General features: G+C 41.8%; 1 protein-coding gene across 4 annotated transcripts; it reads left to right on the top strand.

The window, feature by feature from the left end:
• The first annotated feature begins 18,289 nt into the window (after positions 1-18,289).
• On the top strand, positions 18,290-106,065 carry MPDZ (multiple PDZ domain crumbs cell polarity complex component). 4 transcript variants are annotated; one of them, XM_086628719.1, is made up of 49 exons: positions 18,290-18,305; positions 18,898-19,064; positions 28,648-28,869; positions 29,799-29,938; positions 31,976-32,189; positions 33,747-33,875; positions 34,844-35,047; positions 37,884-37,998; positions 40,395-40,483; positions 42,129-42,324; positions 43,558-43,656; positions 45,577-45,656; positions 46,907-47,053; positions 47,639-47,806; positions 49,004-49,189; positions 52,849-53,058; positions 54,683-54,799; positions 57,338-57,496; positions 60,479-60,766; positions 61,670-61,793; positions 67,218-67,416; positions 70,242-70,283; positions 74,850-74,954; positions 75,756-75,848; positions 76,328-76,505; positions 78,691-78,801; positions 79,330-79,413; positions 82,030-82,131; positions 83,335-83,406; positions 86,098-86,260; positions 86,877-87,073; positions 89,154-89,245; positions 89,531-89,621; positions 89,968-90,048; positions 91,165-91,257; positions 91,350-91,424; positions 92,410-92,587; positions 94,682-94,827; positions 95,169-95,252; positions 95,360-95,553; positions 95,813-95,960; positions 99,077-99,163; positions 100,544-100,640; positions 101,308-101,351; positions 102,444-102,566; positions 103,499-103,603; positions 103,721-103,833; positions 104,939-105,062; positions 105,919-106,065. In XM_086628719.1, the coding sequence occupies exons 1-49, from the start codon at positions 18,290-18,292 to the stop codon at positions 106,063-106,065; spliced, it is 6,438 nt and encodes a 2,145-aa protein (XP_086484845.1). The 4 variants fall into 4 exon arrangements, with proteins under 4 accessions (XP_086484845.1, XP_086484846.1, XP_086484847.1 ...); XM_086628720.1 differs by having other exon boundaries at positions 43,558-43,647; positions 75,753-75,848; XM_086628721.1 differs by lacking the exon at positions 82,030-82,131 and having other exon boundaries at positions 43,558-43,647; positions 75,753-75,848; positions 94,661-94,827; positions 101,311-101,351.
• The last annotated feature ends 38,114 nt before the right edge of the window (positions 106,066-144,179 follow it).

Consider the following 144,179-nt stretch of genomic DNA (forward strand, 5'->3'; position numbering starts at 1 on the left):
TCCTGGGTGTGAGGCAATTCCTATCCTGTAAAGTTTACGAATCATTAAATTCTCTGGCTAGTTGATACCCGAAACCAATGCTAGTTGATACCTGTTGAGAGAATCAACGATGTGGAGCAGAAATGCCCATATACACACAGAACAGTTCGGTGGCCAGACTCTCCACCTGGAGTGCAGCAGACTCTGATTCAATTGTCACTCCTCCCTTTGCAGGCACTGAGGACTCTCTTGATCAAGGACACTACTATAACAGTCCTGGAGTAAGCTAGGTAAAAGACTTGTGGTTTTAAATGTCAATAATGACAGGTATGAGGACTATGAGATGGAACAGTCTCGGTGTCAAACGCAGGAACTCTGCCCAACTCAGTACACCATTAGCTTGGATAGTGTAGGTTATTTTTGTAAGGAATGTGAGTTTAAATCCCTTCCAAGAGAGAACTCAATTCATTTGTCTGAGTGTCAAATTCTTCTTTAAAAACGGTGAAGAAGCAGGATGCCCTTTGGTCATTGTGGTCTCTGGGTAGGAAGGTATCTTCTAACAAGGAAGTCTGGGTATGGTCCTCAAAATCAGATAGAAAAAAGTCTGGTTTATGAATTCTAGCAGGGCTTATCTAAGGGTAGACCAAAAGTATATCAGGAAACAAAGATGGAGTCATCTAGCTATATTCAGTGTCACAAATGTGAAGCTGGCAGATCTCAAGGTATGAAGACCCAGGCAGCAGATGTGGATGGGACTGAGTGTTGGGTGTAACAATGCAACTAGCCTTCTTTAGATACTTACACGGATCTGGAGAAAGGCTTTTTGATCTCTCCATGTTGAGTAAACTCTCTAACTACTGTTTTCTCTAACTTTTTGAGGATAGTTTCAATAGCCAGGTCCAATATTTATTTCCCTACAGAGGAAGGGACAGTGGCGTTATTAGAAAAAGCATCTGCAGAAGACATCTGCAGTGAGGGTGACCTTGCAGGTACAGATGTCTGAAGGCACCAGCAATGTTCCTGCAGTGAAGTCCACGCGAGTTGTCTTGCATTAGGTCCCAGAAAAGTAGAACACACACAGTAACCTGGAAGAGGGAAGGCGAAAGGCTGCTTGTAGCCACATAAGATGGATGATGGCCTCCGTGCTGCAGGGCAGGGGGTTGTAAGCAAACTAGAGGTCTAATTTGCATACAGTTAGTTCCAGCTAGTTTATGCAAACAGAAGTCCTAAAAACTACAAAACACTCAAGGAGGAGGGAGAGGTGCAGATACATCTCTCTTGCTGTCTGTAGTAGCTCCCTTCTGCTGTTAGAGTAAAGATGTACATTTTGGACCTTCTTCATGTTCAAGAACGTCTGTGTATGTAAAGGCAATGCAGGGTTATGAGACATAATAGGTTCAGCGGTTTTGTGCCCTTTACCTTTCCATGTTTCTGTAGTTGCCTGGGCATTTAGAGCTCTGTTTTTTTTTAAGTCAAGTTCTCAAACGATATGGACATGAGAGAGAAAGGCACAGAAGGGAAAAGGTGATTTTTGTTTAGTTGGGTTTTGTTTATTTTCTGAAATGACATTATTCTTCTTCATTCCCCCTGCATACAAATTAGATTCAGAGTTCAAATATTATTAACAGCAGCTTTAAAATTCATCACTTTGCAGTTGTTAAATCCATTTCCTCTCGGTTTGTCCCCGTGGCAACAAAAATTAAAAGGTAACCATATGACGAAAAAACAATCGCAGTTCATCCGAGCCTGTCTTTGCATAATACATTTTGAGATTCCAACTGCTTGTAGACTTGATTTTGGCTCAAGCCAGAATACCTGAGGAAGTTTATGAGTGCCTTGAGATCTTGTCCTGTGCTCCACACACCGTGTGAATCCTTGTAAGGTTGGAGGAACTAAACAGAGACTTAGCCAGTGAGAGTGGCAACACCTTCTAGCCAGAAAATGAACCGGCTTCTGCATACAAAGTTTTAAGTACAGATGGGCAACCATTTTACTGCTGAAAGTGAGGGGTTCAGCTTACTGCAATTGCATGTTGTCATGTGAAACATTCACGCTTATTTTTTTTCTTATGATGGAAGTTTCTGACACTTACTGAACCACTAAGGGCAAATTTTCAAATTTTGTATCAAAGTCTTTACGAGCTCCTCATGGCAATATCACTGTGAGAAGGAACCCTTATCTGTAAGAGGAGCAGCTGACCCAAACCAAAGTGCACTTCAACACAAAAAATGGATTTACTGAATCAGCTTCCTGCTCTAACACAGCTTTTTTTATGTTGGTGAGAGTACAGTTGAACTAAATTTATATTCCTTTCAATTGCTAAAGTGATTTTCACTTAGTACTAAATTCTTGTTTAAGAATGAAGTAAAATGGACCTTTTTGTTGGCAGATACTTGTACAAATGGGCTTATTGTAGAAACATCAAACTTTTAAAGTCTCTTAGTTAGTTCAAACCTCATTCTTCACTGTGTTTTTCCAGTTTTCTTAGTACTTTCTTGGAGTGTAGGAATGGTGAATTCCTTTGCAACGGCCGAGCACATATAGAGGAAGGCAACTTGGGCACCAATCAAAGCAAATTGTAAGAATTTTTACATCGGGTGAACCTGCCTGAGACCTTAAAATACTCGTTACAGTTACAGACTTGTTCATTCAGATATGAGCCAACAGTCTGTAGCACAAAGCACCAGAAGCTTCCTCCTGTCATCCAGCTCATTGCACAGGAGATGTTCTCAATATGGGAAAGGTTCCCCTCGCTCTTTGTGTTTTCACAGGTGCTGATCTTGCCAGACAAAATAGCGTTGGTATAGGATGGCAGGGGTAATGGCTAACAAAGCCTTTTTCCTTGGTGGCCTCTTCAAGAGATTAAGAGCTATTTCCCTTGAAGATGTCACCTGCCATGCGCAAGTGACTGACTGGCTGATGTGAATGAGCAATTTGTAGTTCTGAAGTTCCTAGACAGAGGGGTATGTACTTGGAATGTTTGGATTTTAGACTCAAAATCTCCGTACCAACACCAACGCTTAGTAATTCCTCGTCTGTAATAATCAGATATTCAACTCAACTAGGTATTAAAGGTATGAACTGCAGTTCATGACGCCAGCAGCACTAACAGTTTTAGTCCTAAACAAAAGTACAGCTGCAACATAAATAAGGACAGAGAGGTACATTTCGGCCTCTTCTCTACTCGTAGCCTAAAATTGCGAGAGATCACGCAGAGCCATGTGGAAACAGCCCCTTTGGAAGAGCATCTGTGGAAGGTCACGGAGGAGGGCTGTTTGCAAGGTCTCTCCGTACACACAGTGACTTGGCAAAGTGATCTGTACATCTTCATTGCCCTCTCAAACAGACAACAACTCTGATGTTGGTCCCTGTCTGGGACTGGGGGATACCATTTTGATGGTCCAATAGGTAGGGAACTGTTTATCCAAAATGGGTAATATCATGAACGTTTCTGGGAACAAAAGGCTCGAGACTGCAAATGGAGAGCTGTGTTTTCCTAAGTTTTTAACTCTGAAAACCACTGAAACAGAAACACTTCTCCCATTTCACAGTTTGGATCAGAAGCAAAGAACTGAAGACAACATATATTCCTTAAGGCCAGACCGCGTCGTACACTGTATAGGGCAGGATCTCAGATTCCCTGATTAGATAAATAGTGCATATAAAGGAAAATACAAGCTATTTGGACAGTGATAAACTGCAGAGCCATGTGAGAAATTGATCTATGCATACTGCTCTGCTCTGCTTTAGTTTCAACAATTCATCTTCACGAGGATTTATTCTGAAAATAAATCAACTTGCCAGAGAAATATTTCCCTTTCTTCCTATGAACATGGCTCCCTCCCATCTAACGTACTGTAATTTACTTGGCTGTAAAACTGGTTAATTACATGGCCTTTTTTCAGATGAATTCATATCACTGTTCTGATATCCCAACACTTAGGGAACAGGTGCTGTCAATTTCAACACGTAACATTAACAGGATCAGCTGCATACGAACTCCTGAACTAGTCAGGTGAGTTCCTCCCGTTCTCAGTTTTTTAAAACTCAAGGAAATCTCATGCAGGACCTACCAATTTTTCTAATACATATTTATTAATGAGATATCATCTTGTCTTCTCAAATACTGAAACAACTGTTGCATCGACAACTACCCTAGATCACATGTTGCTCTGGGCTGTGTCCCTTGAGGCACTTTCTAAAAAAGCCTTTTAAATTAGATTTTCTGAGAGTGGGGTCTGTCAAATATGTGGCCACCTTCAGCAAAACACAACATTTTTTTTTTTTAAAAAAGCCTTAATCTGAAGAAACCAGACTCCCCTTGTAGGTATTATGTGTCTGAAAAATCTATGATAAGGTTAAGACGCTTTGTCACTTATTTGGCTTCACTCCTCTGCTACGGGCAAGGCCTGTGGTTTTAAACAATCCTGTTTGTGTGTAAATAAATGCCCTTTTAATTTGCCATAATTTCAAGTATTTTGTTTTGTAGTTATAAATAATTAACATACCTTTTATGATTTTTTCACTCTGTTTTACCTTACAGGGCATACTTTCCCTTCTGCGCACATGTGTAACCTCCAATAGCAATAATAACGGTTATGAAGTATGTCCCCAGGGGAGACAATTTCCCTAAAAACCTTTAAAATGTAAATCTATGCACCATTCTTGCCAACATGTATGCTCCAATAAGTGAAAATAATATTCTGTACTTGCCAGCACAATAATCCAAAAATTGAATAAATTCCAAGCACCAAAGTTAAGAGAAAGTTCCTAATTTTAACTCTGTGTAACAACATGCATGGTGTCAGCTCCAACTGTGTAGTTACTTCTTGCCATCTGACTTTTGAAGCATAACTTTTATGTCGAGGTGATGGAAGAGAGGAGCGCTATATTTAATCTGACCGTATGCTTCTACTAGTACAGCTTCTGGAAAATGCAGTACAAAAATACTGTATTCTGAAGACCTCCATGAAAAAGAAGAAGAAAGACAGTGATCTCACCTTATTTAGATAGAGAAATTCTTCTCTATGCATAGCCACATGCTTAACATATTTAGATTAGCAACTATAGCAATTAGGATCATAGTTAATTTTGATCTCAGATCGGTTTTCCACAGTTTAATTCCACTGAATACAATGGATTACTCTTGATCTGGAAATAAAATTCGATCTATAATAATTATTACCATTTTCTAACATGGAAGGTTGTTATTAGCTGTGTTTAACCTAAAATTTGAGTAAATTCTCTGCTGAGAAGTGTAATATTGTGTCTACGTATGCATAAATACACATGAATATACATTAACAAGATGGTGCTGTAATATTGAAGAGTAAAGTTATAAAAGCAGAAATGTATCCGATTTTTGATTTAGGTAGTTCTTGTGAAACGGGTTTCTTGGTCTCTTTCTATGTTTTATTCTAAGTTCAGAGATGGAATTTTTCAAGCATAAATATAAAATATATAAATATTTCTGAGTTCTTCCTCTCAGAATTATTCTAGGTCCCTAAAATACATATTCTACCCATTCTGCAGTGGGGCACGCAATACCAATGCCCATCTCAAAACATAATACCCAGAGTGAGGAAACTAAACAATTACTGTTGTGAATGCACAATTTTGTTAGGAAATAAACTGACTTGGGCCATAAACATTGTCAAACACGTTTCACAGGCAATACCCTTCTCACAGTGAAGTCAATGTTCATGACTCAGATAGAGCAGGATCACACTCTCACTCTCGTTTCATTTGCTAGATCCTGTTCCCATTACTATTTTAAAAGACTGCATTTCCAACAGTGGTCTGATGAATGATTGAATAGACACAGCCTCATTTTTGGTGCCCTTATCGTTTTTGCGAAGACTTTTTTTCTGACTTTACTTCTCCTTCATGTTTTCTAATAAATCTAAGCAGTACATCATTGTTAATTGCTGCTATTTTACCAGCAGTAAGTAAATCAGGAAGGCAGATATCTCATCCAATATTGATACTTCTACTACATTATAAATTGGCCGGAGAAATGAAATATTACTAGAGATTAATACTGGAGAACATACAATTTGGTTTTTAGTTCCTCTTTATCTTCTCCTTGAGTCTTGGATTTTGCGGTCGTAACGGTCTTTTGAAGAAAGTTCATGTTTTAGAAAACGCTTGCAGTTTTTATTTAAAGTCACATGGATAAATGTACGGAGACAGATCAATTATTTTTTTTTAGTTTGTAAACACCTTTAGACTTGAAATACGAAGTAGGTTCTTTTTCCTTACATTTTAAGGACAGCGTCTCTCAAAATTATACAACATTAATGGCCACCCTGCTTCCGCTAACGAAGCCATGACATAATTTAAACATCATGTGTCACTGTACATCACCTAACCTACCCTGGAGAATCACTAATACTTTGAGACTCTCTTTTTCTGAGAAGAGTCTGGAGAGGTAACACGGTTTCCTCATTGTGGAATCAGTGAAATGACTACCGTTTTGTCCTACTTTATAACACTTCTGGCAATAAGAAGAAGTGAGTAGATATTAATTGCTGATGTCTTTCTGGTTACCTTTCTAAGTCTATTTCCAGGGATATCCACAAGACCAGTAGTGTCCTCTCACCCCTCATGGTTTGCTTTGCTATTTGCTAGAACCACGTCTGACTCTTCAGCTACTGCACTCAAGAGCGCATTACGACACAGTGATGCAAAGTCCTGTTGTAGATGTGCTGAACGTTTACTGAGAGGGCTAGGTTCGTGGGTACAGCCGTGCTGGCATAATCATACCCATGCAGATATTTTCAACACAGGTGAGGGCCTAAGGTGGCATGACATTGTGAACTCGAGTAGGTATAATCTACTTCAAGGGACTTGCCAAGATTTGAATAGAATTGAAAATGTAATTCTGCTTGAGAATAGTAGTTTGTATGTTAAAAAATTATCTGAAAGGTATATCTCACATAAACAAATTCCACTGGGAAGAACTATCACGCAGCTGATGGTGTTACACATCAGGAGTAAAGTACCATTGCACCTAATTTTGACCTGGTTTTAGCTCCAAGTAAACTTAATAGAGTCACTATATTTTATTGTATCAGTGGGATGCCATGATTAAAGCCTGAGCAACAGAAAAAAATAACAATAGCTGTCTGATTTGGCACTTACCTAATCTGCGGTGGCTTATCTATTGAACAAACAAATTCATGCAAACATGATACATGTAAACAAATTCTACCTTATTTTTAAGATTTCATTCTGGATTCAATAAAGGCTCAGGTAACACAGAAAGCCGGTGGGATGGTTTACAGAGTAATCATTGTCCTAGCTATTAAAAACACAGCCTCTGTATTTAATTTAAAAAAACAATATGGTGACTAGCACACACTTCACCGAACAATGCAACCTGCGAATAAAATCTTGACAATTATTTTTTCTTAGTTAAGAAGTGGAAAAATGATTGCTAAACAGATGTCCTTACCCACACATTTTAATATACAGCAGAGGAAAAGGAGGTTCATTTGGAGTTGTTCAATCTGGCAACTGTAATAAGCAAAAGAAATAACTGTTTGGAGGACCGACTTTTTTCAGAAGTTAATCTTCCAAATCAAAAAAGAAAAAATTCCATGCAATGTTCAAAGAACTGCGTTTCTTAAAGTTTACATGATAAATGTTCTGCTTGTGAAAGTATTTATACCGGGATTGCATTTATTGATCCTCTCTCAAATAAACAGGGCAGTATTCCACTCCATCTCCAAAACAATAATTTTCTTTAAACTGTTTGTAGGACAAAAAACCCACCTAAAGCAACTATAACTTGAATGTGATGATGCATTTAAAATCCATTTGGAGACAGAACCCAAGTGAATCGGAAGGCGAGCTGATGAAGGGCGCACCGAGCGCCCGCAGAGCCCGGATTCCTCTCCCCGCGCAGCGTGTTCCCTCGGCAGAGCCAGCCGAGCGCATGTACAACGAGAATCATCCCCTGGCAAGGAAAAAGGGAGACCGTGATCCTGATAATGTTTGCTATGTGGAGCAAAGCAACAAACACCAAAATACTTTCTCTTTTTGCAGAAGTTTTTTGGGGTTTCGTGGTTTTTTTTTTTTTTCGGTTACTTCAAACTGCATTACGTGCTTTGATGTTTTTACATATGTGAAACATACACAGCATCTTCTTTACTTTTAATTGAGCACCAAACTGCTGTTGCTTAGAGGCAAAATCCTCGTTTCATTAGACCTATGACTTCCTTCACCCTTTTGTCTAACTTCATCATGGCTTGTTTTTGTCTGTTTTTTTTTTTTGTGTGTGTGTTTTTTTTTTTTTTTTAACATTTCCAAACACTTCCCATTTTCCTCTGTTCCCCCCCATCATCTCCGCAGGCTCATCTCGTTGAACCAGAGGGGTGAAAGCCTGCGGGGTGGCGAGAAGGGGCAGCCCCTCCGCGCCCCGCGGGGCCAGGCCGCCTTCATTCCACGAGGGAAGCGCCATCCCGGGAAGCCGGGCAGGGAAAACCACGGCAGCCCAGCTCCGCGCTGCCATCCCCGCCACGGCACCCGCTCCGCCCCGTCCGCCGCCTCGCCTCTAGTCAGGGGCAGAAAAACTCTGCCGGGCGGGCTGCCCCCGGCGTGCCCCGCCGCCATACCCCGGGCCCGCCCCTGTCAGGATGCGCCCGCACTCCCGCTCCGCGGCCTCGCCGGTCGCCCTCGCCGGGCCGGGGCCGGGGCGGGCCGGGGGCGCGGCGGGGCAGGATTAGGGTTGAGGCCGCCGGGGCGTGCCTGAGCGCGCTTCCCCCGCGGCGCGGCGCGGCGCAGTTACTCGGGGGCGGGCAGGGCGAAGGCGGAGAGCGGGGCCGGGCCGCGGGGCCCGCCGAGGTAAGCGTGGCGCCGGTGCTGTGCTGCGGGGATGCGGGCGGGGCGGGGAAGGGCCCGTTTTAAAACGCGTTTATCTCGCCGAGTTTTGTTTTTATTGTTCTCTTGGTCCAGCGGGTTCTGGGGGGGGGGGGGGGCGGCGGCTGGACGAGGAGAGAGGCCGCGGAGCCGCGGGGGGGCTGAGCCTGTTGCTTCCCCCTCCGGCTCGGGCCGCGGGGAGCAGCGCTGGGGGCCGGGCCAGGGCTCCGGCCTGCGGCCGGGGAGTCTGCCCGGGAACAAAAGCCGGGCTTCCCCCGGCTGCTGCAGCGAGCTCCGCTCGCCCCCTCCTCCGCCCCTCTCCGTTTTTAACCCCGGCGGGGGTCTGTCATGGCGGGCAGGTCCCCTCCCCTGCTGCCGCCGCAGGCCCGCGGCCCGGGGGGCTGCTGTGATGCCGCGGCCCTCGCCCAGCGCTGGCGGCCGGCGGCGTGGCGGCTCGCCGGGAGCCAGAGCCGCCTCAAAGGCCCGAGCGAGACCGGCGGTGCCCTCCGCGGCGGGTGTGCGGGCTCCTGGCGGCGCGGCCACCGCCAGTGCTCCGGTGCCCGCGCCGGTACCTGTTGCCGCTGGTGTTGGCGCTTCCCGCGGGTCCGGACCGCGCTGCGGCCCTTCAGCATCCCCCCGGCGCTGCGTTCGGGCGGGGCGGTGCGGGCAGAGTTCCCCTCCGCCTCGGAGGGTTTGTGCCCTTCGGTGGGCCTGGCTGTGCGAAGGAAAGAAGGGTCTGCCTTTTGGGATGGTTTGTTTGTCGTGTGGTGTTGCTGCCAGTACCTCCCTGCGTTACTGGGAAGAGTGGTAGGAAGAAAGTAAAAGGAAAAAGCTCGCGAAGCCACCGTTGAATCCCGACTACCTCATTTAACAGATTCGATTTACTGTTTGGCTGAACAGTGCTGTATTCTTCTTTTTCCTGTTCCTTTTATAAACACCGCCTCATCCCTTTGTATTTTTGCTCCTTAACACATGCAGAAGGTTTTGTCGGTCTAAGCTGTTGAACAGAAAGCGTCTTTGCTGCCTCTGGTGCCAGAGAGGGTAGCAGGAGTCTGCTGCCAGGGTGGAGCGGTGGTTACAGCTGAAAGATCTGGATTCCGCTGTTGGGGAAGTCTGTCCTGTCCTTGCCTTGCGGTTTCCCTGTCAGCACGACGTTTTCCAGGGTAACAGCCACTCACTGGGAGGGAGGAATCCAAACTGGGAAAGGGGAAGGTGGTGAAATACTTTTGGGGAATATTATTTAATGCTCCCGTGGGAATGGAAAGTGATGTAACATTAGAAGAAAAGAATGCAGAATGAAAATATTTAAGGATGTATCAACCTCAACTAGCAACATTTTTTGTGACAGAGGACTTCACGTTATTTTTGTTTCTTTCGAAAATTCTTACTCATTTCTAGTATATGTATTTTTTATCTCTCCGTGTCTTGTTAACAGTAGCATGCCTGTGACATTTACGGATTAGCATGGGTGTTACTAGTGGCTGCCTTTGTGCTTTCAAGAAGCTTTTTCATCAGGAACTGGATATGTTCTCCTCTCTCTTTGCACAAAAAGTGCACTAGGAAAGTTAGATCGATGTCAATGCTAGGCAAAAGAGCTGCACTACTTACATACTAATGGATGATCTTTATATTCCATCTGGCGCTGCGTCTATGAATTCTTCAGAGAGGAATGCCAGACAAATTCTCCGTTGCGCAAATTGCTGTAAATGATTTTGTTTTAGTAGATGACACTTTAATCAGTGTATTGAGAACTACGGTAAAGACCTTTTAAATCATCTGCTCCGTGTTTCACGTAAGAAGTTCTGTGGAGTCTATCCAGTAAATTTTCTAATTGTCTTTATATTTGAGTGCCCTGCTGAAACAGTGTAAGCCACTACAGTGCCATGCCGGCAGTATAGTGTATCACCGTTGGTAAGGACAGTTCAGCTTCACTGTTGGCATTCCCAACAAGTCAATATATAAATACACCATTTTGTTTTCAGTGCCTTCTTTTCACATAGAAATTGGTTTGGAGGAGTGTTGCTTGCCACCTATGGAATGATTGGCCTGGACAGTGTTGGAGAATTTCTTTTGTAGGCTTTTCAGACCCTGTCCTTGCACCTGAGACATCTTACATGTAGTCTTGTTGCATGCTGTAATGATTTTCTCCATCGCTCGCCTGTTGTTGTCACGATATACAATGAGAAGTTTGTGCTTTTTCGGTTTGCAAGGAAAATGACTGTCAGTTGCAGCGTACTGGGAACTGTTCAGTGAGCTTGTTATTCATTTTTGTATGCAGTTGTCACCTCTCTGAAGAATCCAGTACACATTAAGAGGTGCAGCTGTTGTAGGAACTATGTTTCACCAAGTTTAACTGAGTTTAATCAATATAGTAATCAATTGCTTATGCTGAAAACAGAGAGAGGCAATATTAACGATGCCTGGGTTTCATATGTTAATTCCGTATATGTAGTGTCACATATATTCTGCGTATAGGAAAAAGTTGCTTTTCAGTTTCTGAAGCTAATCCTGTATTTCAAAAGCTAAAAGGCAGTGATTCAAATTAATCTCAACTCAAAATATTTACTGAAAGATATTTTTTTTTGTAAACAGACAATCTGTTGCTTTCCTTAACTAAAAAAACCACCCCAAAACCCCACCAGAAAAATTTCCCCTACTATGTGTTTGTTTTTGCAATACTCTTTACAAATTACTTTTGAATACTTTGGGCTACGCAATGTTTGTCAGTAGGTTGAAAGCATTAAGTATAGTTTAGGCCCATCTCCAAGTTGCAGTTCTAACAACTTGCACATCAGCTAACGTGGATATTATGCTCACGTTAGGCTCCTAATTGTGTTGCAGAACATTATTAAACAAACACAAGCAAACAAATTGCTTGTTCATCCGAAAGCCTTGTAAGATTCCTTAATACGTTGGTGTGCAGTGTACAGAAGCTTAAAAATAGCCGAATGCTCAGAATTCTGTTTTCGTGGTTGCTTCAAAATACATAATAATGTTCAGCTCTATCACAGTACTTTGATTGAACGTAACAGAGCCATTGCTATCATCTTTTTATATCTTTTTGGTGCATTCAGTGTTGTGCTAAATTTCAAGAGGCTAGTAATGTTGCTTTTCAAACAAAACTGCTTACAGTCTTAATATAGGCTGTGCGTTAGTTTCCGAACTGCCTTTTTATTTCTGCTTTGAATGTTTCAGAACAATTTTTCATTAGCATAACTTTTAAATTTAAATTTCAGGTTTCTCGTACTTGCCCGTTATATTCCACGTAGCCAGTGGAAATCTGCTTTGTTCCTCGTGGAACAGTGCACGTTAATTTTGCTTATATTAAATCCTTAATTTGAATCAGTTCTATCTTCCCTCAGCCAGAAGCGTTCAGTCCAGGTTCTCCTGGCTGATGAAACCAAGTGGTTGACGTTAGTTTGGCAAGGTGATGTCCTGTCAGTAAAACAGTAGGCTAGCCTTTTGTCCCTGTGTTTCTTCCCTTCCACTTTTTGTTTGTTTTTGTTTGTCCTCCTTTCATGACAAGTAGTGAAGGTGTACCAGTCAGGCTACAGTTGTCAAGTCCTTGTAATACAGCTCGTCATCCTGGAAAGTGCTGTATGCCACAGCAAAATCGCTTTTTTTTTTTGACAGGGGAAGAATATGTAAAAAAGCACGGGATCTTTCAGTTTACCGTGAATGGTTTCAGTTGACTTCATATTGTCAAGACTCGCCCTGAGGAGTCTGGGGATCACCTTAATTTTCTTCCCAGGGATAGCAGCTGGTGTGCGGGAGGTAACTGGGTGAAATGGAAGAGCTCCTGGAAATTGCGGGCAAAGCAGAAGGTTTAGCAGTAATTAGTGTCTTCCCCTTCCTGTGCGGTGTGGTTTCCGTGCCCGTGCCAGGCAGTGCTAACACAGCATTCCTCTTGGAGTGATAGCCAGGAAGTAGGGGAGGGAAACGACGTGGGGTGGAAATCAGGTACAGAAGGATATCTCTAGCCCAGCCAAATCCGGGCCCAGATGTTGAAATTCAGGTTAGGAGTTTTGAAACGCTCGTTTTAGCAGCTAAAAAATGCAACGTTATGATTACTGTGATGCTTAATGGAAACAGAGTTAGTTTGAATCTCAAACTTTAAACTCGTAGCCATAGAGATCGCTCCTAAGGTAAGCATTTCCTCTGTATCCTCAGAGCACTTCAAGTACTGCAGGAGCTACAGGGCAAAGCCTATTACTGTGTTTTCTATCTCTGGCATCGCGTGTTTGCAAATCCAATGCTGTGAGCATCGATTTCCAGGGTATTATCTGAAGTGGCTTTGTGAAATAGTAGGCGGAGTATCCGTCAATGAAACAGACTGAGTTTCCTTGTAGGAGCTGCATGATCAGATGTGAAAGAGTAATCACTGGAAGTGGGTCATCTTTCCCTTTTCATGGAGCTTTTGGCTGTTTAGCTAATTTGCTTGCTTTGTTGCAGTGGAAAGGAGGTGCTCAACCTAAATTTCATGTCTGTTTTTTAGAATTCTGACATCTGTGGATTTTAGTGTTTTACGAGTGGCTACAGAGAAACCAGAACTGCACCATGCCAGCTGGTTTCTGGCAACTGAACTTGTTAAAGATGGGCAGCATAAGCAGCAGAAGGGCATAAAGGGTGGAGAAATGTGTATATGACACATTTTTGTTTGTTAGAATGGGTATGATCAAATTTCAGAAGTGTGTATTTGAAAGGAATCATCCTTAACTTTTGTGCATGCTTAGTAGAAGATGGAATGTTTCTTACCATGTACCTGTCTAAAATCACTTAATGTTTTCTACGTTCCTGTTTCGTAACAGGAGGAAAAGGAGAAGGTGCTTTTTTTTTTTTTCTTTTTTTAAAGCCACATCTTTCAGATACGTGTGCCTTTCAAAACTTGAAAGTGAATTTAACTATTTGTTTAAGAGTATTTCTTCAAGTTACCAATAAGAGTAACTCAGTTGGTCTGTGTTCTTGCTGTTGTGAAGAGATTAATGAACTTTAGCACTGAAATACAAAAATAGTTAAATCTACTTTGAGCTAAGCTAGTAAGCCCTTTGAGGCATGAACAGTATTTGTAACGTGTAGAAGGGCTGGCTTTGGCTTCAGACTCTTGTGATACAGACTGCCAGGAGCATGCAAAGCGGGAGAATCAGAACTAAACTTCCCATTTGTGCATCTAGAAGTCTGTGATGGCATATAAAAATATCCAGTGTAGGAAACGATAGACTCGTGCCTTTCAACAAGGGATCGTGTATGCTCCGTACTTCTCCCCAGCACTTAGGAGCAAGCTGGTGTAAAGGTCAGGAGTCGCAGCTGTAGTGGGTGGTGGTGGTTATGGATATGTCTCTGTGGACATATGTCTCTTTGAACAGATGTGCGTTTGCTTCCCCTGCACTTCGATTGTGTTAACGTGCCACTAAGCCGGTGCTGACAGATCCCACTTGTTAGCATGGATGAGGCACAGCAGGAGCACGGTCACGTGGCTTTTCTCCATTTCGGTGTGTGGGCAGAGTGGGCAGGGGTCGTCGTGGGCTGTGACACGTAGAAACACTTGCTTCTGCGTCGGAGCAAGCATCCTGAAGGAAAACGTCCTGATGGCAGTTTCGATCTGGCTCCTGCTTAGTGCCGCAATCGACAGAAGTGTTAAGCTGATCAGCTGAGGAGGGGTTCCCTGTGAATATAAACACAAAATCACGATAATTAAATTGAGAGTTAAAAATGGATTTGCTGATGCTAAGATAACTCTGGAGCATTATTCCTACCTCTAAAGCATGAGGGAACTATGAAGTATAATATGAGCGTCTTAGCAGGGCTAAGGACTTTGTTTCATTGAAAATTAGATAGGATCATCTCCATCTATAGAGTATGTTTAGGACTTCTCTCTGCTTTTAGAAAGCTTCCATTATAAATCATCAGAGTTCATAGCTCTGGAGTTGGACGAACATAGTGGTCACCTTGTCCATTCTGTCACTTGTAAAACATGCCTTTCACAGCACACCAAGAATGAGATTTTAGGCAAGTTGAATCATAATATAGAGCAATATCTAGCTACTTCAAAAGATACTGGGTTTTTACAGCTGTATCTCTTCTAGAGGTTGTCAGAGAGCTAAAATGGAAGAACAGTAACCCTGTTACTGTTTTTCCTGGTTAGTTTCCTCAGAAGGTGAGAGTTGAACATACGATGCTGTGTGCCTGTGCATGTACTACTGCGATAAACAGGATCGTGGCACTGAAATCACTGAAAGATAATCCACTTTTTTTTTTTCCACACGGTTCTCTGGTTGCATCCACAACACAGCCCCAACAGTAGCTGTAGAGGAAGAACTGGAATGGTGAAACAGGAAAGAACTGCTTTGGTTGGCGTTGCCACTGAGAAAAACCTGTAAACATGACGTAAATGCCTCTGTTTGTAAAGAGGGGCTGAAGGGATAGCAGCCTGTTTAGAAGTAAAAGCTGCAAGTGATAAAGATTTGGGGAAGCTAACTTCCTTCATAATGTTTAAATAATCTTATCCAGCCCTTCCCATGTAAAATAGACATTTTTTTGTCCTGTTTTGTAGAGTGACAGGGTGAAAACACAAGATACTTGGTTGGTTTTCAGATCTGGTAACCATGTGCTGGGATTTTCCTTGTCAAGTGAGAAAACAAATTCATAAAGGCTTGTTTTTATTTATTACTGAGATGCATAATTTGGATCATGGAATGACAAAGTCAGGTTTAAAGGATTTAAATGTCTGTCCCTAAGTGGTACATTGTCCTAAAAAGGATGATCAGCGATTATGTACCAATATGTGGGCAAATTCAAATGCAGTAAAATAAATGGATAAGAAGACTCAGGCATATCAAAACTTGGGAAGTGTTGGCGATGGAAGTTGAAACCATTTCAAACCCACTTGGTTTGGGTTTTCTGCACAAACTGCAAATATTACGGACTTGTCAAAATGTTCATCCTGGCTTGTGTTCCTTCTAAGTGAATCTGTGTTCAGCTGTTTCTTGCTTTTACTGTGAGGATCGATTTGTGCTTGTCCTGCTCAGGTTCTATCACTAATGGTCCTGTTGAATTTTAGTTAGGCTGTCTTACCTAGAGATCTGTCAGTCATTCCTGCCCTTATCTTTCTGCAAAGTTTCAAGAAAACTTCATTTTTCGTGAGTGCTTAGAGATCACAGCTCTCTGCATGTTGGTAAGCTCGCCAGATTCAAGTCAGGATGCTATACTGAAGTGCTTTCGTATTACCAAGAAAACAAAGGTGCTATTGTTAAAGATCATAAAATCATAGAATGGTTTGGGTTGAAAGGGACCTCAAAGATCATCTGGTTCCAACCCCCCTGCCATGGGCAGGGGCACCCTCCACTACACCAGGTTGCCCAAAGCCTCATCCAACCTGGCCTTGAACACTGCCAGGCATGTGGCCGTCACGGCTTCTCTGAGCAACCTGTTCCAGTGCCTCACCACCTTCAGAGGGAAGAATTTCTTCCTTATATCCAATCTAAATCTCCCCTCTTTCAGTTTAAAGCCATTGCCCCTTGTCCTATCACTACACTCCCTTGTAAAAAGTCCCTCTCCAGCTTTCCTGTAGGCCCCTTTAGGTACTGGAAAGCTGCTATAAGATCACTCCGGAGCCTTCTCTTCTCTAGGCTGAGCAGCCCCAACTCTCTCAGCCTGGCTTCATGGGAGACGTGCTTCAGCCCTCGGGTCATCTTCGTGGCCTCCTCTGGACTTGCTCCAGCAGCTCCATGTCCTTCTTGTGTTGGGGACTCCAGAGCTGAACACAGTATTCCAGGTGGGGTCTTACGAGAGCTGAGTAGAGGGGCAGAATCCCCTCCCTCGACCTGCTGCCCACGCTGCTTTGGATGCAGCCCAGGACACGGTTGGCTTTCTGGGCTGCCAGCGCACAGTGTTGGCTCATGTTGAGCTTCTCATCCACCAGCACTCCCAAGCCCTTTTGCTCAGGGCTGCTCTCAATCTCACAGCTCAGTTCAAACACGTGCAATGATACTTGAACTCCTCAGTTCTCCCCAGCTATCCATCGCTGTCCTGATTTTGGCTGGGATAGAGTTAATTTTCTTCTTGGTAGCTAGAATAGCACAGTGTTCTGGATTTAGTGCGGGATTTGGTATGAGAAGAATGTTGATAACATGCTGATGTGTTTAGTTGTTGCCAAGACATGAGTGGCTTTTCAGCTTCCCATGTTTTGCCACTGTGCAGGTGCACAACAAGCTGAGAATGAGCACGGCCGGAGCAATGGACCCACTATCACTGGCTTAGATTGTGGACTTAGGCTCAAATTGGTCAATGAAATATTCCATATCATGCAATGTCACGCTCAGTGTATGGATGACGGTTGTCCGGGGAGCTCACTGTGTTCCGGGATTGCGTTTTTGGGATTTCTCTTCTTCGGGATCACTAGCTGGCGACGGGCTGGGCGTTGGTCAGCAGGTGGTGAGCTGTTGCACTCGTTTGTATATTTTATTATTTTAATCATTATTACTGTTATTTCGGTTACTAAATTGTTAATATTTCAGCTCACGAGTCTCCTTCCCTTTACCCCTTTGATTCTCTCCCCTGTTCCCCCGGGGGCAAGGGAAGGTGAGTGAGCAGCTGCGTGATGTTTAGTTGGCGGTTGGGGTTAAATCACAACAATCTTCATCAAGCATACTCTGTCACTACAACTTCCTGAGCAATTGCAGACACACTGTGGAAAAATAAATAAAAAAAACCGAACAAAAACAGCCCCAAAAAGCAACAAGAAAGAATAAACAAAACAGTTTCAGAATTTCTTCTTCCCAGTGTAGAATTTCCCTACCCAGTAACCCGAACTGGTGGAAGCCCAGCCACCATCCAGATTTGAGTCTCGATTCCAGGAGGGGTTAATAGCGGTGGCTGTAGTGTGAGTGTCCTGCAGGGCTGTGTAGCAAGAAGACTTTGTGTCTTATGTGACTTTTCTTTCTAAAAGGTGACTTTAAAAAATGTGCTATGGCTCATGCACCTGAAATCATCAACATAGAGCTTGAAAACTGATCCCACAGGGAATGTTTTTTGTGAATTGCTGAAAAAAGCAATGAAACTGTGTAAAGTATCAGTGACAGCTATGATTCATAGCTTCTGATTAAAGCGATTGAGGACGTGTTGTGCAACAGTATGCAGACAGCAGCTTTGATATGGAAATGGAAAAATATTGCGAAGTATATCGCTAAAAGCAATTTTCAGACAGGTTTTAAGCTCCAGAGTAACTCAGAATATGGTCACCTCTGAGGTTATTGTAATTGTTCAAGGAGATATGTTTTTTGTGGATTGTTATTTTGTGGGGCTGTTTTTTTGTTATCAGAAGTAAAACTTTCTTCTTCACAGCCTGGTGCTTCTGTAAGTGTGACCCTTTTCCCTTTCTGTTATTTTTCAGGAAAATACCGTATTTGCTGCCTCTTGCCGTTATTGGAGTAGAACCTGAGAAGCAGAAAACATGTTGGAAACAATTGGTAATCTTTTTTTTTGTTTGTATCACTGTAGTTTTGTGGCCAAATCAAGTGTGCATGATAGATTTAGGACATTGGTATATACTGCTGAGAGAGGTTTTGTAAAAAATACCTACTGTGCTTAGAAATACATGATATATTTGAGTTTTTGTATTCGAGAACAAAAGGTGTACTTTCATGTATTTACTGTATTTAATTTTTAGCCTGTTGTCTTGATTTTGTTGTTTTAATCCTTACTAGAATTAAAAAAAAAATGTATGAAGAAGACAAATGTTTTCTATTATGGCTATTTTTCTCACTTCTTATTTACAGTAGTCCATAGCCACAGCTCCTGTAACTGAATTTTGATAGACACTCTTTCACTTTTGTAACCCAGTTCTCAATGGAAAAAGAGTAATTTTCAGTGCCTTGTGTTTTGTCCTATGCCTCTGACTTCCTGATTCATTAGACATGTTTGGGCTAGGATTTTTGTTCAGAACTGAACCATTCAAGTCCTCTGCAGTTTGAGCAGTAGAGAGGGATATGTTTAACCTGTTGCTTGCCTGAATGTGGCTGTTTCTAAACTGCTACTGACTAGGAATGGTTATCGCCACAGATACACATCGGGCCCTCCAGGCCATGGAGCGCTTACAGGCAAAACTTCGGGATCGAGGTGACATTGCCAATGAGGAGAAACTGAGCTTGTTGAAGTCAGTGCTGCAGAGTCCTCTCTTTAACCAAATTCTCAACCTTCAGACTTCCGTTCAACAGCTGAGAGATCAGGTAGGAAAAGCAGCCTCCCAGGCGCAAGAGAAAAGTTGCAGAGAAGGTGCAAAAACATGTGTGTGTCTGAACCTTGAATAGTGAAATCAGATAGCCTAAATTAACTGTCTAATCCAAAGCTTCAAGGAACTGAGGAGGACATACTCATCGACTTCTGTGGGCTTTGTTGAGGCCCATAGTTTGTGTACGTGTTTTTGATGTATATGCTTGTTACTTACGATGTGTACGGCAGGGAAATGGTGTTGCTGGGTGGGGAGTTAACATAAGCCTTTGTGTCTGTCATTCAGAAGGATTGTGTTTCGTATGAGATCTTAGGATTTTTTTCCTAGGAGCCTTTTAGTGCTCTCTTGTGTCTTACTGTGCTAAAATGAGAATATATAAGGGAAGCTGTGGAAAGTTGACTGCATAAGGAAATGAAGATCTGTCCTTTTCGTATAGGAATAAAAGATCAAAGAGAAGCAAAAGCTTCTCCTTCCCTTTTCGTTGCTCAGGCTTTTAAGTAAAAGTATTACTTTTCTACGTGTTGTCAGTGAGGATGAGAAAAGGGGCAGCAACTTGGCTATATTGACTTGTTTATTTATTACTATGATTTCCTTGTCAGCAGAATCACAGAACCATCTGGTTGGAAGAGACCCTCAAGATCATTGAGTCCAGCCATTCACCCTGCACTGTCAGGGTCTCTAAACGATATTGCTCAACACCAAATCTACATGGTTTTTAAACACCTCCAGGGATGGGGACTCCACCACCTCCCTGGGCAGCCTGTTCCAATACTTCACAGCCCTCTCTGTAAAGAAATTTTTCCTGATATCTAACCTAAATTTCCCCTGGCGCAACTTGAGGCCATTCCCTCTCGTTCTGTCATTCATAACGTGGGAGAAGAGACTGACATCCCATCTCCCTAGAACTTTCTTCCAGGTAATTGTAGAGAGCGATAAGGTCTCCCCTGAGCCTCCTCTTCTCCAGACTGACCAGTCCTGGCTCCCTCAGTTGCTCCTCATAGGACAAGTTCTCTAAACCTTTCACTAGTTTCGTTGCTCTTAAACTTGAATAAGAACTTGAAGAATATAAGAAGTAGTTCAGTAACTGAATTGGGGCTAAACTGTGTCTCTGGCTGTGCAAATAGTTGCTCCCTTGACTCCTGCAAGATGGGCAACTCTACGGGTGGTATGCAGACATGCCAGAGTGAGAGGTTGCAGCCCCTGCATGCTGACCTTTCGTCAGCGTGGAGCTGCATCGGGTCTCTGACCGGACTGCGGCTGGTGAGGAGTCCTTATGATCCTGATGCCACTACAGCTGTGTGGCAGGAGAGCAGTCCGGCCCTTATTGCTTCTTGTAGATCATCTCAATGATGTTTTGCAGAGGCAAGAAGTAAGTTAGAATGGTGTCTGCAGTGCTGTACGTGGCCATGTTTTTAAAATTTTGCATGATTGCTGTGTAGAGACTTGATGACGTTGGAGTGATTTTTTTAAAAAAAATCTAGGAAAAAGAGCAGTTCTGAAGGTTTGTTTACTCTGCTGTTTGTAAAGGAGAATTTAACAGTGACATCCAGAAATTATGTGAATTATTTGTGTGAATTATGTGGTGGTGACTCTGGGAACATGTAGTGAGGAATGAAAGCGTGCCTGAAGGATTAATGGGAATTTGGTGAAAAGGCAAATTAAATTTTCACTTCCAGACATTTGCTGTGAAGTTAAAGGATGCTTCTCTTTTTAGTACAGTCACCTAAATTGGTAAAACGAAGCAGCTGATACTACAGATGGGAATTTCAGATGTGTATTTTTTAAAAAGCAATTAATAGTTTTACCTTCAGCCCTAACCCTGCAGGTTTTTCTGTACAGTAACTTTAGGAGCCTGTGCATGTTGCCTGGTACACATCCAGTCTAGTTGCCAGAGGTGCTCCTTGGGTGTGAATTCCCTCTTGATGTGTGCTTATATGAACACTTGTGAGTGCAAGTGTATGTTTTTAGCTAGTCTTAGGTTTGGGTCAGCTGTTTAGAAACTATCCTTTATTATCTCGATAGAATCATGTCTTCCCTACAATACAACATCAGATTTTCTATCTCTGCTTTATTTAAATGTTTATAAAGTATATTGGAACAGGACAAAGAGCAAAATGATAAAATAGGGAGTCATGTTAAATAATTGTATTTCCTGGAATTTTCAAAGGCTGTTTTGTTCAAGGACACCCTTTAAGTTCTCTTTTTATGGCTAGGAAAGCACTCTCCTCTTGAAACTCTTAAACTACAGGTTGGTGAAAACTGCGAGGCAGGTAAATAGTGACCAGGCTTTTCGGCCAAGCTGTGCTGGACTGAGGAAGGAGACAAGTTGTGTTCCAAGCACTCGCAGTCAGAGCTATGTTTGAGACAGGGTGACAAGTGGTACTGAGCTGTGCATCGACTAGTGTTGCAGTCTCTGCCCACTGGAGACTAAGATGGCCAAATTTTTTTGGTGTTTCACGATGAGCTGCATTGAAAATTGAATGGGGTTCTGTTTCTTCTCAGAGTGAAATGAAAGTGGCAGTCTGTTAAACTGCTCATGTATATTTAATTAGTTTATGAGGTGTTAAAGAGCTACAAGACTATTGCAAAATTCTCAGGAGAAGGCCATCTTTTAGGAAAGCATAGGTTGAAAGAGAAGATGGGAGCAGAGAAGCAATGATGGCAATTTACTTTCTAAGTCAGACTGATTCCTTGTAAGCATCCCAACAGAAGTAGGTTGCTAAGTGAGACCTGCTTGTGGGCCTGTAGTGGCCTCAGTGGGTTTGAAGGTACGACATGTTACTGTCTTGAGGTGCTGTGCCTGGAAGGCATAGAGATGATAGTGAGACCCTGGTCTTCTATTTGTGCAGTGAGTCTGGAAAATGAGCTGGCAAATCTTGTAAACATCTGTCATGTTTTCCTCGCAAAAAATAAGAGGCAAATATACAATTTTAGCAGACGAATATTCCTTGCATTCCAGTGAGAGTTGTCACCATTTTTCATGGTCTAAAATAGTAAACTTCCTTTTCTTTTTTTCCCCTATGGATAAGTGATCTTCTAAGCACCAAAACAATATCTGAAAAAGTGTGTGTTTCTGCATGCATGGAGGTGTTACAGATTTTTTGCTGTTTCACTTCCTTAAAGCTTCTGTATGTTAATTGGAAATTGATTCCCTTTATTGTTGGTGTGTACTTAATAAGAGCCTTTTGAGTTTGCATTTGTGTTACATGCAGTGGTGTGGACAGAGCTGTATGTTGCTTCATCTGGATGTTGGTGAGGCATGATGTTAAATCAGCAAATCTGATGCTTTGGTGCTTAAAGTTTTTTTTCTTAAATGAGCAAGGAGGTTTTGTTTGCATTGCAAACCTGTCCTTGTGAAGTTGAAGAACTGGAGTGGGAAAAGTGTAGGGACAGCAAAGGGATGTTTTTTTGAGAATTACTATACTGACTTCACTGGTCACTTGAGTTGAGGAGCGCTGAAGGAACCATTTTCTGCCTCTTCGTATCCTTATTCTTTAGTGAATGCTTGTTTTCTCATGCTGAAGAGCATCATTGTTGGAAGATAAAGGAGTGACAGAAAAGAAAAACAGCGATTGTGATATTTTTAACTTTTCAATAATGTTTTCTTTATAAAATATTTTAAAGCAAATACTCAGATGGTGCTGGCAGCCCTCTCCACCTTATCTTCTTTCCGTCTCTCCCTTGTCCACCTCCTCCTCCCCTCCTCCCCCTGCATCCTTTCCATGCAGGGCTGTGCCAGAGCACAATACCCTTCCCTTCGGTGGGCTGCATTCCTCAGATTTTTTTTTTTTGCTTGTCAGTTTGACCACAGTATTTTGTTCACAGTGCAGCAGTGGTGAAGAGTCCCACCGCAGTGCTGCATGTATTGGGTTGCACAGGGTAGCTGGGTGTCAGCTCTAGTGTGGATTTAGGGAAGAAGTGGAGAAACTGTGTCTTTTCGTATTGCTTGTGAACAGTCGCTTAACTCTGTGGTTTGCACAACTGGAGGAGACCTTTAGCTCCTGTCTTGAGCCCTTGTCTGCAACAACATCATTTGCTGTGTGTGTTTGGAAACAAAATTCAACAAATGGTAATTTGAGATCTGCTTTGCCCGCCCCGATGATGGAGACGTAAAGAGGCAGCCGGCAGGGCGGTGCTGGAGCAGTGCTTGGTCTTCACCGCTTCCAGCGCGGTCGCTGCTGCAGCCCACCGTTTTGCTACTCAGGACATTCCCCGTCAGCTGAAGCAGTGCCCTGTGCTGCTTGGAGTCTCCGAGGGCCGGGACTCGCTGTCTGGAGTGCAGAAACGCTGAGAATTTGCTCTTGTCCGAGTTGAGACCTGAGCAATGCCGACGTGCACTGCAGACATAGAATCATAGAATCATAGAATGGTTGGGGCTGGAAGGGACCTTCAAAGGTCATCTAGTCCAACCCCCCTGCAAGGAACAGGGATATCTCCAACTAGATCAGGTTGCTCAGGGCCTTGTCCAACCTGGCCTTGAACGTCTCCAGGGATGGAGCATCCACCACCTCTCTGGGCAACCTGTTCCAGTGTTCTACAACTCTCATGGTAAAAAATTTTTTTCTAATATCCAACCTGAACCTACCTCCCTCTATTTTAAAACCATTACCCCTTGTCCTATCACAGCAGGCCCTCCTGAACAGCCTCTCCCCATCTTTCTTGTAGGCAGCTCAGTTTTTTTCAGACGTGGCTTGGGCAGCTCAGTTTTTGTTAAAAAATGCTTCAAACAACTTCAGGCAAGCACTATTTGATTGCGTTCAGTGTCTGTCTGCGTGACTCTAACATAAGTTTGGTCGTACTTGGTGATATTTGTGAATTTCTCCTTTTGCCTTGTACCAGATTATGTCCACATTGCAGATGTTACATACAGCGAGCAGAAAGGCATTCAAAGAAAATTAGCATAAGACAAATTGTAAAACAAAGCAATATTCTTTCCTGTGGTAGTTACACAATCAGAGTGCTATAAAGCTGCTTCTTGAAGGAATTATAGTGATTTTATTACTGCAAAGTAGTGCAATTTACATGTTATGAAAAATATTTCATGCAACCACAAGAACATCATCTTTCTAAGGTTTCCACTTGTGGTTCATTACTCCCCCTGGAATGACCTATACTTCTGTTGTTAGCAAGAATATACATCAGTTCTTCTCAACTTTTACATGCTATAAGCCTGTGTTTCAGGGAGACAGGGAAGAGAGTGGTTGTCACGTTTCTGTTTGTAATTTTTCTGGGGATTCTGAACTTCTACCTTTAGGATCATTATAAATGTCATTATAAACCAGGTATGTTTTTAAAGTGTAAGTGTATGTGTTTCGAGAGAGGAGACATTCTGAAATCTATGTGTTTTGCACAGACACATACACCAAATTTATTCTGTTAACATTTGGACATTTTTTTCTTAGAGTTTCGTTTTTTTCTTGGAGTTTCACAAGTCAGAAGCCGCTTTATGTGAAGTAGGCTTCCTGTGTTAAGCACATCCTCCGTTTGAACATATAGCTGTGTTTGTTTGAAAAAGGTGTGATGGAAATGAAGTGTTGCTATCAATTGTTACTGAAGAAGTGGTGTTTGAAACTGCCTTGTAGCTGTGCTGTAATCACTGTTGTACTGAAGATCTGCGGCAAAGCTCTGTAAAGTTCTAGTTAAACTGGTGTGGATTGGAGGGTTATTTTTGCCCTTTCTTGCTCTGTAGTGCACAGCACTTCCTTTTGGTGGTATTTCAACCATCATGCAAATAAAAACCATCCAGAGTCTTGAGAATAATGGAGTTAATAATTAGTTGTGGAAAATGTCTTAGAAAATCACGAACAGCTTCCATCTTCTGGTTTGGAAGACAGAAGGAATGTGAGAGGTCAGTCAGTTCCTATACGTTTGCAGTGATGTCCCAAGTCGTAAAAGGGTGCAGAAAGAATGAAATGTCACAATGAGAAGGTGGGTGCTATGTTGCCAGTTTGAACAGGATTTGGTGTATGAAAACATAGAATGTAAAACTAAAATATGAATCGACCTGGTGCTACTTCTATTTTAGCATGGGAATGTGTGAGTTTTCTGCCAGAGCGAAAAACATAAATCCCTAAGGACATGGTCATATCTTAATTGAAGAATTTGCCTAGAGAAGAATCATAGAATGTAGAACGGTTTGAGTTGGAAGGACCTTGAAGATCATCTAGTTCCAAGCCCCCTGCTGTGGGCAAGGAGACCTTCCACTAGATCACGTTGCTCAAAGCCCTGTCCAATGTGACCTTGAACACTTCCAGGGATGGGGCAGCCACAACTTCTCTGGGCAACTTGTTCCTGTGTCTCACCATCTCATTGTAAATAATTTCTTCTTCACATCCAGTCTAAACTTAGCTTCTTCCAGTTTAAAACTGTTGCCCCTTGTGCTGTCACTACAGGCCCTGGTTAACAGTCCCTCTCCATCTTTCTTATAAACCCCGTTATAAGTACTGAATGCACCTACACTTGGGTTTTGTAGGACTATCAGTAATACCAGTGACCTTTCTCCTTCTGCCATCTTGAGGGATGAAACCCTAGGAAACTCCTGACACCTTGAAAGGGTCCCAAGACAGAGTAATGCTGTGCTTAGAATGGTGCCAAATGTGTACCCTCACTGATCTACTTTGAGCAAAATCATAGAATCCCAGAATGTCAGGGATTGGAAGGGACCTCAAAGGATCATCTAGTCCAATCCGCTTGCTGGAGCAGGACCACCTACATCAGATCACACAAGAACATGTCGAGGCGGGTTTGAAACATCTCCAGAGAAGGAGACTCCACAACCTCTGTGGGCAGCCTGTTCCAGTGTTCTGTTCCCCTTACTGGGAAGAAGTTCTTCCTCATGTTTAAGCGGAACCTCCTATGTTCCAGCTTATATCCATTTCCCCTTGTCCTGTCATTGCATGCCAGTGAGAAGAGCCTGGCTCCATCCTCATGACAGTCACCCTTTCCATATTTATAAACTAATGAAAAAAAAAATCAGTAAAAAATCAGTAAAATAATAAAAATCAATAAAATAATAAAATAACAAAAATAAATAATAAAATCAGTAGGTTTTGCTCGTGCTATGCTGTTGCTTGTTTAGACTGACCTTGCTGACTTTGCCTGGTCGGGTGGCAAGTTCTGTAGTGACTCCTTTCACCAAGCGAGCTCTGAAGATGGTAGCCTTCAGCTGGAAGGGCAGTTCAGTGCTGTTTTCTACAGCAAGCACTGCAGTTTAGAAAGTGGCTGTGTATTTGTGACTTAACTAACGTTTGTGATATCAGACCCATATCCTATGGCCTCGGAGTGCACGTGAGAAGTAGTTTGGGTTTGCATCTCGTATACTCTTAGGCTGCTTTATCTTGCTGTTGAAATGTAAAAATATTTTTAAATAGAAGCAATGCAAGACTGGCTAATTACACTGGTGTTAGATACTCTTGCAAATAATAATTTGACCTTGTTCAGAAGAACAAGAAATGAAGCATATTGAGATATGAGAGAGCTGGTGCTGTTCAGCCTGGAGAAGAGAAGGCTCCGGGGTGATCTTATCACAGCCTTCCAGTACTTAAAGGGGGCCTACAGGAAAGCTGGAGAGGGGCTTTTTACAAGGGCATGTAGTGATAGGACAAGGGGCAACGGATTTAAACTGAAAGAGGGCAGATTCAGATTGGATATAAGGAAGAAATTTTTCACTCTGAGGGTGGTGAGGCACTGAAACAGGTTGCCCAGAGAAGTTGTGACTGCCCCATCCCTGGAAGTGTTCAAGGCCAGGTTGGATGGGGCTTTGGGGAACCTGGTGCAGTGGAGGGTGTCCCTGCCCATGGCAGGGGGGTCGGAACTAGATGATCTTTGAGGTCCCTTCCAACCCAAAGCATTCTATGATTCTGTATTAATTGTCCAAGTTCAATGATCTATTTTTTCACATTGAAATGGATGACATTGGGAAGGTGGAGGTGAATTAACCCTTTGCATGGGCTCATGCGGATAGAAAACGCCGTATGGCATAGTCTTTATTAGTTTCAGATCCATGCCTATGGATGCAAGGGGAAGTCTTGCACTCACAGAAGGGCAGAATCTGATTATGTCTCTGGGTGTTGTTACGTGTAATGAACTGTGAAACAAGGCTCATCTACCTGTGCCTTACAGACTTGCTGGAATGACTGTATGTGATTAAAGAAAGTGCATGTGTGCACGTTTTAGGTGTTAACCATTTATTGGAAACATAACCCAAGTGATTCCTCACAAATATGGACAACACAACGTTGTCACTGTGTGATGGAAATCACTGAGTTCTGAACATCCTGGTTTTCCTCTTTCCAGTTTTTTATGGCAGAGCAGACAAAAGTGCTGTCGAGGGCTTTTCTTTCCAGTGCTGTCTTGTGGTATTTTTTCTGTAACTCAAGGTTCTTCCTAGACAGATAAGATACTCAACAAATGATGTTTGTTCTATTGTATTTTCCTGGAGCGCCCAGATAAGAGGAAATTATCTGTGTGATGGAAAATCATACTGACCTTTTCATGACCTGACTGTTGGGAGGATGATGTGATAAACCTAATGGGAGTAGCATGCTTAAACAATTGAGAGGGTTCTGTAGACTTTTTAGAATACATTTACAGTTCCGAAATTTTTCGTTGCTTCAAGGAAGGGGAATCCCAGTCTTTTGAATTGTGGTGCATAATGCTAAGAAATTTGCACTGTAAAACTGTGAAAAGTATTTGAGGCTGCAATATTGTGGTCCTGCATTGTGATTAGTGTGCCAGGCAAGTGTAAAACAGGTCGATATGGAGTAAAACAGTGCCTGTTGACAGTCAACAGGCGTGTGGGACAACAGCCAGGTGAGGTGTCCTGCTTCAGCTGAGCTTTATACATTCGTATAAAGTGGTGTCTCTGTTCCCCTCTCACCAGCTGTTTATTAAATTGGTGGGCAGAGGCTTACTGGAATGTAGTTACTATACTATGTCTGGGCAAAGTGCAGAATTGTCCTGTTTTCTTTTCTGCTCTAAGAGAAGTGTATTGCCCAGACTGCCTGAGTAAAGGTACGACTGTGGTTTTCGGATCAGCCTGGTGATTTTAGACTTGTTCAGTAATTTTGTATTTAATTCTGGCTCATACAAGGAGTCATATTGGCAGCCGTAGTGCATAGTGGTGCAGAAACCCTGACCAGTGAAATTCATTCCATACGTAGCCACTGAGGTGTCTTTCTTCTCTCATCAAAATATACTTTTTTTTTTTTTTTTAGTTGTCTTGTAAAATAATTGATACATTTGTTTTTGAAAATACTGGTACTGTAGAAGAAGTTTGTACTTGTCTGCCTCTACCATTGCATTGGAGTACTTCAAGCTGCTATGCTTACATGAATAGAAGAATTCTAGATGGAGTATGGAAAAGAATTTTAAATTATTTTCATCAATGTCTTTCATGTTTATGCTGATAATTCACAGCTTCACAGCGACTATAAATAGTCGAGATTATTTCAAAAATGTCTTTTTAAAATTGCAAATTAGGATTTAAAATACTTTTAGCAAGCAGTTGGCCTATCCTAATGCTCTTTGATAGGAGGTTTCTGCTATGTCTGTAAGTCTATGTTGCCATCAATCTTTTACAGGCAAATATTACACCTTCCATACATTCCACTGGCGAATTCCCCCAGCTTCTCCATCATGGTGTGAACGCGGGGTCCTTGCCACATAATGAGTCATATTTGTTGGCTCAACAGAATGGCAGCCCAGCTAATGTGCTGGAGGCATCAATGAGATCCATTACTCCTCAGACCAATGGGAAGTCCTCTAGTGATGACTTCGAGCAGCTGATGAGAAACATGTCTCAGGTAAGCGTGTCGTCTGGTAACCACAAAATGTGGATCGCTCTTGGTCTGGAAGATTAAAATATGTGTATGTTTGTTTAAAAGCAAACGAGTTATTAAGCAAACCAGAGCTCGCTTGCTGTATAAAGCAAAAATAACCTTGTAATTTGAAGAACCATTGGTAAATGAGAAAACAGCTGGAAAAGTAGCCTTGACACTTCACTGCTGTGTTGTTGTCCTTGGCTGGGCAGCATGCTTCTCAGGAATCAGCATGCCATCATCTTTCTGTGCTCGTTGTAGGACTGCTGCTCTGTGTGCAGGGAGATGCTCTGTTGTATGCATACGTAATGAAAGCCAGTTCTATGACTTGCTTGGAAATATGATGGAAAATTCCTTTCTGGCCTTGCTATGCCTTGTGCTGTAATCTTACTGCTTTCCTACGAGTCCCTTCGGTGGCTGGAGCTGAGAATGGCCAGGAATGTATTCCACCATTTTTCTAATTAACGTGTAATAGAGCCAGATAGGGGAATTCTGCTTTTTCTGCAGAGCCTTTTGCACAGTCCTACTTTTTCCGTCTTTATGAAATTCATATTCTTTTTCTAGTTTCTGCTTGAGAGCTGGCCTGTACTCTCTAAAATTTTATAGGCACTTACATCCTAGTTTAGTTACTACTAAGCCTAAACTGTGTATTTATCTGTTGCTTCCTGATTTCCTCTTCTACACTGTAATGATCTTCTACACTGTAATGATTTCTCAAATCTTTCATAATTGTCACTTTTCTGTATGACAGTGAGAAATTGCAACTGAGCAACTACGTTTCAGTTATTAGCTAGTGTAGCCTTGTCCAGCTGTAGCTGTCAAACTAGAAACTCCTTTCGAGGTTGTTCACCGCGTTCATTAATGCTGCTTTTCAACAGTTTTAACATTTTTACCCGTTTTTTCCTACTGAACAGGGTCGTCTTGTTGAGACCATTGAGCTTATTAAACCTTTAAGTGGTGGTCTGGGCTTCAGTGTTGTGGGACTCAAGAGTGAAAACAGGGGAGAACTAGGAATATTTGTGCAAGAAATCCAGGAGGGAAGTGTGGCACATAGGTAAGATTACTACTGGGATGTTTTACTGTACCAAGTGTTAACACAACACTGGAGTTTAGTTGTGTTGTTGCTGTTTTTTTTGTGGTACAAGGGGGCGTTTCTCTTGTATTCTAAGCCATACATCATAGCAGCTTTAAGTATGTGACATTAGAACAGGGCAGTGTATGATCTGTTCTGAATTTCTAGGTGCTACAGATGTGGTTTCTCTGTAATTTCTTCGTAACATCTGCTTTCCAACAGGGGGAACGAGGAGATTACTCTTCTGTGTCCTGGCTTGTAAAGCTGAAATACAGATTTTGCTGTCCTTGAATGCACTGAAAAACAATCTGGTGAAAAAAAATAGGTTGTAACTAGCAGGGTTGTTTGTTAGGTAGGATCTCACTGAGCAGGTGTAAGACCCAGCTTATGAGTTGAGCAGTGCTTGACTTCAAGGTGTTGGACTCTTAAAAAGAGAAGTCCAGCTGATGATACCAGAAACTCAGCAATAATAGTAGCTTGCTGAAAGTATGCTTTAGACTTTAATCCTGATTCTACAAGTAGTGTTGAAAGGAATGGATTTCTGCTGCAAGAACAGCCCGATGGAGCAAGCGTGCTCAGTGGTGAATGGCAGCAGCACAGGTTCACTGCAGGCTGGTGGGGTATATCACTCTGTGTGGATTTGCTGATCGGGATCCCAGCCAGAGCTGATGTGTGGTGTACTTTGTATGTCGTGTGGGGTGGCTGAGTCATCTCGGCGCTATTTCTCACTGTGCTGTAGGGAGAAATTTTCTGATTATTTGTGGTCTAAACACTATCCTTTTCACAGAGGGCAGAGAGTGGCCCACAAAGTTAATTCAGTTACCAAAGGTGGCGTGCTCTATGTCTTTACAGTATTTTTTAATCTGCCTGAATTCCACTTTCTTTCCCCCCCTCCACCTTCCCTTTCAAGAGGTCTTTGCTTTTACGTCTCGTATTCCATGGAGTTGAGACCTGTCTTTACTGAACCAGGCGCTGCCCCATTAACTGGCGAGAAGAGAAGCGTTCAACAGCTGTTACAGGGCTCATAAACCAGAAGGGCCCTGGCAGTAAGAAGTCTCTGAGAGCACTCCAAAAACCAGTTCAAATTCACAACTGAAATTGCGAGTTGAAGCTGAATAGTGTTTTTCCTGAATGCTGTTGAGTACCTTGGCTTCTACTCTGTAGGTGCTCACAAAAACTGGTTCGATTGGGGTCCTTGTTTTCCTTGCTGCCTGTTGCTTTGAAAGCATTGCCACTTTGGGATGTTGAAGACAAGGCTCAGAGTTTTTGCTGGTTTGTTGCAGAAGCAACAGAAGCGGTGGAGGAGGCAGAGGGTAACTCAGCTGCGTAGGCTTCATGTGCTTCCTTTGAAGTAGGTCTGGGGAAGGGCTCAGTGTGTTATTTTACAGTAGTGCTTCCTTTGTCAGAATGTTAAGAGTTATTTTTTAATGTGTTTAGGGCTTTTTTCCCCCCTCATTTGAAAGGGATATATTTTATCATTTTCTCTCTGTTTCTAGCTCTGCCTCCATGTCTTTTTTTTTTTATTATTTTTATTTTTTTTTCTTGGTTTTGTGCAAAACAAAATTTGGTCCTGTAACATCTTGGTGAAAGAGTGTTCCACTCCACGGTTTGATGAATATTCAGAATGTGCACACTGAACAAAGTGGAGCACTTGGTCTGTTAAGCAAGAGGCTCAAAGTCAAGAATAAACATAAGTTCCCAGGCTATGGTTGGGAGTGACTGAGATCTAATATGCTTAGTCTCGGATGGGGGTACGGGGAGGAGAAAGCTAGCTAGAGGGTTGTAGCCCTGGGAGAGTGTCAGTGGGATTAGCTTCAAAGGAAGCGATCACCAGTGTGCTGCATCAGCTCCTTTCAGCAAAACTCCAGGGAGAGATTAAAAAGTGGGGGGTGTCAAGAACAGGCTATTAAAAACACTGGAAAATTGTCAAAATATAGTGATTTCTGTGGCAGCACTTCTTTGGTTTTTCTTGTTTGTTTATTTTGTCATCCCCTTTCCCTGTTTATGCATTCGTGACAGAGATGGAAAGCTGAAGGAGGCAGATCAAATCCTTGCTATTAATGGACAAGCCCTTGATCAGACAATTACACATCAACAGGCCATCAGCATCCTACAGAAAGCAAAAGATAATGTCCAGCTAGTTGTGGCCAGGGGCACTTTCCCTCAGCTTGTCAGTCCTGTAGTTTCCCGGTCTCCATCTGCTGCTAGCACAGTTTCAGCCCATTCCAACCCGGTGAGTACACCCCAAACATCCGTGTGTTCCGTTCTGGGCACGTATGCGCTTACTGCATCTAGTATTTTGAGGCTTTTTTTTTGTGACTTGTATGTACATTTCCTTCACAGGTATTGAAGTTTTTCTTTGTTGTATCTTTTCTCTTCCAAAGTCTAGAAAACATTTAGGCGTGCTGGGGGTGGAACCTGATCTTGGCCATATTCCATCTTCCCATCTGCCAAACTCTGTATCTATCAATGTGAATACAGCATGTTTACCTTACTTTATGAAACTTTATTTTGAGGTGGCAGTAGGCGGTGCCTTTTTTTCCTCTTTCCATTCTGCACGGGCAAACAGAAGTTTTTGAGGTTTTGCAGTCTGGTATTCCCCACCAGCTGGATGAGTGCTTCTTTTTCTCTCTTGGCAATTAGCGGTGCAGCTCAAGTAAAGCAACAAGAGAGAGCCATCAAAATCCTGTGTGTGGGGACACGCTTTAGGACCCCCAGAAAACAACTCTGCTGCACTTCCTTTCTTTCGAAAGCTTTTGGCACATCTAGATCTAGATAACGTAGCTCAGAAATGTGGTTATACTGACTGCGCCTCTCTTCCTGATGTCTTCCTGGTGCAGTGGCTTGTCCTGGGATGAAACGGCCTGTCTGTGGTTTCTGTGAGTCTCACTGTTCAGTCATCTGTGGCCCTTCTTTAGGGGAGTCGATAATCACAAGTATACGGAGCAGTCAGTCTGGAAGAAGCAGCTCTTTTAGTATTTATTTTAATCATTAACGTAAAACTTTTAGTGGAGAAATTTTAGAATTACTCTTTTCTTGGGCACGCAGGAATAAAGCTGATGGGCCTGGCTTTTCCTGCCAGCCTGCTCTCCTCCAGTGTTCCTGTGACACACTGCTTTCTCTGCATGATTGCCTCTGTATTCTCACAGCCACTTCCCTTACTTGAAAAAATATTCCTTTCAAACTTGCACAGCTTTTTTTTTTTTAATGGATGCCATTCTCAGTCCTTGTGTTCCCCTCGCTTTCAAATGTTTTAAATTCCACATGAGTTTGCGATGTGGTTCATTCTTTGGAAGAAACGATACTGGGAGCTTCCAGTTGTCCCTTCGGTACCGCCCCACGAGAGCAAGCCAGCGCTTGTCTGTCTTTCAGAGCAGTCATTCAGCCTTAATCTCTGAAGTAAATTATAATATAGTAATAATATTGTAATGAATGGCTGGTGTGAACGCGCACTTATCTGCAGATTCTAATTTCCAGTCTTGTGAGATTTCCTAGCAGCAGTATTTTTCTCACTGACTACAACGGGACATGCAGGTGGACAGTCCTAGGTTGCTGCTGGGTTGCTGACCCACTACCCAGCTCTGGTTTCTACCTGAGAAATTCCAGCTGTTATGGAATGGGGAGTTTATTGCTTAAGTATTATGTAATCTTATACCTAAAAGTAGCTCTTAGAAAGGTTCCATATTTGTCCGCCTTCCTCCCACCCAAGAAATAAGAGAAAACATTTTGCAAGTTTTAATACATGTGTCCTTATTTTAATCATATACAAGCTGATGTTTATTCCTTTTAGGTTCACTGGCAGCACGTGGAGACCATTGAGTTGGTGAATGATGGCTCAGGTTTGGGATTTGGGATAGTGGGAGGAAAGTCCACTGGAGTGATTGTTAAAACCATCCTCCCAGGAGGAGTGGCTGATCAGGTAAATTCGACCTACGCTTCTGTTTACCATTCAGTAAAGCGTGAAGTTACTCTTTACTTTTATAATTATGCTAAGTAATGGTAGCTTTTTTCCTCATAAGTGTTAAAAGGAGAGAAAGAGTGGTGAAGTTTATCCTCAGTAAAGGTGTGTTTAGTGCAGGAGATCTGTGCATTTGAATGTAAAAGCTGGATTGGGCTCTAACACGCACTTTCAAACCTGTTAGATTATACTTGTTTGATGCGAATGCGTTTAGAGCCCTCATCCTTTCATGAATATGCTGGTTGTAGTCCAGGGGTGGGAGAACAGCTCTGCCTGGAGAGCTAAGAGGAGCATCTGCTTCTCTCTGCTGGATTTACCGAAGCTTGGAGCAGGCGTGTGGCTTCATGTGTTTTCTTCAGGATGTGGGTGCTGCCCCTGCTTGAAGGGCTCATGAGAATTGAGTTTGCTGATCACTGCCCATTTCAAGCTTGTCCCTTGGACAAGTATCTTTCCCTTTTCCCCTTTAATTCTCTTCCCCATCCCTTGGGGGTGGTGTTAGTTGCCGGCCGGGCTAAACCATGGCACAGTGTAAAGCAATATAAATAACTGGATCGCACTAAGGGAGAAATGTATTTTATTTTGTAGTTATTAGAAGCGTGCTTGGAAATGAAACCTGAAGTTCTCTAATCTAGTTATAGGTAGTAACCATAACTAAGTACCTTTTTTTTCTGTGCCCAGGTAACTGACTGCTTGAAAAAAAGATGTCTTGGGTATTTCTGGGGAAATTTCTAGTAAAATTAGTGAGCCATTAGGTGACCTACTTTTCTTCTGCATGTTTCCAGGATATTGACTTGGCACCCAAAAAAAAGTCGCTTGGTTCATATGTCTTAAAAGTGACTAAAGCTGTGTGGTTTTTTTCTGATTGTATGGTATGTGGGAGAAATAGCAGGTTGTTAACAGATTTTTTTTCATTTTTCTTCTTATTCCAGCATGGGAGATTGTGTAGTGGAGACCACATTTTGAAAATTGGAGATACGGACCTGGCTGGAATGAGCAGTGAGCAGGTGGCGCAAGTTCTGAGGCAGTGTGGAAATCGTGTAAAACTGGTAATTGCAAGAGGTCCTATTGAGGAGCCACCTCCACCAGCAGTCCCTCCAGGTACACCAGTACCCGTCTCCACACCAGACAAACAGGTAAGCAAGAGTGATTATGCTTAATTCATGACGAACTCTTACATCGAACTTCCTTTTGGTTTAACTGCTATTTGATTAATTTGATATTCGTATCTGCTATTTGTTAATCTTTCGTGCTTATGTTGCCAAAAGCCAGGCTTTTCTTTCCCAGTAGTGGTATTCTCAGCTGACAGTCTGGGAGAATTTAAATGTCGTGAGTCCACAATGCAAAGAGCTATATGCTTGAAGCCTTTTGGGATTAAGGCTTAGGACTTCCATAACTGTGATCTGAATAACTTCAGATTCTGTGTTGCATGTAACTGTGCAGTAATCCATTGGGAACAACTGAAGCCATGCAGTCTTCGGACACAGCAAGCTGGTTCTGTAGCATTTCTCTGTCCGCCTGTCATTTTTCTGTCCAGGAACATTTTTTATTTCCATATCATTGCAGCCATCCGTCAGGCAGTTCCTCCCTGTGCCAACCAGCACACAGATGCTCCTTCTTTCCTACATCACCTGGCATTGCTCATTTGCTAGACATCTCCCAGAAAAAGTGAGCCAGCTGCTACCCTTACTCCCCTGCTGATGATGGTACTCTCTGTACCGTTACTCTTCTGCAACCATCAGCCACTTAAAAAATGCTGTAAATATTATTGTGTCCTGTCAGCTCAAACCTTGACAAAATAGGTCATTTGCATGTTTGCAGCAAAGCCTGGTTTCATGAGAGCCAGGAACAGTGGTGTTTTGTCATATGTAGTTATGACCAGATACATTTAAATGTGAATACATGGAGTAAGTGGATGAGAGAAGAAAAAGGTCGTTGTTTTTGAGCCTAAAACTAGGTAGAATTTATGCCTTACAAGAATTTGTTGGTATGTTTTTTCCTGTTGTTTTTCTAGACATTTTCTTCCCAGTTACAAATTACATTTCAAATAGATCACTCTGGGGGGAGAAAAAAAAAAAAAAGGCAATTTTTGCATTATTGCCATTAATTTGCCTCTGTCCATTGTAGTGGTATCTGTGGAAAACAAACATACGTTCATCCCCTCTATTATGGCTCTAAGGCAAAGAAAGTTAAATCTTAACGTGGAGTCTTCTGAGCATCTAAGAGGAGAGACAGACTGGTACTTTCTTGTCTGTGCAGCATTTGGAGACACGAGAACCTGGTGGTGTTTTGACTGTTTTAGAACAGTCAAAGGTTTTGCCACCTTCCTCTACATTTCCATCCTTTTCAGTACCTGGTTCCTGGTACATCTATTCTGGCAGGAGACAGGCTATTTTTAAACTGCCTCTGTCGGCACCAGGTCTTGTTCTTGGAGGGAGCAATCAGTTAATGGTGCTGCAAGCCGTATTAATTTGGGCCTGGAGTGAAAGTGATGACAGAAACAGCTTAATTTGTCTGTTTCTTCCTGGCAGATGCAGGGTGGGTGAAGATTTCATGATGCTCTTAACGCTGTTAGCGAGAGCGTTGTTCCAAAATGGGTGCTTCTTGTGTCCTCTGTAGATGTCTATCCTGTAAAAAATCATGAGGTTATGGAAATTGCAGCGTTTTTTTGGTGGCGTTACCTGTGGCCAAAATAATCCCATACTATCAAGCAAAGAGGTAGTTAAAACAGTAGAAATATATTTTTCATAGTTTATTTATTACGATTAGATGATGGTTTTGGGCAGAGTTGTTCAGATAAAGAACTGAAGCCAGATTCTCTTTTGGCAAGTAGCATCATAATTCTCCTGAAGTCGTCTTTTTTTGGCACGTACATACTGATGTAGTTACACTGAGTTTAGTTAGTATGTGCCTGGTTGCTGTATTGGCACTTTAAAAGCGTTATCTGCTATTTGTCGTACAGGAGAGACAGAGTAAAACAGGAGTATAGGAAGATCTTGATAGATCTGTACTATATTTATGAATTCCCATTTTAAATACGTACATAAATACCGATGTCCATATAAATACAATGAAATGGAAGCCTGGTGTATGTACTCATATACATTTCAGCTGTGGAAGTGGCTAGTAAGTGTCTGTTTTAGACAGCTGAAAGGTGAAAAATTTTAAAAAAATATTTAAAAAGTTGAAATTAAGTTTTATAAGTTGATTTTTTTTCTTTTAATATGAAAGCGATATTGTTGAAATGGGATTTTAATATGAATTGTACTTTCATTGACAGTACATTAATGTACTTTCATTACCCCCAGAATTTTTTGTTGTTAAAAGTCGGAGGGCTGTAGTAGGTTTTGGTGGAGACTGTCATTATTTAATTAGCTGGAAGTATAATTGCTACTTTCTGAAACAGAATTTTTAGGTCAAAAACCAGAAACAAAATCGCCTTAGTAGAAATAGCTTTTATTATGTTTTAAACTTGGCACGCATAGAAAAAAAATAGCTATAGTTATTGAACAGGAATTTAAAAAAATTGAATACAAAATTTAATTTTGATCACTTTTCTTCTTTTAAATAACACAGCAGTCTAAAGCTGGTTCTGAGGAAGTCCTAGAAGAGCAGCCAAGATACATATTCTAACGTTTAAGCATGGTTTGTGTAACTCGCTGCAAATAGGTTCATTGTTCAATTTGTAAAAAATTTCACCAGTCATTTTGGCCATCAAATAATGATTTTATAGGTTAGAGGGTAATATCCCAGGGGCAGTGAGGCGGGGAGGACATGATCTGCGTTGCTTTACAGTGAGGAATGTTACCTATGTCTAGTTTCTGTGCTGAATACCAAGTAAGAGCAGAAGCAAAGTTGGTACTCATTTTTTTACATTTGTGTCTAATTTTACATGTTAATGACATCAAAGAATGTAGTGGATCTTTAAAGAAACAAAAAGCTTCCTTTCTGATCATGCCTTTTTTTTGTTAGGCTGATGGTTCTGTTGATAGCTGTGAAGATGGAGAGAAATTCAATGTTGAGCTCACTAAAAATACCCAGGGGTTGGGAATAACTATTGCTGGTTACATTGGAGACAAAACATCAGGTAAGGATCGGTTCCTGCAGTTTGCTTCACAACCTGTTGTGTACCATGGTGTGTGTGCATCAAGGACGTAATTTTAGTTTTGGTATAGCATCTCTAAAAAAGAACCTTCAGCATCTGAAATATTTTTGAAGGTTGTAAAAAAAAAAAAAAAAAAAAAAAAAAAAAAAAGGAGTTGCTTTCTTTTTGTGAAAAAGACATTCAGAATACAATTTTATTATAAAATCCCACCTCAGCACTTTTTAGTCAGTTTCTATATTCACTCTTGGCTAAAGGTTGTGCTTGGATGTTTTTGCAAAACAATTCTAAAATAGATTGGGCAATTTTTGTTTGAACTGGCTGGGCTTTTAAAAATACATTTTCATTTTTAAAAGGCTTTTACAAGATAGTATGTTAGAGTGTTTTTAGGAGACACCGTTATTACTTTATAAACAATGCGTATAGTACTGCTGGCAGATCAAGAATTCCGTAGAGACTTCTGGATACAATAAATGTTTGTTGACCACTAAGCTGTTGCAGCCCATGAATAAGTTAATTTAAATAAATGCAACAGTGTTCGTGTACAGTTGTGTGTTTTTACTTTGTAGTTTCCACTGTGCCTTTCAGAAAAATACTCCAGAACTCTGTTAGGCCTCCCTAGGGAAATTTGGCAAGTGCCACACTGCTGGGAAAGAATAGTTGTCGAATGTGTCGTAAAATTTCTCAAAGAGCTGTTGGTTTGGCTTTGACTTGTGTATATATCTATAGAAAAATGTATGGACACCTATATGCCACATTATTATAAATATAATTTGTTGGCTTTGAGAAGCTGGGCTAAATTTGAACAATCTGTTCCACAGGACAGGATGGTCACAGTTTGTCTAAGTCCAGTCTTTAGCAGCTTCCACTTGAATCTTTAAAAGGCAAATTAAATTGTAGAACGTGTGATAGATCTGACAGCATATTTTAACTGATTTAGTGTTGGATTGTCACCAGTCTTCGATTTTAAGTTGTGCTGCATGTAATGCGTCGGAAAATACTCTTGCCTTAGGAGCTGATTGGACATCTCAGTTAATTTTGTGGCTTAGAGAACGACTCTGCTGTCAGAGAAGCAGCAACAAAACTGCTGGACAACCAGATCTGCAGCTGAATCTTTCATGAATGGCAAATAGCAGCTTGTCGTGTTACCATACCCATGTTACAGGATGTAAGCACACTGGGAAGTTAGTAGGATCAGCCATTTAGTTACTCACAAAACCTGGGAAAGCAAAAATTAAGAAAAAAGAGAAAAGAATTGTCCATGTCATGACTTAAATATATTTGTACTCTTATTCTTCCTAAGCTGAATATAGTCATTACAGCAAAGCATATGTGTAGTCCTCCTTCCTGCTGACTTTTGTCATATTGAGGTCCAGTAAAAGATGAGTTTCAGATTTGCGAAGGCACTGGTTACAGCTTCACAGCTCTTAAACCTCATTTTTTAGTGAATTATCTTCCCATCGACTGTATTAATTTAACAGAGGTGGAACATTTGTTGAGAGAAGGTAGGTCTTGTTAGTATTTCTGATAGTAATGTTGCAGGCCTGTGACCCTCAGAACTGATTTCGTGCCAGCCCATGGTAGTATTTGTGCGATTTCATGTGTACTGTGCAAAACGTGCATGTAGCAATTTCATAGATTTTCACTTCGCTCTTGAAGTTGTTTCGAATTCCAGTGTGTTTTTCCTGAAATGGATTTCTTTTTGTAAAATGCCCCTTCTGTAGGTTGGCATATATGTATATGACTTTTCATTAGGATCTGAAATTGGTAACTGTCTAAAATGGTTCTGTTTTGGCATTTGGATATATTTTTCTTTTGCGTCTTTTTTTTTTTTTAGTTAGATCAAATACTGACTTACAGCTGTCTTTAAAAGCTGGTTCTAAAGTAAGTTGTCCTGCTTGCTTATAATTTTCCGCATTAGATTATTCAAGTGTGCATTTTCTTAAGCCGTTAGTGAGTACATAAAAAATACAGAATTTGCCAGGTTAGTGTACTCAAACTGAATTTTCTGCCCTGCGGTTTTAAGTCTGGCCAAAAGTCAGAGATACGTTTTTTTTGTCGATGTTGGTTTCAGCATTTAAATTAGAGTAAGTTAGAATATTTCTTCTTTTGCAGCAAGAGTTGAGAATTTGACATTGTAAGATTTTTGAATGAAGTCTGGTTCAATGCAAGCTGACATTAATCAGGCTTATCCTTTAGGAAAATAATTATATATTCTAGTTAAAGCATATACTTTCTTGATGATTCTTTCCTTATCTTACCTGGAGATTGTATTTTCTTTTTCTCCCGTTTGCTGGTGGCATTAGTTGGAGATTGTTACATTATTTAAATTGTTTCTTAATAAATTAGTAGATGTAATTTTCTCTGTTTTTTCGTCTCAGAACCTTCTGGTATCTTTGTGAAAAGCATTACAAAAGGCAGTGCTGTTGAACATGATGGGAGAATCCATGTGGGAGATCAAATTATAGTTGTAAGTAAACACAGAAAGAAATTAGATCACTTGTCTGCAAAACTCTAAATTGTGAAGAATCACTCATATAGTACTTGTATAAAACATTTAGGATTGGTGTCGAAATGGTTAGTCCTTTTTTGGACTGAATGTTCAATCACATTATCTTTCTGATTATCTACCTATACGTAACTTGTGTTTCTTAAGAAAATCTGTGCATGTGTGTGTATCTTACCAGTAGGAGCTTTGAGACTGCTTAGTAAAGTTTCAAAGTTTTATTCAGATTGAGCAACTATTTTCAAAATGATTTTTTTAAAAGTATGTTGTGAAAGTTTTAGGTGCCCAGGGAAAGAAGAAAATATTTTCATGCATGTAATGTTAGTTGTGTGGTGAAGATCAGGTCATAAATAGAGGAACCCAGTTTTCTTGGCTGTCATAGATCTGGCCTTGTGTTTGTGTGAAGACAGCACTAAGAATAAGTTGTGGTCTCTCTCCAAGTGGAAGTCTACCTGCATATTTGTATGTAGAAGTATATGTGGGTTTTATAGTGATTTAAATGCTGAGTACAAATGGCTAAAATTGATTATTCCAAAGTTTGATTTCTTCTTTGCAGATGCAAAAGGAGGAAAAGATTTGAGTGACCTCAGACAAAATATAACAATAAACATTTTTTAAATGTGGTTTATTGAAGTGTGGAGGAAAAATTAAATAACCCCAGCTCAGTTTTAATTACTTCATATTCAGAAGAGCACCAGAGTTTAAAAACAGAAGGGCAACAAAATGATTGAGGGCCCAGGGAGAGTCATTCTTCATACAGAAGGAATTAAAATAATGGAATGTGTGTGTTGTACAGATAGACCGAAACAACTACAAGAGTCAAGGAATATAGTATATTTAGAGATGTTTCAGAAATTAAAGGTTCTGAGGAGTTGGGATGGAGAAAGAATAGGATACTATGGAGTTTGCAGGGACAAGGAGAATAAAAAGTGGCATGTACTAGGGACAATGGGATGAACTAATGCCAAAGTCTTGAGTTTCAGAAAAAAAGCCTGAGATAATGAGGTAGCTTCAAAAAGAAGAGGCCAAAATCTTATTCTTTAAAATGATGGACCAGAGATAACATCTGGCGGGATGGGACAATGTTTGATTGGGAAATGGGACTTGATGGTGTTCAGTAGTAGACCTCACTGTGTCTGATGTTGCTTGGCCTCTGAATGACTGCAGTCTGTAGTTCTTCCTACCACAGTGGGCAGATGTGTCTCTCCTCACCTTCCCCTCCCAGCTCCCCTGGCCATGGCTGTGTTGGTTTGTTCACCCAGTGTTTTCTCTGCAGAGGTGGGGATGGCTGGAACGGTCAAGCAGGCAGGCTGCACAGCGTGCTCTGCACATCACGTGCTGTGTCTTCTCCCACCTTGCAGAGCAGATCTTCCTGACTCCACTGTGGTGGGCACCCAAAGCACGTCTTCTCACTTTGCCGTGGTACTGGTTGTAACCTAGCTGTGGGGCACTCCAGTGAAAGAGCCTACCGTATCCAATGTCATTAAGTTGTCCAGGCTTGTGTTCTTGGGCTAATGGATGCTGAGAGTTCACCATGTTATTGTGCCCTGGACATTTTTTTTTTTTCTGGATGATGTCTTGCGGGCTGAAAAGCTGCTTAATCCTTCAGGTGGATGGAACAAATCTTCAGGGTTTTACTAACCAGCAAGCAGTTGACGTTTTGCGGCACACGGGACAAACAGTTCGACTCACTTTGATCAGAAGAGGGCTTAAGCAGGAGAATCATATTCAGCCCCAGGAGGACCTCAATGCTGCTGTTGAAAAGGACTTACAGTTCCAAACAATGGATAGTAGCACAGCCAAAGGTAATTAAAACTGGCTTTATTTTAAAGTTGGTTTGAAACATTTTTCTTCTCAATTGCAAACTGGAAATAGAGTGGGCTAGATTCATTCTGGGTGATTATTACTGGTGGCAGAGCTGCTGTACATGAGGGGAGAATTTGGTCTACTAGGGTTTGATTAATCTTTTAGACACAGTGGTATTATTTCCTACATTTTCAAAGTGAGTGTTGAAAGCTCTGCACTGCAATTGCACTTCTGGCTGAATTGCTTCAAGACTTCGATCCTGCAAAGCTTTGAATGGTAAGAAGGCAGTGAACATTTTTTTCGTGCTCAAGGGTGAGAGCTGCATTCAAGAGCAAGCAGAGAGATACCCTTCACAATGAGCAAAAGCAAGTCTTAGTTCCTTTCACTCTCGCTTGCCAGTGTCACAAGCTTGAGATGTGTGAGGAGTGGCCTGTATCTAGAGGTTATTAATGCCTAATCTGATAGGGCATTAACTATATTTGTGTACGAAGTTCAGAAGCCAATGGCCAATATTAATTTTGCTACTGATGAGATGAGATTAGTGAAGCTGAATCTTATACTGTACACGTCTTGAAGTATTTGTGCCTGATCTTGAAAGTCAGCATGTTTGAACAGATTAGCTGCGCAGAGGCTGGATGCACAAACAGATTTTTTCAGCTCCTTGTGTTACAGGTTGATGTCAGCAGAAGTATATGACAACTCAGACTGAAGTGCAGTCCCCACCTCACACAAGATTTTGGAAGACCCAGTAGTACGTTATCTGTATGACATCCTCTCGTTCCCACCTTTAGCTAAAATTACAGAGGAAATGCTCAGAAACTGCTGTTTCTTCAGTCTAGAGGTGTTCAAGGTGGCTGACAGCCAGCAACATACCTAACAGTGTCAGCTTCTTGAATTGCAGGAAGGGGGAAAAAAAAAAAAAGGAAATACAAGCGTGCTAGAGAATGTTACGTCCAGTAACTTTTCTTTCAGTCATAGAGGTGCAGCTACTGACAGTTGTGGGTTTTTTTTCTCTTGGTTCATTGAAAAATTCACTGGAGAAGACAAAACATTAACAGAAGACAACACGTCTTTAAAATACGTCCTTTCTTCTGGGCTCCTTGTGTCAGATTCCATTTGCCACTTATGGATCCTCTGAAGTCTAGTGGAAGACAAAATCCGTGCCCCGAGGCATGCTGGATGAGTATTACAAGGCATGAAGTAGCTGAAAAGGCTGCTTCTTCTTTTTCCAGATAACAGTGAAGCAGAACAGGGATCCCCATCTCTGCCATGCAGTGCCGGTGTGGTGAATATTGGAGAGGACATGAAACAACAGGAAGCAGGTTCTCAGTGTTTAATGTTTTGTTATGTGAAAATGCACTCGAGTGTGCTTACACAGAGATCGGGTGTTTCGTGTGCCTTTCTGTCTCCCGTGTGCTGCGTAGCTGAAGTAATCATACATGTAAGCATGGACTGCTGAGTGCTTTGAGATCACTGACTACTGTGTGTCTCTGAAAAAAATTCTGTGTCAGAGATGTCACATGAAGCAGTCTGGTTTTACTACATGCTCAGCCCTCTTTTTAGTCTAGTTTTGTGTTTCTAGTCTTTTTAGACTAGTTGTGTATTAAAATTTTTCCCTCCTTTTTTTCCAACGTGCCTTATTGTGCTACGTGCCTGCAGCTGCCCAGATGCAGTTTCAGGACTTCTTCCTCTTCTGATAAACTTCCTTTTCACAAATTCCTGAGCTTGCGTTGATTCAATCTATGTTCTCTGATAATGTTTGAAATTCAGTCAGTTCTGGTGTACTGATGCACTTGGATGTTTCCCATACTCTTTGTGGGAATTCTAATGGGTATTTTAATTTGCCTCTTGAGCCGTTAGGGCACTGCGTTACATTTTGGAATTCCTATGTGATGATGTGTTTTCCAGATTGAGACAGCACTTGATGTATTTTCTAACATTTTCCGCTTCAAAAGCATCACCGATATGGGTTCTGTAATATTTATCTTTTCATAACTTAGGCTTTTCATTGTCCTACATAGCTGAAGAATTTATTTTTAAGACCTTCAGATGTTGCAAGGTCTCTGCTTTGGGGAAAGTATTGTCATATTTGAATGCCACACAACACCAGGCTTTATTTTTAGCAATGCGTCTGAGCAACAACTAGATTTAAAACACTGTTTGAGGCTGTTATTCACTTTAAATTCGCACTGAAAGTCAGTGGGAGTTGGGAACTTAAGCTTGTATTGAAGATACTAGTCTTCACCTCTGATGAGCATCCACATCTGACGAGTTTCTTTTGGTAGTTACTGCAGGCACAGCACAGGCCATGGACCTTGAATATATAGGGTCTGTTTTAAACTGCTGTGTTTCCTGACTGTTGTATCTAAATACTGCTCTTTATTTTTTCCTGCCCTAGAATCTAAACAGTGTGAATGAGGGGTAAATGAGCAGGAGGAAAGCATTTCTTTGTTTTTGCAGCCTTCAGATAAACTTGCAGTCAAGTTAAGAGTTGCTGCACTTTGCCGCCTAGCCTGTCATTACATTTTTCACAGCTTCATTACTCTTCTCCCCTCCTTCCCTTCCAATTTCATTTCTGCTCTTTAGCTCATTAGAGTTATTTCTCATTGCATGTGTGCACGTATGTGAATCTAACAACAAAAAAAAAGGGATAAGAGCTAGGACTTGAGTTCTCTCACTGCCCTCTAGGGCCTCTGGTTTCAGAGTATCTTTTGCAGTTGTGTATGTAGTGTGGAAAGTACAAAAACTCCAGATTTTGTTCCTTGGACACTCTCTGTAAAACTCAGGATCTGTCCAAAAGCATCAGTATGTGGTATCACATAGGTAATTATTTTGGCCATCTCCCTAAATCAATCTGATCAGCCTACATACAGTCTGGTTTAATAAATGTCCGGGGCATGCATGTAACTTTTTCATTCGCTTTGTGCCCATTATCTTGTAAAGCTGCATTAAATTTAGTCAGTGCTGAGGCTAGAGTGGATACGTGTCCTTTCTTCTCAGCCATTCACACCAAACTTTTTGACTGAACTTCAGTTTTGTGGGAGTGGGATCTAATACTATTTTGCAAGTTTTCCTCTGGTAAACCCAAGTCTGATGAGACAAAACATGTCAAATTTTAGTCATATTTAGGAGAATTCTGGCACGACAGGAATGATTTTGATGTCTTGCACGGTACATATACTTTATCCTACCTATAGGAATAGACAGGACATTTTACTGTCTATCACAGTAATCTCAGACATAACTTTCAGATTTCCAGTTAACTACTACAGAAGAAGCAGCCACGAAGGCAAAGTGGCAGAGGATTATGGGTTTGAACTATGAAATAGTGGTAAGTAAGCTTTGATTAATGTTACTAAATGCCCTTTGATCTGTCCACCTATTATGTTGCTAACATACAGATAAAAATGTTTGTATTGAATTTGTTTCTTTATAAATAAAGCTCGTACATGTGCTCCTCAATCTGTTGAGATTATTTTATTTTGATTATGGATTTTGAGTGTAGATACATGATTTTCTGTATTGATTTTAGCAAAATAATCACAGGCTTCGTAGGTTACTGTGCCTGTGAGTAACGTTTCACAGATTTCCTGGCTTCAAGAGGATAAATGTGTATTAGAGGAAAAAATAACATTTAAAGTGAACGTCAGAGCTCCCTTCAGTAGCCACAATTTGAAGCTGGTGCTTGAAACGTCCTGCCCATTCTGCATACTGAATGAATTGTTTGATGTAATGATCTAAATAACACCTAGGACATTTAATGTAGATACAGCTGAAAAGCAGTATCTGAGTTCAGGACTTCATTTCAGAGTTGTATGCCAGAGCAGTAGTCTCTGCAGAAGTATGTATAGTTCAATATATTGCTGTCATGCACAGTCCCCACTTGTTTGTGCTGAGAGGGTATGTGATCAAAGTTTCATTTTTTACCTGGCCGTTTGCCGATCCAAGCATCCATCACATTTTTACACAAATGTGACATAGAGCCTCTTCCCCATCTGGCATGTATCACGTTGGATTGGGCTGTTTCAGCTCCTGTGCTTAAAAAAGGGGCTTTTCTTGTTCTTGGGTGAGCATCTGAAGCACCACGTAAAGGCAGGTAAAAAAATAGGTTTGTGATGCTGACCTTCCGTCCACATGCATGCAGCAACATAGTCGTGTTACTCCAGACAGGGTATTTTGGTCTGTTGTGGTTCCTGGTTAGCACTCTCTGAGTCTGTAACAGCAGTTTCCTTTCCAGAATAGTCCACTCTTACATGGTTGTGTAGCTTTCACTAAATGTGGCCTGCAGATTTTAGTTTTTATCTGGTGTTTGGTTTTGCCTCTCAATGCTTTTCATCTTACTGGGAGGGTGAAGTTGGATTCTTTCTTTTGAGCTGCAGTTGTTACTTCTCCCAGTGTTGTTGAAAACCTTAAGTTAGTAACTTTGGTTGCTTTTGCAGTCTAAAAGTCTGCGTTACACATGACAATATTTCTTGTTTCTCACTTCTGGAATATACACCTCATTGTGTGTAAATTGAAACTGAATGTAACAGGCACAACTGTAATTATGCCAAATGTAACCATTTCTTAACCTTATTTTAGGTGGCTGTAGTTAACAAATTCAGTGAAAGCAGCGGATTAGGGATAAGCCTGGAAGCTACAGTGGGACATCATTTCATCAGATCTATCTTACCAGAGGGGCCAGTGGGACGAAGCGGCAAACTGTTCAGTGGAGATGAGCTGCTGGAAGTAAGGAAAAATACTGCTTCATCTTAGTCTGCATGCTTCTCACAAGTTGTGACTTTGGGAATGTGGCATATCTAAGTGCATACCAGCCGTAACCAGAACTGCTTGAGCAGTCATTTTCTGAGCACTTCAGGCATATTTATATGAATGCTTGTGCTTACATGCATTTCTCAGCTAATAGCCAATTTTTCAGATGCGTTTCAAGGTCAACAAAAAAGAATACCTAGCAAAAGCATTAAGATTTAATAGGAATATCCCTACACAGTGAAGGGACTAAACACTTGTTTATTTTTCTAAATAATTTTCTTAGAATTAAAATGTGAATTTCGTTCATGCAAATGGAAGAAACGTGAGGAGACAGAGCGTGTGTTGTTTTTAGGGTGGCGTCACACAATTTAAGAGACTGTCCATTCAGTTCAAAACTTACTTGGTGATTAAGGGTTGATTTTGATTAAGGGTTGACAATGTCCTTTAGCCTGGCGTTTTTTTAGTTGTGGCTTTTTTTTTTTAAATTAGATGATTAGTGGTTTTTTTTAACCTGTTTTTGTTCATTGTACTTTAAATGCTATGTGTTCTTTATTTATTGAGGTGAATGAGATCTCTTTGCTTGGAGAAAACCACAAGGATGTTGTCAATATCTTGAAAGAACTGCCTATTAAGGTGACAATGGTGTGCTGTCGTCCGGTAGCTCCCGCCATCACGCACTCAGAAGTGCTGGAGAGTCTAAGTCTATCTGAGGTTCAGCTCACAGAAAAGGTATTTTGTTTTATAAAAATCACTGAGAAAATGACTGTTTCCTTGGGAAAAAACATACGAAGTTCTTGTACAAGATGAGAACAACATTTTACTATTTCAGGGCTTGGAACCAGATAGATAGAAAAAGGCAAATTATGTTCATCAACTATACTTCTGGCCAACCAGAAGATGTGAGTCCTGGTAGATCATGGGCAGAAATATTCTGTGGCGCAAGTCTTATAGAATCATGGAATGGTTTGGGTTGGAAGGAAACTCAAAGATGATCCAGTTCCAACCCCCCTGCCATGGGCAGGGACACCCTCCACTACACCAGGTTGCCCAAAGCCTCACCGAGCCTGGCCATGAACACTTCCAGGGATGGGGCATCCACAACTTCTCTGGGCAACTTGTTCCAGTGCCTCACCACCCTCTAATTCTAGTTATCCACCTTCTTATCTACCCAAGTACTTAACTTCTGTTCTGCAGGTGGGCCATGGTGGTATGGCACACTGCACTTTGTGTTCTTTAGAATCTGAGCGTATTTAATCTGGTTTTGAACTTTGCTTTTTGAGTTTGTGTTGTGCAGACCTGCGTGTGCATTCGCTGTCAGACACACTCCTGTCACTCACAGGTGCAAAGCTCCGAACATGTAGGAATGGTCTGCTATATAGTGTATAAAGCAATAGCATTTGTATGAAAAGAGGCACAGTTAATTCTGAGTTCTGGGCAAGGCACCAAATCCAGCTTATTCAAATCCCTTGAAACCAAGGGAAGAGGAAAGCGTCTGTGTGTGCATATGTATGTGCGTGTGTCTTTTTTCTTTTTTCAAATGTTCTGACTCCTGTCAGTGCTACTATGTTTAGATCAAGGCATGTTTTTAGATATACCATTTAATAACGGATATTTCCTCTGTATTTGAATACAAGTACTAATGAAGTTTTCTGAAGTTTTTAGTTTGACAGCAATACGATTTTGTAAATATTTTTTTGCAGTGAGTACTTTTGTATACTTGCAGCATAGCTATTTTGTTACCAGGACATATGAATTCTCTGCTAGGTTTGTCGGACTTGTTTGTTAACTCTGATGAGTGCTTGCACTTTCTCTGCGTTTAGAGAAGCATCACTTAGTTTTTATCTTGCTCTTCGTGAACAGAGTTTTGTCTCTGCAGGTTCACAAACATCTACATTTTATTGGTGAACATTCATTGGTTTTTTTCAGGCTCACATAGAACTTGGATTCATTGGCTCCTCGGACACAGAGCAAGCAGCTTTGGAAATAGCTGACGAGGGTCAGAGTATGGAAGAGGTGCAAAGTTCATCTTTGGCGATGTGGGAAACAGAAATACAGCACATTGAGCTGGAAAAAGGGAGTATGGGACTTGGATTTAGCATATTGGACTACCAGGTAACTTCTGTACCCCTTTCTTTGAGTAGAGGAGAAAATACTTCGTAATGTTTGGATCTTGCAATGTGATCTAAATACGTGTTTTAAGCGTAGATGTTAATGGAAACCAAGCCATACAGTAAAGCTAAACGGATGTCACTACTGGTGAGCATCCCACTAGCTACATTACTTATTCCTCTTCCTGTATTAAGACTATGTGTTGTAATGATAATACTGATCCAGAAAAATAGATAATCTGTAATATACTGAGGTCTTCAGAAAGCTCATCTGCTAGTGGCCCAGGGGCAATGAATGATGTAGTCAGAATGTTCAGGCATTTAGCCAATTTAGCCATGTGCTTTGCACCTGCAGTGAGGTGCTTAGGGCAAGATCCTATAAAAGACTTAGGTGCTTAAAGCAGGATTTACTAAAATCCAGAACTGCAATTCCGAAATCACGTGCTTAGCTGCTGTCTGTCCAGGACATGCCTAAAGCACCCATGCATTTTGTGTTTGACTTCAAAATTCCTGGGTATCTCAAGCTGTGATTCTTGGTGTGTCCTGATGAACAGTTCAGTGCCTGTCTTCTGCCTGCACTTGGTCAAGATCCCAGAGCAAATGTTCCTCCTGTTCCTAGTTGTCACAGTGGATGATTTTTAATTTGTTCAAAGTCACGTAATTTCTCCCTGCGGTCAGTGTAGGCTTTTGCCCAGCTGCTTGGTGGTGCTGCAGGATCCGGTCTCCTCCCAGGTCTCTGCTGGATCTTGTCCCTAAGAGTATATGCATTTGCATCTGGAGATCACTTCCAGGTGGAAATTATGCCTACAGGGCACTGCTTAGAATTAACGTGTACCTCAGCAGTATTTTGCATTTACACACTTCTCAAGGTGAAGAACAGTGTAGGTTAATAATCTAAAGGCGTAAAAGGATAAAGGCGTAGTCAAGTGTCTTTTATGAAACAGAGTATTTGGAGTCCTCGTCAGCACAAAGTAAGGCACGTTTTTGCTTCAGCCTCTTCTGAGTCGTTGCCACAAATGGTGGTTGCCTTTGCGGTTAGTTACTGGATTTTGTTTATGGATGGTTGTGGTGATTTAACTCCAGCTGGCAGCGAAGCACCACCCAGCTGCCCGCTCACTCCGCCTCCATGGGGTGGGGGACAGCATCAGACGAGTAAAAGTCAGAAAGCTTGTTGGTTGAGATAAAGGCAGTTGAATAGGCAAAACAAAAGCCACACATGCAAGCAAAGCAAAGCAAGGAATTCATTCACCACTTCCCTTTGGCAGGCAGGTGTTCAGCCATCTCCAGGGAAGCCGGGCTCTGTCAAGCGTAACAGTTACTTGGGAAGACAAACGCCATCACTCCAAACATCCCCCCTTCTTTCTTCTTCCCCCAGCTTTATATGCTGGGCATGACCTCATATGGTGTGGAATATCCCTTTGGTCAGTTGGGGACAGCTGTCCCAGCTGTGTCCCCTCCCAACTCCTGTGCACCCCCAGCCTCCTTGCTGGTGGGGTGGGGTGAGGAGCAGAAGGGCCCTGACTCTGTGTAGCCCTGCTCAGCAAGAACGAAAACGTCCCTGTGTTACCAACACTGTTTCCAGCACAGATCCAAAACATAGCCCCATACTAGCTGCTGCGAAGAAAATTAGCTCCATCCCAGCCAAAACCAGCACAAAGGCAATACTGATGGGTTATGGAAAGTACCTTAAATTGTTTTATATATTTTACAAATGTGAGCTGGATTGTATCCTACAGCTGTAGTCAGCTTTCTGAAACTTACCTTTCCTTTGATGTTACAATATTTGTGATTTGTCCTGTGTTCTTTTCTTTGAGACGTTAAAACGTTTTTTTGTCACTGAAGTTTCTGCTTTCATTTAAGACTGCGAACAGTGAGATTTAGCTTTGTATTTTGCTTTTTCCATTAAATTTTCAATTAATTTCAATAAATAGTGACTAAAGTTAAGGACTGCTACGTTCATACTAATAGATTCCTTGTGTTTTATACAATGCCAGGCCTGTAGGAAAGTCGACATAATTTCCTAAAAGTGATCACTTTCAGGAAAAGTGATCACATACACTAGAGAGGTGTTTGTTGTTTTTTTTTTTCCTCAAAAAATGTGTCATGCAGTGTCATCTAAAGTGGCAGTGTAAGTACTTGTTAAAATAGCGAGGAAGATGTCAGTGTTCAGGCTTAAGCACTATCTCCAGCAATGCTGTTTGTGTTTCTCCTTGTGCAATGTTTTATTGCTCCATGGCATTTTCCTTACTGCATTAACCACCATGAAGTGTTAAGGATTTTCTTAGTGTCCTTCCCTCTATCCCTCCTGCAACGCCTCTCTCTCACATTAGCTCCAGGGTGATGTTATTGGAGCCTTCCAGTACTTAAAGGGGGCCTACAGGAAAGCTGGAGGGGGACGTTTTACAAGGATATATGGTGACATGACAAGGGGCAATGGCTTTAAAGTGAAAGAGGGCAGATTTAGATTGGATATAAGGAAGAAGTTCTTCACTCAGAGGGTGGTGAGGCACTGGAACAGGTTGCCCAGAGAAGCTGTGGCTGCTCCATCCCTGGCAGTGTTCAAGGCCAGGTTTGATGAGGCTTTGGGCAACCTGGTGTAGTGGAGGGTGTCCCTGCCTGTGGCAGGGGGGTTGGAACTAGATGATCTTTGAGGTCCCTTCCAACCTAAACCATTCTATGATTCCAAGTCCTGTGGTTTTGGGTGCTGTCTTAATGGTGTGCATCCTTTCAGATGTACATCTTGGCATGGAAGTTTGTTACAGTTGCATGCCAGTTTGTAGATGTTTGTTTTTCTCTTCCTTTCACTCTCAGTAAAGCTGGTACATTATTACATTTCTCTTTTTTTCCTGTGCACTCACTCAAGGGAATTGCCATGTGTTGGAAGTATTAACATGTAATGATGTTCCTTGTGAGTGTAATTCTGTAAGAATCATGCAAATGTGTGCACCTGTGATAATTTTTGTAACGGAATTACACGTTCTTGTTCTGAGTATTTGATGCTGGCATTTTTATAAAAATTAGTGCATTGAAGGATGGAGACTTCAAAGCTGTTTCCTTTTTTGAAAGTGAGCACCACTTTTTTTGTGTCTTGTTGATTAGAGTGCTATACTGGTATGTTCCTGTCTCCCATAAAGTGTTTAATTAGGCATGCACAAGGACTTGCCTCTTAAAAAGTGCTTTCTCAGCTGAGCAAGATCTGGTGCCATAAAGTATAAGAGAGTTATTGAAAATAAGCCCTTTGTTCCACCAGAATGCACATGTTAACTTTGCCCTGGGCTGCGCTGCCCAGCTGTATTCCCGAACCACTGGGTGTAAAGGAGGATGAGTTCTGCGGTGCTGTCATTGCTGTAGGAAGTATTTGCATTTCTGGTGCGTGATTACTCACAACAGTACGAAGAGCACTCTGCAGTTTAGCAGTATTTTATGCTTGAGATGTGTGATGGGGCGTCACACAGAAAGAAGTAATAATTTTTTCATTTAAGAACTAGAAATAGGTGGAAGTCTAAGTGTATGGGCAGTATGGACAAGAGGGTATTGTCCTGCTGAGGGTTCATCTGGAGCAGAGCTCCAGCTTTTTTAATAACCCAACTCTGCATAAAACTTAACCTCTCGACATAAAAGAGTAAACAAAATGAAATGTTTTTCTTCCTTTTGTTTAATTAGGATCCTGTTGATCCAGCCAACACTGTGATTGTGATTCGTTCATTAGTTCCTGGGGGTGTGGCCGAGCAAGATGGCAGACTTCTTCCCGGAGATAGGCTCATGTTTGTCAACGACATCAACTTGGAAAATAGCAGCCTGGAGGAAGCAGTACAAGCACTGAAAGGAGCCCCAGCAGGAACAGTTAAAATAGGAGTTGCCAAACCACTCCCTGTAAGGATTTGGGAATTCAGTGGGTGCTTTTCATGTCATTTAAGCTGGTACATGATGATCTTGATTTCTGCTTGCACTTTGTGTGCTTTGGGGTACAGCTGGGTCACTCAAAACATCCAGAAACTGTCTTTTAACAGATTCCTGTGTCTGCTTGCACGTAGGAGTGGCCTGTGTAGTATATGACTGGTGTGGTGATTGCAGGACCTTGCACACCTGTCTTGCAGCTGAGAATACAGCGAAGCGTCTTGCAACCAGCACAGTATTTCAGGCCTGCAAGTTGCCAGGCATGATTTTATGCACTTCAGAAGATTCTCTGAATGTGTGAGATGGTGACATAAAGTCAGTTTTTCGTGGTTTGCTTGGAATTTGTCTATGCCTTTGCTTTACAAGTTACTTGTGCAGTCTTTGTATTTAGACTCTGCACTTTATGTTTAAAGAATGGTAAGTAGTCTTCAGTTTATGCACCTCAAGCTGGTTATTTTAGTATATTGATGAAAATTTCAGGCTTGATTTTAGAAAGTAGGCTGTAACAATTAGAATAATTAGGTTGAAGGAGACCTAGAGTTACCGAGATAGTGTGTCGGTAAAGATACTAGTGGACTAGTAGTTTGTTAAATTCAAATCAGAAGAATGGCATCAGTTTATACACACAAGGAAGATACATTTCACTGTATTTGTAAGCCCCAGTGCAGACTTTGGGGTTCATTTTTTCTTTTAGTGAAATTACAATCCTGTAAACCTTGTGGGTGCGGATACTAAATTTTCATTCTTAATGGATCTTTGTGGAGAGGTGGGAGGGAATGGCTGATGTTTAAGTTACTAGAAACTTTCCTTTTCGTAGTAAGAGGGTACTTTTTTAACTTTGTGACATTATTTTTTTGTAGTGGGGACTCTGTGTTGCACAGTATAATGTCTTGCAAATCAGCGTTTTCATACTTAAGAAGATGTCACTCTAGAAGAGAAAACACATGCGGGTTTTGTTTCTGTTTCCAGCATTTTGTAAACGTTCAACACTTGCCCTTTAATATTTCACATATTATGCTTGCCGATCAATTAAACATTGTGAATAACCACTGGCTTTTTTGCGGTACTGAACGAACGCACCTAGCATCAAATTATGTTGGAAAAAGCTACTGGTTTATAGCCAGAATTATGTGTTGTCCTCTTGAGGCTGTTCCACTCAACAACTGCAGTCTTAAAACACAGACAGGGGATGCAGTCTTCCTGCCTTCTAACAAGATTACTGTGCCGATAGCGAGGTTGTAAAGGCCTCTGCAGTTAGACTCTCCCTGCTGGCAGGTCTGTTGGCAGTTTTAGTATTTGTTTACTAAGAACAGAAATTAAAAATGAGTTTAGATGAAGCTGTGGGCTCTGTGATATAGCTGGACAGGCCTTTTCGTTACTTGGGGTGTAAAATGAGATGTGAAGCTGAATCAGTATCAGTTCAGGTAAATCTGAAAAAAACACCTTGTCTGTCTACCTACCCAGCACTGTGACTGTGATTGAAATGAGCTCTGTGCTGCATTTGGGGTTCGTGTGCCTCTCTGAACGCCCACACGTAACGCGCTCTGCACGCCCTGCGTCCTGGCCACTCATCCAACTCAGAGCTTCGTTCTTTCTGCAGCTTTCACCAGAGGAGGGCTATGTCTCTGCTAAGGAAGATTGCTTTTTCTACACTGCCCAGTCACATGAGGAGGAGGGGCCAGCTGATGCAGCCCTCTTCCGTGCTGAGCTGGCTCTGGTTAGTGGCCCAACTTACCGAAGATTTCTTAAGTCTTTGCATTTTGTCATGAAAGAGGTTGCTTTGTCACTGTTCATGCTTATTTTTTAGTGTTTACTGTCACCACATTACTCATCCGCCATAGCTGGGATGGATCCCCAAATGGTAGAAACTGGCATCTTGGAGATTTTGGCTGTTTGCATGAGCTGTGAATCTGGCCTGTGATATGTTAGTTGCTGGAAAAAAAGGAAGTACTTTACTGAGATTTTCAAAAGTGCATGGCTAACCATTTCTTGCATGCACCGAGTATCCCTTTGAAAATCTCACCTGGTGTAGAGAAGTATTCATGTGCTTATTTTGTAAATGAATCTCTTCATCTGTATATCAGAATATATCACTTCTCTACCTTGAAAAGTTTTTGGAACTCTCTTTTTGCATGTAAGCCAGCCTTAAAAGGAATGCTGTCTGTCTTCAAAAGCTGCCAATGCTTCCTCCTAATAGTATTCCTTAGACTTCAGCATCAATCAGTGATTATGAGATTTGCAGGGTCAAAAGGTGTTTATTTGTGTAAACGATGTGGCTGACCTGAGCATTCAGTGCCTTACATAGCCCAGAAGTTACCAATAAGAACTCAGCTAAAAAAAGACAAAGGAAATAGGACTGGACAAAAAAAAACCCAAACCAAAAAAAACCCCACCCCAAAACCGGAATATAAATATATTCTGGGTGTGTCTCTCATGGTTATTTGCACTGATCTGGGACTGGTACTGAAGTTAGCTGGCCCTCATTTTTGGGGACATGAGTAGGGAAGCAGTTTCTACTAAATACTAGAACTGAATTAATTAGAAAAAAAAAAACAAGATCAAGCAAAAATCTGAAATGGATTCTTCCAAGGCAAAAATCTCTGAATTACTGATTCTCGTATGTTGGCTGTTTTTTCCCATTTGCAAATGACAAGCTGATTTTAATAACTTGCTTTTAAACAAGACTACCTGTTTTTATTTCTGCAGTTTGTTAACTTGGTACAGTAGTTAGATAATAGGACTTACCTTATTGTATTCATTGAGAAGAAGTACGAAGAAGCCAGGTTATATATTGTAAATATCCTTCAATTAAAGATGTGTTGAAAGGATCAGATTAAAACTTCAGTATTTAAAAATTTGAGTTCTAGCTGTGATTCATACAAAAAAAAAATTGTGGAAGAACAATGAAAATATTATGACAGGTAATAATATGGTTAAATCATCAACTCTGTCAGCTGTCTGAATGTGCAAACTATGGAACTGAATGTGCCGCCACCCAGCTGAAGATGCATTTGCAGAACGAACTCGTGAGATACTGTTTTTCATAGATAAATCTGCACTCAGATTCTGCAGGTCCGTCCCTGTTTTTTGCAGTGTAGCTCCAGTAACGCTCGTCTGCATTTCCCACAAGATGGGCTGAAAGTAAGTTACACCAAAGGAGCAGTTTGAATTAGCTGTTAAGTCTTCAAGGTTGAGGCAACAAAAAATGGATCACTTGTACCCCAAAAAGGCATCAGTGTGTTGAATCACTGCAGATTGTTGCTGTTTGCTGTTGTGAATCTGACATAATGAGTTCATAGTGTGATTAACCACAGAGGCTGGAAAACAGCCCTCAAATCCCATCTCTGCAGATGGGTGCACTTGGCTGCTTCATACAAGTTTACGGTATGGTCCTGGCTCTCACTGATAATTTTTGTTAGCATACACTGCTTTCTGGCGCTCTGCCAAGGCAGATAAAATTATAATCAAAGTGTAGTAGTATGTGGAGCACCATAAATTAAGTCTTTTAGGACTTAATTTTATTATAGTGTTTGAAAGTATATGAATCTTGAAAAAAATTACATTTCATTTAAGGAGAAAGAAAGCAAAAAGTACTGCCCATGCCCATGACTGGAACTCTTTTTAAAATGTTATTTCTCATGTAAGTCAGGAGAATTGTCCATGTTAATCTTGTTGTCAAATGTAAAATATTTTGTATATCATAAAAAATAATATGATAAATATTTCTTAGAAATGTATTGAAAAGCATTCCAGTTTCCAAAAGATTATTTCTTGTATCCTTTTAAAAACAACCAAATCTATGAAGTTGAGTAGCGGGAACATTCTTGACAGGTGGCACTAAAAGAAGCTCGTTCTTTTTTTCAGTGCTTATTCTTGTAAAAGAAAATCAAAAAGAAAAAAAAAAATGCCCTCAACAAATCAAAATTTTGATGCTAGGGACTACAGCAGAGTTCTCCCAATGCCTCATACTTCTATTAACGGGCATCAGCCTGCCTTAGCCCTGCAACTCATTCCAGTTGAGACTCTCACTTTACTTCAGATGTTTTTCTCAATCTCTGAAGATGTAGCAGCATGAATTGTAACTGGAATCAGAAATATGCTATGCAAATATAACTTCAATGTAAAACATGGAAGGGGGAAAAAAGAAAGAAGGGAAGTGTCAGTCAGTGTGTAGCGGCTGAGGTGCATGTGCTCGGGGCTTATGTGGTGTGAGGGTAACAGCTAGCCTGGCTGATTGAATTGCTTTTCTTGTTAGGTGGACTCCAGTGAGGCAGATCTCGCGGATGAGTCCACGTTTGAGTCGCAGTATTCTCCGGAGAGTGACGTCTTCCAGGCTTCAATGATAGCTCTGCATGGCAACGCCTGTGGCAGCGAGCTGAGCTACAGCTTCTCTCTTCCATTGGCAGCTCCCAAGGTAAAAAGGATGGTTCTGTTGATGGCAGGCGTTGATTGTAAGTTTTAAAAGGCTGTATTTATTGTTAGATACGAATGCGTTGTGTCATCCCGGTTCAAACCGCGCTGTTTGTTACCAGATTAAAGTGGAGTTTTGCTTAGGGTGGTGCTGGTGTCTTTCAGACACCTGTGTTGAAGAGAGAGGCAGCTAGAAGGTTGAAAGCTTAGATCTGTGTTTTGTATAGCTGGATAGAGTATGGTTAGATGTTTGTAGGGTTAAAGCTATGGTGAGCAGTCTGCTACAGAAATTTATTGTTACTTCAGAGCGTAGTAAAGAGCGGTAACACAAAATAACTTAATTATTCAACAGTATTTTAGGTATGGAAAGCCAGGAGTTGAGTTTTCATCCGAAGCTTTGCTTTTCTGCTTCATAGTTAGTATGTTTGCTGATTCTTTTACTGAATTCTTGAATGAAATGTTCATAATGATACCGTAATTAAAAGTAAATCTAGAGATATCAAACCTCTGATTACTAATAATTTCTATTTAAAGTCAATAAATGACAATAAATTCTTTAAGAGTAACACAAAGATCAGTATCTTTTTTCTTGGTGGTCACGTACCCATAATAACTTGATTTTTTTGTATTGGAGTTGGTGTTTTGATTCTCTCCATGATTTTTCATGCTCCTTTTTCATGGCAATCTATAGATTTATTCCGCTAATCCAGAGTCTTCCAAGTAATTTCTCCTAGCAGTCATTTCTCCTAGCAGTCAAAGGTAGGGATGTTTGAAAGCAACATTGTAGGGATTTCTTCCAGTGTTTGCAGTCTGTGGTCTTGAATAGAGTAGTTGCTGCTTTTTCCTCCACACCTGAGCTGCAGTAACTCACTTCATCCTTTCTGCAATATGTTCAGCCCTTACAAGGCACTGGTTGGAAAGCTAAATTCATCTTCTAATGGTTTCTCCTAATCCACAGAAGAGCACATCTCTGCTGTGCCAGTGGGACAGATTGCATTGTTTAACTCTGTAATTGTTACGTAAATGGATTATGCATTTTGCATGCTAAGAAGCGTTTTATGAGATAGAGACTGGATTTACATTATAGGTCACATTGAGGCTCTAGAAAGTCTTAAGTTATTTTCAGCATTGACTTGAAGATGGCTCCAGTTTACATGTTTAACTTTTAAAGATTATGGTCCTGACTTTCCAGTGTTCCTCTCTGTGCACCAGTATGAAGTGAGTATTAAGTTCTCATGAAGTGACATTTTATACTGTACAGTTATGAGTGATTTCACAAACATAGCGAGAAAATCTATTTATAAAACTTTTGAAGGAAGTGAAATGCAGTAAAAATGAAAAAATTGCTTTTAGATGCTAAGAGGAATGCAGAGGTATTTCAGCTGTTTCTAATTGCGGGACAGTTGGCAGATTCTGAACACCTTTGGTTTCACTTTAAAAACAAGTGATGAAAAAAAACCCTTAAAGTAGTGCAAATGCTCTAATGGGGTCACACGTTGCTACAGTTACAAATTCCTGAAATCTTGTTTGCATTCAAACATTACAGCATTGGCTTTTTTTAAAGTGAAACAGTAAAAATGGACATATGCTGCAACTCTAGTATGTATATATGGCATATGGAATAAACGTTGAGTATGGTCTGGATCTTGTTTCCACTGATTTGGAAATGGCTACAAAACAGACTTAAAAGTAGATGTCCCAGCTTTCTTTGAAACCTAATGAAATAATTTAAATAGATTATAGTCCTGGTGTTCTGCCTCCAAAAGGCAGTAAATTGTTTCATTGATTACATCATGCAGATTAGCTGTATTTAGGCTTTGCTCAATTATCTTCTCAGATGTTACTTAACCCAATTATTTACAGGTGAACCTTTTTTGATGATTGTCTGGGGACAGAACAAGCATGTATGCACTTTATGAAAGATGAGAAAAGCTAATTCTAAGCATCAAATGCTGCAAAATATCCCAAAATCCTGTGAAACATGTTTTCCCCAGTTTTGGGGAAAGGAGTAGAAGAATTAGTAGCACTAATGGATAACAACTAAGAGATGGAGGTAGCAGTTCTTGTGACTGCATTTGCTACATGTCAGATAAAAGTCCTTAATATTGATACAGAGCCTCTAAGTCCAACCTCTTAAGTCCTTGATACATCTTTCAAATATCTAAGGGCATATATGTTTTTAAAATTACTTCTTGGGAAGCTCAGATAGACAATACCTGAAGATTTTTTTTTTTTTCTGAAGGTTGTGATTATTGAAATCCGTTAAAATAGTTGAAATGGAGGACCCTGGAATTGTGGAAGTCTGAACAAATTTTGGGTAGAGAACTTAATCCCAGTACTGCAGCCATAATCGGTACACTTGCAATAAGTGCTAAACTTCTGCAACTGCATCATTGTATTTCATAGTTGTCACAGTTCAAAATCTCCACGTTCATTTTTTGCTGAGATTTGATCGAGTTACTTTACCCTCTTTGTGCAGAAAGGATATCTAAATATGTTTCTACGCAGTTAAATGGATTATTAGATTGCATGCTTATTGTCTGAGCTGTTTGAAATTGCTCTTTGCTTGCTAATTGCTTTGAAAGTAAACACCTTGGTCTTGCAAAGTTCTTCTGCCTGAGAAAGACATTTGGATGCTTTAATTTTAATAACTTGCTGGACTTATATCTAGTCTGAGAATGGCTTAGAGAATGCTACTTTGCTGAATTTAGTGGAGATTTATTGATGAGTACCAAGTTAGAATTTGGCCTTCAGCAGTAACTTTGTTTTCATTGATTTCTGGTATTGAAAAGCAGAAGAAATTGTTGGAGGAATCAAGTAAATTTTATAGTAAAATGCCTGTAGGGATCTACTGAAGACACTGGTGTTACAACAAATATGTTTAAATTCTGTGAGATTAGTTTCTGTTCAAGATTTTAGCATGAAATGTACTTCTAAATTATGCTCCCAAACATGATAATTGTCTGTTGTCTCCTATGTTTAACAGTCTGTTGGAGAGGAATGTTCAAATGCTGCAGCGGATTTCCATGTGTCTGACAAGAATCTGTACAACATGGATCAGAATCAGAGAGGGAGAGAGCAAACGTCTGTAGTGGACAGTAGCCTGGAACCTGCAACTGATTTTACTAAGAAGGATCTTCTTCCTCTGGATGTTTCGGATATCAGCCAAAAGGAAGGTGAAAACACAGCAACGTGGACTGGATCTCAGACAGCAGCAGAAATTGCACTAAGTACAAGCCTTGCTGCTACCGGGCAGCTTCATCCCACTGAAAAAGTAAAGATTTTTTTTTTTTTTTAAATAATAAGTGAAAAAACTACAGAAAGGCCATATTAAACCGTAGAATCTGCTAGAACACTCACCAACACCCATATATGGTTCTTTAATTATAAAAGTCTGTCAGATGTGGTGGCTCACATCTAAACATAAGGATTTAAACCTATCCAAACCAGGAGATAATTTATGGTGTCAAGATAGTAATCTCCCAGAGACTGGTGATGCAGGAGTCTATAAAAGTCTATGCATACCCCACAGCAGTAGACACTGCTGGACTACAGTGTATGTGTTGGGCAGACCACGGGGCTTGTCTTAGCCCCTGTTAACCTCTGCAGAGGCATGGGCGTAAGGAGGAGGTGCACAGCTGGAAATCAGGCCTGGAGAGCCAAGGGGGAGTGGTGTGAAAGCCTTACATCCTGGTGTTCGTGCAAGCTTGCTCACACACTGGCCTGTGATACCGGTGTGCAAACATAATTGTCCATTATATGACAGCCACTGTGACGTGTTTCTTTTTTCTTTCATTCGGTGGTTTATTAAGAAATTCTTAAAAGAGCTGCCATTTCTTACAGGAGTTGTTACTTTAGCACTGACAGGTTGTCAGACATCTGTGGTGAACGAGTCTGAGAGCCCTTGGATTCATCCTGCTAATTTTAAGAGTGTAGCTGATGTCCCTAAATTAAAAGCATACTTTGTGGTAGATTGGCCGTGTTACCTGAATGAAAACAGAAACCTCATGTGTGTTGGTTTGATCTTTGATGGTCTGACTTTTTCAATGTCTGTGTAAGGAGTTGGTATTAATTACGCACCTAGCTTTTGTGTATAGGTAATATGCGTTCAGGACAGTACGTTGAATCGTATTTTTATCTTGGTGTTCTCAGCTGATGTTATTTTCCCTTGTGTTAGGATCAAGTGCTTTTAATGGAAAAGAGATGCCCAGTGTCTTTGGAGGGAAGTTCCACAACCCCAAATCCAGTGAAAAACATATATGAGAAGACTATCACTATCGCAAAAGGCAACTCGAGTCTAGGTGAGGTAGCTAATGTTTTTCGTAACCTGATCAAGAACATGGCTTTCTGTTTTTCTCATATGTTTACTGTGTTATTTGTAAAGACTAAACATTGTCCGTTTAGTGGGGAAATCATAACAGGATATTCATTCTTTGCTGCTCTTGCTCTGTTTGGCTATGATGACAGCTGTCACCAAGAACCCAAAAGTAAAGTGTCCAGTCTCATTGAGACACTTTTATTTACCCCATAAAGTAGTTTAGTCATTCCTAAATGTTAATAGCAGAATTGTAATATGTTGGTTTTTAATGTCTATACATTTATATAATACAGTGGAAAAGTGAGATGTAGCCAAGGAATGCTGTAGAACACCGCTTTGGTCAAAGAGCTGCAGACTAAGCTTTCAAATTTTTGTGAACATGAAATGATCTTCCTTTTTGAGGATGGTCAAAAGGATCTAAACAAGCTCTTCACTTCCTTGCCACATATTTTTACTTCTATCGTAAGTGCCTCAGTGTTTCTGAAAATCAGATCATTGACAAATTTAATAGGTGGTATTTTTAGCTCAATGATATTGTCATTTTGTAGAGAATATCAGAATTTTATACCTCTGCAATCTGCAATTTCCTGAGCATGCTGACTGGAGGCACGTTGTGGGGCGAACAGGCACAACAGGTGGAAACGTTTTTTTGCTGTCCTCTCCTGGTCTCTGGTGCAGCCTTGGGCAGTGAGAGCATCCTCCTAGGCCAGTTCCCAAGCACGAGGGAGGCATTGTCGTGGGAGGCAGTGGAGCTCCCCTCCCATTCGTGGCCAGTGTGTTCATTTGCTTTGGTTTAGGTTCCTGGTGCGGTTTCTTCCAGCCAACTGCATGTCCTTGAAGACTCTGGTGTTGGTAGGGCGGGAGTTTGCACAGGCACTGGCTGATTGCAGTGACTCCATGAGTGCTTTAAGAGGGGTTGTTCACAGAAGGACTCTGAAAGCAGCCCCTGGGCCCCTTGTTCATGAGCAGCCACCGCTCAGGACTCCCGAGGTGGGCAAGGTGCTGTGATGCTGTGGTTCAACGGGCGCTTTCACCTGGAATGAACAGCCCTGTGATGGCTGGATACTCAGTCTGCCCCATGTCGCCTTCTCCTTCGTGAGACAGCCAGCCTCCAAACTGGATCAGGAACTTACCTGATTTAAAATCAAGCTCCCCATAATATAAAGCTGTAGGCAAGGCTAATGTGGGTCTAAGTTTTGACTTTCTTTGGTGTGAGGAGCTTGGGTAACTACTGGCTTTACTGGCCTCATTGCCAGGCTGTATAAGGTATAGGTCACAGTGCAGCTCCAGGCATTCGGATTTTGTTAAAAAAGTTGTGTTTGCAGGAACTTCTTAACTCAACAGAGCAGTGTTTTTCATGTATGTCTATGAGTATTTTAAGTGCAGTGAACATACAAAAAGCAAACTTCATGTCAAGCGTAATACAGCATAAAAATAGAAACTTGAGGCAGGGAGCACATGGGCAAACGTTACAGGCATGGAAAGAAAGTCTGGCCTCTCATGTATGCATAGTATGAATATGAATAATGCCTTCTCCTGGCTTTTGGCTGGAGTCTTTTTTGTGTGCGCTCTGTCCTGGGAGGCCAGCTGGGCACGGTGACCAATTTACACACATGGCTGCACTGCTTTTAACTTCCATTTTTACAAAAGGGACTAAATCAAGAGCTGTGAATGATGTTGAAAGCTGCAGCTGCATCAGTTATTTCAGCTGAGAACTGGCACTTCTTTTTTCCTTTACAATGGTGTCACTCATAGCTTGCAGCAGCTCTTCAAATCCAGCCACAGCTGGAGCTCTAACCTTTTGATTGTGATTTTTAAAAGATAAGAGGACTGAGCACCCACATGCAAGAAGAGCTGAAATGTCCTTGTCCATTGTGATTCATTTGGCAACTCAACAATGGCGTCTCCATTTTTAACCCGAACCTGTAGCTGTCCAAAGTGTGACATCAGCCTTGAGATCTGTTGTGATGAGGCTGTCAGCATAGAAACCAAGGGTGATGTTTTTCTGAAGTGCTATTGCACTAGCCTCAGTAACACTGTTCTTTGTTACTGGCAAACACACGAAAGGATGAGGTTACAGCATTGATGGATAGGGGAAGAGCAACTGACATCATCTACCTGGACTTTTCCAAAGCATTTGATACTGTCCCACATGACATCCTTGTCTCTAAACTGGAGAGACATGGTTTTGATGGATGGACCACTCAGTGGATAAGGAATTGGCTGGATGGTCGCACTCAAAGAGTTGTGGTCAGCGGTTCAATGTCCACGTGGAGGCCTGTGACGAGTGGTGTTCCTCAGGGGTTGGTACTGGGACCAGTGCTATTTAACATCTTTGTTGGAGACATGGACAGTGGGATCGAGTGCACCCTCAGCAAGTTTGCAGATGGCACCAAGCTGTGTGGTGTGGTGGACACGCTGGAGGGAAGGGATGCCATCCAGAGGGACCTGTACAGGCTGGAGAGATGGGCCTGTGAGAACCTCATGAAGTTCAACAAGGCCAAGTGCAAGGTCCTGCACGTGGGTCAGGGCATTCCCAAGCACAAGTACAGGCTGGGCAGAGAATGGATTGAGAGCAGCTCTGAGGAGAAGGATTTGGGAGTGCTGGTGGATGAGAAGCTCAACATGAGCCAGCAATGTGCAGTGGCAGCCCAGAAAGCCAACCGTGTCCTGGGCTGCATCAAAAGCAGCGTGGGCAGCAGGTTAAGGGAGGGGATTCTGCCCCTCTGCTCTGCTCTCATGAGACCCCACCTGGAATACTGCGTTCAGCTCTGGAGTCTCCAGCACAAGAAGGACATGGAGCTGCTGGAACGAGTCCAGAGGAGGCCACAAAGATGATGCGAGGGCTGGAGCACCTCTGCTTTGAAGACAGGCTGAGAGAGTTGGGGCTGTTCAGCCTGGATAAGAGAAGGCTCCGGGGTGATCTTATTGCAGCCTTCCAGTACTTAAAGGGGGCCTACAGGAAAGCTGGAGAGGGACTTTTTCCAAGGGTGTGTAGTGATAGGACAAGGGGCAATGGCTTTAAACTGAAAGAGGACAGATTTAGATTGAATATAAGGAAGAAATTCTTCCCTCTGAAGGTGGTGAGGCACTGGAACAGGTTGACCAGAGAAGTTGTGGCTGCCCCATCCCTGGAAGTGTTCAAGGCCAGGTTGGATGAGGCTTTGGGCAACCTGGTGTAGTGGAGGGTGTCCCTGCCCGTGGCAGGGGGGTTGGAACTAGATGATCTTTGAGGTCCCTTCCAACCCTAACCGTTCCATGATTCCATGATTACTGTTGTCAAACAGCAAAGTGAGCTTCGGAATTTCACACCACATCTCAGCTGTTTCCTTGGCCGTTTGCTTTTCTGTGCATGGTGCCTGTGTTCTGTTGCAGAGTTGCGTTTACGTGCAGATCTGACCGAGTAACCTGTGTGAGCAGACCTGTCAAGAGATGGTTGTTAGGAGCAGCATGTGAGTGTAAACACTGGGGGAACCACCCCCTGGACGGTACCTGTAAGCGCCGTTTGTGATGTGCTCAACATTGCAACGTCACTAATCTAAGGTGCAAGTGACAGGCAGCTTGACCCTACGTTTTCTGACAGCAAGGTGATAAATTAGTGCCATTGTGCATCTGTGTCACAAGTCTGATACACCATGTTTAAATTATGCCAGTCCACAGCTGATGTCGTGAGTTGGCAAATCATTAATGTAAATCTCCAGTCAGTGGTAACACTATATTATTCTTTCATCAGTTTAATATAAAGTGCCATCAAGAAGATGAGTTTTGCAGTTCTTTCAAATGGTAAACCTTGACTTCCACATACAGAAACAGAGAGGTGCATACGTTCCTGTGTCTAAGAAGCTTATTGGTCAGTTCCTTGCTAATCAGTGCCACCTTCTCATGCTTTAGACAGCTGTGTTGGTCTCAACTACAAGCGGATGTGAACAGCCAACACTGTTAAGAGATTTTTATTTTTTGGAGGGAGTCCTAAAAAGCATAGCTGAGTGTCTGGTTTAGTGTTGTTCTTTAAATGGTTACAGTATTTTATTTTTTCCTCTGAGACAGGTATGTGGGCAGATGTTCGTATGGTTGGCTGAGTTTGGGTAGCCTGCATCTTCTAGCTGCCCTCTAAACTCTGTTCAGCCAGTGTGTCTCTCAAGGTCTAAGGTCACAAAGTGTTCAGTCTCTGTCTTCCGTAGCCAGTTTTGTATATAAATGGTTAGAATTTTTTCATAGTCAATGTCCGTGGAGGTTTTGCTCTGGGTAGCTATCATCTTCCTTCCTCTTACAGTCTGAACAATAAGGTAAGGGCTTGCAGACACACAGCTGCACTCACAGTGGTTGCTAGCCTGGTATTTACAGGCAAAACCAGGAGAACACGTAGTTGGGTAGTCACTGCCTCCTTCTGCAATAGATGCTCCTCTCTAAGGCACTCTTACTTCAGTGACTTCATCTGGTTAGTAAAGGAAAGCTTCCATGTTAACACACAAAAAAGAATAAAAACGAGTTTATCAGTATTAGGAAGTCCACGGAGTGGACTGCCAGGGTGCTGGCCCTTCAGCTATCTTTCTGTTTCCTTAGTGAAGAACAGTTTTTCCTGGAACTGTCATCGGGGTTGATTTCATGAGCACCAGCTGCCCTGTAAATAACAGTGACAACTCACGCGTGGAAGAACGGTCCCGAAGACGTGTGAAGCCCAGCAACACAAATAAAGTCCCCGTGGGGGAGGAGGGCGAAGAGCATCTCTGTCACATTTCCCATTATTAAAAAATAAGTGGAGTTAAATGGTGTGTGTGTAAACATGGAGAAGTAGTGTCCTGCTGTGCCACAGGTGGGGTCGTGGTGTAACTCCAGTAGCAGACTGTGTCCATCAACAGTGTGCAGGCTCTCACAGAAGTCGGAATGCTCTTGTGGACTTAAGTGGTGGCCCACCTAGGAGAGCGGGAAGACAGACATTATCCCAGTAGGATCTGATTTAGGCTTTCTGTTGAAAATAAGTGTGTGGTTGTGTGGGCCCTGTGCTCCTAATGAACTGTTTAATCATTTCACCTCTTTTCCAAAGGGAACCATCATAGCCTAAACCAAAATGTGGAGTATAAACTAATGAACCATCTAGATGAGTGTTTTAGAAGCAATTTCATTACTTTTTTTTGTTTATTTTCTGCTTAAATTTTCCACTTTTTCTTTATATCGAGCCCAGTAAGTGAAATGGCCCAAGGTAGAGTAAAGATACTGTGATTGTTATTTGTAACTGCTGTCTCCTGTTGGAAAGAAGGAAATGCAAGGGAGAATAAGAGCTTGCTGACATTGGCAGATCAGCTGGCTGGCTTTCACCTTTGCGGTCCCAGGTTACATTTCTTTCCCTTGGCACTCAAAGCTTGGGCTCTAAGACATTAATAACTGTTTCATATGTTTTTCACTATAGGGATGACAGTAAGTTCCAATAAAGATGGCTCAGGAATGATCGTCCGCAGCGTCATCCATGGAGGCTCGATAAGTCGTGATGGACGGATTGGTGTGGGTGACTGCATCCTGTCCATTAATGAAGAGTCAACCACTAACTTAACCAATGCACAAGCCCGGGCTATGCTAAGGAGGCATTCACTCATTGGACCAGATATAAAGTAGGTGAAGCTAAGTGATGAATTTATGGTAGGAAGAGACTAGTAATCAAAATTTGATTATTTATGCAAGTATTCTGAATTAAAATTTTGTTTGGTTTTACAACATGAATATACCTGTAAGCTACAGCTTCAAATGGATAATTCACCTTCAGATTACAGCTTAATGAGTTTGAAAGATAAAATCACTTTGTGTGAGAGGCTTTGGATGTTCTTAGAAAAGTTATTACTGTCATGAGTAACCATCATCATTACTGCCCTGTCTGGTTTTGTTAAAGGAATGGGATTAGTCAGAGTTTTGCATTCACAGTATGACTCTTCTAAAGAAAGTAAGGATTTCCTTGAGCTGTTTGTGTTTCTCAAGGGTAGACTGTCCTGGCTGTTGCACAAGTGATTTCATTTGATGGAGAACTTTGTAATGGATTTTGGTTTTGACTGCCAAACGGAAAGTATGACACATGACGTTAATGCAGAAAAGTCACACTAAAAACATTTTCGGTACATCTGTGACAAACAGCAGCGACAGTCTGTTTTGTGAAGTCACTTGCAAGTTTTTATTAATGCATACAAAGGAGTTGTTGCTCTAGTGCATAGATATCTGCTCTTGGGAGTACTGCTTTAAACTTGCACTAGTTAGTACTAGTTTTGAAAAATTTGCTTTCTCGATGAGAAAGTTTCTTCTTCTGAAGTTCACTCAATTTTGAGAATTTTAACTTTACCTTGAAGTACAATTCTTTCTAGCTGTCATGGTTGTGGATTTAACTTTGCCCACATGCAGCATATAGAAATGAGGTTGTTCCTGAACTCGTGGACGGTGCTCTAGACACACCAATGCTGGGTTTGCAGCTCCAAAAGTCTGGTTGCTGTTTTTGTTAGACCCATGGTAACATGGATTGGATCAGATCTGCAAATGGGATTAATGGAGCTGTTGGTAATAGAAGCCTCTGCTTATTTAGGAGGGTGGCCTTGAACGGGGTCAGTTCAATCCCAGTGCAGTTGCAGATAACCGTGGGTTTTGTTAGTTCCAAATGGACTGCAGGGCATTCTGTTCTTCCCCAGGAATATTCTAGCTTTGAAGAGACCTGACATTTCAGGAACAGGTAGGCAAAGTGTCTTCACTCCTGGGTGATAGGTTTAATTGTCTGCCCAATATCTGCCGTGCGTTCAGGATTATAATCTAATGCAAACTTGTTTAAATAGTGGGATATGCTTGTAAAATGGATTACGTTATTGCCAGTGCTGTAGTGAATACGCGTGAGTCAGTGTTGATGAAATGTAACGTTGATCATTACTGTAGGGCTTTCAAACTGTATTGTAATTCCCGTTGCCACGGCTGAAGTCAGTTGGTACGTGCGCGTGCACGTGTGTGTACGTCCGCTTGGATGCACGGATGCTAGAGCACCTTGCTCCTGTGAAGAGTCTTTTATGAGTGATCAGACACAGATGTGTTTGTTATTTGTGCTTATCCTTTTGTAGCTGCTGCATTTTACGCTGTGTGACTGTAAGTTTTGTTTTGTAGTCTTACTCTTTTGCAGATGTATCGGAAATACTAAAATCTTTTCTTAGACGTGCATATCCAGATTTTCCAGAGAAAAATACATTCCCTTTCTGAATGATCCCACAGAAAAGGGGCGGTTGCTATTCATATTCTTACTTAAGATTTTTGTCTTTCATTTTATATTTACGTTCTTCGATGCATTCTCCTGATAAGAGTTTAAAGTGAAGCTGGCTTCTGAGCATCGAAGAACTGAAAGACCACATCCTTTGGTAACTTCTAAAGGAGTCTTGAAAGAATAAGGACAATATTTTTTTGGCCTACATAATTTTGATACTTTCAGGAGCGGTACAGGATCCCAGAAAAATACTACGATGCAAACGTGTGGGTAATGTCCCACCTGAGAAACGTGGAGATACGGAGCGTTACCTCATCGTAATGCTTCCTATTTGCTGAGAGGGATATGCAGCTATATAGATGTAATTTCAGAGCTCGTGTGGTGCACCACCATGCAGGATTTGCAATTTAAGGACCAGCATTTTAAATAAGCAAGTTGAATCTCTTCGGTGTCTTCCTCGAGAAACAAGAGTGCACAAGCACTGAAGTGTGACCATATTGATGTCATTCCTCTTTATCCATACAGGGCTGCAGAGTTGGCACCTTAACTTTTAGATTGAGCTTTTTTTGGGTAGCATGGTGCCCTCAAAAATGATTAAGTGAAAGTATTTTAATTTCAAAGCTGTTTTTCAGTGGTAAACATTACTTGCTGAGAAAACATAAAGCTGTTCTTACTTAAGAAAATTGATTTTGAATAGTTCAAGAACCAGCAATCAGAGTTTCAGACTTAGGTATTTAATTTTTTCCCCTTTGTGTGTGGAAAACCAGATGTGTGGCCTTACCAGAATGTATTCTGTACACTCCACCTTGCCAGCAGCTCTTATATTTCTGTAATAATGGCCAGGGTTTTCTGCTCAGTAGCAGCTGCTTGTAACATCTGTCAGATAATTAGAGCTGAATCAGAATTCACCTGCCCAAAGTGTGGCGATGAATTCCTGATCAAGAAGTAAAAGAGAGTTTGCAATTCCATTTTCCATGCTTGTTAATAATTGCTGCTATAGACAATAATAAAGAACAGATGCTTTCTGGGGGAAGTGTAGATGAAGTGGAGGTGTAATGGGGAAAAAAAAAAAAGAAAAAAAGAGGAAAAGAAGGAAGAAAAAAAAAGCAGCTCACACTTTAACTACATAAGTATGCCTCTCACGTTCAGCATGAGACATTGACATTTGTTAACACCATTGTAAAAAGATGCTGCATCATATGCTTCACATTCTAGATCTTCTCCAGCACCTGCTGATGATCAGGCCCTCTTTTATGTGTGAGTATTGGCGATTCAGAAACTCATTATGGCTCTATGTTGCAACTTGTCTGTAAAATCATTCCATGCTTTTATGACATCCATAGTAATGTCAGGGATATATCCAGATATAGGTACATATTCCCTCTCTCTTTGTGTGTGTGCGTGTGCATGCACATGTGGCTGCACATGTGGCTATGTATTTTTTTTTTTAAAGGTATGAGTGTTTGTAGATATATATATATGGCTTTAAACTTGAAGATGGGAGCATACTTCCTAAGACTGGAATGAAAACATTGGTATTCTAAAAAAGTTTTTGGTAATATTTTTAAATTTCATCTGTGACAGCCACTCCAGACGTGCTCAGAGCACGTGTGTGTGTGTGTGTGTGTGTGTGTACAGAGTTCACTGCTAGAATTGGCATGAGTACGATGTACTGATATCTGGATTAATCTCAGTGTCATATTTTCTGTGGCACTTACATTTTACTTCCTTTGTGTATAAAAAGGTTCAAATTCAACCTTAATGTTATGACAGTAATTTGTCCTCAACGTTTTCCATACGTTTCCATTTTACTTGGTTTGTTGGTGTTTCAGGGTTTTGTGTGGCTGTTCAGTCAAGCATGTGATAAATGTTCCTCTGTACTGCATGTGGTGTTGTGTTTACAGGATATTTTCATATGTACACCCTTTGGTGTTTCCATTGTCACTGCTTTCATTGCTGGTGCCTATCTCTGGGGGGGGAGGGTTGTTCTAGCTCTCAAGAAAGGAAACTGGAATACTTTCTCCTTCAAGCTGTACAGCTATGAAAGAGAGGAAATGATAAAACTCCACATACACTTTCCTTTGAAATTATTGAACTTCTCTTGCAGATAAGAAATGAAACACAATAGCAGGGCAGACATTTACTTGTTTCCTGTTTTCGGTGTCTTCATCCCTATTTCCTGGCATGTGCTTCTCTTACTCTCATCCCTGTGACCATATTAAGGCAGTTACCAGACCTTTTTGCAGGTGAACCAGTCAGGTGCCTGGTTGGATTTTTGTTTCCACTTTACAGCAGAAGGGTCAACAGAGTTGACCAGAGGAGCTCAACACCACTCTTGTTCTGGGCTCCTCATCACCCCAGTCACACGCTGAGCTGTTCAGGATGATGCTGGATGTCTTCAGACTTCACCGTGACCTCCAAGAAGTGAGCTCCAGTAGCAACTCAGCAAGTGATGGATTTGATAACTGTGGGGTGTCTGCCTATGAAATACTCAACAGGGAAAAAATTTTTGGCAGATAGAAATCCAAGGTCTTCAGTACAATCTGACCTTGCTGTGTTTCACAGAAGGCAGCAGCAGGACAGACAGCTACTTAGCAAAGACGACTTCCTGCTACACATATTTCCTAAAACTCTAATTTTCAGCAGAGCTAGGGTTTTTATGTAACTTTTCCTTTCAATAATAACACGCCAAGGAGAGAGAGGAGGACAACAGTCATATCAGTAATACAGTTTAGCTAATAAGAGTAGCTAGGGAAACCTTTGCAGTTAACTGAGCTTAGGAAATTACGATCAAGAAACAAAGATGAACTCCTACACAGAATATACTTTTTCATGCATTTGATCAATGTAATTTAGTTTTCTTTTCTATGCTGTTTTTTGCAAAATGCAAGTAAATGTCCTAGTTTATATTTATGAGGTAGCTGAAGTTTAGCTGTAGTTGAGAATGAACAGTTAAAAACATATTGAATGTTCCTTAGAGTGCTTAAAATTAGGCAATTAGAACTGTGGTTAAGCGCTAGAGTAGAAATGGTGGAATTTTCCGAAGAGCTAAAATGTAACAGCTCCCAGTGATACCATCTAAATTTGACTCCATCTGTGGAAATCAATTAGGTAATTCAGTTGCTTAATTTAGACGCATTTTTAAAAATGGTGGAGTGAACCTCTTTTCTTCTGTTCATGTGCTCTGCACAGAAAGGGAAGCTTACTTACAAACATCTCCCAAAAGCTCTCTCAAGTAAGTAGCATATAAGGCTGATTGAGAGCATCCTTTGAGCTGTGCCTTTTGAATGTCCCAGCACAATGTCAGTGGTTCATTCATATCACAAAAAAACAACAGGGTACCCCAGAAGTTGGAGTGCATATGGTTTACCTCCCCCTTACCCGACACCCTAGTGTCTACATCCAGGCTGAATCTGGGCATATCTGTTTCGTTTTTAGGAGCCTGCTCTTCTCCTTTCCATACTTTGAACAATAGCTTCCAGATGGAGTTCAGCATAAAGGAGGTTGTCTAAGTCTTCTAGCCAGCAGAAATGTGACTTGCAGTTCTGGTTTCTTTGCTGCAGCTGTCTTTCAAGGGAAAATACATTATTTCCTCCTTATTTTTATAGGATGAAAATTGATGAATTTGCTTGGGATGAAACTGATGTATGTAACTGGACAAATGACAGATTTTCTTTCACTGAAATGCAGCTTGCACATCTCATAGCTTTTGTAGAGGCAAGATATTCTTATGAACTTACTGGGTGATGCTTCAGCAGCAGCATTTGCCTGGTGAGAGTTTTGTGACCATAATACTGACGCTTTGGTATAGTTCAGTGCATTTGGAGTTGGAGATGGCTGAGAAGTAATAGTGATTATTTTCAAAAACTTTATTTCCTCTTGCTTCTCTCCGTTTCACTGGTAGGGCTTCACAGAGTAACTGCTGTGTGTCTTGCGTGTTTCCCAATGCTGGAATGCCATCAGGAGAGACAGATAGGCGTCATAGAATGATAGAATAGTTTAGATTGGAAGAGATTTTGAAGATCATCAAGTCCAACTGCAAAGCTAACACTGCCAAGTCCACCACTAAACCATGTCCCTGAGCACCACGTCTACAGTGGTGCTCAGGGACTTGTGCTCTAGACCCTTCACCAACTTTGTTGCTCTTCTTTGGACACGCTCCAGCAACTCAATGTCTTTCTTGTAGCGATGGGCCCAAAACTGAACACAGTGTTCGAGGTGTGTCCTCACCAGTGCTGAGTACAGGAGGACAATCACTTCCCTGGTCCTGATGGACTTCGGCTGAGTACTTGTCCCCTAGTGTATGTGAACTCCCCAGCACTTCAGAATAAAGCCGCTTTGCGTCAAGCACATACCACTTGTGTGTTTGAAAAAAGGCCAAAGCAGAAGCAGGAGGAGATTAAGAAAAAGAAGCTGGTGATAATATGGATGATTTAGAAATTTCCATTAAAAGAACTGGAGAGATCCTTCTATTCAGCACACTAGACACTTCCTTAATGACCATCTTCTGCGCTTTTCTAGATGTAGTAGATGTGAGAGGAGGTAGAGAACATGTTTGGGCACGGACAAAGATGACAAAGAAAGATGTTCCTTAGGATAATTTTGTTAGAATGTTTAGGACAGGCAGCATTAAGTCATAAGAAAGTTTATTTGCTCTGCCTTCTGCCGCTCGCGGTATTCAGCAGAAAACCAAGGAGAGGGGGAATCAGTGGCAGTCAGGGAGTGACAGACAGAAGAGGACTCCAAGTAAGTGAGAGACTCAGAGCTGAAGGATTCTCTTCTCAGCAGCTTACGCGTCCTTGTGAAGTGGTCAAGAGTGTTTTGGGTTTTTTTTTTTTGTTTTTTCTGTGAGGGAGTATGTTCGTATTTCTTTTAACATTGTGATGGATGGGAAGACAGACATTTTTTTTGAGTTCTTTTCCATCAACCTTACCTCTTGGCAGACTTTGATCTGGTAGCTAAGCTGCTTATCAAACAGCTAAAGGTTTTTAAGAAGACAAAGCATTGTTGAGGGACGTCTAAGTAGCCCTGTTTAGATCATGGTGTCCTTTTTGCGTGTAGAGGCAAGTTTTTTAAGAAATGTTCTTCATGTCTTAATCTTTTTTTTTTTTGTCATTATTTTGCCCTGCCCGATCTTTTGGGCCATTTCTGGTTTTGGCATTCAAACAAGAGCGGGTTACACCAGGGCTTCAGGAGTCTGCATGTCATTTGACTGGTGAAGCATGACTGTCTGACTGTCCCAAGCTGGCTGGAAGTGGAGGAAGGAGTGGAGGAAGGAGTTGAACAGGGGATTGCTCCCTGCAGCATGGGTGGTGGGCTGTAACATGCTTCTATGTCCAAACCCATGCAGTATTTTTCATCAAAAGTGTAGAAACCTAAAACAGATACCAAACCGCCCAGGAAAGCACAAATCCTCCTGCAAGCCAACTTCCAGAAGCATTTTCAGCCAGCATTTAGGTTAGTAATAGTGCTTCACACCTCACAGATCCTTCAGTGTTTGTCTTTGCACAAGGAATCTCTGTTTTGACTGGAGCTGGCTTGTCTCTGTTACAGTTTTGTCACTGTTCAGACACCATTTACTTAAAATGGAGTGGAAAGTTATGTGCTGTTCAGCGACCTAACTTGACCTAACTTGACATATTTCTTTCGAAGTCGCAAAGGATTCATATAACTCCTTATTCCCAACATACCAGCGTTGTGGGTTTGAAGTCAGTGACTATATGAATTAGTCTTGAGTGGCTTCCTCATATCCATTCCTCACATCCACCAAAGGTAGGACCAGCAGTCCTCATGCTACTTTAATCGTGTCCCGTTTTATTGCAGTATTACATATGTGCCAGCAGAAAATTTAGACGAGTACAGGGCCAGTTTGGGACAACAGACAGAGGGAGCTGTGCCACTTGAACTTTTTTCTTCACATACTGTCAGGTGAGTCAGAAGACTTACGTTTTCTTCTGTAGGGCTCTCAGATGTAACTCTTTCCATACACTTAGTGCAGTTCAGAAAGATAAGTTTTATTTCAGAGGAGCTGAAAGATGGATCGTTTTCTTCAGACCAGCAGCAATTACAATAAAAAGCTGCTCAGAGTACAATTTTTGCTCTGTCTAGCAAGTTTTTCTGACATTTTCACATGGCTGTTTTATAGGTGTTTGATCTGCCCAAAAAGGAGACAGAATATTGCCTCATCCTAAACTCATGCAATTTGATTTGTGTAGCGCCACAAATACTTAGTGCTTCCAACATGAGAATTTGGCATTGATGGTCTTTCCAGAACTTACACTGAAAAGAATAAATTGTGGTGTTCTTTTCCTTGAGTTTCAAAAAGTCTTTACTGTTATAGGCCAAAATATTCAAAGTGACTAATAGTTTTTGTTTTCTGGAAATAAAACTCCAAAAACAGTAACTGATTTTGAATGCTACTGTTGTAATTTCTTCCATTTTGGAAACAATAAGTAATTGCCTTCAGCTTTGATTCGATTCTAGTTCTGAAATGCAGTTTTTTATTGTGTGGTTGTCAGTTGGTATCAACTTAATTGCAGGGACCAGTGGACAGGGAATCCCCAAACACAACATGTATTCTACTAGACATGTGAAAAAGAAGTTTCTTACACAAATTCTGTGTCCCAATTCTGATGCTGGCAGAGTGATCCAATACATAAAATTTTGCAGTGAATTCTAGGTATTATGCGGATTCTTCAAAAGTAACCTCATGTTCCTGTTCATCAGCAGGGAACTCCCAGAGCTTCCAGAACGTGAAGAGGGGGAGGGAGAAGAAAGTGAACTTCAAAATGCAGCTTTCAGTAACTGGAACCAGCCCAGAAAGTAAGTGCAGATCTAGTTGCACAGTATAAAATCTCATCTGAAATTAAACAAAATTGAAACCTGTAAGATATTGTAAGAGGAATAAGAAAATAAAAGAATTGCTGCACTTAGGTATATTATGGATTGCAGGAGTAATTCACTGTTGTTTTTTACTGCTATTGGGCTAAATCCGTATAATCTAGCAGTTTCTTGACTGTGCTAGTAATTTATCTTTATAGGCTGACTCTCTGAGAGACAGCAAGAAGGGATGAAGAGAAAGGTTCAAAGTTTTCATTAGACTTCCCAAATAAAGTGAACAACAGTAGACACAATTACAGACTCTGAGCAATTCATTAGATAACTTCTGACAAAACTTTCCAAGGAGGACTTATTTCTGAATGTTTCTAAACCATTGTGCAAATGGAGGTGTCTTCAGTGTGCAGCATTGTCGTAATCACAACAGATTTTCTTTTATTTTGGTCCTTATTTTGTCACAACAGGGTTGAACTCTGGAGAGAACCCAGCAAGTCACTGGGGATCAGCATTGTCGGAGGACGAGGGATGGGGAGCCGCCTGAGTAACGGAGAAGTGATGAGAGGGATCTTTATCAAGCACATCCTGGAAGATAGCCCAGCTGGCAAAAATGGAACACTAAAAACGGGAGATCGGATTGTGGAGGTACCAGCCAAGTGCCTTTTGCTTGCAATATCCTCAGCATCTCAGGAGCTGCTGAGATGGATCTGTGGTCCTGGGTCGACAGCTGTGTAATTGCTCCAGCTGGCACCACTTGAGCCATACAGAGTGTAGTTACCATCTGCTGATGTTTGTGTGCAGACAACTTTACACTGAATGTGCAACCTAAAGCTTAGATGAGTGACTGTTTGAGCAGTTGTGTACAAAGCCAGCAGTTCCACCTGCCTGTTTTAAAGCCTGTGTAGCTTTACTTGTGTAGTAGAAAGCTACATGTGTGTGAAAAAGCTTAAGTTTGGTGAAGCTAAAAAGTTTTATCTTTGCATCTTGGATAGAAACAGAAATGGCCAGAGAGTAGGAAACCATGCAAATAAATGCCAAGCTTATTTCCCTCCTAAGTCTTAATTAGATCACATCGTTCTTGTGCAGGAATTAAGGGAGACACAATTTTTTTCCTGCTGACATGAAGAAAACTGGCTTTGACACGGGGGAAGTTAAGAGCATTGTGCCCGTGCCTGAAGATAGGGTAGCCAATGGTGTTTTGAAGGGAAGAATTCACCTAGATTTCTCTTCTGCTTAGCCAGTCCTGTGCTCATGCAGCCACTTCTGCTTTCTCATTTAAAGATTTTGAAAAAAAACATACTGAAAAGAGTGTGTCTTTCCTGTGATGATTAACAGTAAGTCAGACGTTACCCCGTCTCTAGTGTCAGGGCATTAGGAACTGGACTCCTTTTCACCCTGCTAGATGTCCTTAGCTGACTGTCCGTCGATAAGAACATAACAGGCAGGGTGATGGAGGTGGTGGTGCTTCCCCTGGATCGGACTGGGCTGGCTTTACGAGGTGATACTTAAACCACGGTTCACCATCTGCCACAAGATCCATAAAAAGGGTCTTGAGTTAATGCCGTCATATAGGTAGCACTTTCTGCAACAGGATGGAAGAGTTTCCAGTGCAGGACAAGTTGGGAGGTGGAATTCTGCTTGATGGCCACGAAGTTAAGAAACATTCATTATATCTGAATACCTGGATTTTTAGGAATGCAGCGATTGTGATTGTCTGACAATGATGCTTGCAGAAGTTGAAGTGGGTGAGCGAAATCTAGTAACTAATGCCGTGTTAAGGTGACTGTTTCTGAACGGATTATTTCCATTTCTGGAGTTGTGGTGTGTCTAGGCTTTTCTACTAGTGCATACAGTATTTGAGACTTGGGGAGTCGGAGAGCCCTAGTGTTACTGTTCAGTTCCTCATGGGTTTAGAATTTTCTCTCAGACTGTTTTCGTTCTCTCTTTATTTACATTGGATGGTTAAGTTTAAGGTAGAGTTAGACAAAATGATAGGGGTAGTCCTCATTATATAACTCGTGTGCAAGGATTGCCACTAACAAATAACATTTCTGTGTTAGCTTCCAGCTTTTATTGTGGTCGTTGTGAGAATGCTTTACTGATGCTAACCTCACCATAACATTGTTCTACCTGGATTGCAAGACAAATTGTTTTACACACCAGTGCAGATGAAGGCATGCAGAAAAACAACCAGGCAAAAATTTGTCCTTAGCCATCCTTTGTAAATGCTTTCTTCTAGAAGAGAGAAAGCTTTTCAGCTCTCAACCTTAAAAATTAGCTTCTGGGAAAAGTGTCTAGTAGCTAAAATTGGTCTTATCTTGCCTTTCTTTATTAAAAAAAAAAAAAAAAAAAGAATGAGAAGAAAGGGAAAAAACACACTTTACTGACATAATGAAAGACCCTCCAGCACCTAACAAGTTTCAGTTTGTAAATCTCAAAGTCCTGGGAGGTAGGTTATTCCGAGATAAGATTTACAGGAAGCAGTATTTGGCAAATGCTACTGCTCTCTTTTATATTGCCTGATCTCTTCTTATTATCATACCTCTTCTATTATGTTGCCTGTGGGAAAACGTGTGGAGCCTGAGCCATGTTGAAATGGAACATTGAAATGTTTTAAAACGATGGAGAATATTTATTTGATGTCCTTTCAGTGCTTTTGGGAATCTCATACCTGTGTGTGAGGTACCTCAGGCCAAGTCAATAAAAACCTTTCCACCAGTCATGGAGGTTTGGGCTTAGGTTTTAGTCAAACTTCCCTAACCAAAACTCAAAGCTGACTCATGATTCTTGTAGTTTCTTGCAATGTTAAGATGAGGCCTTCCAATTACAGGTGGATGGAATTGACCTCAGAGATGCCAGCCATGAGCAAGCTGTGGAAGCCATACGGAAGGCAGGCAATCCTGTAGTCTTTATGGTACAGAGCATTATAAACAGACCAAGGGTAAGCATAAAGAATACGAGAAGAGATGTAATACATAGTAATAGATGAAACAAATGTTCAAGGTGGTGGTGTTTGGGAAGGGGATGTTAATCCTGAAAGTTCCATCTCAGCTATTTTAGGAACAAAGATTTGATTTAAGTATTATTTCCATTTAGAATGAAATCGATTTGGATTTGGAATTACCCTCCAGCACGCCGTCCTCAAACTATTTTGAAAAGCCTCAAGAAAGATAATTTGTTGAGGGGCAGAGTAGGAGTCTTAACTAAACCCAGCTCTTTAGAGATTGACAGCATGTCTGAGGAGCGCATGCAGAAATACAGCACCTGTTAAAAAATTCATGGGACATTAATGAAAGGACCTAGAAGTACACGGAAGTTTTCCGTCACTAAGCTGCATGGACATTGCAGACAAAAGCTACTGAGCTTTGATATAAGTTGCTTGCATCACTATAGACTAAACTTCCTCATTGTAGAGTCTGTGTAAGCTGCATGTTTATTTACTAGTTGTCTCATAACTCTTGTTCCCCAGCCAGAGTCTCTTTATAGCCCTTCTTCAGCCTCTGCTCCCTGTGGGCAGAAAACTACTAACCCATTTTATCATCAGTCACCTAAGGTAAAGTTGCATGAAAAGCTCTGTTGAATGCTGGTTATTGATACCCAAGCTACCAAAGTAAGGCTTTTGCGTTTGCTGTGATGTGAGCAAAATTGCCACTGCTGAATGTTCAGGCCAGTTTGGGATGAGAATGATGCCATTACTTTATCACAACTTTGTTTTATTTAGAGAATGCTCCGTTGCTGTTTTTAATTGTAGTTCTTTGTTCTCTTTATTTTTCAATTAGTAAGCTTGTTGGTTGTTTCTTGATTGTTCATTAACAAACCTTTGTTTCTCTGTAAGCAGAAGCGTTGCAAATGCTCTTACTGTACACGTGCTTTGTGTTGTGATCTTTGTAAATGGCATTATGTTTATTGTCTTCATCTTTTGAAACTTGCATCTGTATTTTATAATAAGATCTTACACAGGAACGTCCTGCCTTCATTTGTGTGCAGTCACCCATGCGCACAGCAGCTGTATTTAATGTGGTACCACTTTGTATTTGGCAAGGCAGTCAGCTTCAGGTGACATGTTGCTAATGAGTCGGTTTCTTCCCGTTTGCTTTCTTCTTTCAGGCTGCTGTAGTGGTTAAAGAGATCCTGAGTGTACTCCAGAATAGCCCGAATAATGCAGATGGGTTGTGAAAAACTAGCTGGTAGTTTTGCTAGCATGCAGTTGTGCATCAAATCTGTGTTTCATACTGATACTGCTCTGAGTATTTCTGAGTAAAAAGTAATCTGTCGGCATGGTTGTGGTCCCAGATAACATGTAGGATTACAGCTTGCTATTTTCTGATACCTTAGCATCCTGGGTACATTAATAAAATGCTGAATACAAGTTAGTTGGGGAAAAAAAACCACAAAACCTCAAACAAACAAAAAAAAGTTAAAATAAAGCCTGTTATTTTCGGGTTTGTTTTGCAAAAAGCAGTAAGAGGAAAAATACCCTTTATTTTAGCATTTGCTTTTCTTGTCTTAGATTCTGCAAGAAAGCGTGCTTCATGCACACTATTTAAAACCTGACTGTTTAGGCAAACTCAAGCGCTCCATATTTTATCATGGTAGTCAATGCTGTTGCCTGGGTTAGAATTTGAGCTAGCAGTGATGTTTTAGGTGCTATGACAGAATACGAAAGGCAAGATTTTGAATTGCTGTGGCTGATCTTTTGTATTGTCTTTTACTAGGATTTCACCGTTTATATACAAAATGTTTGTGAATCTTATTTTAGTTGCTTAAAATTTCATCAAGATACAATTTAAAATTTTATACAGGCGACAAATGTAATGATTAAAGTGCAATAGGATCATTGCACTGGCAAATCACTTTTCTCAAACTTCTCTTTATAAACAACAAAATCAAGTGTTAATCACACGTGTGAACAGAAAGTCTTGTTGAACTGTAGAGAAACTGCCTGTTGACTTTGAGTGACTTGCCAGTGAAGAAACCGTTCATGCTCAGCTCTACTTTCTCATTGCTGAAGATATTGTAGAACCAAGACATATGTTTTCTTACCAAATTACATTACTTTTTCTTTTGAAAATGATATTTGAGAATTAACCTTTAGGGATACATTTTCTATTTCCAGGAGCGTTAAAAAAAAAACCAAAACCTCTTAAGAAAATTTTTAAACAGCAACGTATATCTAGATTAAATTAGTGTGATATAAATGTATCAGATGATGCTTCAAGCCTTTCACATTCCTTTCCACTTATGCTTCTTGTTTTCCAGCCCTAAGACATTTAAGCAGTTGCCAGATGGATACCCCTGGTGTAGAAATTACTTTTAAGTATACATTGAACAGTGTTTCCAACATAGTATGCAAAATCAGAGCTGTCCTCTCTTTATTAAACAGGTTCTGATCTCAAAATAGAGTACAAAAACTACGTAAGATATATAAATGGTTGGATTTATATATACAAAAATTTATTTTTAAAATCCTCTAATTTTGCTAAAAACCAGGAAAACTTTCTTTGTGTTAAGTAATAGTAAAGAAGTACCTTGTATTATTTAAGACCAGATAATTTAGTTTCATTAAAGGATAAATTCAGAGAATTATAGATGCATGTACACACATACAAAGTGATCTGTAAAAGTTATTATTAGATATGAAATATGTTTAGAGATGCCTAATACTACAAAACCTTCTCTTTTGTGAAACACACAGTGAATGTGTTACCAAAAGAGGTAAATCAATTTATGAGAATTAGTCTGTGGTTTTCAAAATAAAACTAAACCTACTACGTTATTACAAAGAATTGTGTTTATTCTAATCCAGAAATCCACCATTTTATACTTTGCTAATTTGTAAGAGTATCCCGTACACTGAGGTGCTTGGATAAAATTGTACAAGTAGCACAGCAAGTGGATTTTCTGTTGTTCATGCTGCTGAATTCTGCACTTTATGCACTTTGTGGGCTAGAACAGGTATGAGGATCCATGCTTTTCCTCCACACTCTGCTAAACATAGCTGATGCAAACACAGGGTAAATACAGTTTTGCTTACCTTCACACGTCCGTAGCAAAGTGGAGGAAGCACTTTGGTTAGCACAAACTGCTGAAAAGTATATTTTGTTTAATGAGTCACGAGGGGTTCATTTAAAAATGTTTTTGCTTAGTTTCTATTATGCTTTCCTTTTAGAACCCTTCCCTGCCTTTCCCGCAGAACAGTCTTTTCTGTAGGCCAGCTGTCTTCAGCAGCACTAACCCATTTGCTGATTCTTCTCAGTTCAACACTGGCAAGGTTGGATGATGACACGCTGTCAGCTTTTGACTCACCAAAAGTTATATGTGTGCTTCTTTGCTGTTAGTGTCTCTGTGGATTTTGCGTAAATTTGCGTAAAATATTGTGCTGATGGGAGTGGAAACTCTGTGTAATGAATTAAAAAGACAGACACACACGCACATGGAGGAGTTTTGAAGAAGTTAAAAATTACCAGATCCATTACTCGTAGCCACTAAATTTGATCTAATCAGAACTACTGAAGGAGAAGGTTCTCAACTGTGAGATCAGTCCCTGCGGTATATGTTAAAATGTCCACCTGAAAGTAACTCTCATCAGCCTGAAGAGTTTTGCTGCTGTGTTCCACATTTTCTTTTTATGTGGTTAGGACTTTCCAGCTTTTAAATCTCTTTTTTTTTTTCTTTTTGCATGAAAAAAAAAAAAAATATTGGCAGCTTTCATTTTATGATGCTGAAAATATTTTCCCTCTGCTTCTTAAAAATTGTTTTAACCCACCATGAACAGATGCTGACATCTTTGGAAATATGAAAAAAGTTGGATTCTGTTTTCTGTGGTTAGTGCTCACTGCACGTTACTTGTGTCAGGAACAGAGTTAACCTCTAACACAATAATGAATGAAGGCTTAATTCTTATGTGCATGCACTTCTGATTTAATAAAATAATTTCTAGCTGGTTCTACATCTCGGGAGTGGTTGTGCCCCATGTCTGTTTTGCCATGTTGTCAAATGTATCGGATGTACAATGAATGTTTATGATATGATACGTGGCTATAATTGCATGTGTGTTTTTGAAATCTTTGTTACAGTTCTGAGGAAAGGGAGTAGGAGCATAACATAAATGATGGCTTGTATTCTCTGTATTTTCAAAAGTATTTCTGAAAAAAAAATCTGTAAAAATTTTTTTTACAGAAAACCTAATGTTTCTGCAGTTTCTGCATAATTCCTTTTTTCACATTGAGATAAGAATGGCCTCCTGTTTTCTCTGTCTGCTTCTGCTGAACTCAGGTTCATGTACAGTAAGAAACGTTGCTCAATCAGGATCCTTATTAACCCCTTAAGTACTTTTGTCTATTTATAAATAGAGTTAATAAAGTTGCTGCAGTTAGCAGAATGAACCTGTAATTGAAAACGAGTTATTCTTTAATAATGCTGCGTGTTGCCAAAGGTGCTGTAACATGTGGATTGCTGTTTTCTGTTACTGTAGGAGGTATCGAATCCAGTTAGGGTTACCTTCCGTTGTTCCCCAACTAACCCTTTTGCTCCCACACCGTTCAAGGTTTGTCTTGATTCCAGTGAGTGGGTCCTACTGTATGTGTGCTGTGTGTTTGTACATGGCCTGTGATTCCTTCTGGAATACTGCTGCTTCCTCCGCGTGTGCCTCCTTTGTTGGAAGTGATGCTGCTCCAAGCTTGCTGCTGTTTTTAATATGCTTGGCTGTGATTGGAGTGACCCTGGTAGACAAATGGGTTCATGCACTGCCTGATGCTTTGTGTTTCAAATGAAATACTGTGCCGTGGCACACTGGAAGTATTTCATGAGTGAAAGCATTTTAGATTTTCTGTGTGTGGCCCGATTCAGGGAGCAGAAGTCTTATGTGTGTGTAAACTGCTGAGGACAGCTTCTGCTGCGGGTGGTGCACGCGTGGCAGGCTGCGTTCTGGAGGCAGGAGGTGGTCCCCTCCACCCAAGTGGCATTGTAACACTCTTTTTACCCTTCTCACAAAGAAGCCTTGCTTTTACTTACATTTCAGCATTTCATCAAACATTGGACATATTCAGATTCACGTGCATAGAGGTAGAGAAAGAGGCATTTTTTCGTCAATCACGTTGTGACGGCTTCAGTTCATAAATGATGATCTGGCAGGATGTGACCATACATCCACACCTTATAGATCTTCCAGAGGTCCTTGACAGCAATTTTTCGGTTTGTTTTTGTTTTTTTTTCTTTTGGTCATGTTTTCTTTAATTTTATCGAGTTCTTGGACACTGTCATTTACCAAGAGTACCGCTAAAGCGATACATTAATTTTGGTTTTAAAACACAGAGGCTACTGTAAGGTTTGCTGATCTGGTCTGCTCTCACTGTGTTTCCTCATTTTTTCATTATGTTATGTAGCTTTCTGGTTTAAACTCTAGGAAGCACTCTGAAAAATTAGTGTTTGTAGAACTGCTTTCCACTTCGGCCCTCCTTACGGTGGAGGTCTGTCACCAACTTTTGGTGGATACATGAATTTTTGATTAGGAAAAATTGCTTCAAATGTTAATAAGTAGTGTTTCCACCCTACTTTGATTCTGATGGGTAACAATGTCTTTCCTAGAATTTTGCTGCTTTGGTTGAGGTTTATGTCTGCCCTGTAACTGTTAGCATATTTTAGAGTGTAATTTGTGTAAACTGTAAATAATGTCTACATGAAGTTTAGTGATGCAAGGTATCATCTCAGCAGGATGGCATTGTCTTAGATTTGAAGCACCTATCAATGTGCATGATACAACGGTACAAAAAAATCGTGTGGCATTTACATGGCATTTTTAATGTAAATGGTTGGCTAGGCTGCCATGTTAAAACTTCCCACATTTTTGAAATTTAGCAACCTTTTAGTTAAGCTCCTAGAACAAGTTCCTGAGTGAAAGGAAAATCTTTTTCAAGCAAAAGCAGAATGAGAGCGTTGAAATAGGGTGTTTGGATTTCCTTTAAATCTTTGGAGTATAGCGAGAATGAAGGTAACTCATTTTCCCTGGGAGATGGGACCTTCCTTAAATCTCAATATGACTAAATTGGTAACTTTCTAGTTTTTAAAACACTTCTAATTTAAAGGAGATTGAAGTCTTGAAAGTGTATGTTGTTATCCATTTCACTCTTCCTCTGACGAGGAAATTATCCCTGTTTTGGGGATCCAGAGACACCATCTGAGGTACTGTTTTCAGACTTTTGCCGATGGAGCTAATGGAAGCTGAAATGATGAGAACAGGGCTATGAAGCTAGGGCAACACCTGAAAATCCTAGTGTTGGAAAAATACTTGGTTTTCATCTAGTTTTTGCTGTTCACATCGATAGCTGATCTGCCAAGTATCAGAGCCTTTTGGGCGTGCGTAAACTTCGGAGTGATGATATTCAGACACGAGTTTCTTGCCTACGTGTTTACTCTCAGCAAGCCAAAATGATATAAATTAGAAACACTTAGCCAAATCCCTGATCAGAGTCCATATTCCTCAGGGAAACTGCCTTGAATGGAGGCTTGCTAGATTGTGGATTTGAGTGTTTAAACCATTATATTGCAGTCATGTCTTTATACTTTTAACTTTTTGAGACTATGAATAGACCACATACATCAAGACCAAAAGTATTTTTCTTCTTTGTGATTTAATCAATATCTTCCTTTATTTGATCTCCCCTGTGCAGCTTATAGGAAACCAGTAAATAAGACTGAAAAAGTCCAATTACTGTGGATTTCTTCAGCTATCATCTGTTTCACTTTGTTTTTAAATTGTCCTTTCAGTTAATACAACAGTTATTTTCTTTTTTTCTGGAGGCATTTTTGAAAGCACCAAGTTGTTTGTTTCCTTTCCCTTTCCTCCTATTTGGCTTCCAAAGGAAAAAATTATATGCTGTGGCTTTTCTTTTTCAAATATGGCATTAAAAAAAAAATAAATCTCTTTTGAGTCTTCATAAGAGAATTTTTTCTGAAATGTAAAGTGGCACATAAAACTTTACTGAATTGGGCTTTTATTGTGAGTTCTGTTTGCTTCTGAATACATTTTGGAGTAATGTTATTTCTTACCTTGCCTGGTGTTTGTTTCTGTCTTTGATCTCTTGCAGCCTTTCTGTGCCATGTGACTCATTTAGAATTCCAGCTGCTTGGTATTTAAACTTGAAAGCCATAGTCATTGCCATTCTGACATTTTTGTATACTAGTTTGCCCCATACAATCTAATTCTGCTTAGCCACTGCATTTTTCTTATTCTCCACAGGCATTTGGTCAGACTGATTCAGAGCCAGAAAAGACTTCGCTTTGTAACTTGCCTCTGCCTCCTCCTTCAGCATTTTCAGGAATGAGCTGTGATGTTGCACAGTCGTCTTCTAGCAGAGTCCCAGAGGATGTGGAGAAGGAGGATGAGTTCGGTTACAGCTGGAGTAAGTTCATCCTTTGTGATAATGTTTGAAATACTCAGTGTTGAAATAGCACCGTAGCAGAAGGTACGGGGGGATCCAGTTTGAACTACATCGTTCTTGTGTGCGTCATGGTTTGGGTGTTGGGTGTTACTGTCAGCTTTCAGTTGTGCTTGGTCAGATGCACATGGTGAAGCATAAACCTAATTTGTTCTTCTTCGTTGCACTCCAATCTGTTTTCCTCTGTGGTCCAAATTCACTGTTTCACATGTCGGACTACTTGAGGAATTTCAGTGTGCTGTAGGTTACTGACGGCAGTGATTGATGTGATTGATAGCTTCTGTTACCTGAAAGTGTCACTGGATGGAAGATTATTGCTTTTATGTGTGAAAAGTCTTTTTCTTAAGAGAAGTTTTAATGTTTTCTGAAGTTAGAAGGAGAATAAGGAACTAGAAATATTATTATAAATCACCTAAGTCTTAGCTTAAAAGAAAGTGTGGAATACACTTAAAAGCCTCTCATCCAGTTTGAGATTATTCTGTCAGATACTGCCCGCTGGACACTGATCTTGACTCTCTAGGTGACTTGTGAAACTTTCTAATGTAAATCCAACCTCTGCTGCCCACACTTTTACATTTAGAAAAGATCATGCAGCGCTATGGAAACCTGCCAGGGGAGCTACACGTGATTGAGCTGGAGAAAGGAAGGACAGGTCTGGGACTCAGTCTTGCTGGTAACAAAGACCGATCCAGGATGAGTGTCTTTATAGTGGGAATTGATCCAAATGGAGCAGCTGGCAAAGATGGCAGGTTACAGATTGCAGATGAGTTACTAGAGGTGAGTTTTTACAATTTATGCTGAAACCCAAACATACTAACTTAAAATGCACTAAAATATTAGATTATTGCTGTAATATAGGTGTTCTTCAGTGGACTTCGAAATCCCTGAGTTATCCCAAGCTGACATCAGTATGCTACCAGATATTCATTCTGGTGTATGCTGGGATATTTTTCCTGATTGTAGTAGTACTGAGTAAAGGGGGAGGGGTGTATTTAAAATGGATAAAAATGGGGCATGACAGCAGTTTTTCTGGTTATGGAGATGTACGGAAGGGCAATGCATTGCAGACCATGGAAGAATATTGAAGTCCTTTAGTCCACCATCTGTGGAGTGCTCCAGACTTTCTAATTACTTCTCTGTCTACTGGAAGTTTGATAATACCAGAATATTTCGATGTTGTGTAACATATAATATGGAAATTAAATTGGGGAAACTGGAACAGATCTGTTTGTATTATGGACTTCTATCTCATGACACATTCAAGCTGTTTTTTGGTGGCTTTGTGAAGGGACACAACTGCTGAACATGCAGCTAACATTCCCAGTATATGTGTGAACATAAGGCATATTTTTATAATACCGCAGTTCAGTTGATGATACTTACAGACATATTATCTGCTATAGCTTTCCTCATTCTTTCTGATAACAGTAGGTAACTTTACCCTCACTGAAATGCTTTGTGTGACTTGAAGTCTGTATGTAGAGGTGTTTGGGGATATACTGGGGAGGTGTTACAGGGAGGGAGTGATGAGACTGAACAAGGCTTGAGGAAGACACTGAGAGAGTAAATGATGTAGACTGACAGTTGCAGACTAGGAGAGAAACTAAGGGATTTGTGGCCCTGTGGACCTGGTCTCCTGGAGGGACCTGTTAGTTGCAGAGTCCAACGTTACCTGCCAGGCACTTCTCTTGAATCAGTTAAAACGTCTGTTTTTAAAACCTTGATGTTGCAGACGCTGAGTATCCTCAGAACACAATGAAACACATTTGTCTGAGTCTGCTCTCGTGTGATTTCTTGCTTATTGTCCGTGGTGTAAAACTGAAAACTGATGCTAAAAGATTGCCTCAACCTCTTCTCAGAGGAGACATCTGATCTTGCTCCTTATGTTCCCAAGTAGCTGTCTCTTAGCTGTGGCAGGCCATGCCCTGTCCCCCAGCTGACAGCTTGACTGAGGTTCTTCTCAAGCCCATGACAAACCCTGAAAGCAGTGCTGCATCTGGATTGTAGCCTCCAGTGTAAGTGACAGGGCTCAGTATCCCTGTGACCATGCCTGGTGGACACAACCTGTGTGGGACCTGAGGGGTTGTTGTTCTGCTCAGCCCTCACTTCAGTGTCTTGCGTCTGTTGCTCGCTGTTCGCTGCTTTTCTGCTTCTGTAAGTTCTACCTGGGTATGTGTTGCTTTGTTTTCCCGTTGCATAGGTCCAAGCTGTCTTTTTCCAGTCATTTCCACTTTCTTAGAGTGGACTTCTGCGCTGTAGTATTTCATTTCTGAGAACAAATGCATCTAATAAAATGTCTGCGAATAATGGTCTTATTCTGCAAATTCGCACTGATACCTCCAAGCATATCTGAATCATAGGAGCTTCAAGAGACTTTAGTGAGTGCTCTACCAAATGAAGACAATGGTTGTCAGGTCAAGTCTTCAGACTGTAGGTGCACCCGTGTTCAGACTCCTAGGTGTAAAGTGCCTGGCTGAGGTTCCATAAACAGCAGTTTCATTTCTGGATATCAGCGATTCATTTATTTGTTATGTTTGGAATTTCCCATGGGCCTGCTTTATCACCACATCAGTTAAGAGGTAATCAGTGGCGAGTGGAAACAGATGATGTGTCAAGTCAACCCAGTATAACTCAGAGTGACATTATTAGCAGTGAGACAGTGTTAGTCTGAAATCAAACTATAAAAAATTTTTTACTGGAAGAAGAGAGTGAAAGCAGGACACAATATACTCTGTTGTTTGAATACAATTACTGCTTTAGCCAGTGGTGTGGAATAATGGATTTTTTTTAAGGCTTAAAAATTAATTTAAGGGAATGAAAATACTTTGATAAAAAATTGCTGCCTTCCTTTATGTAGATAAATGGGCAAATACTCTATGGAAGGACTCATCAGAATGCTTCCTCAATAATCAAGTGTGCACCATCTAAAGTAAAAATAATCTTTATCAGGTAAGTTCTGGTTAAAAGTTTGGCTAAGAAGGTTTATTTTTAATATGCTCAAGTTTTGCACAGAGAGTTTCTGTTTTGTTTATTTTTTTAATTTTGTTAAGGTAGCTGTGCTTTTGGACTGAGTTCTTACTAGTTGTTATATACATTTTGAGTTTTCCATTTTGATATTTGCGTTGTGAGTACCAGAACTAAAGTAAGAGAAAGCACTAGACTTAAACTTGTTCTAAGAAATACCGTGCTGTATCACTACATTCTCACTACATGCTTTAACTGAATCTGTTGTAGAAATAAAGATGCAGTAAACCAGATGGCTGTTTGCCCTGCAAAGTCAGCAGAGGCTTCACAGTGTGCTTCAGGGACACCTCAACATCAAGAGGTAAAGTAAATTTTTGTTCTTTTCATTTGACTGAGATACTAACATTGTTCTGGAGAGAGAATTGCCCTATCTGCTTAGAAAGTATTACAGAAGAAAAAGAAATCCAAGGGAAAAACAAATGAGATTTTAGTAAAGCTGGTACGTTTAGTAAAGCTGTGCTCAATTCTTTTTTACTTTTTGTTCATCTGAACTATGAAGTAAATCTAACATTCCCAGAAACAGGGTTATAGCAGTTTAAATTAATCCAGAAAATGATCAGACCCACTTTAAATGTTTGTGCGCTACTTTAGTTTGATGCAAAATGTTGAATATAGTTGCTCACTGTTATGTTTTAATTTTCAATTAGATTGATATCAATGCTGCAAACTCCAGTGCTTGCTCTGACTTCAGTTCATGTAAAAACATTCAGTATGTGGAACTCCCTAAGGTATGTGCTGAAAATTAAATTTACTCAGCCGCATTTGTATTCGCTAGATTGGTTTTTTTTTTTTGTAATGGAGTCCCTCTTATGGCAAGCAAAATTTGTCTCTTAATTACTGGAAGTCCAACTAGAGATTTGTAGAGGTCGTCTCTTCCTATCTGTGAGTGGACCCCAAAGTTTTCCTGACGTAATGACTGACTTTGGCAATGACATGAGTCTCTAACTTCTCATAAAATGGCCAATTTCTTTGTGTCTCTAGAGAAAGTCACCTCGTGTCCTATTTGCAAAACTTTTCATAACTAGCTGCTCATGGTGCCTCAGGTAAAATCATTGCCTTAGTTGTTCAAAGTAAATGAATTGGCAGATTTTAAGCACCAAATCTCCCCCAACAACATACATGTTTAGTGGAAATTGTGCAGCTGGGAGAAAATAGCAAGATGTTCTCTACCTGTGAAGCTGCCAAATGCCAAGGTGGAAAAATAGCTGCTCCTGTTTATTGACGTGGAGAAAACAGTTGCATTCAGAGCACATAAGGATAGAAACTTGCAGGCCCTTGGTAAGTTTTTCGACTTGGAAGGCATCTGGCCTTCCATTGTTAACCAGGAGAATATCCTACAAATGAACGTATCTGGATAATTTAATTCTAGGTGAAAGCATTAGGGAAATTTCACTCTGCCACAAACATTTACTAATTTCATGGGAAGAGCATGTATTTTTTCCATCTTCTGTATTTTCCACTCCTGTGTGTATTTTTTCTGTGGTTTCAAATAATGCATTTAAGCTGTATCATGAAGTTTTATTTACCTCAGTTCGTAGTTTCCAAGTATTTTGTTTCTTACTCCTATTTATGAATTTAATGACTGAATCACAGTTGATCTGGTAGGTTTCAAAGGAGTGGATTTGAATTTAGAAATCTTTCAGATTTATCTTGGTGGACAATATACTGTTAGTAGGTTGGAAAGTCTATTTCACAAGTAGATTAGTTTAAAACAAAAATATCGATGCATTGTGAAAACCTAAACTTCCGTTAAGTCTGCAGGTTTCACTGGTCTTTAGTGAATGTATTCTAACACTTTGATAAAAACAATACCTAACTACTCTGCATTTTTCTGTTTTCCCTAGGATCAAGGAGGCTTGGGAATTGCCATTAGTGAAGAAGACACAATTAACGGAGTAGTTATCAAGAGCTTAACAGATCATGGTGCAGCAGCAAAGGTGTGAAAACGTTTAAAATCCAAATAGGAAATGAAAAATGTTTTTTGGAGTAGGATCTGGAGCTCATATTTTTTATTCCATGTTGTTTCCAGGATGGACGAATCAAAGTTGGAGATCAGATCCTGGCAGTGAATGATGAAATTGTTGTGGGATATCCAGTAGAAAAGGTGCTTCTGAAATGTCAGGAATGTTGCAGAATCACATCAGTTAATGTGGGAGGTGACTGTGTGTTAAACCAGTGAGGTTTTCGTGACTATGCTCTGACTTAGTTGTCAAAGCTGGCTGAAGAACCAAAGATCTGCAGGCATTTTCTGGCAACTACTGCAGAACATGCTAAAGCCTGAACTTAAAGCTCAGCTGCTATTTTACACTAATGTGCTACATAAATTGTCTATCTCTGTGCTACAAATTGAGATTATTTTTTTTTCCCTCTGTGGTTCAGATCTGATGACTGAGAGGCACTTAGTTGTGGGATAAAAGCCGTGAACTATCACTCAGTAACAACTCTTCATAGCTCCTCCACTTTAAAAGTATTAGAATTGGTAAATTTAATATATATAAATTTACATGGATGGGTTGCGTCAGTAGTAAATCAGGTCAATGGCAATTAATTTTGAAAGTTTTTCAGTATCCCTTTAAACTAGGTTTTGCGTTAGACCCTAGTGTCCTTCTCTACCTCCTATATTTCAGATAATGTTTCAGATTCTCCTTCCAGCTGTGCATCTGATTAAAGAGCTAGGATGGCAGAAGCACGTTCATTTAAATCAGTAGATGTTTTGGCATTGGCTTCAGTAGGATCAGAATTGTGCTCCACCCAGGCATTAAAAGAGAATACTGGTTTTCCAATTTTTCTAATAATTGCTATAAACATAGTATCTTGTCTAGAGAAGCTATCGAAAGACTGCCACATTCCCATCTGGTATAGTTAGGCGAAGATGCTTGGAAGCTACTTGATTAACATCAGCCAGATCTGGCCCATACTACTGCTATTTCTTATAGAAAACATCAATATTTGTCCTTGTTCATTATTAAGAAAACTGGCAGGATTGTGACTCGTAGCTCCGTTTGCAGAACAGTTCTTCTGCTTTGTTTTTGTTTTACAACTGAACAGTCCACTTACACTCTTTGCCACCTTTTCTTTTTATCGTTCAGTTTATTAGTCTCCTGAAGACATCCAAAACTATGGTGAGGCTTACAATCAACTCAACCGAGGCGGATAGCCCAACTACAGCACCAGTCCCTTCCAGCACTGCCTCAGCAGAGAGGAGGAATATGCAGCCGCCAGCGGCTGCCCCCTCTTCCAGCTCACCAGAACCAGAAGCAGTCAAAAGTAAGGTTCTCCTTGTGTGTCTGTCTTGACTGGGATTGTCACATAAAAATGAAGACCCAGCTTGTAAACAGATTTTCTCAGCGGTCTTATGAGTTGCATTTTCTAGTACTTTCGGATTACAGATCTGTCTAAGTAAAGCAGTGAGGCTCCACACTGAAGACTTGGTAAAAGTCTTGCCTTGCCAAGCTCTTGCCTTCCCACTGGCCTGTTGTAGAGGCAGGAGGATGGAGGGATTTCCTCCTGCCTCCCAAAGGCTGTGCGGCAGGTGCTTCTGTAATGGTTGTCTAGAACAAAGTGGGAAGCATTCCTTTAAACACGAGAGAAAAGTCGTGCCATCTTTCCTCGAACAGGAGAATGGTTGGGATTGTCTTGCTGTTTATGACTAGCCACGTTAGACTCTCCCCAACTGATTGATGATGGTTAAGCAACATCCTACTGAGAAGCTGATAATAACTTAATTAATGTGCACATCACAGTTAATTTATATGCACGTTACTGCAAGTGTTAGAATCACATTTCTGTTGCTTATTACTAGCAGTAGTATTGATAAGCAATTATACTACTATAAAGACATCTTAAGAAACACACGGGAGACCTACGAGGTAATGTTTCTAGTTTCTTCCCCTCTGCATTTAGTTTTAGTTTAAAATCTATTGCTTTTGTCCAAGTCTATCCCTTCCATCTCCACTGCGCCACAGTAAATCTTAGGGATAAAGACCTGATGGAGATTTCAGCAATGCTTCTTCCAGTGTCCTGGGGATTTGTGGTTGCAACTTGGCTTCACTACCATTTAAAGGCATCCACAACCCACCCGTTGGAAGATCTCCCTCCTCTTGGTTTTCCACCTGATTTTATAATTTATTCCCCAGCTTTGTTTTACCAAGCTCACCTTTTTGCTGCCCCTGCACCTTGTTTTCTCTGCACAGACTCCTGGCAAATAAGCAACCCATCCGTAAGTACTTTTTCCCTGTTGATCTGATCTCTGTTACATCTCTACCCAGCTTCAGTGTTTCCAGCAGTGCTGTGTAGGCAGTTTTGGCCCAATACGGATGCACCTATCTAGATAAGGTCAACTTTGTATACCTGGACTCCCTTCCAATTCTTCAGTTCATGTATTTCATGTACGTTTTATGACTTCTGGACAGAATTATTATACTTCAGCCTGACTCCTCTGCTTAGCTCAAACTGAGCAGGAGCAGCTGTTCATCATACACACAAAGAACTTGCAAACCAGAGCAGTAGGGTAACCTGTTCTATACTTGCTCAGAAAGTTTGCCCTTAAAACGTCTTAATTGCCCTTCTGGTTCCCTTCAGAGGCCGAGACTCCTAGTTTTGAGGCTTACTGTTCCAGCAGGACCTATTGCTAACATTGTACCTAAGTATTTGTCAACATAAACGCATGTTTCTTAATGGTCAAGTCCTCTGTTAGTTTCAGTGGAACTTCTTTTAATCAGTGCCCTTTTAAAATGTCTCAAAAGAATTTAGATGCCCATTTTTACCTTTTGGAAGAAATGTAATTTTGCCATCTTTTTAAAGCCTAGAGGACATCAGTGGTAGACGTAATGAACATCTGAGATGGTTTGGTTGCTGATTCTTTCCTTTAGTTGCTACACAATATCCCCTCCTAGGATCTTTAAGATTTTTTACCATTGTATTTGATTCATACGTAACGTTCTTTCTCGTGGTACAAATCTGAGTCTGAGATGGAATATTTAGTTAGATGGACCTTGACTCGTCCCATTGCAAAAGTGCACGGCTGACATCCTTGAATCCATGTACTTAATAGATACTATGAACTTCATTTATCTCTGATCTACATTGCATAGTTGCATAGTGTAGATGCTTAAATTAAATTCTATCCTAAATAGTATCTAACCAAATAGCTTTTTTGGCTATCCAGACTGTGATCCAGGACAACTGCGATTAAAACCAGAGGATAGTACTTGTCTGAGGGCAAGGGAGAGTTGACAGCATCGTTCTCTGAAGGTCAACTTGCTGTAGAGTTGTCAGTGCTCTCTCAAAATCATGTTTTAAAGTAACTTTCTTAATATCAAGCCCTCTTACTGTAACCAGGATGTTTAATTGTTGTTTTAGACACAAGCAGATCTTCAACTCCAGCCACGTTAGCCTCTGACCCAGCTACTTGTCCCATCATTCCTGGATGTGAAACAACCATTGATATCTCCAAAGGGCGGACTGGTCTTGGTCTGAGCATTGTTGGAGGAGCAGACACTTTGCTGGTTGGTTGGAAAGATATGTGTGTGTGTCACTCAAGTGAAATAACAATAATGACATTAAAATGTATGATAGAAGAAATTTTTTCCTTTGTTTGTTTCTGTAGCATTTATAGAATGACACCAAAGATACCAGTTGGGGGCGGGGGGAAGAAAAATAAAAAAAAAGCACTTTTAAATTGAAAATATAAGTGAACTTCTTAAATATTTTGGTAATTTGTTCATCATACATCTGACTATTTTGCTTATTACTGATGAATTATAGTAGGAATTTTGAGTTTGTCTTGGTTCAAAGTATGGGCATGTTCTTTCAACATGGAAATTTTTTTTTTTTTTTTTGTCCACAGGGAGCAATCATTATCCATGAAGTCTATGAAGAAGGAGCAGCATCTAAAGATGGGAGACTGTGGGCTGGGGATCAGATATTAGAGGTGTGGTGGTTTCCTTGGTCACTTTTATTGTCATTTGATAGCTAGGCATCTCCTGTTTATCTGTTGGAAAGTCCTGCACACGTCATCATTGTATGCTTTTATTGCAGGTGAATGGAATTGATCTCAGGAATGCCACACATGATGAAGCGATAAATGTTCTCCGACAGACTCCCCAAAAAGTCCGTCTGACTGTGTATAGAGATGAGGCCCAGTACAAGGAGGAAGACATGTATGATGTACTCAATATAGAGCTCCAAAAGAAGCCTGGCAAAGGCCTTGGCCTGAGTATTGTTGGGAAAAGGTATGAAGGTACCTGGAGAGTCAATGTCTGGGACTTGTTGGGCATGCTCCTATTTCTCTTGGCGTCTGGTGCTCAGATCCTGTGAGCTTGAAGGCCTACATGTCATTCTTGTGCCTAAACTAATTGGCGGTTCCTGGAGGAACTAGCCCAACATTACTCAACAGAAAAATGAGACAATGTTTATCGTGTTGCCAACAGCAAACCATAAAAATGACCCTCAAACAATACTGTAATGCAAAATCCACGTGTGTGTTCGCAGAAATGACACGGGTGTGTTTGTGTCAGACATCGTCAAAGGAGGAATAGCAGATATGGATGGGAGATTGATGCAAGGAGACCAGATATTGGCAGTGAATGGAGAAGATGTTCGAAATGCTAACCAGGAGGCTGTTGCAGCTTTGCTAAAGGTACTGAGAAAACAGAAGGCGGGTAAAAGTGGAGAATTGAGATCCACGTTTTCTGAAGGCTTTTGTTCTATTCAGAGTGAGTTCAGACTGTTATTGAGATGAGACTGAGAATGAGCTGTGGATCCAAATTTAAGCTTCCTGAAGTCTAGAGTATATTCAGATTTTTATACTTTTCTTGATCAAAATGGGAGTAGTGGTGGTGAAGAGTGCCAAATGTTTATAGGGCAACAGAACACCCTTACCTAGAACAACCTAAAACTTAACACTGTATTTTCTCAACTGATTAACCGTCTCATATTTTTAGAAAGCTACACAGAGCTGACTTTAGATGATAGAGAGTTCATCTGAGTAGTTGTGCCAAAAAATGATTACTTACACAGAAAAAAAAAAAAAAAAAAAAAAGAGATGCATGTGAATGTCTAGCGTCACCTTACATCCGTTAAATACTGTAAGGCATTTTCCAGTGACCAAGGCATCTAGTATAAGAAATTGTTTTCTCACAAAGATAACTCAACTAAACTCCTATCTGCAGTGTTTGGAACCAGAATTTCTGTTCTCATAAATTTTGTGCTTCTGATGTCCTCCCCCTATTTCCAAGTCAGAATGAAGTCAGATATGCAACATTTCCTGTGGTCTGGCAGGAAGTCCAGCTGGTCAGCTGGCTTGTCTGTTTTCCACCCAGGGTTTTGAGACATTACTGCTGCATGGTAAGGATTCCATTGAGTCAGCATTTTCCAATGGAAAACTGTTCCACTGGAAAAAATTTAACAGCCACTACTCATGGCTGACTCTTGGATACATAGACACATGATCGTAGTTCTTTGCACTCACATTCAAAGGTATATTTTTTCCAGGTCTTGATTAGTTCCTTAAGCTTCTTTTTTTTTTTCTCTTTTTTTGCCTTTTTTTTTTTATCTGGCAAGGGAAGGGAGTTAGAAAGGGGAGGTAGGAGTGCTTTTTCTATATTTTCAACATGTGCCTGTAAGTGAAAATGCCAGAACTGGGTCTGTGTTCTGGCAGTGAACTCGTTAATGTCCTCTTCTGGCGTAATAGTACTTTTCCATTCTTACCTGATACTTCATTTTATCTAAGGAGGGTACATTTCTTCTTCATATGCTGCACTTCTATGTCTGCTCTAAATTAAAATGCCATTTTATGTGGAAAGTTTCTTTCATTTTGGCAAGCATTTCGGAATATCTAATTAAAGATTCTTAGTTCCCACTTATCATTTGTATATTCATGTTTTAAATATTTCATCCCACTCAGTAGTACTTGTAATTAATTGTCCTAGCCCTGAGAAATGAGGCTTTTAAAATACCTCAGATACATTATTGTTAATGATTCTGTTTGGTTCATGCAGTATAAATGGATTAAAGCACGATCACTCACATGTGGACAGTCACCATTTTTAGTTCAAGTATCGGTTCTATTTTCATTTGTGAGAGTAAGATCTTGAACTGCCTGAAATGTATTTTGCTAGAAAATTATTTACAATATTTGGAAAATCGAATTTTAAGTAGCATGAGACCACTAGAATGTGTCGTCGGGCTGAGAATTCTGCCTGTTCTTGCAGTGTTTCTTTTTAATTATCCCTAAAACATGTGAAAAGCTGATCATTTTTTCCACTTATTTGACTCACGGATTTATCAAACGGGAGATTTCAGGAAGAGGGAGAAAGCTGTAATAAAGCTAAATGTAAATTGATTTATTCACAAGTTCAGTTGGAAAGTATTACCTCCCACTTTCACACTTTATAGCTTTAAAGTCTCATTTGTGGGTTTGCGTTTTATGTGAGGATGTGGTAATTTTAGGTACATAGATTACTTCCTCAGTTTTCCATTTTGGATAAGAGTTGTCTGTATGGTTTAATAGGAGTCAGTTCATACAAGCAGGAGAGAATGCTTTTGCCTGAGCTTTCATCAAGTCTTTCCCAGGACATAGAGAAGTCAACATTATTTAAAAGCTAAAAAGCAATTTAGTAATAAATCTCTTTAGTGTCACCTCTAAGAGACTAGCAACCAGGATATGAGATGTGGAAACCGTATTTGAATGGGTATGTCCTGTTGTTGGTTTTGATATGGTGGTCTATTTCTTACTGTCAGTTTTCTGACAAATACATGATCCTTTCTTAGGGTAATACAGCTGAAGCATGATAAATAAAGATAAACTTACGTAATATTAAGTTTTTTAGATACAGGAGTTCATACTAACAACTTCTCAGTGGAAGAAAGAAGGAAAAGCAAAATAGACATAACTTTGAAATTTCTATACTTGAATATATTGCAGATAGGCGGTCTTCTTTTGACAGTACTTGTATTATTTTGAAGTCCAATTTTCTAAGTGTTGTTTGTGATAATAACATTACCTATCTGTTTCCAAAATCAACATAATATCTTGGTTTCGAGATACTTGCTTGCAGGGTGAATTTTCTTCCGAGACATGCGTTTTATGCAGATATTTGGATACTTGTAATTAAAAGCTTAAAGAGTAGTGAAGGGTTTTCAAATGTGCCAACAGTCCATATCATCCAGCTTCCTGTTGGGAGTCAGATGTAGAAAGGCCACTCGAACTACAGGTGGATGTTTGGAAAACCGCCTGCCCAGGATTTCTTTAGTTACGTTGGTTTTAATTCAGAGTAACGGATAATTTCAAGAGTGGGAGAGAGATGACTAAACTGCCAGTTTAAATATGATGTTCTGAGTCATATCAACAGAAATACTGATTAATACTTTGAGGTGTTTTACTATTTTTAGTGCTTATGATGAAAACAGACAGTTTCACTATTCCTTGAAAAAATGCTGTCTTGAAAATATATGTTGATGTTACAACTGAGAAGCCAAAACTACTGGCTGTTGAGCGAAAAGTAACAGAATTAGCCTTCTTGGGTAATTTTCACATCTGTATTGTAATACTGGCTAGTCTAAAAAGTACCCTGCTCACTAGTGAATATCACGAATATCACGGTGTACTTAGTTTCTGTGGCTCTGTTCCTGCCATGTTATTTTCCGCTCTGTCTGTGTTTTTTTCCTGTTCCACCATCTCATAAGTGACTTAAATATTGCCATAGGCTTTAATGTTGTAGATGGAAGAGATGTGTTACGTGACTGGTTCTTTAGTGTTCGTTAGGTACGGTAAGACTAGAGGTTGGAAGAATAAAAGCTGGTCCATTCCACTCCGAGAGGAGAACATCCCAGAGCAGCCAGGTATGTAACTGTAAAACTGTTTAGTTTGGAAGAAATAAAATGTGGTTAAATAGTGAAAGCGAATAAAAAGAATTGGTTTTGTGATGACAGTGATTTTCCACATACCTGATCCAAGATGAAGAAAAGTAGTTTTTATCTACTTTGCAGCTTTTTGGTAACCGTTTTATATATTCACCTTAGCATATTCTATCTGTTAAAGACATGATCCAGCCCAAAACATCTTCCAGAAATGGCTTTACTATGTTGCCTAATCTGGTTTTCATTACTCCAACCTGGGAAGCAGAGTCCTCTGATTCTGATCAGTCCCAGAAGAAGTTGGAGCGGACTTTAAAGTTCTTTGTTGCTTTAGGTGTGCTTGGCATGCAACAGAGTATTGTTTCAATACGCTTAGTGAATGTCTCCACTCCTTGCATATTCTTACCATAGTCTTGGTCATCAGAAGCATGATACCTGCACTCTTTCCATCAGGCTTTTCTCAAGTTAATTTATTATATTGTTGGTCTAATGGTGGAGTGTTACAAACTGACTGAAGTTTCTGCATTTGAATGTATCCTTCATGTGGTAGCAGCTCACATCGTGAGTCTCTACAGTAGAAGCTATGTTTCGGAGAGCTTGCAAGTTACCTTAGCACTTTCTCTGGTTATAAACTGAGTATGCAGATCATCAAGTACTGAAGATAAATAGTTTTAAATCATAATGAAACAGTTTCAAGTGAGCAGGTTAAGGCTGGATAAGACTGAAATGCTGGTCTCTCTTCAAAACAAGTAACGTAAAAGAGGATGAAAACATGCAGGCTCTGGGCGGTCCTAATCGAAGTTGTCAAGAAGCCCACAATGTTGAATGTTTCGAGTAGTCTGTAATTACACAGTCAGCAAACTGGGAGCCATGTTGTTCCTTCACATTGCCCTGCGGGTCTAGTGAAAATCTTTCTGAAAATTGTCCAAGTGAAACTGAGTGGAGAGCCTGATCTTAGTTTTAGCTGTTGGAGTGGGTGAATGTGAGAGTACACATGAGGATGTATAAAGACCCATCTTTTGTATTCTGTCCCTACCTTGATAGTCGTGGCTGACTGCTGCACCAGAAGATCTCCTTGAGTAGTGGAAGGTGCAGATATAAGGACCCAGTCTGGCCCTCAGAAGCAGCGCTTCAAAGCGTTGCCTGGGGTTGTAGTCATGCAATCTCTGTTGGTCTAGTGGTGTTTCAAACAAGGAGCCCTGTAGAGTGACCAAGAAATATGTGGAGGTTCACTGTGTCGTCTTTAACTGGGCACAGAAAAAGTAAAATACAGCAAAATCCACTGAATACAGTGGGTTACAGTTTTACTTTTATCAGTTGGGTATCTGAAGCTGCTCTCTAATCCCAGTCTAACACTGTATTTAGGTCAGTGAAGGAAGTGGCAGTCTCTCGTCGTTCAGTTTCCCAGTTTCTGCGTCCAGTGCACCTGAGGTCTTTGAAAGCGGTCCAAAGAAGAATACCGGTAAGGTTTCTTTGGTGCTTTCAGAATTTTATACATTGTGAATGGGTAGCTGAGATCTTTCACTTTCTCTCAAATGTTGTCATTATGTGCTGGAGGCCTGAAAATGATTCCTTAGTCATTAAAACGCTACAGGGGTCGTTATTGTACAGAACATTATATATATATATATATATCTTTGAATAGCTTTTGTAAAGGAAACTAGCATCTTGTTATACCAGCAGTTTAAATATTGAGAATCTAAGTTGAGATGTAATTTTCTATTTAATCTAAATACATCTTCAGTCAAGCTGTCTCATTCATAGAAATTCACATAGTGTATAGTTAAATTAAAATAGATGTGGAATAGCTGTCTCATGCTCAAATTTAGAACAAAGTTACTTCTGATCAAAATACTGCTAGCAAATGATAGTTTTTTCTATTCTAGTTGAGCATGCTTAGCAGTCTTATTCCAAAAGTTACTTAAATTGAGAGAATGAATGACATTTTCACCCATTCTATAAGTGTTTCAATCCTATTAATGTAATGACAGCCACTTTCAAAATCTGCTTAAAACATATGTCTGTAGTAAACCAGCAAAAAGCTAGAATCATCATAGTAGTTTGGATAGCTTTAATGGATAAGTTTCCTAAAAATGCTAGTTTAACCTTTTTCCTAATTCATTTGACAGCAGCCTCTGAAATACAGGGACTAAGAACCGTTGAAATAAAAAAGGTAAGTTACAGCATGGAGTGGTATATGTCAGGAACAAGTTTTGTAGGTGGTGTATTTACAGAAGGGAAAGAGTCTGGCCCTGTTAATCATTCTGAGTGAAGAATTGGTGTGGCAATAGCTAATTAATTTGCTTGTCTTTTCAGGTCAAGACTGTATGATTTCCACTGCCTATATTTTATGTAAAATCAGTGCGATTTGTGCTATCACACTATGTGACCTGTTTTAAAAGCGAAGCAAGGAAGGATTAGTAAGAGATAATGAGACCTAGTTTTACTGTTATCATACTGAGTTAAATCCAGGCTCTGCTTTAGTGAAGTCAGGGGAACTGTACTAAAGTTGCAACCCCTTTATTTGGTATGTAATATTTTTCTTCACACGTATTTTTAATGAGCAGGCTCTTATATGACAGCTCTCAGGTTTTCAACTGTGAAATTCAGTCGACTTCCTTATTTACAGGAGCATGAATTCTGAGTCACAGAGTGCTTCTGATTGTCCAAAATATTTATATTTATTTGACTTTTCCTGGCATCTAGTTCACTCGATTACATGCGTTGTATGTACCCATTCTCTTTTTACAGTAGAATCTGCAAATACTAGTTTACAATAGCAGTTTTTGCAGTCAGGTAGTAGGGTGTTGTACAGTAGGGGACAGCTAGTTTTCTTCTTCAACAGTAGGGCACTAGGGGGAGCATTAAGATTGATTCTAGTCTTTGGAAGATTTGTAACAGGACATTGATACAGTCAATATTAAGGACGAGCAATCCCATCTGTCCAGTTTTCCTAGCTCAAACTTTCTATGCTGACGTTAAGGGTCTGATGCTGAGTTCTGTTAAGTATTTAGTTTGGCTAAGGTAAAACATGCAACTAAGGCAACAAATTGTCACCTGAAGGTGAATATGAAGGAAGAATCATATATTGTGTTTTCTTGAAATCATGCAAAGTGTATTAGCTTAAAAAATGGCTTGAGACATAGGAGTTCTGATTTTCATAAGATAGGGGCTTTTGTGATTTTTTTTTTAAGATAAGCCTACAATTCTCTGTATGTGTTTTTCTTTTCAGAAAAATCTAATCTTTTTTTCATGATAATAACAGGGCCCTGCAGATTCACTAGGAGTGAGCATTGCTGGAGGTGTAGGAAGTCCTCTTGGAGATGTCCCTATATTTATTGCCATGATGCATCCAAATGGAGTTGCAGCTCAGACTCAGAAACTCAGAGTAAGTTAATTGTTAAGAAGGTTGTAAAGATTGCATGGGTAATGCACAGTAATTACTCTAGGCAGGCAATAAATTAGCAGTTTAATGATACAGTCATAAGTGCTTCTGGCTGTGACAAGAATTTTTGCTGTTTGGGTTGATGAAACAGTAACTCAGACTGTTAGCACGGTAAAAGGTAATTGCTGAAAGATACTGACTTTGGGAAGGAAGTCCTAAAGCAATCTTGGATCGTATAGGTAGTCAGCTTGTGACAATTAAAGTAGAGAAAGTGATTCGGAATGACGGATTCCTTAAGTGAGCTTCACTGATGAGCGTGGTCGTCATTCCTGCAACTGTGTGTGTGCAGTCTGCTTTCTCTCTCGTGTTTTCTGTGTTTACCTATCTCAGGATAGAGATAGTACTTTATAGGCTCTGAGTTGGAGTGGGAGGTCTTACCTGATACAGCACTTACGTATATGCTGTATCCAGTCTGTACCAGAGGTGGCTGAATTTGACTCATGCTCCTTGGAAAACGGACAGTGTTATTTCAGGGTGAATTCAAATGTATAATCTGATAATTTACTACTTCAGTCTGTCTTCAGGTGACGTGCAAAATGCACCTCTTGTTTTAAATGCTGTGTATTTCTGGAGTATTGTATCGATTCTGTAAAGCACCATTAGTTTTTCACACTGAATACACTAAACCAGTGTGATTTGCTAATTGCGATGTTGAATTTTCTACCCTTGTATTGGGTCATTATGTAGTTCTAAGATGATATGGCTTTGAGGGAAAACGTACTGTGAACAGTTGCTAATTTCTTTCTTCCTGCCCTGTATCACTGATAAAATCTAGCTAAATGCAAATACACAGATCTACTGTTGAAAGAAAATGACAAAGAAATCTATGTAACTAAATTTATTGGTAGTTAGATTTTCTACATCTTCTTCTGCAGGTCGGGGACAGGATCGTTAGCATCTGTGGAACATCTACTGAGGGCATGACTCACTCCCAAGCTGTTAGTCTCTTAAAAAATGCTTCAGGCACTATTGAATTGCAGGTAAAAAATCTTCAGTGACATTTGGAATATTTTGTGAATACTGTTTTGCCAGCTGCTGCAATTAATTATTTAAGTGTCAGCATTCTCATTGTACTGGTTTATGAACTCTGTTCCTAGGTTGTAGCTGGAGGAGAAGTAAGTGTCATAACTGGTCAGCAGCAGGATCCACCTACGTCCAATCTTTCATTTACTGGACTAACTTCAACCAGCATTTTTCAGGATGATTTAGGGTCAGTAACTATAGAACATACAACCTCTGTATCCTGTTATTTTGGGCGGATCTCTACCTAAAAAATTTAAAAATGCTAGCAAATAATGGATGAATTGTTTAATTTAATGATGACTTACACATATAACTCCCCGTTACACACGGGACCTGTAGGCCATAGGTTCTCTTCTGCATTTTTCATGATGTGATTTGCTGCGCTGCTCTGTTTTGCCCCTCTGTAGAGTTATGATGTGATTTGAGTTGCTCTCTGTAAGTATAGCCTCCTTTCTTTCACTAAGCCTTGGTAGCTGGGACTAGTTAATACACACCTTTTTTTTTTTTTTTTTTCCTCAAGCTTAAATAGGAAGGCCCTTTCCACAGTGGTACCTGTGTTTCCATAACGTTTCTAGCACTGGGCCATCAGGAGCATTGAACTTTTCTGGTATACAAGGTGTACTGCTTCTGGTATGCTGCAAGGTACAGCTGTGTAAACAAGTTTCGCCTCAAACTCAGTCATAAATCTGAGGCGTTTTTCTTCTAGGAACAAGAAAAGAGAGCATGGGATTTCTTTAGCCACACAGATCTACTTTGAAAGATAGAACTTCAGAATTTCTTATAGTCATAATGGATGTGGGGATCTATACCTATAAATGGTCTGTATAAAAGCATACGTGCGAATACACAGTCATATATTAGAGGAGGAGAGAAGCAGTTAAACTTTACAACATAAACTACTGGGGCTAATTTTAGACCTTTTTTAGGAGGTGTAGTAGGTTACAGGATTTTTAAAGTAGATGTTTGTTACAGAGATTCAAGGTACTGGTATTTTTTTTCTGCTTCTCTGGTAAGCACTGTTAGTGGGACATTGCAGCTGTTACTATGCCCTGAGCTAGGTGGAAGAGGTGTTTGAACCTCTTACTACCTTTAAGGAGTAATGAAGACATTACACAGTTACAGTGTTTTGCATGAACTAAAATAGCCAGTTCATCATAAGAAAAGCATTTGTAGTTATAGTGGAAAGGGAAATGCATTGCTTGGCTTGAAAGGAAAAACGTTTTATGTTGAATATTCTACAGGTTAAATCATAAGTTCAGATAACATCACAATACTCTTTTTCTGTTCCTTAGACCTCCTCAGTACAAGACCATTACTCTGGATAGAGGACCAGATGGCCTAGGCTTTAGTATCGTGGGTGGTTATGGCAGTCCCCATGGAGACTTACCCATTTATGTGAAGACCGTGTTTGCAAAGGTAAGTGTAAATTTGTTCAGTCAATCCGTTTATGAGTTAGTTCACAGCAGCTACTATCCTAAATCATGGCCTGAGTTTGAAGCCAAAGGATTGTTACAGTTTCTCACAGCTTTTCTTCCTTAGTGCAAGTGCTGGTCAAAATGTGCTTGCAGCATTTGAAGGCTATAGTCTTGGCAAGATTCAGAATTTCCAAGTGCGTGTGACTCTGCATGTGGCAGAGACTTCTTCGACTCTCAAAACTGAAATTTTCCACATACTTACAAAAAACAGTCCCCTTGCCTTACGTTTAGAGTATCTTTTCTTCAGGTAGTAGAAGGGACTGGATTTTTTATTTTGACCAAGAGTCTAAAAGTTAGAATGTGATAGAATAATTGAACTCAGCCTAGACCTTTGGAGAAGTTCAGGTACTGACTTGGATTTGATAGGTTGGACTGCCCTGGGAAACAGCCCTGAGTCAAACTGGAATCAAGAATCCCAAACTTTTATAGTAGATCAAAGTACAGAGCGGGGTTTTGTTTGCTGAATTTCTTATACCAGTTGCTGAAAACTTCTTCAAGTTCTCGAAAATCTTACTTCTATGATAGTAGAGCTTAAATGTTATACTAACTAGACGAACAGGATTAAGGGAATACAAAAATCCTGTAGATCCGATTTCTAGATGTTGTGAATCTTAGACAGGGCAGGGCATACTGCAGCACCAGCTGTACTACAGTTGACTGTAGTTGAATCATTGAAAATCAAAAAAACTTTTAAGGGATTTTGTGCTCTGAATCCATCTCGTTCCGACCATAATGGCAGTGTGGCAGGGGAGGAAAAGAAATGCCTACGTCTGCAGTTACATGTTGTGTCGTTTCAGGGTGCAGCAGCAGAAGATGGACGCCTGAAGAGGGGGGATCAAATCATTGCTGTGAATGGGCAGAGTTTAGAAGGGGTGACCCATGAGGAGGCGGTTGCCATTCTTAAAAGGACAAAAGGAACAGTCACGTTGACTGTTCTGTCGTGAACTGGCTGTCCAAAGGGGTAGGGTCAATAAGACTGTATTATTTACGTTCCACATAGCAGAGAGAATGGAAATGTTTATATAGCCTTCCTGCTCTTCCAGCTTCACAGGACTGTGTTACAACACTGAAGAAAAATAACATTTAACCGTATTTTTGTATACAGCAGAAGTATTTCTCTTGCTGTCAGATCACTGGGATGGAGTTATGTCAAGTATGGAAAGACATGGATATTTGTCCTATTAGTGTTATAGTGAATGCTTGTAAGCCAGAAAAAAAAAAAAAAACAAAAAAAAAACCAGGAATGTTTGCATTAGTAACCACACAACAGGAAAGTTTTACTAAAAGGCTTTAGTTATTTGAAATACATTGGAAAAATGATAAAAGCACCAAGTCAGCAACGGGGTGGCATGGGTAGCAGTAGTCAGAAAACAGGAATAAGGTCATTGAAGAAAGAGACTATTAACAAAGTATGGAATTCTGGGAAAAAAAGGAAAAGTATGTAATCTGGAGGCAGATGATAAATGGACTTCAATGGTTATATGTATTATTTCACCATGTCCAAGTTGAAGGAGCTGGGAGGGTGACTTGGGTGGGTTTTTTTGCTTGTCTGTTTGTGTGTTTAAATTTCCAAAGTCATTATGTGTCCAAAAACCAGAAAACTGTGGTTTAGTTTGGCTTAGGTTTGAGGGTTTGGGGTTGTTTTTTTTGAGGCAGAGGAGTGTGTGTTTGTTTTGAAAGGAGAGGACTTGTGCTCAGGGCTGAAAAATACATTTGCTAGTGGAAACTACTCCTAGTGAATGAGTGCCCAGCAACTGCAGTATTAGAAGAACTTAGACTTTACTTTTTTAATAGTAGTGTTTTCTAGGCTGTGTGTGTGTGAAAGCAGCCTTCGCACGATGAAGCGTGTGCAAGCGAAGGTTGTCATCTTACAACGTGCAAAACTAACTCACTCCAGGTTCAGTGCAGATGTTTCTGCGAGCTGCTTGGGTCAGAGCTGTGAACAGACCACTCAGGGCAGGACCACTCCGCTGCAGACGGAGACTTGTGGATGTTGGTTGGGCCAAGGGGGAAGAAGCTGATGTTATGCTGTTGCTGCCGTGTCAGTAGCAGCAAAGGTAAGGCTGCCTTGGACTCAGGAGGCATGATACCAAGAGTTGAGGATGGGAAAAAGGCTGCAAATCCCTCCCAGCAGAGGTGAGTAGTGAGACAGCAGGGAAGGTCTTTCTGCGTCAGCATTAAAGCAGAAGAGGAGATTTGGGGGCCACAAAATTGTTTGGGTCTTATTAATTTTAGAGGCACAAATACAAGGCAGTGTCTAGTAAGCATGATGGCAACCATGAAGCTGTTCTTTGGGCAGCAGTGTGGTCAATAGATTTGTCAGCATCCTCAGTTTCCTAAGTTGGGATTCTCACTAAAACTTTATCCAAGAACTGCACTCACCAAGACTCTTAGCTGATCATAGCCTGCCTTTGCCTCTGCTTCTTCAAACTGGCTCTTAGGAATCTGGCAGGTAAAGCACACCTTGCCCATGACTTACTTTCCTGCCAGGCTTTTCAGGAAGAAAGATACCTAGCTAATTAGCATGCTAAATAGCAGCAAGACCCTTTGTGTTAATTAGCAAAAAAAAACCAGTTGTGGCAAGAAGGCTGCTATGTCAGTTGTCATTGAAATGAAATGGGAACTGAGAATGCAGGCAGTGGTCAGGCCATTATTAGGGGAGTATGCAGAAGACTAGCATTTGTTTTAGTGGGACACAAAAACAGTATTGGGGATGTCTGTGAATAGTATTAACAAATTGATAGCTAGTTCTAAGTGAAATAACTAAAAAAAAAAAAATGCTCTTTGACTCTTTAACTGTTCTAGAAGTTACACTGTGATGGGCTAACGTGAAAGAAAAAAGATGGTACCATTACTGGATGCTGTTGTTATTGAATTGCTCTTCTGTAGTTATTCCTGGGTTAGATTGAGAAATGCCTAAAGTGTAAAGTCACTTTAAATAGTATCTATATTTGTAACAGAAGTAGTGTACAGATATTTTGTTACTGCTGTTGTGTCTAAATGGGGATATAAGTGAATAAATTCCAAACTGTCATGATGAAGAAATAAAGTCGCAGGTGTGTTTCTGGTTGCTTTGTAGTGGCATGCTTGCATTGTTCATTCTGTTGTGAAAGATTAACTGAAAAGAATTCCAATCAATATGGAAAAAAAATGGCATTACTCTTTAGGTGAACCTTTAAGCATCTACTAAAAATTGCTTCATTTGGATTTGAAGATTTTATCTTCAGTTGCAAACTCTTAGCAAATCCATGAGACCAGATACCTAGGAATTAATGTGAAGCTGCCTTGCTTTTTTGAAACAGACAGCGTTAATCTTTGTTCAGTCTGTTTAAAAAGCATTCCTTCAGCTATAGGACTCGCCGTGAGGGATCAAAACAGTGAGCTGTGGGGCCTGGGATTTTTTCTGGCCCATGGTGAGCACAGGATCTCCCCCAGGCTCCACACCAGGAAAGTTGCATGACCACTGCTCAGTGGCTGCCGGGGACGGGACCATGAGGTGTGATAAACTTTGCAAGCTTAGGATGTTTGGTTTTCTTTGTCACTTGGCATTCAATGCAGCTTTCACATCACAGGCGTTAGTGGTGCTGAGTACTATGGCCGCAGTTCTAGCAAGTCTTCTTGGTAACATTTTTGGTGATGTTTTTCCCATGTGACTGTGTAAACTATGGGACTTGACAGGGTTGGAGCTGAAGGGCCTGGCATCTTGAAGGCTCCAGCCCATTGTCTCTTCAGAAACCCAGTCCTTTCTTTTAACTCTGCTTACCTCTCACCTATGCGATGCTGGTAATCTTAGAGCAGTATTAACGAAAGAGACTGTCACTTTTTGTAGGCACGAGTCTGGACAAAGGACAACTGGCTCATGGGAATGCACATTTCATTCCTTGGCAGTGAGCGGTATCATTGGCACGACTGCCATCCCATTCATTCCTCTGCCAGATTTTATTCCTGGGTTAGCTTTCTGAAAGCAATGGTATTGGTAATTCTCAGTTCAGAGAGTAGGTGGAATTTAGCAGTAGAAAGAAGAGGAGAGTAATTTCTGATAAACTACTGATCCTGAAAGCTGGATACATCTCCACTGAAGGTAGAAGTATTATCCAAACCAGCTTACTAATTTCTAACTCAAGATTTTATGTTAAGTTGCAGCAGCAAATTGTTTTTAGAATGTGAAATAAGCAGGCTTTCACTCAGTCTTTTTCATCAAACTACTTTCTGGTCAGTCCATTTTTGTCATCTTCAGATAGGTAGTTTAAATGTATAACGTCTTTTTTACTGTTACATAAAGGGAGTGTTTGAGTCACGTACAATAAATCTCATCCTTATTCTTAGCTGAGTGCACTACGTTGGGTATTTTAAGTGCTTGCAGTTAGATGTCCAGCTTGCCCATAGAAGGAGAAGTGAAGGTTTTTTTGTCTAAGATGGGAGGCTTTGAATTTGTCAGCACTTGTTAATGTTTTCTGGTATTTCGGCCTTTGGCAGTTTATTAGTTAAGATTGCACTCTGTTAAGTGTAGTTCATTTTAGTTAAGAGTACACTTTGACGGAGCAAGGTAGGCATTAAACCAAAAGGTAGTGAATGTTCTTCATGAGTGTTTCTGGGAGATGTGGGATACCTTTTAGAGACTCTCAGCACTGGTCAACAACAGAGTGTCACAGTTTGGTGTGTTTTCACAGCATTTATTTTTACTCCTCACTGTTCATAGCCGTAGAAGAGTGCACGATAGCAGGACTGAGGGGACTGAGACCCCAGGGTACATTTTCAAGGTGCTATATGAGGTTTCCACTACTGCATGTCAGACAGAAGTAAGAAAGCCTGAGCTTCTTGTTGAGCAACTCCCACAAGCACTTAGGCTGAGGCACGCTAAAGGTCTTTGCAGGCTGTAACTTTCAAGGACCTTCTCATCACAGAAATGCCATAGGTACCATGTGCAACTCTTCAGAGTTTCACATTATGGGGGATTTTACAAAAAGCAACGGGAGCAGCATCTTGGGTAGTTAATAGGAAATGAGTTACACTGTGTTTTGGGAGAATATTCAGCTGAGACTGTCAAAGACATACACATTTTGTTTTCATAGATTTCATAGATTTCTAGGTTGGAAAAGACCTTAGAGATCATCGAGTCCAACCATCCCTAATCCCCATTAAACCATATCCTCAAGTAGATCATCCACCCTATTCTTAAACACATCCAGGGATGGGGACTCAACCACCTCCCTGGGCAGCCTATTCCAGTGGCTGACAACCCTTTCAGAGAAGAAATACTTCCTAACATCCAACCTGAATCTCCCCTGACTAAGCTTATACCCATTTCCTCTTGTTCTATCACCCATCACTAATGTAAAGAGCCCTTCCCCCACCTCCCCACCATCTTTTCTCAAGTATTTATAGGCCGTAATCAGGTCTCCCCTCAGCCTCCTCTTCTCCAGGCTAAACAGCCCCAACTCCCTCAGCCGCTCCTCATAAGTTTTATTTTCCAGCCCCTTGACCAGTTTAGTCGCCCTTCTTTGGACTCGCTCCAGGAGCTCAATATCTCTCTTAAAGCGAGGGGCCCAAAACTGGACACAGTATTCCAGGTGCGGCCTCACCAGTGCCGAGTACAGGGGCAGGATCACTTCCCTGCTCCTGCTGGTCACACTATTCTTGATACACGCCAGTATCCCATTGGCCTTTTTGGCCACCTGGGCACACTGCTGGCTCATATCAAGCCGGTAGTCAACCACCACCCCCAGGTCCTTCTCCGCCAGGCAGCTCTCCAGCCACTCTTCCCCGAGCCTGTAGCGATGCTTGGGGTTTTTATACCCCAAGTGAAGGACCCTGCACTTGGCCTTATTAAAGCTCATGCCATTGGCCTCAGCCCAACGATCCAGTCTGTTCAAATCCCTCTGAAGGGCCTCCCTACCCTCGAGCAGATCGACACAGCCTCCCAGCTTGGTGTCGTCCGCAAATTTACTGAGGGTACATTGAATCCCCTCATCCAGGTCATTGATAAAGATGTTAAACAGAACTGGACCCAGCACTGAGCCCTGGGGAACCCCACTGGTGACCGGCCTCCAGCCGGATTTAGCCCCATTTACCACCACTCTTTGGGCCCGGCCATCCAGCCAGTTTTTAACCCAAAGGAGGGTGTACCTATACAGGCCAGCAGTTACCAGTTTCTCGACCAGAACACTATGAGAAACTGTATCAAAGGCTTTACTGAGGTCTAGGAAAACTACATCCACAGCCCTTCCCTCGTCAACTAGGCGGGTCACCCCATCATAGAAGGTGATCAGGTTTGATTGGCAAGACCTGCCTTTCATAAACCCATGTTGAGTGGGCCTGATCACCCAGTTAACCTGTATGTGCTCATTAATAGCACTCAGGATAACCTGTTCCATGACTTTGCCCGTCACCGAGGTCAGACTGACAGGCCTGTAGTTCCCCGGATCCTCCTTCCGCCCTTTTTTGTAAATGGGGGTAACACCCGCCAGCCTCCAGTCCAGCGGAACTTCCCCAGTGAGCCAAGGCTGCCCAAAGATAATGGACAGGGGTTTGGCAATGACATCCGCCAGCTCTCTCAGGACCCTCGGGTGGATGCCATCAGGCCCCATAGACTTGTGGGCATCCAGCCGGAGGAGCAGATCCTTGACCCGTTCCTCTGGGATCACAGGAGCTTCGATCTGCTCTCCCTCCCTGCTCTCAGACACCATAGGCCAGCTCACCTGGGAACTACTAACCTTATTGTTAAAGACTGAGGCAAAGAAGGCATTAAGGACCTCAGCCTTGTCCTCATCCCTAGTGACTAACGTACCCCCTGAGTCCAGTAGGGGCTGGAGGTGATCTTTAGCCCTCCTTTTGTTATTAATATATTTATAGAAAGACTTTTTGTTGTCCCTTACGGAGCTGGCTAGTCTAAGTTCCAATTGGGCTTTTGCCCCCCTGATTATCTCCCTACATGTCCTAACTTCCTCCCTGTATTGATTCCTGGATGCCTGCCCATTCTTCCAAGACTTACAGACATCCCTTTTTCTTTTGAGATGTTCCCAAATCTCCTTTGTCATCCAAGCTGGTTTTCTACCCCGGCGGCTCGACTTCTGGCACACAGGGACAGCTCGCTCCTGTGCCTCCAGAATTTCCTTTTTGAATAGTAACCAACCCTCCTGCACCCCCTTACCCTTGAGAGCTATCTCCCATTGGACTTTGTTAACCAGACTTCTAAACAGCCCAAAGTCAGCTCTCCCAAAGTCCAGCTTGGCCGTTTTAGTGTTCCCCCTTCTAACTTCCCCTAGAATTGAGAATTCTATTATCTCGTGGTCACTATGCCCCAGGCGTCCTCCAACCTTCACATCTCCCACAAGACCTTCTCTGTTCACAAACAGCAGGTCTAGGGGAGCACCTTCTCTAGTCGGTTCACTGACCAGTTGTGAGAGGAAGTTGTCCTCCACACTCTGCAGAAACCGCCTAGACTGTTTCCTGACTGCCATGTTATACTTCCAACAGACATCAGGTAGGTTAAAGTCACCCATAAGGACAAGGGCTAGTGAGCGCGAGACTTCCCCCAGTTGTTTAAAGAATAGTTCATCAGTTTCACTGTCCTGACAGGGTGGCCTGTAGCAGATTCCCACTACAATATCCGCCTTCATAGGCCCCCCTTTGATTTTCACCCACAGACATTCTACTAGGTCATCCCCAACATTTAACTCTAAACAGTTTAGACCTTCCCTTACCTACAGGGCAACCCCACCACCCCTTCTACCTCTCCTATCCCTCCTGAAGAGTTTGTAGCCATCCATGGTAGCACTCCAGTTATACGAGTCATCCCACCATGTTTCAGTGATGGCAACTATATCATAGTTTCCCCGGATAACAAGAGCTTCCAGTTCCTCTTGAAAACGTTTATTCATTACTGAGTGTTAAATATGAATGTGTCCGATGGGATTGGAAAGGTCAGTTACATAAACATCAATATGATCCTAATGGTTAAAGCAGTGAACGTTCACTGGAAAGTCCCGTTTGTCACAGGAAGAACTGAGTACAGATGATAGTAAAGATTGTCGTATGGTGAAAGCATTAACCTTTGTTACTGTCACCAAGACCAGAAGATGGTGAGATGTGATAGTGTTCATATTTTTGTCATGCGTTTTTAGTAAGTCCACACTGTCTCTTTTTCCCAGATTTTATTCTTTTTCCCAAGTGTAAAGTGCCTGCAAAGAGCTAATACAGTGCTATTATTCTGATGTTCTTGGAATGAAAAAAATGACTTGGTCATTGTTTCAGAAATGCCTTTTCTTTTTTATTTTTATGAATACATACAATACAGCTAGTGAAGGGAAATGTCACTCTTAATGTTAGAATTCTCTTGAAGAATCCAAGCAACTCCAAGCCTGGTGTCTGGGCTGGAGACTTTGTTTTTGGTAGTTGGGGATTTAAGTAGGACAAGTGACACATTTAATGTAGTAAATTCATGTTGTTTCATGGTAATCTTAAATGCTGGATAATACCCGCTGCAGCTCCTTCTTTTTTGCATGCACCTAGTAGTTCACTGCTTGAATTCCCATCTCCTGGAAGAGCTGTTGTAAAGAGAAGGCTTAGTCTCCACCATTTCCCTTGCAAGACATGCTTTAATGTCTGGAAGATTAACTGTAGGTTTCTGTCTCTATGAGAAATTCTTAAGTTTTAGGTCCCAGGCTGACAGAAGCTCTGATGTTGTTCCTGATGGACTTGCTCTATGAGAGATGCAGTGGTTAGAAACCCACACCTGGGCGTAGCAAGCTCCAGGTCACTCCCTGATGGGTGCTTGGCTCTCCTCAGTTGGCATTCTGTTGTGGACCACAAATCTGACAAGCTTCACTTGCAGTCTTAGAACTCAGGTTTTTTTTGGTTGATCGTGATGGGTTTTTTTAAGATCTAGCCTTGAGTATCTTGGCTTTAAATTAAAGATTATGCAGAGGACCTGCATTTGTTCTACTTTTATCTTCAGTTCTATCATATAATTCCCTTTTTAAGCATATACATAAGGAGAAGTAGTCCACTTCTTACTTATTAAGATTTGTTTTCCTATTGCCACTGCTAGAGCTGGAAGAAAAAAAATATGTAGACCTTTGTCTTTATGTGTAGATTTATGGAATATTAGCATTTAGTAGAAATAACTCATTAACAGCTTACTGTTTGCTCTCGCAGCATCCTCTTCATTCTACCCTAAGAAGTCAGAGGTGCTTCAAAGCTACTTATTTTGCCAGCAGCCAAACCATTCCTGTCTGCACTTCCCCTGCTCCCATTTCTTTTCATTTGTGCGTGGGTGGGTGGGTGGGGTGTTGTGTGTGAGGGAAGGATGTCGAATGCTTTGTGTGTGTGTGTGTGCCTGCATGTATGTATGCATATATATATGTAGTTTGGGGAATAGTACTGTGTAAGTGCTAATTATTAATCTGCAGATATTTCCTTGCAGACAATTTTTTTTTAATGGAAAAAATTATATAGGCACTCTAATTCTTTTTTATCAATATATCTCAAAGGGTTTTTAAAAAGGGAGCAAAGAAGGGATATTTAGATTAGATATAAGGAAGAAATTTTTCACTCTGAGGGTGGTGAGGCACTGGAACAGGTTGCCCAGAGAAGTTGTGGCTGCCCCATCCCTGGAAGTGTTCAAGGCCAGGTTGGATGAGGCTTTGGGCAACCTGGTGTAGTGGAGGGTGTCCCAGCCCATGGCAGAGGCTTGGAACTGGATGATCTTTGAGGTCCCTTCCAACCTGAACCATTCTGGGATTCTATGAGTAAATATTTGATGTGTTTTAATGTCAGGAAAAACTGCAGCAGAGGGATTATCTGTTTCTTCTCCATTAGATTATGATTGTTGTGATTCCTGGTGAATTTTTTTCAAATGTGAACGCACATCTTTCCAACTAGCCTGCTATGTTTAAGAACGGAGTACATTGCAGTTTGTGCTTCCAGGGCGATGAAATACTATTTGAAGTTGAGAAGCATTTGAGTCTGGGATACGGATGCAGCGTTTGTGGGGCCAGGAGGGCTTCACCTCGCGAAGCACGAATACCCTCCAGACTTCCTGGCTGCTAAAAGCTTCGTATTTAGGCCCGTGTCAAAGATCTCACGTTCATGGGACTGTTCCTTTTATTTATAGGAACTGTACTCAGTTCTAAGTCAGTTGATGGTTTGAGCTCGTGTACCTGTATGTACTATTGACACTCAGCCTTGAGCTTAAACCTTAAACCTGTAGGCCAAGCTAGCAGACCTCTTTGACCAAGCCCAGAAGTGGCAACCCTGAATTAGATTGATTTCCTTCTCAGTGTCAAGGAGGTGAACCCAGAAAAAAATCTCAGGCAGCAAGCAGGCAAAGGTTTTTATGCTGGTGCCTGGCAGCCTGTTGGCTTTTCTCTGTAGTGAAAGGCAGCTGGAACTGCTGTAGTCTATGAGTTTCCAGTTCCAAAGTGAGTGGGAACGGGAAAGGGGAAGTGCTCACCCATTTAGGCACAAATAGGCCCGGAGGTGGCCACCTGCAATCAAGATAATGCCCTGTGTAAGTGTTTCTTTGGTATTTCAAGACAAAAAAAAAAAAAAAAAAAAAAAGTGTTTATGCAGTCGGCTGCTGGTTTCAGCTTGGACACCTTGCCTGGGAGTTTGGGGGTGCCGAATCTTTGTGGGAGAGGCTCTTCCTCCGTAGCACCCAGCTGCACACGTACACCTTGAAGTCAAACTAGCCATGGGAGAAGGACCCAGATTTGTCCATAGAGGCTGACTTTTGTGCAGCTGCGTTTGCAGGCATTAATCGTTTTCAGTACTTGTCGCTAGAGAGCACCAGAGAATCGAGGTAAGTCTCACACAGCATGGGATGCAAAGGTTCACCCCAGCTCCAGCACTCCAGAACTAGCAACTGCTGGAGTCTGTGGCTGGTGTTCAGCGGTGATCAACAGCCTAATGGAAATTGTTCAATCAGAAGAGTTATTTTAACTTCTAGTGTATTTAAAATGTCTATGCTGATGTATTCCCAAGCAAAAAAAAACCCAAAACATAGAAGTAGCATGAACAGTCACCCTACTCCAGCCCTCTTTTTAGTTCTTTTGGTCTTTATTGAAGGCCACAAGGTTCAACAAAATGTGCATTAAATCCCAAATGTCTCATACTATCACAAAATGAAAGCTTTGAAATTGAATTAAAAATACACCTCTAAATATATCCGTAGGGACACATGCTTTCCAAAATTATGCCTCCAAAAACATATCCTCAACAGAACTTATTTGCAGAGAGGGTAAAAAGTCATCTGTGCCTGTCACTTTCTGGAAGTTTACTCTCTATCTTACAAAATTATTTGCCGTTTTTAGCATTCCAAGAAGGATTTAAGGTAGTGAAGAAATCATTACTGACCGTCTCTCTAAGAAGCCAAGAACTGATGTTTTTCATCTCTGCTATGAAAAGCAGTAAAGGTACAACTTCTGCTTGTTTGCTGGTAGCCTTTCAAGAAACCCCATAAAAAGTGTTTTCTAAGGAGTTAGGAAACACAAAAAGGTCTTAAGAGAAAGGCATGGGTTACTGCCTGCTTGTGCTGTGCGTTTTCATAGTTTTCGCTTCTCTTGCAAGCTATATGCTTAATGCATGTAAGCACTTTTGATCTGCACAGTTTTTTGGCAGTCCTGAGGAATACACACAGATATGCATGGTGCCATGTGAGGTAAGAAACTTGGTAGTCAGAAAACTGCATTCCTGACCGGTTTCAAAATACTCTGCAGGTGATCACAGGTTCTTCTAATATTTATTAACAGGGTTTGTATACCTAATGCTACATCTGATAACGTGTCTGAAGAGTTTTTGGCAAGGATCTAAAATTTGAAGCTTGAATGTCTTGATCCTAGATCAAATGTCTCCTAAATGCTTGTCTTGGATGACATATTCATAACCAGCTCAGGGCATCTGGTGGTTCTGACTCGCTTCTAAAGTACATTAAACGGACTGGTATCAACATATGCAAGTGTACTGCAGCTTATTTGCTGTAGGCATTCTTCATCTTAGGTACGGGGTCTTCAAGGACCATGGTCTTGGCTGTCACTGAGAGAAGCTTGCAGGACAGGGCTGGTGCCCGTGTGAGCTCCTTCAGCTGGTAAGCTGCTTGCTGCAGAAATGACAGCCTGTTACCAGGAGGCGCATGGGCTGTCTTTGAGGCTTGGTTGCACATACTGCACATCCAGAATACCATTACCTGCCAGCTTTCTACAGAAATTCACCTTTTCCCGTCAGTATGTGAGAGGCGTGTGTTGAAACAAGATAAGAATCATAGAATCATAGAATCATAGAATGGTTAGGGCTGGAAGGGACCTTCAAAGGCCATCTAGTCCAACCCCCCTGCAAGGAACAGGGACATCTCCAACTAGATCAGGTTGCTCAGGGCCTCGTCCAACCTGGCCTTGAACGTCTCCAGGGATGGAGCATCTACCACCTCTCTGGGCAACTTGTTCCAGTGTTCTACCACTCTCATGGTAAAAAATTTTTTCCTAATATCCAACCTGAACCTACCTCCCTCTATTTTAAAACCATTACCCCTTGTCCTATCACAACAGGCCCTCCTGAACAGCCTCTCCCCATCTTTCTTGTAGGCCCCCTTGAGGTACTGGAAGACCGCTATAAGGTCACCCCGGAGCCTCCTCTTCTCCAGACTGAACAGCCCCAACTCTTTCAGCCTGTCCTCATAGGAAAGGTGCTCCAGCCCTCTTATCATCTTCGTGGCCCTAAATGTCAGCAGCACTGAAGGTTGATCATCTGTTCCTCCACAAGTTAAGTGAAGGTTTTGCAGCCCTTCTTCTCCCTCCCACACCAGTCCCGCGGCCGCAGCGTGGGGGGCTGAGCTTTCTGGGCGCAAAGAGTCGATTATGCGAACACGGAGCCGAGTGAGGTTTGTCAGTCACACTTCCAGCCTGCTCCAGGCATCCTTTGCTGGTGGACGGATATTTCCAGCTGGCAGGCTGGAGCAGCGGTTTACTTGCAGGACGGGAAGGTGAACTCACGTTTCAGAGCAGATAAAGCAAGATGAGCGACTGGCATTGCACCACGAATCCTTCCAGCCTCTTTTTGGCCTTAATTATTTATTGCACGTATAAAACATATTCTAAGCGTGTCCAGGCGACTGCTATACTTCATTCTCAAATGCAGGTTTTACAGAGTTTGTTCCGTGATTTGTTTTGCTCCAAGTGCCAGTGGCAGGAAGGCTGTTTTCGTAAGTGCTTTGAAAACAAGTTCCAGCAAAACTGATCTTTATCAGACCCCGTTGAAAAGGCTGCACATACTGAATGGTGAAACAGGCCGGTTAAATTTTAATCTGGGTTACATAAAAGATTGTTCTTAAAGTGGCACATATTGACATTGTTCTTGCACCCATTAACTTGCAGCTGGAAAGTGAAAAGGCCAAGAGAGAGGTGAAAGCTCTGTGTGGGTCTGTGTCTGTGCGTGTGTACAAAAACAACTTTTAGGTAGGTTATGGCAGAATCACAGAAACCCTTTCTGCAGCGTCTTGGCTGTTTCGGCATTTTGTTTTTCTTTCGTGGGGTGGGGGATGGTGCCTTGCAGACTAGGAGTTATGTAATTCAATAGCTCTTTTTGGGGAAGAGTCTTTCTTTTGGGGACCCACCGTCAGTGCACTGAGGATCTTTCTCATGTAAGTTTGGAGGAGTAGTGAGGTTGTGCCCAGAAGCCCATGTGTGGTCTGAGCTGGGAAGATACCTAAGTGAAGGGAAAGGGTTGGAACAGATACACTTGGGCAAAAGACGGAATGTATTTAGCTTATGACATGTGGTAATATTTAGTTGTGTCGCCTTAGTGCAATTCTACCCGGTTGTTTTTAAAAGTATGTGCTCTTGGATGCTGTTCTTTCTGAAGGACCCACAGTTACTGCAAAAGGAGAAGCCAAGTAAAGACACGTGTGCCTAGATAACCCAGACTACCACTCCTGAGAGCTGTAGGATTGGACCAGTGCAGCCTAGGAAAAATGAGAAGACAGTCTGATGCTTTAGTTCTTTCTCTTTTGGGAGGATTTCTGGTAGTATTTCTTATCTGTAGTGAAACGTGAAGGAAGAATTTTTCCAGGTAGGTAACCTCTGATACTCGTATTCATTTTAAAGTATTTACAAGGTGTCTCTTCTAATTAACTTTATTTTAGAGGGACATGGAGTTTTTGTAGGGAATCAGGAACAGTTTTTGCTTTTTTTCTGTGTTGTGAAGTCACGCTTTAGGATAGTTTAAGATCTAAGAACAAGTTCTATAGTGTGCCAAACTCACAGGTCGTTTACATACCTGTGATGCCTATTAGTCTACATCAGAGACCTTTCATATTTACACCTGTGTGCCTCAGATGATAGAATGGCCCGAGGCGTTTGGTTCCCCCTTTGGTTTCAAATGCTGTTCCATTAGCATTGGGTATGAGTTCACTTACATGCAAGACTGCTTCTTAAATCGCCGTGGGGAAATTTTTCCTTGCTTCACTTTTTGCCGTGGGAATTTGCTATTAATCAAAATCCCAGGAACACTGCTTAGCTAAAAGTGCAGTCCAGCAGGTTGCAATGGCCAGCTGCTGGGTGAAGGGGTAAGGCCAGGTGAGAATGATGCATGTGCGAGCATCAGAAGCAACCGAATGAAAAACAACCTCAAGAGGTGGAGGGCCAAGCTGATTTTCCTTAACCTATGTACCACTGCATCCTCCTTGTTAATTGTATTAATTTCCCAAAGATGGTTAAGGCTGTCTCTGAGGCTGTGTCTTCAATGCAGTGAAGTCTCAAAATGATGGGTAATGCAGTCTTCTTCTGTGAGGAAGGATCAGAGCAGGGAAGAAGGGTCAGAAACAGGGAGATGGCCCTCTGTTCTGTCCCAAAAGCTGTGCCTTTTAATAAAGCTTGAGCCAGGAAAGCCAACCACACAATCAAATCTTATGGTTTGTTGACCAAAACCAGTTGTCAAACCCACACTTCACACATTTTAGGAGTGATTATTAGACCCAACTTCCTCTGCACTGTGGATGTGGTCTCGCACTTGCTTGCACCAAAATTGTGTGGGTGATTGTTTGCTCGTGTACGCTACCCAGCATTAATTAGGAAGATGTCCTTGTCAGGAGGGAGATGGAGGCTGGAAAAGACAGAATCCTTGTCAACAACCCATGTGGTTCCCAGAAAAACAGGGTGAAAGTGTGTGAAAGACAGATGGTAAAACACTGTGTAGGTAGTGGCGTGTGTGGTTGCTGACAACCCAGAAAGCGAGGATGAGCAAAGGTATCTGACTGAAAACTTCAGGAGCCAGGTGCTATGCTATCCTGTCTCAGGAGAGGTGCAGGAAGACTTGGCATTGCCTTTCTGGTGTGCTGTAATTACACAAGGGTGTGTAGTGATTGGACAAGGAGCAATGGATTTAAACTGAAAGAGGGGAGATTTAGATTGGATATGACGAAGAAATTTTTCACTCAGAGGATGGTGAGGCACTGGAACAGGTTGCCCAGAGAGGTTGTAGATGCCCCATCCCTGGCAGTGTTCAAGGCCAGGCTGGATGAGGCTTTGGGCAACCTGGTGCAGTGGAGGGTGTCCCTGCCCATGGCAGGGGGGTTGGAACTGGATGATCTTTGAGTTTCCTTCCAACCCTAACCATTCTGTGATTCTATGATTCTATGAGAGCAAGCAGCAGACAGTCTGAACAATGGCTGATGTATAAAGCCAAGTTCAGTTCTAGAGAAAGGCAGTATATGCATTGTATGCTTTATTGAAAGGTTCCTGAGCTAGGCGGTGCGAGAAAATAAATATGAATTCCAGCTGGAAAGTGTTCCCTCTCCATCTGTATAATTATTGTTTCCCTCCTTACTTTTTCCAAAGACCTATAATTACTACTTTAGCAGATAAAACCTATAACTGGAATTCAGGCAACTATAGTAAGCAGCTGTCTTTGCATTAGTGATTAAATCAAGCAGGGCAGATCTGAATGAGATTTGTAAGGCATAAATTTACCTTGTAGCCAAACCGGCTAAAAGTAACACACCCCTTACCATCTGCTCAATGAAAGTTTCCAGCAGTCGTGCTGCAGACATCTTCTGGAACTTCTGTTATGGACAAATAATTGACAAATGATCCAAATGCTTTAAGGGATGATCAGTCTTGTGAGTGGCATCAGGGCCAATGGGCAAGTGCCCATTTTTCATCCAAATGTGTGTTTTTAAGCCAAAGTGTAGTTGTGATGTGAATCCAGCTAAATGATTCCACCCATTAAAGGTATAAATTCATCAACTTTATGAAGAAAGTTGTCCAAATACCCCAGTAGAATATGAAGAAAATCCTTAATAATACTTTCATTTATCTGGGGAAAAAAAGCATGAAAATTGCTAGAAAAGTCTTACAGTATTTCAAGGACTGTCTGCTGTTCCAGACTATGTAATGGAATTCAGGACTTTATTTCCGTTTAGATGGAGGCTTCAGGTATCATCCTGAGGAAGTTGTACAGTTAAATACAGGCACAGCTACCAGTTCAGGTTATTCCAGTGGCTTGAGTTCGCTGAGATCTGCCTGCTATGATGCTGTTCAGTTATGACTTGATTATTCCAGGAGATTTGGAGAGGCACTTGCAACAAGAGATGCAGGTAAACGAGAAACTGCATGTACGAAGTACGTGTTTCCAACAAAATTAATTTGTAGAGTGAGCCTGTTTTTTCTGACCTGGTATCCATGTGGTTTGTTTTTCAGTGTGGTTATTCTGGACTAATTCTCATGTGGCTGCTTCAGCTGACTGCTGTTGTGGCACAGCTTCAGTTTTAGTCTCCTCCAGAAGGTGTTCAGTTTTGGTGATCCACCACGTGAGATGAATTAGTATGGCCAAAGACATACTTAGGAGTAAACTGTTGTTCCAGACTAAAGTGCTAATGCAGGGAAATCCAGAAAAAAAATACATACACTTGAAATAAAGTTTTGACAATACAAGGTAGTTGTTGTTAGCAATCAAAACTTTAGAAACTGTTTTAACGAGCAGATTTGTTATTATGATATCTGTGCCTTGATAAAGAGAGGTAGTGTTCACCTGAGGTCCAAGTCTAACCTGTTTCAGACGAAGGATATAATGAATGTGTTTGCATGTAAGAGGCTGCACGCAAATAGGGAGGAACTGGTCTGTGGCTTAGGTAAAGCTTGTGTGTTCTTATACAGAACAGCACCTGAGTGATGGGATTTACATATGGGATTTAGTCCTGTCCTCAACATAGATGCTTCCATGTTTTACAGTTGTAAAAAAACGAATTCTTTTCTTTGCACGTGTGTTAGGAAGGAAATACTAGATGGCATTCACCAAATGCCATCAAATTCACCAAGGGCTTTAAACTAGATTTGAAAGGGGAGGGGGGGAATATCAAGAATGGTAAAGATATGCTGGAAGTACCTGTAGAACAGAAGAAGGGAATTCCAGCCGCTCCAGCCAAGAAGTCAGATTCATACCGCTGTCAGCATGGCACCAGTGCCAGCACCGAGGGTCCAGAGGCTGGGGAAGGATCACAGGTATGTTCAAATGAACTTACACTGCCGTCCAAGAGAACCTCTGTCGCTCCAGCCAGCGAGTCGGCTTTGTCGGGGGCCCAGCTGAAGTGTATGTACACCAACGCACGCAGCATGGGAAATAAACAGGATGAGCTGGAGATGCGTGCACATGAGCAGGGCTACGACCTTATTGGCATCACGGAGACGTGGTGGGACGACTCCTATGACTGGAGTGTCAACATGGAGGGGTATAAGCTTTTTAGAAAGGACAGGAAGGGGAGACGAGGAGGGGGTGTCGCTCTCTACGTCGGCAACCGGCTGGAGTGTGTGGAGCTTCGCCTGGGGTCAGAGGACGAGCTGACAGAGAGCTTATGGGTCAAGATTAGAGGACGGGGATGGATAGGGGATGTTACGGTAGGGGTCTGTTACAGGCCACCTGGCCAGGAGGACAGAGCAGATGAGGCGCTTTATAGCCAGATAGGAGCAGCCTCGCGGTCACAAGCCCTGGTCCTCATGGGGGACTTCAACCACCCTGACATCTGTTGGAGAGACAATACGGCAGGGCACAGGCAGTCCAGGAGGTTCCTGGAATGCGTGGATGACAACTTCCTCCTGCAGGTGATAGAGGAGCCGACAAGGAGGGATGCCATGCTCGACCTTCTGCTCACCAACAGGGAGGGACTGGTGGGTGATGTGAAACTTAAGGACAGCCTTGGCTGCAGTGACCACGACACGGTGGAGTTCAAGATCCACGGGGCAGCAAGGAAACTATACAGCAAGCTCTGTGCCCTAGACTTCAAGAAGGCGGACTTCGGCCTCTTCAGGGACCTGATGGGCAAAGTGCCGTGGGAGGCGGCCCTGGAGGGACGAGGGGCCCAGGAAAGTTGGTCCACATTCAAGGAGCACCTCCTGCAAGCTCAGCAGAGGTGCATCCCGATGAAGAACAAGTAGGGCAAAAAGACCAGGAAGCCCGCGTGGATGTGCAAGGAGCTCCTGGACCAACTGAAAATGAAGAGGATAGCCTATAGAGGGTGGAAGTGGAGACAGATAGCCTGGGAGGAATACAGAGAAGCTGTACGAGTGACCAGGGATCAAGTGAGGAAGGCTAAAGCCCTGAAGGAATTAAATTTGGCAAGGGATATAAAAAGCAATAAGAAAAGCTTCTATAGGTATGTAGGGGACAAAAGGAAGTCCAAGGAGAACGTAGGCCCCCTCCGGAAGGATACTGGTGCTCTGGTTACCCGCGACATAGAGAAGGCTGAGGTACTCAATGAATTTTTTGCCTCAGTCTTCACTGATAAAGCTTCTTGTCTTACCACCCAAGCTGTGGAAAGATCTGGCAGGGACTTTGAGGATGAACCACCGCCCACTGTACTTGAAGAGCAGGTTCGGGAACATCTGAGGAACTTGAAGGTGCACAAGTCCATGGGACCTGATGAGATCCATCCGCGGGTCCTGAAGGAACTGGCGGATGAAGTTGCCAAGCCACTGGCCATTGTATTTGAGAAGTCGTGGCGGTCTGGCGAGGTCCCCGATGACTGGAAGAGAGGGAACATAACCCCCATATTTAAAAAGGGGAACAAGGAGGACCCGGGCAACTACAGGCCGATCAGCCTCACCTCTGTGCCTGGCAAGGTCATGGAGCAGATTCTCCTGGGAACCATGCTAAGGCACATGGAGAGCAAGGAGGTGGTGGGTGACAGCCAACATGGCTTCACCAAAGGCAGATCGTGCCTGACCAACTTGGTGGCCTTTTATGATGGGGTGACAGCATCGGTGGACAAGGGTCGACCAATGGATATCATCTACCTGGACTTGTGCAAAGCTTTTGACACTGTCCCGCACGACATTCTTCTCTCTAAACTAGAGAGGCATGGGTTTGATGGATGGACCACTTGGTGGATAAGGAATTGGCTCAATGGCCTCACTCAGAGAGTAGTGGTCAACGGCTCGATGTCCAAGTGGAGACCGGTCACGAGTGGCGTCCCTCAGGAGTCCGTGTTGGGCCCAGCCCTCTTCGACATCTTTGTCGGTGACGTGGACAGTGGCATGGAGTGCACCCTCAGCAAGTTCGCCGATGACACCAAGCTGTGTGGTGCTGTCGACACGCTGGAAGGGAGGGATGCCATCCAGAGGGACCTCGACAGGCTGGAGAGGTGGGCCCGTACCAACCTCATGAAGCTCAACCAGGCCAAATGCAAGGTCCTACATCTGGGTCGTGGCAATCCCAGGCACAAATACAGACTGGGTGGAGAATGGATCGAGAGCAGCCCTGAGGAGAAGGACTTGGGAGTACTGGTGGACGAGAAGCTCAATATGAGCCGGCAATGTGCTCTTGCGGCCCAGAAGGCCAACCGTGTCCTGGGCTGCATCAAGAGGAGCGTGGCCAGCAGGTCGAGAGAGGTGATTCTCCCCCTCTACTCTGCCCTCGTGAGACCTCACCTGGAGTACTGCGTGCAGTTCTGGAGCCCCCAACATAAGAAGGACATGGACCAGTTGGAGAGGGTCCAGAGGAGGGCCACGAAGGTGATAAGAGGGCTGGAGCACCTTTCCTATGAGGACAGGCTGAAAGAGTTGGGGCTGTTCAGCCTGGAGAAGAGGAGGCTCCGGGGTGACCTTATAGAGGTCTTCCAGTACCTCAAGGGGGCCTACAAGAAAGATGGGGAGAGGCTGTTCAGGAGGGCCTGTTGTGATAGGACAAGGGGTAATGGTTTTAAAATAGAGGGAGGTAGATTCAGGTTGGATATTAGGAAAAAATTTTTTACCATGAGAGTTGTAGAACACTGGAACAGGTTGCCCAGAGAGGTGGTGGATGCTCCATCCCTGGAGACGTTCAAGGCCAGGTTGGACGAGGCCCTGAGCAACCTGATCTAGTTGGAGATATCCCTGTTCCTTGCAGGGGGGTTGGACTAGATGACCTTTGAAGGTCCCTTCCAGCCCTAACCATTCTATGATTCTATGAAATGCTATTGAAATACACATCTCTACAACATGTACAGTCTGTTTCTCCAAGTTACTACTTGGCCAGTGCAATTTCACAAGCCATTCCTCAGCTTAATGTATTTAGCCACTGTGAAGAATCATGAACAGCATCTCGGACGTGGAATTCCTGAGTCTTTGCCAAAGATTGGTCGCCTTCTCTTTGAGTTGGACCTGTACTTACTACCAGTTGCACTGAGTCCATCAATGATTCTAGCTGACTTAAGGACTATACAAGGAATGAGGTTCACATGCAAGATTACAACTCCTGAGACGCTTCCCTTCCTGCAGTGAAAAGCTGCAGTGCTAAAGAGAGGAGCAACTGGAAAGTCAGCAAACCTCAAATTTTATTTAGAGCTTTGTGGGCTGAAATCGAGCCAGCAAGTCAGAGGTGGGGAAGGAATGGGCAAGTGAAGGGAGCAGAGGTGTTTTGCCCACGGTGGGCAGCAGAAGTGTGGGTGTCAATGCTGCTGGAGTCTGAAAATCGTCATGTTTCTCCGTGAGGGAATGGTGCCGTGCTGCTCCTGATGAGAGTGCTTCGCCTCCTGCCTGGGTGAGGGGCTTCGCGCTCTGATGCAGGGCAGCGTTTCACGGGTCTCAGCTGCAGATCCGCGGGAGAAGGGCCAGCAGGCTCTGCTAGGCTATCACAAAGTCTGGCTTTCTTACCCTTCCCTCCTTCTCCGTGCTTTTCAGCAGCTACTGAATGTGGCAGCGATGGTTTTCCAAGGGTTGTTAGCCCCGTGTGTCACTTTGCCCTGATGAGCTGCGCAGATATTGCTGAGCCTCTGCTGGAACAGTTTAGGAAGGATCTAGTGGAGTGGAACAATCTTGACTAGAATGCAGCCTTTCGTGATCAGTAGCTTCTGATGTTGTGTCTTATGCTTCGTTTATTTAATGGAGACATTTTAGGAAGAGGAGAGGTTTTCCTTTTTTCTCTCTGCTGTTTCTCTGCGAGTTGTCACAAAACCAGGCGTTGCTCTTTGTGTTTTCACTTCAGAGTTTCTAAGGTAGTAAGACATGGATCCTGAATTAGGTTTTCGAGTCAGAGGTGTGACAGATACATAAATGTACGTAGTGTAAATATTCACTAATGCCCTGAGTCTGGCTGGGATAGAGTTAACTTTTTCGTGGGAAGCTGAGAGGGTTCACAGTGCAGGCAGCTGACCCAGCCTGGCCAGGGGGCTGTTTGATACCATGGGATGTCACGATCAGAGTGTATATTGGGGGAGATAGCTGGGGGAGGGGTGTTTGCTTTGCGGGTTGGGAGGGGGCTGAGTTCTGGGTTCCGCGTGGCGAGCAGTTATAGCACTTGTTTTGTATTGCTCTGGTACTGGTATTATTGTAGTTATTATCCTTTCTCGTTTTTCTCGTACTGTTCTGTTAAATTGTCCTTATCCCACTAGTTCTGCCCTTTTCTCCCGATTTTCTCCTCCCCACCCCACCGAGGGGAAGGAGCGAGGGAGCAGCAGCGTGGTAGCTTAGCTGCCGGCTGGGCTAAACCACCACAACTATATACCATTATATAGTGTATAGTGTACATATAGTATACATATATACACTGCACACTAGACAGTATATTAAGTATATTTAGTGTATATATGTATACTATATGTATAGTGTACATACAGTATATGTGTGTACTAAATAATACTGTATATATACACACTATATACATAAAAACACGTATGGTATATATGTACTATTTTATACAAGTATGTGTATATATGTACACACACACTGTACGTATACACACGCTGTTTTGGGTGTGTTTATGCTCATCTGGTTGCCGTTGGATGCGATATTTAGAGGCACGGAGCCGTATGAGGCAGAGTGCAATGTCTCATTATCAACTCTGCTGAGCACAAAACGGGTGCGTTAGCTCTCACAATGCTTTAAAGTCAAATGCTCCTCACTTATTAGAAACCTCCAAATCATTTCGCCCAGCTCCAAGTGCCTTCGAAGTGTTTGCTTTCAGGAGCTATCTTAATAGCTTCCTTTCCACTGCCATGGGTACATATTTGCATTTTATTAAAGCTGTTCTCCATAGAATCATAGAATGGTTTGGGTTGGAAGGGACCTCAAAGGTCATCTAGTTCCAACCCCCCTGCCATGGGCAGGGACACCCTCCACTACACCAGGTTGCCCAGAGCCTCATCCAGCCTGGCCTTGAACACTGCCAGGGATGGGGCAGCCACAACTTCTCTGGGCAACCTGTTCCACTGCGTCTTATGCTTTGTTTATTTAATGGAGACAACAACATCCTGTTCCATCTTGTCTTATTACGTAATTATTATTTACTCTACTGCATGCAAGTGTTGCATTTTAACACACTGTGACAACTTAAAAATTATAATGATAATTTAAACCCTAGGATCTGTACTATACATAGTTTTTGCTTTAGGGGAACGAGAAGGACCAGATAGTAGCCTCTGCTCGCCAGATACAATGTGCGGGCCACTTGCTTCTGTTCTAAAGATGTTGCAGCTAGGATGGTTCTAGCCCATAATCTAGTCCACGTTTGCCATCAGCAGTGTTGTTTTTCAGTGTCAGCAGAGATCCCAACACAAGAAGGACATGGAGCTGCTGGAACGAGTCCAGAGGAGCCCACAAAGATGATCCGAGGGCTGGAGCACCTCTGCCATGAAGATGATCTTAGCCCCGCTCCCTTTGCCCCCCTCAAAAACAACCATGACAGCAAAACCCGTATCATGGATAAGGGACAACTTATCCTTGAAGTGCAGGAAGATGTTGACAGAAGCTGATCCCTTCTACATGGCAGTGACCACCAGAGAATGCAGATGATAAAATTAGTTCAGCTGCAGTGACCAAAGAAACTTCAAATCTATTTTAGTTGTAGAAACATTATAGTGTTTCCCTGAGAGATTTCTTGGAGAGATATAGAGATATATATATATTTTTTTTTAAGAATGTTTTAAAAGAGAAATTTTATTTGAAATGGCACTTTCTTAACTTAGAAGATCTCTGGCTTACAGGAGTCTAAATATTTTGCTATCTGTATGTCCACTGGGATTACAAAATGCCTCTGTACAAAAGTATAGGAAAAATCCAACACCCGCTAGTAGGCTGCTTACAAACAGTTCCTGGATTAATTAGCCACCTACGCTAGTAAACTGCATTGCTTTCTTAGATCTTACACATCCCCTCACCCTTCACCGCATTTAGACTATGAGCCTCAGTCCTTCCAGGATCCAAAATCTTGGATATTTTCCTCAGGGTGGGCATGTAACACTTTTCATTCAGGAAGGTGTTACTTCCCAGCACAGTAAGGAGGGGGGCTGGCCCTAAGCTGGTCACCAGCAGCACCACTGGAGCACTTACCAGGGGAGGTGCCAGCCCACAGCTGCCTGAGTGACAAAGGATACGATGTCCCACTCTACACGAAGCACTGAAACTTTCTTTGGGCTGGCACCTTGTAGAGTGTGAGGCTGCTTGTGTTGCTCACTAACTGCATCCCTCAAAGGAAAAGAGGGAATTATGTAAGTTCTTTAGTGGGTCTAGGCTATATGAGCTACTGTAAGATGTTCAGTGGAGGAAAGAGATGCAGTTCTCCCCCCTTATTAGTAAATTAATAGTAATTTAATAGTAAATTAATAGTAAACAGTACATTAATAGTAAATTAATAGTAAAGCACTAGCAGTAGGGCTGGAAAGGCTGTAATACCACAGCCAATGTAATTCAATAAAAGCGTTCAAGTGAGAGAATGTCAAAGTGAGTAACAACGTGCTGGATCTGATACAGAGCTGACCAGGAAGGTTGTATTTGATCTTGAAAGTATCATCACAAAAGAAATATCAGAATATTCAAGGAAACTTGAAGCATGATTTGAAAATTGATGGTCATGTCTGGGGTCCTTCAAAGACTGTGGGGCAGCCTGAAAAAAATGAAATGGGATTTGGTTTTGATATGGCTGGCATAGAAAATTGATCACAGATATAGGCTAAAAATTCCGTTGTAGCTGTTCTTGAGCTTGAGTCCTGTGGCCTTACGCTTCAAGTAAACACACAAATTTGAGCCATGGAGAGAACTTCAGTCTCTGTGTTTATCTGGGATTTTTTTCAGCTGTTGCCCTTTACCAGCATGGCCAAGCTGTCAGCCCAAGGGGCAGCGCCAGTTTGTCAGGACCTCAGAGTTGAGAGGGAGGTGGTCAGAAACGACTGTCAGGACAATATCTGAAACATGTCAGCCAGACATTTCTTTCTGTCAGCTCACAACCCTAGGCTTAAACTGGGATTATCCATGCAGCCTGCAGAGAGGCCCCAAAACTGGCAAGGGCCTTCTGAAAGACTGGAAAAAACCCTTGTTCTAGGTCCTCGAGCTCTGGGATACGGTGCCTATTGCTTTGTGCGCACTTGGACGAGGAGTCCCAGGCTCAGCAGAATAAATCCTTACCACACTAGACCTGATTGCAACAGTCTGGCTGGTTTTAAGAGAAGCAGTATTTCACCTGGGAAGTCTATTGCTTAGTGTTGGAAACTCTGGAATCTCAGCGAGAGGATAATAATACTTCTTCAGCTGAGACACTCCAAGGACACAGAAAGTTGTGCCAGAGTTGTTCCCGTATCCATCCTGAAGATGTAATACGTGGAACCAGGTAAGCAGCAGTCCTCAGGTGAGATGGGTTTACAATTGCCCTGTGATGGTGACTTGGTTATGGTGGCTGAGAGCAGTAATGATCTATTTAGTGCAGTATCTGTGATGGGTTAATAATTGAAACCCACAGCTGCTGTTGCAGGGACATGGTGTTCAGTCCTTAATTCATACCAGGATCTTTGGCTGCTAGCTAGATCTTAACCTGCAGGTTTGATTAACTGTGCACTGGTATCTCTTCTGGAAAGAAGAGGAAAAAGATGAAAAAGAGAAAAGACAAGTCGATAGAACAGATTGGGATAGGCCTATGGTATTTTGTTTCAGCTAAAGAACAAAATGTGACTCTTTTAAATTGGCTCTTGAAAGAAAGAAAGATGCAGTTTGGTTGTTCAGGATGGAGTTATGGATATGCCTGTTCCAGAGAAGCAGAATCACCAATAGGACTGTGTAATGAATTTTCCTGTTAGTCTCTGCATGAAGGAATCTTAATTGGTGCTAAAATAATAGGTCGTTTGTGCCCAGTACTGTAAAGATGATTGGGTTTTTTATCCAAGAAATTGTTTCATGCAGGAGGGAATCTTACAAACCATGTATAAAAATATCTCGATCTCTGACCTTGTTTGTTGATAACTTTTCCCAGATAATTATTTTACTGCATTGATGAAAACCTATCGAGCTGTTATTTAATGTTTAGGTATTGCACTCTGCTTTTGAAAAATAGGTCATAAAAATATTTTCTCTGTCTCTCTCTGCTCTCATAAAATGGGGTAGAGCTTTTTGTTCTGAGCCTGTTCTTCTTTTCTCAACTGAAGGTCTTAGTGCTTTGGAAATTTCTAGCTTGAGCCCAAACTAAAGAAGTTGCCTTCCTCTGAATCATGAAAACATATTCTTGCCTGCAGAAAATCAGTGATAAAAAGGTACAGGTGGAACTGAGCTGCTTAAACACAACTGTTCAGTGACATTTAAGGTGCTTTAGCTGACACATCCACTAGAGTGGAAGAGACAATTCATCCCAAGAAAATTCTCCCTTTAATCCTGACCCATAAGCTCTCAGTTGGCACCTCATCCATCCCCAGGTGCAGCTCCATGCACTCCAGCTGGTCTTTGACATAGAAAGCAATCCCTCCTCCTCTTCTTCCCTGCCTATCCTTTCTACAGAGCCTGTACCCTTCTATTCTGACACTCCAGTCATAGGATTCATCCCACCACGTCCCCGTGATGCCAATAAGATCATATCCCAACAGATGCGCACACACCTCTAACTCCTCTTGCTTGTTCCCCATGCTGCGCGCATTGGCATAAAGGCATTTAAGTTGGGCCCCAGATGAACCTGACTTCCTGGCTGAAGCAGCTGGAATTCCCTCCTTCTGTTCTACAGGTACTTCCAGCACATCTTTATCATTCTCGATATTACCCCCCTCCCCCTTCAAATCTAGTTTAAAGCCCCGCCAATGAGCCCTGCTAGCTGTTGCACTAAGACCCTCGTTCCGCTCTGAGAAAGGCAAGTCCCATCTGGTGCCAGTAGGCCTGGTGCCATGTGGCCCATCCCATTATCAAGAAAGCCAAAATTGTGGTGATGACACCAGCCACGGAGCCACATGTTAATCAGCTGGATGCATTTGCTTCTTCCAGTGTCACTGCTCACAACTGGAAGGATGGACGAAAAGATTACCTGTGCCCCAGATCTTCTTACCAGCTGTCCCAGGGTCCTGAAATCCCTCTTGATGACTGTGGACTCTGTGTTTCAGCTTCATCACCACCCACATGGAAGGGCAATAATGGGTAGTAGTCCGTGGGCTGCAATGTCTTTAACCCGGGCTCCAGGGAGGCAGCAGACTTCCCTCCGAGCAGGGTCAGCCCGGCATGTTGGACCTTCCGTCCCCTTCAGATGGGAGTCACCTATAACTACTACCCTTCTTTTCTTCCCTGTGGAGGCAGTCTTGATACAACAGGTAGTCCTCTCTGACCCTGGTGACACCTCCAGTGTAGATGGTCCCTCAGCTACACCATCCATCGATGGGCCTTCCACCTCCAGAGCCTCATCCCTGTTGTGCAGGGGCACCTGGGGAGGCAAGGTGGGCAAGGAGCTGGGGGGTCGCCTGTTGCCCCGAGCACGGACTTGCTGCTATTCCTGGCTTCCCTTTAAGCTACTGTCTTCTGCCTGGTGGGGTGAGGAATCAGGATCCCCTTCATCTTGCGGTTCTTTTTTTGGCTCTTCCTGTTGTTGCTTCAGGTCGGGCAGAACCTGACACCACCAGTCTCCCTCAGACTCCCTGATGCTCCTCAACATTCCTACTTCATCTCACAGCTCTGCGACCATGCTGAGCAGATCCTCCACCTGGTCGCACCTCACACAGCTGTTCTCACCACTGATCATGGAGAGGCTCAGGCACTCCCTGCAGCCTGAGACCTGGATGGCCACGTCTTTCTGTGGGAGCTCTGTCTGTGCTCCCACATCCCTCCTGCTGGACGTGGAGGTCTTCGCCTTCCGCCGGGTGGTCATGCCCTGTGTGCCCGCTCTGCTCGCCACGCTCCCATGACTGATTTTTGTAGGGGTGGGAGGGACCTCCATTGCTCTGGCAGCGCCCAGGCCACGTCAGCATCTCCAGCGAGAGCTGCCGGCTCCTGAGTGGGGGTCTCTTCACTCCCCTGGATTTCCTGGCATTTTCGGGAAAAGCTCCTGTGCGCCGAGATGCGCCGCTCCGTAGTGGGTCGGTCCGGCTCCGGCACAGCTCCTTCAGCAACACCTCACCACGTTCAGAAATCATCCTGGACGTTGCCTTGTGAATGCATCCATCTGTCTTTAACTCTATTTCAGAGCAGCAGCACTGTCAGAGGAAGGAACCCATGCCTCTGGTTTCCCAGGCAGTCTGCACGCGCGCTCAGTGTGATGGTTTCTGCTCTGGATCTGAGTCTGTGTTTATGCAGGTCTTCCCAGTTAATTCCAAAACAGCACAGAGATGAGCAGCCAAAAGACAGCAGCTCCCACGTGGGATCATGCTGAATGCTGGGCCCGTTTTCTACATGGCACCAGTTTTAGATTGCTGTCTATGCCCAGCCTGCTTTCCTTGTATAGATTTAGAGATGGAGCAATTTTTAGGGTCTGGTTTCCCATTAATTTCAAGGGTAATAGGATTCCTAAATAAACTCCTGAGGTTCTGGAAATTTGTCTTAAATTCATGAAAGCACTTTGTCTGCGCGGAGCTCTCTTCACACGTTTGGGTTTACGCTGTTATGCCTTGTTGCATTCGTCACTCTTAAATCTTAACTTTAGCAGGTGATTGATTTTCTTCTCTCCTCTTGGATAATTTTTCTTGTGTCTTGTTACAGAACACAAAATGCCTTAAAACGGGCAGTGTGGACACTCAGAAGAAAATCAGGAAGTTGAGAGGGTCAAATGAGTCAGTAGAAGTAAAGTACCGCCACTCCTAACTCTAATCATTTTGGCTGTGTATTATTGAGATGTGTTGAGATGTGAACTCTCTGAAACAGACAGCTCATTCAAATTTTTGATAGTCTTGTTTGCCAGGTAAAGTAAATAACATCATTGTTTTATGCAAAAAACTTCTACCTATGTTCTACAACGTTCATTTTGCAGTTTCTAAAACTTGAATCCAAGCACTGGGATCATCTTCCTGTCTCAGTAAGAACATTGTGCAGTCCAGCCTGGTTTCTAGTACTTCATATTCTCTTTCCCAGGAATTCTCCTGTTGCTCCCAAGTCTTTGACTTCCCCGGAGCTAGTGAAGAACATTGCAGATGTGATTTCTGGAAGCAAACATCTGGATATGTGCCCACTGAGCATGCTGCATTCTGGGGGCAGGTGCCCGCCCCAGACGAGAATCCCTGACTCACAGTAACCCTTACTGTTGAGATGGGATCCCTGGTAGATAAAGATCCAGCTCTGATGCCAGCCAGCTGCACAAACCTGTCTGAGAAAAGTGGGATCACTGAGGGGATGCAAGGACAGACGAGCAGAAAGAAAGTCTGCAGAGCGGTAAAGATGGTAAGATTACAGACAGCTGCAGGGTGGTTAGAACAGGATCACCAGGTGTGCAAGGATCCAAGAGGGAGAACATCTACATGAGAAGTGAAAAGTCTAAAGAAAGAAAGCAGAGAGGTCAGACTGCCTGGTGTCAGTAAGTCACCAGTGCAAGACCTGGAGATGGAGCTGGTGCTGCTCGGCAGCGCTGAGGGTCAGGCCTGGGGAGCTCCTGGAGTTTCCTGTTCTCCCTCAGTTCATTGATGCATGCCTCATCTGCAAGGGATGTTTGAGTGCCTTATCAGGGTGGCAAGAAGACCTGAATCCTACCTCTCTTATGTGTGTCAGCTGAGAAACAGACATTTCATGTTTTTTGGTTGTGTATGTCTTGCCTGCAGGATCTTTTCATATCTCTAAGGAGGCCCAACCAGACTCACTCAGAAGAAGGTTGTTTAAAAGGTAAATATCAAATTGAACAAAGATTTTTTTTTTTTTTTAATTTTTTTAAGGAATTATTACTTATTTGCGAAATTTTGCTGGACTTGAATTGAAGGCACTCAATGTCTGAACTGAGTGACTGCTGAAAAAACATCACTTGAAGCAAGCTGATAATACACGACTCCAGGGTGGAAGCAAGCAGAGGCATATCGGGTCAGCACAAATGGTGGATGCTCCATCCCTGGAGACGTTCAAGGCCAGGTTGGATGAGGCCCTGAGCAACCTGATCTAGTTGGAGATATCCCTGTTCCTTGCAGGGGGGTTGGACTAGATGACCTTTGAAGGTCCCTTCCAGCCCTAACCATTCTATGATTCTATGATTCTATGATTGTGTTAATGGGCAGACTTCTGTAATGAGTCAAACGGCAGTAACTGCCATTTTTACCTAAAAATTGCTCCGTGGAAACAGGCTCCCCCCTCCACACACGCACCTTTTGGCTATTTAATTCTTCAGGTTTCTCTCCTTCTTGTTAGTATTTTATCAATTATTAACCGAGCTTTCCCCAGATTCATGTATTTAAAACAGCTGGTGTGACTTGAGCAGCCCCTTATGATATTTTCGAAACCTGACGACCCACAGCTATAAATAATAACTTTTATTTTCGTTTTCTGCTGCTTGATTTTTTTCCATCACTTAATTTGTAACGGTTGTCTAATCATGCATTTATGTTACCTGTGACAAACATATTACGTTCATACAGACTCAGGAGTTCAGACTTTTGCAGCAAGAGAGGTTTCGTGCTTGGATTTAAAGCGTAGGAAGTCATAGTTTTAATTCTGCTACGATGCTTCTCGAAGTTCAGTGCGACCTATTCATAATGCCATTATGTCTAACCTTTTCTCTTTCATTCTTGCAGGCTGGAGAAGAAGAAAATGAGCTGTTGGTCTGGAGTTTAGATTCTGGAAGTTAAAGAGCGACTCAGTGAGGCAGCTTTTAATTTGCAGGCGTAGTCTGTTCATGTAAATGTTCAGCTCCAGATCTTTTATCCTGACTTGACTGGCCTGGCCATTTGGAGAAGCTTTTTCCCACTGCTCTGTGAAAACAAAACGCCAGTTGACATGATATATCACTAAATGCAGTTCCAGCGAAGGCTGTGACTCAGATCACACGCTCAAAACACAACCTCTGTAACTCATAGGTGACAGGTGGGACTACCTCTCCCCCAGACCCTCGTGTACGCATAGCTTTTCTTTCCCAGGAAACAGAGAGGTATTTAGTGTTACAGCACTGCCGAAATTCTCAAATGGGATTTCTACCAGGCAACTATTGCAACGACATCACTTTTCTTCAGGACTTGTGGCATTGTCCTACAGCGTGCGTTATACAATATTTGTTCATGCTATTGAGGTAGGTCAATTGCTGTGGTGATTGTTGATTTCAGAGTAGGCTGCATACATTTCTCAAGCAATCGACATGGTTTACATTTTGTGTTTGTATTATTGGGCTCTCTACATTGTTTCAAAATTCTATTACATGGACTCCCTTTCTACTTTCCTGTCAACAACACGGATCATTTGTAGAATCAATAGTAAATTCTCCCTAACCTTCAATTCAATGTCAAACTGCAGCTCAACTCCACCAGTCGTTTCTGAGTAATGAAAAGCACAGAAAATGTTGCTTTATGCCAGTTTTCTGTGCATAAATATATACAAATGCCCATATATGTCTATGTACACTTATGTATTTGCCTCTTTGAACTAATTATTCATGTTGTATTTCACTCTTAAAGAAACAAATGACATCTGAGAGACATGACATGGATCTTTTTCTTTTGTTTAGAGTTGGTTTTTTTTTTGGGGGGGAAAAAAAAGATTCTTGTTTGCCTTTACATTTTTCTGGAAACTTGTATCTATTAAGAAATTGCATCTTCCTTCTTGGCTCAGTCACATATCATAGGTCAGAACAATAGAAGGTTTTCCTCTTTTCCCGGTGAATTGGGCCAACAAAGTTATTGCTGGTATCCGTGAATTTGTAGGTATTTAGAACTCGATAGAAGTGCTTTTTCCATGCCTTACTGTCATATGGTTTGATCATCTGTGTAGCATGGTCCTTGAACTGCCCAGGCCCTGAATCAGAGGACTACAAGTGTGGAAACATTGGCTTTCCATTCGTGGACATTGAAATTGTAAGGGACCAGCTGTATCAGCTGGTTGTTCAAAAGTCCAGTGGGCCTGATGGGATTCATCCCAGAGTACTGAAGGACCTAGAGGATGTTATGGCAGGACCCCGCTCAATCATCTACCAAAGGTCTTGGGAATCTGTAGAGGACCCTGCTGACTTGGAAGCTAGCCAATGTTGCTGCAATTTACAAGAAGAGTGTGAGGGAAAACCCAGGGAACTACAGACCTGTTAGTCTAACCTCAGCTCCTGGAAAAATTATGGAGAAGATCCTACTGCGTACTGTTGAAAGGCATTTAAAGAATAATGCAGTCATCAGGCACAGTTAACAAGGGTTCACAAAGGGAAGGTCCTGCTTAACTAATTTGCTATCCTTCTATGATAAGATCACCTACCTGGTGGATGAAGGGAAGGTGGTGGATGTAGTTTCTCTGGATTTTAGTAAGGCTTTTAACACTGTCCCTCACAGCATCCTTCTGGACAGATCGTCCAGCTGTGGAATGAGCAAGTTCACAATGTGCTGAGTGAAGAACTGGCTGAAGGGCAGAGCTCAAAGGTTTGTAGTGAATGGGGCTGGTGACTGGTCATGAGCAGTGTTCTTCTGTGTTCAATTCTAGGGCTAGTTCTGCTCAATATATTTATCAATGATCTAGACACAGGAGTTGAATGTACCATTAGCAAGTTTGTTGATGACACAAAGCACAAGCACAAGTACAGGCTGGGAGAAGAATGGATTGAGAGCAGCCCTGAGGAAAAGGACTTGGGAGTGCTGGTGGATGAGAAGCTCAACATGAGCCGGCAATGTGCGCTGGCAGCCCAGAAAGCCAACCGTGTCCTGGGCTGCATCCAAAGCAGCGTGGGCAGCAGGTCAAGGGAGGGGATTCTGCCCCTCTGCTCTGCTCTCCTGAGACCCCACCTGGAATACTGCGTTCAGCTCTGGAGTCCCCATCAAAAGAAGGACATGGAGCTGTTGGAGCAAGTCCAGAGGAGGCCACGAAGATGATCCAAGGGCTGGAGCACCTCTCCTATGAAGACAGGCTGAGAGAGTTGGGGCTGTTCAGCCTGCAGAAGAGAAGGCTCCAGGGTGATCTTATTGCAGCTTTCCAGTACTTAAAGGGGGCCTACAGGAAAGCTGGAGAGGGACTTTTCACGAGGGCGTGTAGTGATAGGACAAGGGGCAATGGATTTAAACAGAAAGAGGGCAGATTTGGATTTAGATATAAGGAAGAAATTTTTTACAGTGGGGCCAATGAAACACTGGCACAGGTTGTCCAGAGAAGTTGTAGATGCCCCATCCCTGGCAGTGTTCAAGGCCAGGTTGGATGAGGCTTTGGGCAACCTGGTGTAGTGGAGGGTGTCCCTGCCCATGGCAGGGGGGTTGGAACTAGATGATCTTTGAGGTCCCTTCCAACCCAAACCATTCCATGATTCTATAGTTCTATGATACCAAACTAGGAGGTACTGTTGGCTCTCTTGATGGACAGGGGGCCTTGCAGAGGGGATCTAGATAGAGTGGAACATTGTGCTATGATTACTGAGATGAAATTTAACAAGTTGGATTGCTGGATTCTGCACCTAGGGTGGAGTATCGCTAGGCACAAGTATTAATTGGGAGAGAAGTAGCTGTAGAGCTGCCCTGCAGAAAGGGATCCGGGGGTGCTGGTCAACAGCAGGCTCAGTAGGAGTCAGCAGTGTGCCCTGGCAGCCAAGAGGACAAACATAACCAGCCGGTCAAAAGAGGCAATGATCCTGCTGTATTTAGCGTTGGTGCTGCCTCATCTGAAGTACTGCATTTCTGGGCCCCAATATTTAAGAAGGATGTGAAGGTCCTTGAATGCTTCTGGAGGAGGGTAACAAAGCTGGTGGAAGGGCTGAGAGGCATGTGTCATGAGGAGTGGCTAAGGACTTTGGGCTTGTCTAGTTTGGAGAGAAGGAGGCTGAGGGGCAACCTCATTGCTCTCTACAGTTTCCTGAGGCGGGGAAGTGGAGAGGGAGGTGCTGAGCTCTTCTCCCTGATACACAGTGATAGGGCACGTGAATGGGTCAAAGCTGCAGTAGAAGAGGTTTAGACTGGACATTAGGAAACGTTTCTTTATGGAGAGGATGGTGGAACACTGAAACAGACTTCCTGGAGAGGTGGTCAATGCCTCATGCCTGTCAGTGTTTGAGGCATTTGGGCAATGCCATTAATAACATGCTTTAACTTTGGTCAGTCCTGAAGTGGTCAGGGAGTTGGACTAGATGATCATTGTAGATCCCTTCTGACTGAAATAGTCTATTCCAGTATATTCTATTCTAAATGGTGATATCTGCGTGTGAACATGCACATGCAATGCAAGGACAGTACTGTTCTTCTAGGAACTGGATTCATTTCCTGCAGGTACAGCACTTGATAGATTTTTGAAAGGAAGATTTGTTAAGTAAGTGCCAAAACCAACAAAGAAAAGTCATCTTTCACACGAAACAAGCACTTTTTAAAGAGTCGAGCATGTTACTCTTGACTGTTGTACTTTAGCTTAAGGCCACTACATAAATTATATTTGACAAATTATTTATGGAAGGTTATGCACACCTGTTTGTATTAATGCCATGAAATATTCATCTGAATGTAGCATCTGTTTAACTGAACGTATTATTCCCTTCTCAGAGTTATTTTAGGGTGTTCCTTGTGTGCAGACATACAAACAATGGTCTACTATCTTGGTTTACAACTAATTGATATGTGATGTTACTCCTCCCATTGAAACAATGCCAATGACCCTCATTGAGACCTTCAGTTAAACTTCCAGAAAATTCAAGGGACATTGATTTGTTATTCTGCATCAGTTACATTTCGTGCTAAGGTTACAGACAGAACACCATTGATTTGTTTATTTAAAATGAACTTGCAAGCACAGTGCATTTCTGTTTGCTTGAGTTTTTAATTTGTCTGGAATATTTTCAGCTGAACTCTATGTGTTGACGTGTCAGAAATTTGTTAAAATATAAAAATGACAGCGACCAAGTTTGAGTTGAAATACAGCGTCTGTGGTAAAAAAACAGGTAGGGTTTATTACAGCATAGGCATAAACAAGTAAATCTTCCTAAATATGAATTACTGTACCTGTGTTGACTAGACAATCTGCCCAAGAATGTCCCAGGAATTCCTCTTTATTTTAATGTCTCTCTGCTCCTACAGGGAACGTTAAAAATATGGAGCTGTAAATTTACTAATAAATTAGAAACAACAATGATTTATTGTAAATTCGTAATAGAAAGCTGTCACTGCAAATTACAGTCAGGAAGGATTTGAGCTATGCCACTTTCACCCTTTCTATTTGCTGGATGTTTCCCTTACACTTCTTATTGCTTAGCAGGTGCAGTAAGAGACATGCATATTGAAAAAAGTCTTTCCCCCGGCCCCATTCCCCCCGCCCACAGAACAAAACGACACCACAATGGAAATATTTGGGTGGACAAAGTCGGGAGGTTGGTGCCTTAACACATTACCCTAATCTGTGTTCTGGGCTGTGCTGTTGAGAAGATAACACCTGAGACTCTGGATTCAGGGTGATGTTTTCCCTTATTAGGTCAAATATGGCAGTGACTCAGTCCAGGACATGCAGTCTTTCTGCGAGGCTTTGCACTGTGGCAGAAAAAGATGCCAGACACAGCCAGAGGTGCTTGGAATATCTGTTAACACACTGCGTTGTGCAGCTCAGCTTTGGCTCTCGGTGTGTTGCCCACAGCATTTGGGAGCCAGGCTCAAGGCTCACGGCACAGGAGGAATTAGTTCAAACTACATTCTCTGCTCACCTTGGCTGCATCCCGTGCATGGCCATTGAGGGATTTGACACCCAGGTGATGGGAGCTTATTTGTTATCCTTCTTCCTGTTTCACACGGATGATTTGAGTAAATGTGATGCCAGAATTCAGGAGTCAGATCAGAAGAGATCTCAGAAAAGAGAGGTCAGTTTCTTCCCGATGCTGACGCAGAACACACTGCTGCTTTGCCCTTCCCTGATGTTTGGCTTGCTGCTACTTTTGCACTGGAAGGATGTGTTTATATTCCCCTCACTAGGCATGGCCTGAGTTGTGTTTTCTGGCCTTTCTTGTTCCTTGGGAAAATGTCAGAATACGACACGCTGCATTGTTGTCTTCCTGATCCTGCAACTGGCCTGAAAAAACAGTAGCAGAAAACGGTGCACAAGCTTAATTTTGAACTTTATTGATAACAGCCAAGTGATCTTAATTCTGGCAAGCTACAAATGTTTTGCTTTCCTACAGTGAGAATCATTCCTTATGAAAACTGGGAAGAAGTTGAACCTTCTTGCCTTGAACTGGAATCGTATTTAACCACAAATACTTTAAACCATTTTTTTTCCTCAGTTTCTAAGTCATGACCTGACTCGTGATTACTGAATAAAATTGCATAAGAATTTCCAAACTGCACAGTGATACAAATCATGGCATGGCTGATCATTCCAAGCAAATATCCTTCTCAAGTATTGGATGTAGTGATAAGATGACGTTGTTGTCCATGATGATGCTCTGCAATTTATCACGACTCCCTGGTGACAGTGAACGGATGCTGGCTGGAGAACTTCTGCAAGCATCTCCAGGGTTTAGGAGATGTGAGCAGATGCTAACTTTTGGTAAGAAAGAGAAAGAATAGTGTAAGAAATAACAAGTACCTCGTGTTTGAATCACAGAATGTTAGGGATTGGAAGGGATCTCAAAGGATCATCTAGTCCAATCCCCCTGCCGGAGCAGGACCACCTAAGATCAGATCACACAAGAACGCGTCCAGGCAGGTTTGGAACATCTCCAGAGAAGGAGACTCCACAACCTCTCTGGACAGCCTGTTCCAGTGTTCTGTCACCCTTACTGTGAAGTTCTTCCTCATGTTTAAGCGGAACCTCCTATGTTCCAGCTTATATCTATTTCCCCTGTCCTATCATTGGATGCCAGTGAGAAGAGCCTGGCTCCATCCTCATGACAGTCACACTTTCCGTATTTATAAACATTAATGAGGTCCCCCCCTCAGTCTCCTCCAATCTAAAGAGACCCAGCTCCCTCAGCCTTTCCTCATAAGGGAGATGCTCCACTCCCTCCATCATCTTTGTGGCCCTGCGCTGGACTCTCTCAAGCAGTTCCTTGTCCTTCTTGAACTGAGGGGCCCAGAACTGGACACAATATTCCAGATGTGGCCTCACCAGGGCAGAGTAGAGGGGGAGGAGAACCTCTCTCGACCTACTCACCATACCCCTTCTAATACACCCCAGGATGCCATTGGCCTTGGCCACAAGGGCACATTGCTGGCTCATGGTCATCCTGCTGTCCACCAGGACCCCCAATCTAAATCTCCCCTCTTTCAGTTTAAAGCCATTGCTCCTTGTCCTATCACTACACACCCTGGCAAAAAAGTCCCTCTCCAGCTTTCCTGTAGGCCCCCTTTAAGTACTGGAAGGCTGCTAGAAGGTATGGAACATCCTACCAACACTACCTAATACAGAGTGGTATTTTTGGTTTTTCTATTTTGTTACTTATTTGCCTGCCAGCTGTCTAGCTATTGCTTCCTTAGTGTGTTTATCTGGGCAAATCCAGACTGGAGTTTCCATGGTATTGTCGTGTAAGGACCTAATCCAGTACATCTTGTATGAGTAATGCTTATCTGTACTAATGGTCCTGCTGGCAACACTGATATTACCAATGTGAACAAATCTTGAAAGAGCAGTTCCAGCTTTATTCTGGTAAAACTAGAGCTGTAGGTAAAAACTCAACGGGAGACCGGGCTTGCCATCTAATGTAAACTATGTGGTGGGAGGAGGGAGAAACGGTGTCAGTGCCCTGTCACCAACTGGCAGTTCTCAAAACTGGTTATGATTGTCTTTCCTCTATCACTCTGAAGATAAATATTCTTCTCCCTTAGACCGCTTTCCTGGAAGGGGCTCAATAAATGTCACTAGATGCAACTGACAGCTCTATGATAAGAGCAGTAACGTGATGTCGAATCATCTGCAGAGGAACTCTCCCTTTTGGCTGTACCAAAAGGCTTTCTAGTCCAGGGCCTGGTGATACTGACCCTTCTTTTCTCTGTGCTGCCAGGATCCATTCACTTGGTCTAGATGTGATGTGTTTATCCTAAGCAAATTAATAGTTTCCCCTTTGTCAAAATGGAAAGGACTGAAGGCCTGGCTTGTCCACATTACTACTACTTATTCAGAAGATTTGCTCTGTTTGCTACCATCTGGAATGACACGCTGGTCAAGGGCATGCATGGAAGCAGCCCTTGGCGAGCAACCTCTTTGACTCATTCTTGGCAGTGGAGACAGCCTATGTGTGAACTCCTCACTCAGCCAGCAGCTCATGGCGAGATGCTCCCCAGAGTCTCCCAGAAGAGTGGGGACACAGCTTCCACACTGAACACCAGGACTAGTCTCTCTGCAGGCTTCTGGCTTTCTCTATCCCAGCCTCCTGAGACAATGACGCAGTCTCTTGGGCGTCTGTTTTAAAGCACAAAAGCCTTTGTGTAGGAGCTTACAAAAGAATGCAGAAATCTTTGAGCCAAGAGCTGAGATCACCGAGTGTGTATTCAAAATAACAACAGAAAAAGGCCATCTCTAGGGGCCATGGTGACTTAAAAAATACTCTTGAGCAGTGTAGTGTGGGAGTCAGCTGGAATCAGGTTTTGGCTGCAAATGCACAGCAGCCTCTAAGTGTCTTATGTTTGGGCACTGTCCTATTAGCATTGATTTTAGGCAGTTATTAGGTGGTAACACACAGGAATAAAGTAAGCTGCAAAAGCCCACCTTGCTTTGATAGAGTATCTGCCAGAACTTTTACTCTGCTCTGGACTTGATGGTCAGTGAAAACAAAATTTGTTAACACTTGCTATTCTTGGAGTTTTATGAAATGATGACCTGTTTCATTGGATTAGTCCTTGCTTATATGTACTAAAACTCCTCTGTTCGCCTTTCTTTTATTTAAACTACCATTGATGTTTCTGGGAATTTGCTTGGGAGAACATTAGAAACCTTTGGTGCGTGGATGCATAAGAATACTTTGAAAAATTGGAGTTAGGGGTCCAGATATTAAGTAAATTATTTAATGTATAACATGAGATTTGTAGTTATATTTGTCAGTGCATTCATTTGAACCCTTAAAAGATAGATTGGGGACTGACAGAACTAAAAGCTTATGCCACATAGCTCCTTTCAGTCATCTCAGAGTAAAGAGAGCCATTAATTAAGTCAAAATAAGACAGTGTATCTTTGAGTATGTAACATTTCAGACCAATAGTATTACTCATTTACTATTGACAAAAAAAAAAAGGAAAAAAAGAAATCTGTCTTAGGCCTGCACAGTACCATGGAACAGATATATTCAACATGCTCAAACTAAAAATAAAAAACATTTGACCTAA

This window comes from Tauraco erythrolophus, chromosome Z (genome assembly GCF_009769465.1).
Source record: "Tauraco erythrolophus isolate bTauEry1 chromosome Z, bTauEry1.pri, whole genome shotgun sequence".
Classification (NCBI taxonomy): Eukaryota; Metazoa; Chordata; class Aves; order Musophagiformes; family Musophagidae; genus Tauraco; species Tauraco erythrolophus.

Bases quoted from the DNA above. Each gene is read 5' to 3' on its own strand.
- MPDZ (XM_086628719.1), top strand. The intron at 76,506-78,690 runs GTACCAGCCAAG...TTCCAATTACAG, and splicing joins CGGGAGATCGGATTGTGGAG to GTGGATGGAATTGACCTCAG. The intron at 91,258-91,349 runs GTGTGAAAACGT...TGTTGTTTCCAG, and splicing joins ATCATGGTGCAGCAGCAAAG to GATGGACGAATCAAAGTTGG.